This window comes from Thermobia domestica, chromosome 8, assembly GCF_964235325.1.
Source record: "Thermobia domestica chromosome 8, izTheDome1.hap1.1, whole genome shotgun sequence".
Lineage (NCBI taxonomy): Eukaryota > Metazoa > Arthropoda > Insecta > Zygentoma > Lepismatidae > Thermobia > Thermobia domestica.
The window spans coordinates 41,418,041-41,562,219 of record NC_137461.1 but is presented as its reverse complement, the minus strand read 5'-3'; positions in this window follow the sequence as shown (position 1 = coordinate 41,562,219).

Sequence of the window (144,179 nt, the reverse complement as noted above, 5' to 3'; positions counted from 1 at the left end):
GTGAATGATTAATTGCCCTGGAAATTCTTAGTGCCTGGTCTCGGGAATGGAACCTACGACTTTTAGAATGCAAAGCCAGCGCTTTTCCAACTGAGCCAAGGCAGTTTTGTATCGGTATAATTTCCAGTATATAATAAACTTGCTGCTTTAAATCATGGATTTGTTCAATCATGAACAAAATGAAACATGATGGATACTTGTATCGTACAGAATCATTATCAAAGTGTTGCTATTTTCACTGCTAGCTTCTCATTTTTGATAATGTATATTTACAACAAAGGAGAGTGCACGTTCACAGGTGCACCCCCAAAATCCGGCCCTGGATATATATATAAGAAAACTTTTCGTTGAGGAAAGGGTATAGTATACGGTCTTTGTAGTCAAAATACCTTACTTCGTCCGTTTAACCCTATATTACTGGTATTTGAATAACGGATATAATAGCGAGAGTGGACAACAATGTTACAATACCACGTTAATCATATTTCAAGAATGTATGAAGCCATACATTGCGAATACATAGAGAACAAGATGCATAAATGCATAGCACAACTGAACATGTTTTTTTTCTGTGAATATCTTAATAAATAGCATTTAGCTATTTTTATTATAAATGAAAAAGATTAAAATGCACATATTTGTCTTACACATTACTATAATATTTTTTTAAAAACAACCATTTCTCTTTTAGGCTTTATAACACGAAAAGTAATAGAATTCCCGTTCATGCTCATTACTTGTTATGGAAAACATTTAGAAGGCTCGTAATTTTTATTTCATTTCTCGCAAGCTTTCAACGATAGTAATAGTATCTATTGTCTTCAAAATTTGCGACAAAGTGCTCCATATCTAAAGTCCTCGAGTATTGATTTTCGAATGCCAATATGTTGGATTTTTTGTCACGAAGCATCGATTCACCTTCTAGTGTAAGAACCATTTTAAGGCAAAATATGTGATCTTATGTGTTTTGCTGTTTAAACTCAATTGCAACAACTTCTGCATATGATATATTCACTTCGGGAAGTTGCTTTTATAGAGAGACACAATATGTAAAATCTTTAAAATGTTGTCGTAGCTCTTGTTGAATAAAATATTTACTTCAGGAACTTCAACGTGTAATTCGAAAGTTTATTTATTACAGCCTAAAAGATACAATAGTGGCAATACTTCGGAACTGTTTAGAAAAATTTCTGACTATGGCAAGAAAAAACGAAATACCTCAAATAGTGCAAATCTCTCTAGTTTCCAATACTTTACGGTGTATTCTGTCATTAAAAATTTGCTTTCTGTGAATTGTTTCATCTTAAGTCAATTCCAGTGGTTATTCAACCATTAAGGAATTTTTAAAAACGGAATAGTCTTACGAATTCGACAGAGAGAACTCATGATCTGATACTCCAGTGCAAATCTTCTGTAATATGTCCTTGGTTGTTGTAAGCGTTTTGTCAAATCTAGACTGCCCTTTCTTCTTGGAAAGTGATAAACAATTCCTCCCAACTTGATCTGCTGTTCCGAGATGAATTTCTCCGTCTTATTAGGCACTGTGGTTGACTCAACTTTTGAAAGTATTTGTAACATTAGAACGGTAATGAAACAATTCTAATGTTTCATTGCCGTTCTAATGTTACAAACAATTCTTTAAAAATCAATATCCAGTGCAGGCACTACATAATCAAAATTCGCTTGAATAGTTCTTACTGTTTGAAGTTCATCAATCATCCTCCAACATCTTAAGGTTTTGACCTTTGTACGTCTGTGACACTCGATGTTCTTTGAGGAACTTGTACAAGAGCTTGGGCAATTCAAAACATTCTTTCACGTTAGGGATCGTTGAACAAGTATGAATTATTTCAGTATGTAGTTCATGATTATGGAAGTGAATGTAAGATGCTGTTTTTTTAATGAACTTCTTGTAATGTACATTGAATATCTTCTATATATCCCAATAGATGAAAAGAAAGGGACTTAATAAATGTTCATGCACCTCTCGTTCTTTCGTAAATTTCACCAGCACTGACAAATGTTCCGCACCAGAGGAGTATCGTGTTTCCATATGGTTTCAAACTAAAAAACTGTGATTCCTCTCTTATCATATTCTGTTCTCATTTTGACCAGTAGTATCTCTGCCAATACATTCATTACTTTGTTCTAAACTTCTGGTAGGTCATTTACTGCGAGAAAATGCACTAACTTAGCTACACATTTAACATGGTACAGTTTTTCGCTATCTGTTACGAACCTAGAAATTTCGTAAAATCTTGTTTCCTGCACTGTCTGAATTTTAGTTTTTCCTAAATTTGAATTGCTTATACGGGGATTTTAGATGGTGTATCTATTTATCAAATCATTTCCATCACTCGAGTGCTGACTTGCAATTGCAAAATGAAGTCAAAGTCAGGTCTCATACACTTTACCTTAAAATAAAGCTTTCTAAAAAGGTAGCAGAGTACTTGATGATTTAAAGCAGAATTTTCTTACGAAGGGCTTAGGTGACATCACTGACTTTGGAAACTATATTCTTTTCCACCGAACTTTGCCTTAACGTACTTACATAGATTGGGTTCAGCAGATCTTTCTTTTTCAAAATATGTCGTTTGTGCAAAGCAATTGAAGATTGTAGCTTTAGTACTTGACAACTTGCTCGGAATATTATCTACTGAATCTACTATGTCAGGTAGTTCATTGTTAGAGCAACCCACATTATGCTTTATTTTTTTTTTGTTTAATTATGCTTTATTTCTTCAAAATTATGCTTTATTATGCTTTATTGTTAATTTTAATCATTGTTTTACATTAATCTGGTATAATGTATAATATTTACTATACGCAAGTAGGAAAATCCGTTCTCCGGACAGCGGTATATTGTACAAATATACGGTATCCTCTTGCTTATTATAGAAATCAGTACGGAGCATACGTTATCCGTAAGCTACATAGGCACTGCCCTTAGATGTTACATCATGCCGTTGCAGGATGTCTGACATCTAACAGTTTTCCGTATATCACATGCATATACTTATGTTATCTTCGTCAGCCTATACGTCCATTTGTATGTGAGATCCTGACCGCCTACGTTGCTTCATACAGAAAGTACGTATAGATGGAACACTTATACAGAAATTGTTATAAAACATGCGTTTTCAGTTATACGTCTAATGTACGTTGTCCAAAAACTACAGGAATTACGCATGTAACCTATCTTTTTAAGTACGTCACCTACATTTTTTCTCAGTGCAGTTAATATTCTAAATACTTTGATCTATTTATTTTAATGTTTTATAAAGCCAGCTTCTGTCATATTTAATTAACTTTCTACTTAATCATTGTAAAGAGATATGCTTTACTCGAGTCAGCTTTTATACCACTTGTGTGCGCCCAAGAGATGCATATATAGACTACAGAAGTAAAAGATTCCACCAAAAAGTACAGAACGTGCCCAAGTTCAAGAGGTACACATAACAATGTAATGCGGAGTTCTTGTGTATTATTCACTGTTGGCGGAAAATTTTCTTCTTTTTCTTTTCCCCACATCAAAGGATTACACCGAAAAGATTCCAGAAATAAAAATAAGCTTTTCATTGTTTCATTGTTACGTTCACAATGATTTTGCATTGTAAATATCCTTTTTTTAAAAAAAAATATTACATTTAATTTCAAATCAAAGACAAAATAGCAGATTTCATGCAATAGCTCTTATTTCTTAAAATAAATGAATGACTTCTTAACACTCCTTATTACCATCGTTTAAACATATTTTTGTTGGATAGGTTACGCATAAGTGGGACAAATCGACTTCTTGCTGACGTCCTCGTTAATCTGTAATCAATGAACTTACTACATAAACTGTGCACCTGACGCTGATTAAATCCTCTTTTTATGTAATACCTTGTATATATATATATATATATATATATATGTATGAATGTATGTTTAATTTTCTTTTTTTAATTTTAATTTTAATTAATTAGGAATATAATTTTTAAAAATATTTATACAGCTTGTTAAACTTGCAGCTAAACAGAATTTTCCAAGAATTGCACTATATATTTTAAATTATGCTTTATGCTTTAGTTTTTAAAATTATGCTTTTAAAATTAGTTTATTCTGAACCCTTAGACAGTAACAACCATGTGCAAAGTACCAATCATATGTGTAAATTGCTGTTATGCTTTTGGGATGCTCCATTCATTATATTTGTCCACGTTGGATCATTAGAATCAGCATTTGGTTCTGTTAATCGAACATAGAACAAACTTACGAATATACCATTTAAAAACCTGTAAGGAAAAGCTAGTAATACAACACATACTTTGGAAGAGCAATATAAAAATATAAACACCAAATAATGCACCTTGGGAATTTAAAACAATTATTCTTTAGATAATGATATTTTGTTACTAATTAAAATTTGTCTTCTTTTCCTTTACAGCCTATTATGAGTAATATTTCCTGATTCCAGAATATGATTGTTTAAAGTTTTGTAATACCCATACACTTGAATGCAAAGTTTAAATCGTGTGCGCAATCTAAGATTCTCCAATAAAAGTATTTAGCAGGAGCTATTAATAATATGGTGGTAATCACATTACCTTTTACGCAGGAATAAATATGGAGCTAAAGAATGAAAGACTGGTCACTAATCTAAGCATGAATACAAGTATGTTTTCAGGAGTGGCTATGGAACGTCGTAGTTTATTTACTAATATGATCACTTTTACCAAAAATATGTTTTACATGTTCCGTGTAACCTAGTGAGATTCGAAATACCAACTGAACAAAATATACAATGATTTAATTCAGGATGTATTCTTTTCTAATGTAATACACCATACAATTTATATTAAAAGCTTTTGTCAGGCAAGCCACGCCTAGTATTTATATCAGTGAATAAAGTTGATATTATGTTAAAAGTCCTTCTTAACTAACGTTCGAAACGTTTGTTCTCTCTCTTTAATCCTTGCCCTATTTGATCCCCGAAATGACGAAAATAAGCACCGATCGATGAACGATATTTCTAAACTAATAAACCTGATATAAAACATATCAAGCAATTTGTCTTCATCTTTACTTGAACAGCACGTTTACGTTTTGGAGGGGACCTCATGTGCTCCTCGGTACCTACAGGTCTCACCAAGACATGCTGTGTTTTAATATACGTTAAGGTATGTAAACGAGTATCTGCGCCCTTAAGAAAAGTATAGATACATTTCACCAGCCCGCCACCTTGGAATTTCGAAACAAAACCTACACCAATCGTTTATACTACGTTTGTACCGGAATGTACCGCAAAAACTCGTTTGTAACTTTTCCGGTTCAAACATATAAGAGTTTTAAAGTGGAGGGATGTGGAAACGGGAGCCACCTTGGAATTTCGAAACATAACCTATGCCAATCGTTTGTACTACGTTTGTGCCGAAATGTAACGCAAAAAGTTTCGTTTATACTACTTCCGGTATATTAGTATAATAGTCTTAAAATTGCGTTATTGAAACGGCAGCCCTAACCTCCGAATTTTGGGAAAAAACCTATGTCAATCGTTTGTACTACGTTTTTTTCGGAATGTACCGCAAAAATGTTCGCTTGTACCAGTTACGGTACATAGAGCTTTAAAGTGAGGGTGCTGTGAAAAGGAGAACCCTCATGGGTGTGAACATACGAAAATTATAAATATTTGCGAATAATCCCGTACGTTTGTACTCTGTTTCTACCGGTTTGTACCGAAAAGTCTTCTTTGGTACCAGTTTCAAATTGAGAAATTCGAAAAATAAAATTGTCCTGCTATGTTCACGCAACATAACAGTACAACTGACAAATTTCTCGTACAAACTTGAAGATTGTTCTGCACGAATTGTTTGTACTGTGTGTGTGTTGGATTGTACAACAAACCTTTTCGTTTGTGTCTGCTACAAATTGGACAAAATAGTAAAATAAAATTGTCATGCTAAGTTCACATATACCTAGCAAGACCAGAAAATACATTTTTAACAAATGTAAAGATTTTTCTGTAAGAACCTTTTATACTGCATTTGTACCGGATTGTACCGTAAGAAATTGTGTTTATATCGGTTTCAAATTCGAGAAAATCGAAAAGTAAAATTTCTGCTAATTTCACGTTAACATAGCAGGACCATTGACTAACTTCTTCAAATTTAAACAATATGTGTGTTCCAATAATAATTATACAAAAATTCGAGACACAAGGCACAAACTAAATTTATTTACATTTTAAAAATACGACCTGTTTTTACATCGAATAGGGAATCTTACTTAAAGTGCAAACAATATAAGTAAAATAACGTGAAATACTTATACACAACAAATAGAAGAAATACATTCACATTTAAAAGTTTTCAGTTACGAATACTCCAACAGTTTGGTTGACTACTTAATATTTAGCAAAATTTAAAACAGAGTTTAACAGTTTTTTTAAATCATACCTTCAGAAAGTAGTTTCATACTCAAATTCACGCGAAATGTAACAATTCGTACGAAAAAGATCTTCAAATTTGAAGAGATTTATCAGTGGTCCCGGTGTGTTTACGTGAACTTAACAAGACTACTCTATTTTTCGAGTTTGTCGAATTTGAAGCCAGTACAAACGAAACGTTTTACGGTACAATCCGGTAGAAACGCAGTACAAACGATTCGTGCAGACAAATCTTCAACTTTGTAGAAATGTGTCAGTGGTCCTGTTATGTTGCGTAAACTTAGCAGCACCACTTCATTTTTCGATTTTCTCCAATTTGAAACCGGCACAAAGGAAGATTTTACGGTACAAACCGGTACAAACGCAGTACAAACATACGGGATACAAATATTTATAATTTTCGTATGTGGTCCTGCTAAGTTCACACACTTGAGGGATCCCCTTTCCAAAGGCACCCCGCTTTAAAGCTCTAATTTCTTTGTATCGGAAGTGGTAGAAAGGAATATTTTTGCGGTACATTCCGATACAAACGTAATACAAACAATTTACATATGTTTTATTTCGAAATTCCAAGGTGGATGGTTGCCGTTTCCACAGCCCCGACTTTAAAACTCTTATAACGTTGTACCAGAAGTGGTCCAAATGAAGCGTTTTGCGGTACATTCCGGTACAAACGTAGTACTGTAATATGACTAAAGCATTTTGGTAAAGGGCTATTAATATTTTATTAATCTTGGCATCAATATTTTGTAAACCTTTATATATTAAATGCAAAAAAAAAATGTCAATTCCCAGTCTGGTCCTGTTAGGTCATTCACACGTGTAAAGAAACTAAGGAAGTCTCATAATAATTCAAAACTATGTCTAGTTAAAACATTCTTTTAATAGGAAATATAACTTATGTTATGTAGCAATGTGTCATGGCAATAATAAACACTTCCTGCTTCACGTTATGAGGTAATTCTAAAAATGTAATTGTAAGCGGAAGAAATGACACTACCAAAAACTAGGAAGAAAAGGTAGGTGGACAAAAAGAGTAGGGAACTCGAGAGAGTTTTGAAGTGACCATCAGACAAGAAGGATCCAGCTCTCAAAATCTTCACTCGTCAAAATTTGAGTGAGTACATGCTGGTTACTATTTGATATCACACTTATTATTCGACCAATGTCACAAAATTCGTTTAAATCATATCCTATCTTCAAAATTCATTTTGACAGTTGTTATAGAATTTAACGTAAGGTCACAGCACCAGTTTTGGGTAATTACACTGTTCAACAACGAAAATGTAAATTGAACAAAATCAGCTAATTCTTATTGATTTTGTGGTGCTGATCACGAATTTGAAAGTTATTTTCAAATATTTGCTCTACTTTTCGTTTTACAGGCATGTCTAATAATAACGCTTTAAAAATAAATATATTCGCTTCGTTTGGGGTAAAATGTTACACTGATCCGGCAACACTGGAGAAACTATATGAACGCTTGGTTTCATTGTGTTCCTTATCTCAGTAGTGTTCTGCTATTGTTAGAAAAGACAGGTTTAGTGCAGTTATCAGCGTTTTGGGTGTGACGTTTGTGTAGTGTAGGACATAAAAATACAACTACAAGTACGCAAAAGTACTGGTATTTCGAATGTATATTTTTAAATAGTTGTCGGAACTATTTCAAGTGACATTTTGAGGATTTCAATAAACAAAAATGCCGCGAAATTGTGTAAACCTTGCGGATAGCTTCTGCTACGTGTGTGGGGAAGTGACATTTTTCTCACAAAACAGACTATAACACCACTAATAAGAAAAACCTATCAATAATACTTTGGTTGTAAAACTGGAGACCAAGATAAATCTTGGGTACCCCACATTGTGTGTAACACTTGTGCCAGCAATCTAAGAAATTGGATTAATGGGAAGGGGCGCTCAATGCCTTTTGCAGTGCCCATGATTTGGAGGGCGCCAAGCGACCACATCAGAGACTGTTATTTTTGTATGGTTCCTTCCGTCAAGAAGGGAATTTCCACGAAGAAGAAGCGGGCCTTGATCTATCCTAATATTCCTTCTGCAATGCACCCTGCTCCACGTGGAGAAGGACTACCTGTTCCTGACCCACGTAAAGAATACGATCTTTTTTCTGATGATGATCAAGAAGTTGAAGCTCCTGAATCAAGTACTTTGAAGGATCCTACGTTTGTTGTAGAAGAACCTCCATGTGAACCACAAAGACTTACTCAAGAGGAACTAAGTGATCTAATCAGAGACTTGGACCTCTCGAAAAGCAAAGCCGAAATTTTAGCGTCACGCTTAAAGCAATGGAATTTATTGCGGGAAAAAGTAAATATCTCAGTGTATCGGAATTGGGAGATGTTCACTTCATTTGTTACTATGGAAGACACACTTGTGGCATGTACAGATGTGAATGGTGTCATGAGGGCACTTAAAATTAATTACGATCCTACGGAGTGGAGGCTCTTTATAGATTCGTCCAAGGTGAGTTTAAAGGCAGTGATTTTACATATTGGAAATGAACTTCCTTCAATTCCTGTAGGTTACGCAGTTCATATGAAGGAATCTTATGAAAACTTGAAACGTTTACTTCAAGCTATTAAATATTACGATTTTCAGTGGCTCATTTGTGGTGACCTTAAAGTAATAGCACTGCTGCTAGGTATGCAGTTAGGGTATACAAAGTGTTGTTGCTTTATATGTGAATGGGACAGTAGAGATCGTGGATCTCATTACCGCAAAAGTGATTGGAGTACCAGAGAAACTCTTCAGGCGGGAGTGAAAAATGTGCAGCATGAACCACTGGTAGATCGTAACCGAATTTTGCTTTCCCCTCTACATATTAAATTAGGTCTTATGAAAAGTTTTGTTAAGAGCATGAACCAAGAGGATGAGGCCTATAAGTACCTAAGAGGACAATTCCCTCGATTAAGTGATGCCAAAGTTAAAGAGGGTGTTTTCATAAGGCCACAGATTAGGCCACTATTCAAAGATCACAAGTTCGACGAAATTCTCCAAGGTGAGGAGAAAGCTGCGCGGGAAAGCTTGAAGAGTGTTTGTTCACAGTTCTTGGGAAGACACCGAGCAACAAATTACAAACAACTGGTAGCAAAGTTGTTATTGTGCTACGAAAATCTTGGTTGCAATATGTCTCTGAAACTCCACTTTCTTCATTCACATCTAGACTTCTTTCCCAAAGATTGTGGAGCAGTAAGTGACGAACATGGTGAGCGTTTCCATCAAGATATTGCAGCCATGGAGAAGAGATATAAGGGAAAGTGGAGTTCTAACATATTGGCCGACTACTGTTGGACTATTGCAAGGGATGCTCCAGATGTAACCTACAAAAGGCAAGCCAAGCAAACACGCTCAAAATAAAATAAACATAATCCTGTACAAGGGATCACTTGAAACGTTTGTCCACATTGCAGTATAGTTCTTGCACAAAAAGGTATTTGTACATATTTTTCATATTTTGATGTTAATACTGATTTTGGTTACGGAATTGTTAATGTTTAACTTGACCACGGTTACTTTATTTTCTGTATCGCTGTGAAACTGGTATTTGCGCAATTTTGAAAAAGGAAGTACAAGGATAGAGAAAGCCATAGGTTAGGGTACTTCTTAACTCCCCAGCTTATCACAACACAGTGAAATAGATAAAAAAAAGTGAAATGTAGGTTTTTACAAGGATTTTGCTTAAATGTTCTATAAATATTAATACATTTGTGTATATACAGCTACTGTTGTACAAGGGCGTTTTTTTTCACAACCTGAGCTAAGAAAATTCTTCTATTATCATTTCCTTTCATATTATGGTTAAATGAATGTAAAAATCGCAATTTCAAAGAATTTACATACTTTAGATCAAAATTTGTTGAACAGTGATCTGATCTGATATCTCTACTTTTATTTCTACAATCAAAATCATCCATCTTAACTAATTATTAGCTCTACCTAAAATTAAATGGTTAAGTTCGTTATGAGAAAATTCTTCAAATTGCCCCCATGCTAATATGGTTATTAATATATTGTCTTATGTGAGGATAAAATCGTGTATGTCAACGTCCGGGTTTGTTTCCAATATGTTGGGATATGTTAGTACAAACGATTGGCATAGGTTTTGTTTAGAAGTTTCAAAGTGGGGGGGGGGGAGGGATGAAGCTGGCGAAATGTATCTAAAAAGTATCTGCTTTTCAGCTTACCTCCTCAGAAAAACAGCTGGCATTTATACTGAAACTAAAGAAGACGAAGATAATCGAATACGAGTACGGTATCTAAAGTTGAGTTTTATTATTGTATGCATTGAAATTTCTCGCGGAAAAGGAAATAGCAACAAACAACAATTAATTTGTATACTAAAAACAAACAAGTCTAGAGAAAATATATTATAGAAGTCTTAGTAGTGATTGGCAAAGCAGTGAGTATGTTTCCCATGGCCTGCTGGAACCAAAATCTTTACAGTTGTATCTTGGCGGGTGGCTTTTCCATTCATGGTTGCATACCTATGGGAGTATATTACCATTTGCTGCATTTGATTTGGTATTTAACATTCCCACGTATCCGCTACGACGCAAAAAGTGTAAAAATGGTTCGCGTTAGTCATTAACTGAATCTATAAACAATATCGGCATTGTTCGGATTAAAGAGGACAGTCTGTATGGCGGATTGCCTACATTCGAGGACAGCTCTTCAAATTTCAGGTCTAAAAGTGTTTTATCCATCACGTGTTATGTCGAATTATAGGTAAGTAATCAGAAATCAATTAAAATAAAATAATGTTATAATTTCTACGTTTCAAGTGTTGTTTAATTATAGAAAAAAATATCTTTAAAAATAACACAAACATAAGTAAAATGAAATTTTTTGCGACCGAAAGTTTCGGTGAATTATGCAGTTCGTTGCTAAAAAGTTATACTTCTCATACTTTTCTTCAGATTACCCATCCAGTTGTGAAGGGTGCAAAGCTGAAATCTTTGTTTTGGTTCTCTTAAATGCACGGTTCAGGGTCGTCGTCACTTCTGATTTGGCTGAGGTGGGGGGAAGACAACTACCGACATAAGAGTTTCACGTTTTTAATAGTATATCAGTAGACAAGCCATTAAAGTAGATGTGTTCCTCAAAATCAGGGGGCAAATGTTCCCTAAACCCCTGGCATGGTTGCCTATTTGTGACCTGTTGTCCCGAAATGATGACAGCTTTCGAACGAGGTGCCTCTGTTGCACGAAAAAGGCGGTGATCTTTTTTAGCGATGACTCTCGACCAAGCTCACGAGCAAATTAATGCCAATATCAAAGGTGACGGGAGATTTGTTGGATTGAAGAAAAGTCCGGAAGCCTTACGGAGATTTAGTTTAGCATTCCCAGAAATATGTCAATACTTTGAACACATGGAATTCACTTTTAAATGCGAAGATGATAATGAACATCATGAAACATTTACTGAAAAATTTCAGAAACGTGTTCAATCGATAATAATGACTTTTGAGTATGCTGGTAATCCTTTTCTGGAAACAATAGGAGAGCTTTACCGGATCAAAAACAAAATAATAGCACAATCTGAAACAGCTAACACCCTCGAAGTGATGGAAAGAGAAAGACAATCGTAACTCACAAGACTTGTTGAAGAATGGCTGAAGAACAAAATTAAGAAAGTTGTTGATCCGTTAGAATGCAAGAAGTTTTCCTTATTCAAGAACCAACTGAAGAGAAGAACACGTCTTGATGAAACGTGCAACAGCCTTATAAATGACTGAATGTTGTTTAGTCATCTATACATTGAGTGCCAATATAGATCAGGAGATTTGGACGAATTCTTCAAGCATGAAAATGAGTTGCACCCTCCGTCACTGACAGTAGGAGACTACACAGCTGAGTCACAGATCCAGTTTGTTCAAATGCCTTGAACCTCTACAAAAGGAAGAAATGTTTAAGACCCTAGAGTAGACGTAAGGAGAAGAAAAAACTTTTGAAGAATATATCGAAAACAGCTTGCAAAAGTGAAACAAATATTTTTCCAACTCCATAAAAGTAATGACACAATAATTAAGGGGAACTAATTGGAAATATAGCATCTCACCTAACGCTTTAATTCCCTTAGAACGTTCTTCAGTTCCTACGATCGAATGACAATAAGTAACAACTTTTTCGTTTAATCACCTCAAAGGTGATGGAGATATGACAAATAAACAAAGAAGTTTATACCACTAAAAGTGAGTTTGCACTGACTACGGATACCAGATCAAACATTAATTCTTTAAGCGCCCTACAACCACGAGGAAGCGGACGCACGGATGATGCTTCGTCTTTCAGAACCTGTCTCTTGGGATATCGAAAGGTGCTCCTTCGAAATGTGGACACAGATGTTGTGATTTTCGCTATGAGTGTTTACGACGAACTAAAACTGGAGGACATGTTCTTTGCCTTTGAACTTGAACAAAGCTTTTGGTAAGTACGCTATGTCATTTAATGAAGAATTTGATGTTATTAAGTGTTGTTTCGCAAATAATGGAATCATTGAAACCGTATTCAGTTGGTATTGGACTCGGCATTAGCTGTCGGTATACACATTTCCCACTATCCACAGGAATAATTTCTTACTTACTGTATAATTAAGATTAGGTGTGGAGTGCCATAACTGCTACAAATATAGAATATCCATGAATAATCGCTTGGCCTTCCAAGCAAATATACATAATGTCTATAAATGTTACCACTCATGCTCTTGTTCTAGGCGAGACCGCACTTTCCTCAGTGCGAGAAAGTGTTTACTTACATGCACTTATATACACCTTCGTAAAATATCCTTTTATTTACTGTTAATCGAGTGACACTGTATGCTGTGCTTACTTAAGCATTGCAAACGCCTAATGCATGTACTATTTCTGTATTCTAGATACATAAACGTGAGAGAAATGCCAATGTCATTGCGGTCATCAAAGACGAAAGCACTTCTGATGTTCATGCATTTACGGGATGTGATACCACATCATTTAACAGAAGAGGCAAGAAAACGCAGTAGTACCAGAAGCGACTGGAGATTTTACTGCACTGGACAACGGGAATATAAATGAGGCGATTCAAACATTAAAAAACTACATTGTGCTACTATGTGATACGTCATCGATTATAGATTCTTTAAATGAAGTAAGGAAGCATTTATTTACAAAGAAAGAAGAACAATTGAATGAATCCCACCAACACAAGACGCCCTGATTCAACATGTTCGCAGAGCATCTTATCAGTCTATGATTTGGGCTCAATGTTTGAAACCACTCCATGACCTCCCCCAACTAACTTCGTAGGGTTGGAAAGAAAATGAAGGCAAGTTACCACAATCAACATTACTGCAGAGATCTATTTGGAGTTAGTTAAATGTGGTTGGAAAAGGATATGCTCCGAGAATCAATTGCAAATCACAGAAGTATTCATTGATTGTACACCACTTTTCTGTTCCGAATTAACTGTTTTGAGTACCTTTTTTAAGTTCTTTGGCTTCTATATTTCCTAGTACCAATTGCTTTATAGTGTAAATAACGTTTTGACAGCGTAAAGTGTTGTTAATAACAGTTAACTATGGATTGCTCTTGTAAAGAAAATATGATGATATATTTGTGCTAATTTTAAATGAACACTTATGCTAAAATTGAATAACTCTTGAAATCTGACACTAGGGACCATTATCAGTTTAATTGAATTCTGATTACCTACTCAGGTATAAAATTTGACAAAACATGTGAGGATCAAACACTTTTAGGGCTGAAATTTTAAGAGCTATATTCGAATATTCATCGCCGCCACAATCCACCACCGCCACGAATATCCACCGCCGCAATCCGCCATAAAGACTGCCCTCCTTTCAGCGAATTGTACCGACATTGTAGAGTTAGTTAATAATTGACTCTTATCACTGTTATACATTTCGTGCCGCAAAAGATTTTTTATTTATTTTATTTATTTATTTAACGATCACCAGATACAGCTCAGAGGCCATTTTACACTGGATAACAACAACAACAATAACAATGGAAAGGATTTGGGAAGGTATCGGCCAGGGCCTGTTTACTAGGTACCATCCCGGCATTTGCCTGGTAGGACTGAGGGAAACCCTGGAAAACCTCAGTCAGGATGGTCGGCAGCGGGATTCAAACCCACGACCTCCCGAATGCGAAGCCAACGCTGTACCAATTGAGCTACTTCGCTCGGTAAATGAAGATACGTTTGAATGCCAAATACCGAATCAAACGCTGCAAATAGTGACATACTCCTGTAGGTAGGCAATCATGCCTGGCAAAGCCACCTACCAAGAATTTAATCTTGGCTCCTCTTCTTAAATTATTGACTAGAGCCCAAAGGATATCTGTGTGAATTGTGACCTGTTAGTCATAAAATGCAGAGTTGAACCCCTTAACCGCCGGACTACAAGAGATCGTGCGGAGAAATGTATACATACTATTTTACCGAATCTTCCATTCGTGAACCTAGGAATTTGTTCAAATGTTTTGGTCTAACTAGCAAATAGTACAATTCACCGCCACGAGATGACTCAAAGGTGCTACAATTGAAATGATAGGTTCCGTCCTCCCACCTAACGACAGGAAAAGAAATTACTTGAAACTCAAGGGAAATATAAAAAACCATCATGTATTATATGTACTGCATATGTGTATCAAATGACCAGTCTATTACATTACAATTTTCTACTCTGCTTTCAGAAAGCTTTAACCCTGCACCTAAATTAAGGAAACACTTCTTGTTACGATTTTACAAAAATTGTATACTTATAACTCCCTTTTATTGTAATATATTACCCTTTTTTAGTCTGAATTACAATATTCAAACTGGGAGTACTAATAATAATCTTACTATTTCAAACTGCTGTGAGGGCATTCGATTCGAAACTGAATATTTTCTTGTAAAAATAAAAACAGAAAATTGTTTCTAGATTAGAATGACAAGCACCAGAACATTTAGAAAAAAAACGATACACTCGCCAAACTGGCACAATTGGACACTCTATCTGGTATAGTTATTATTATGTAATTATTCAAGACAATAAGGAAGAAGTATCTAGCTTTTCAAACTAGTCTTCATTTATTTACATTTATAGCAATTTAAATTTTCTGACATCCATACTATGCTATACCTAAATGTCGGAAGTCTTCAGGAGCGGCTTTGCCCATCTCTACGTCCGTTAGTTGACAGGTATCAGAACAAAATCGTTAAGATATCGAAATGCAATATTCTGCAATCGATTCAGCGTTCAAGAAACAGGCTCCATTTAAACTGGAAGTGGCTCAAACTAGCCATTTTCCGTTTGAAAGTTGTAATTAAGGAATGACATTCGATATGGAACTTTTGAAAGTTGTAACGGAAGAACGGGATTCGTAAGAAACCATTTGAAAGTTGTAATGAAGGAATCAAATCCGATATGAAACCGCTTGAAAGTTATATTGGATGAATGAAATTCGATATATGAAACAGTTTAAAAGTTGTAATGGAGAAATGAAATTCGAAATGAAACTGTTTGAAAGCTGTAATGGAGGAATGAAATTCTACATACGAAACAGTTTAAAAGTTGTAATGGAGAAATGAAATTCGAAATGAAACTGTTTGAAAGTTGTAATGGAGGAATGAAATTCGGTATAAAATAGTATGATAGTTGTAATGGAGGAATGAAATTTGATATGAAACCGTTTGAAATTTATAATGGAAGTATGAAATTTTATATGCAACGTATTCTTGAAATACTGAGTTTATAAAAAAAGCAAAATAGCTTTTGAGCGTTTTTTTTTTCTTTTTACTGTAGAGACTAGTGTAGAAACTGGAAATAGTATATTTTTATCCCTTCCACTCTGAAGAGAGGAATAAATATCGAGCTCAATTATATTCTTGGAACAGGGAATGTTAATCAAAAAGCTAATCAAAAATCTTTCTTACTACAGCTCACTGTTTTTGTGTAGGAGATCAATATTGATATTGCAAATATTAGTGGGATATACCACTTCGTTCATTAATACAAAGGTCGAAACTATTCTTGACAAGTTACATCTATTCCGAAAAAAAAATGTTTTTCTCTATCTATTATCGTTTTCGTTCTATTTTGAAATTGTGAGTAGTTGTTTCGTATCATTTCTAGTTTGAATAGAAGTTTAAGTGAGGATATTATTTGTGGCATACTTCTCGCCATTATCTTGCTGCTTTGGCTGTTATATCTGTCAATAGACAGTTAGATGGTATTCAATAAGACTTTCGTATTTACACATTGGTAATTTTAGATATCTAGTATTTGTAACAATGCAACTCGCAAAGGGAGACAATCCATTGAATGTAATCTAATGGAGATTATTTCTCATGTAAGAACTTAAAAGTTTTAGTTACGGATAGGTTGCTTGAATGAATTAATTTTAATGTGTTTCTCCGTCACACATGCTAGGATGACATATTTTCAAATAAGTGGCGGATCTAGCCCAGGAACGGGGGGCATGTCCCCTCCCCAATTTTCTGAGTGACAAAAGTAATTTATCATCAGTGGCGTATTACGATTTTGTTTCGGGAGAGGCTCTGCTAACCTTCGGGGGGGTGGGGGGCTTTGCCTGGAAATGTTGCAAGATATTTCATTTACTTCACTATTTTAAGTAAGATTTCGGGGGGGCTTAAGCCCGGAAGCCACTCCCTAAATACGCCACTGTTTATCATTTACATGTTTTTGAAAGTTCATAGTAACTTGATCATACACCTATCATAGTCTGGGTCGTTGCTGCTCCACCCAGTTTTTACCTTCTAGATCCGCGAATGGTTCTACTCTTTATGTGTGAGTAGTAGAGCGTCCACCTCTGTGCATGAGATCCTTGGTTCGCTCCAAGCTCGCTCCAAGTGAACTTTGTGGTACGTGAATTTTCTTGGTGTCCTCTCACTTGGGTACATTCCCACTTATGACAAAATCCTTCCCAGTTCCGAACAAGTGCCAGATGCAATAAAATGTTACGACTTAAAAGTGAGATAAGGATTCTCATTTCCGAACAAGTTCAATAGCTGTCACTATTTGTATGAATATGTGTTAGTTTTCGAGCAGAGGGAGATATTGAATCTACAGGTTTCATTTTGATTAGCAGACAAAATGAATAAGAGTCCTTGAATAGTTTCATTTTGAAAACTACCTCTAGCACGACCAGTGGCGGCGATTGGACGTTAAAAGTGGGGGGGCAAGACATGATCTGAATATTTGTATATCAATGTTAATATAAAAATTTCCCTGGTTGAAACTACATACATTAATAGGCCATTTCAGAAATGGTCGGCAGTGGTTGGCTGTTTAGTCAAGAATATATTCCCTAAACTTGAGCAGTTCTATGACTATTTCGTTAACCAGTTGCTAGAAAATTCTATAGTCCCAGTAAGCATATGAAACTGTCATGAAAAATTCCTTAGAAACAATAATCACGCAGCGATTGGAATAGTAGACTACAGTCATACTCTCCTAAACAAGTGAAATACTCATGTCATCGAATTAGTCCGTTTTCTCAAGCTAGAATCCAGAACAACCGACCATGCTTATGACAGAAACTATCTCAGCTTGGAAGGTAAAGAAGAAAAAAGTAGGCTACTGTATGTGTGCAGCTTGACAAAACAAAAAAGGTAATTGTGATGTTTCGAAAGATGTTAGATGATGTTTGGATGAATTTTCATATATTTATAAGTTGTCAAAAACTGTAAATCATGCATAGGGTCTATATTGATAAGCATTACTGATAGGTGGTGGTAACAACGGTAAACGGTCTACTGCACATGAATCAAGAATATAGAAGATCCAAATACTAGTTCGACGAAGACTCCGACTTGTCTATGTCTTTGATGTGATATATGAATTCATATCAAACACATTTCGGGGATATATTGGTCGAATTTGATTTCAACGTGAAGAGTTGAAAATGAAAATGAAATGAAATCTTTAAGTTTTACGTCCCAAGGTTATGTCGGTTAGGCTAAAGGAGGCAGTGAAGATCAGAAATGAATGAAATGGTGGAATGCAAGAAGTGGGAGGAAACGGGAGAACACCGAGAAAACCCACGAGTACGATGTTTGTCCACCACAAAGTCCACACGGTGCGAGCTGGGATCGAACCAGGGACCCCAAAGCACCTTAGGTGAACGCTCTACCACTGAGCCACCACGCCCCCAACGTGAAAAGAGAAAAAAACTTACAATAGTATGGAAAGCTTTTAGGTATATTTTCGTATTTCCTTGAGCATGCAATTCCGTATATTCCTCTGCTAAAACTTTCTTAAAAATGCACAGAAATAGTGTCAGTTATTAAATATGTAAGGAAATGGGTTATCTTTTATCTGGGAAGAATTTTGGCATGTACGGATCTGGGAGGGACAGATGGAAGGAGGACATGTACGGATCTACGAATTTTCTAGGGGTTCTTCCGTTTCATCTCACTTTCTTCATTCCAATATTTCCTTCATTTCTCATCATCACTGTGTCCTTTAGCCTTGCCGGCATAAGCGTGGGAAGTAAAACTTAATGATTTCGTTTCGTTTCTTAGTGTATAATACAAACCAATACTACATATCATACTCCACGTAAGTTATCTTCTACCACTGATGGAAACCGTGTCCACGAACATAGGAATCACACACGCTAGCTACGAAACAACACTCCTACCGTTTGAACTTTATTCTTTCACGTGTGCTTACTCAAAATCATTGTCTAACGTATGCTTCTTCTTCTACATTGTTTTATAAAAAATGAAGGATTGCCGTAGATTGAATGTAATTTGCAAAGTGTACGGTATGTGATGTTAACATAAATATTGATAATATTGTAGAATATTTTAATTACAGAGTCTTCCAAAAGTCCTGCAAAAAGTAAAAAACTGTAACTTTGTAACCATTTATTGTATTTGTACAAAAATTTTAGTGGACTTTTAAGAAAGTCTGAAATGTTGTTTCCAAGCATTTTTTCAACGCCAAGCCTCCAGCTGAGCATCATTTAAGTCCAAACATTACTGAAGTCTTTTCGGGAATTCAAGAATGGCATTTCATCCGTAATACTCCCAATCACACCACGTATCTTCTTCCGGAGGTCCTGAACACCTTTCGGTTTTTGCTTGTAAACTTCTGTATCATTTTCTTACGAACAATATTGTGTAGCGTTGTCATTGGCACTCGCAGCTCCGAGGATCTGTATTTCAACGATTTCTTTGGGCTTCGCAACACGCTTTCCTGCACGGAGTGAATCACATCAAAACTGGTTGTTGGCCTTCCGCTACGAGGCAAGTCCAAGACATTGCCGGTAGCTAGGAACTTATCGTACCATCTCTTGATACTTGAACCTGCAGGTGGTTGTTTCTGATATTTTTGTCGGAATTTTCTTCTCACCGAAACACTAGATTTTAACTCACAAAACCACGCCACACACACTGCGCTTTCTCTTGAGTAGACGCCACCTTTGTCACGTGTTTTGCGGTTATGACGTCAACGATTACATCCGATCATTGTTGTCAACAAAAATTTTAACATTTCCACTAAACATTACAAACAAAATACAAAATTGTAAGTAGTACTTTCAAAGTTACAGCTTTTTACATTTTGCAGGACTTTCGGGAGACTCTGTATTACACACAACAATATTGTCCCTTTTCTCTGTCTCTGCTTTCTATGAATGTATACATTTTCTGTTTAATTTTCTGCACACGAATATGTCATCTCGTCGGCATCGATTTCATTATACAGTTAAATTGTTTTCTATTTAAGTGCTGTAGTAAAGTTTCTAAAATATTACAATAAAAACAGTACATATTAAAACTATAATATAGTTTAACTTTTAACAATATTAAAATATTATTTAAGATTACTTCAACTGTCACATATTATAATTTGAAGTATAAATACTTTGCTTTTTCGTACCCAACATAATGAGGTTTGTTTTCAATTCGTTTTTACCCTTTTCTCTGACGAATACGTTAAAAGATATAATGAATTAATTTGTAAAAGGGCATTGGAATATTAATGATGCAAGTTTACTTTGTGTTGTGACATCTATTAATCACACGGCAAGTCAAAGTAAGTAACACATACCTAACGAAATTATTACATTTCTGAAATAGGGATCTAATATAAAATTTACCTTATAAACCCATTTTCTAGAAGCATTCATTTGAATACTTAACAGATTATATCATATTTATTGGATTTAAAATGGTACTTAAGTTTTCGCAGGCATCAAGTTAATGTAAATGTTACCCAATTGCAGTGAACAGTTACGCATAGCATTACGTATAGCTTGCTTCATTTTTCGTTGTGGACTTTTCCCAAAAGCTCAGTGATTTAGCCGATCTCTGTAAAGTTGACAACAAATGAAGAGGGAATGGTTTATAAAAAAAAAAAAAAAATACGAGATCGTGATAGTCTACGAACCACTTGTTGTAAAAGAAAAGACGATATTTCTTTAAGAAAATAAGACAATTATGAGAGGAGACAGTCATTGTGATTGATATGTAAGTCTATATATTGACTATGTTTTGACTTAATCATAATGAACCTTCAGGCATTTCTGGCAGCGTGACGAATCTTCGGTACACTCTCTGTGTAGAATTTGACGCCTGAGAGTCGGACAGTCCGGAAGTGATTACTTAAGTACTTCATTGTTGTTAAGACATTTCAATGCAAGCCACTTTTTAGCTGAAGTAGAATCATAATTGCTAAGGTCAAGGTCGGTGCTGTAAGTTGGATAATTGAATATTTCTCATCGAAATCTTTGTGTTATCTCAATAGTACAAACAGGTATGTGCAAGTGGGCAGTGCTATGCGTCAGAATAATTCCAGAGCATACCATCCTTCTCCGCCGATTTAAGATGACACCTTGTAGATTATTGTTTGTCAATACACAAATGCTGTAATTGTTCTTCATGATTCCTAGAGCTCCACAAACATCATTTTCGTCCCAAAACACACTTTTTGCCATGATTTTGTGAACTAATTGTGTTTGTTGGAAACCAAGAGTGCCTGAATGATTGCTGCTTAGACTGTCCAGTGGCGTACGACATCCAGGTTTCAATCACCGTCACTGTGTAAGAAAAGGGATTACCCTATCCTTACACACAGGATTAAAAAGTCTCTTGATCCTTGCTCTTTGTAAGCGACTATAAGCAGTTTAGGCACCCACCTCTACAATACGGAACTTCATCAGCAGGAAAGTTTCCATCGAATTTAGTACACATTCAAGTGAAATTAACATTGGTCATTTCATTTCATTTAGTTTCGGCCTCCAATTGGACCCCTTCTTCATAGTCTCGACCTTTTAGTTCCAGTAGCCTTCTTCCTGATCATGTGATAAATATAACTGTAAAAATGAAAGAAATGGGTTTATAGCTTCACATGAACCATTGTACTTTAGAAACGCTCAAATCAAAAGGTTAAGTTCTGTTGGTCTAATAAATTGTCTTAAATAAAATTGTTGAGTACACTAAATTGAGACAGTAAATTTGATTTAGTGTAAATAGTACAAGTAATTTTCCAGCTATTCTTTCTCATAAGGTAGTTTATTAATTAATATATTTAAATGAACCATATATATATTTTTTTGTAAACTTAGATTATTGTCTTTAATGAATTGTAAGAATTCCTTAGCTAAATATCAATTTCTGTTATACATAATCATATTTGTGGAGACTGGAAAAGTATGAAGAAATTAAGAAAATGTTTATTGACGATAATTCTTTTTTACTGTAAAGTTCACTTTGGAATATAACATGATTGGTGTCTATTTCTTTCCCACACTAGCAATAATTAGTGTCTTTTTTATGTATTACATTGAATTTAGTGGGAATTAAAGTAGTAGTAAGAATAAAGCGATGATATAAAATTACTTTTGATCTAGGCCATCACTTGAGAGAATCCCATATATTATCAGTCGTTATGTCTGTGAGGCTTCAATAGCGGACACCAGGTCCTTCTCGTATTTTCCTTTTCCAGTGTATGATGTGCTCTTCCATTTTATTCCTAATAAGCTATTTAAAATTGTAAAAAGGAATTTTAATGTTTGTTTTGGTTCTCATATTCACTGCATAATTAGATAATTTGTCAATTTCTTCGTTCAATTTTATGTTTACATGTGCCTTAGTGTATAGTAATGTTATTACAAAAATATGTAATATCATAATATGTATTTTTAATAATACATTTTTAGCTTACAACTAACGTTCAATTTACGATTCTGTAATCACATTACAGTTATATATTACATCAGGTAATGTTCGCTATTAGAATGACTGTTTCAATATTTTAACACGATCAACTTATTATTTTTTCTGGAATAAATAAAAAATAAAAACAAAATTATGAAGAACAATTAACTTCATAATTGAGAAGAGCGAGAATGCGTCAGGTAATTTATATTGTATGAAGTTCATATTCAGGATTATTATAGCCGCTCCTACCGGTTTGTTCCCTTGTTCCGAGGCACCACATTCTTGTGGTAGCGCATCCATATGTGATTACCAAATATTTTTATGGAAATTTGGTAAGAATTCCAATTTGTGATATTGTATGTAATTAGGAACAATAGTTTGAATTTTTATTAAGTTTACTTCACATTGGAATGTATAAGCCAGTATTGTAAGAGTTGTATTGTATTTTTTTTTTTGTTTTGATTCAAAAGGTTAAAGTTAGTTAATTTATTTATTATATCTGATGAAGATTTTGCCATTCTAGGTAACAGAAAATTCAATGTTGATTTGAATATAGTTATATTTATATGAATGTTTTTGTAGCTGCTAAAATTTCATTTCTCTGACAAAATGCAGGTTGCGTTAAAATAATTTTGGCTGCGTTGTATTGAATTGACTGTAGTTTATTCTAAAAGATTTTATCCTTCGTGTTGATAAACATAGAGCCATATAATATTTTTGCCATGTGTGTTTCTTGATTTAATAAATTAATGACACGAGGATGTATTCCCCATTTTCTTGCACTCACACCTTTTAAAATATTATATTTGACTGTTTCATTGGATAAATAAGATAAATGTGACTTCCAATTTAATTTTGAGTCTAGTATTAAACCTAAATATTTTATTTCTTTCGAAAATTTCAGTTGTATATTTTTCAATTGTATCCGAGTGATGTGATAAGATTGGTTCTTCGTAAATATAGTATAAGTACATTTTGTCCAAAATTGATATCTAATCCATTATCATAACCATTTTCGTATGATTTCAACATTATTTTCAATTTTGTTTATTCCTGTTTGTAAATTTTCCATAATTTCATAATTCATTACATCATCAGCATATACGTGTAGTAGAGATGCAAGGGCTCGGAAAAAAACCGGCTTTTTTGGAAAAAGAAACTCGTTTTTTTCTGCTTTGCTTTCTTGCTTGGGAAATATTGGGCTTTTTAAAAAAAATTGCTTTAAATTGATAAAGCAGGCTTTGTTTCGCTTCTCTACAGCACAAGAACTCATTCGATTAGTAGTTGATGTAGATAATAATATAGAACCTCTAAAATAAACCATGAATTTCGAAAAGATTTTTAAAAAATTCTTCACATATTTACATTATGAATTCCAAACGATTAACCAATATATATATATATATATATATATATATATATATATATATAATATTTTTTAACTTTTTATACACAAAAATAAGTACTTTAAAAAAAAGATACACAAATAACTAGCAAAATTGTATGTAGTATTTTTACTTCAAAATATCACACACCTTCTTTCTGAAACAAAAAAATAAAACACGAGGGAAATATATTTATATGATAATCTTAAAGGCTGCACATCAAGAGCTTGGTTTCGGGTGGTTCTCTACATTCTTGAAATTTTTAAGTTTTAACTTTCATATACATTGTATGAATATTTCGAACAAATTTTTCATTCATTGATCACATACGTAATAGTGGTACCTCCCATCATGTGCTTGGAATGTGCAAAATCGGTAAAATTCCGAATTCTATAATGCACTGACTGTTTCTTAAGCTTGTTCAGAATCGGGAAAGTACCAAATTTTCTGTTAATGGATCTTATGCGTAATAGACTGTTCATCTGATCATGCGGTTTCCTAAACTTATAACCACCATGACGGTTTGCCCAGTCCCGAAGGTTTCTGAATTTTTAACGACAGGAATTCAACATATCATTACGAAACTTTTTTTTTTTTTTTAAAAAAAAGAGAAACTATGGAATACATTTACGAAGAGTTGAAAGAATCAATCACTGTCCCAATTCACAAGAAAGGCGACAAAGGCGCAAGTTAACCCTAAACAAGTGCCTAAGTAAAGTTGAGTTTCCTTATTTCAGAGTAGATCATCTCTCGTTCTTGATCTTAATGTTAGTATTACATGTGGGACTATTAAAACATTTACATTTTAATTCTAATTCGTGTAGTTAGTAATACCCATCTAATAAAATTCACGTTTTTCTCATGTAGATTACAGAATGGTAACTTAATGTGTGTGTATAGCGGGGGTTAATAGAATTAAGTAGAAGCAAAATACTTAAACATTCAATAACAGATATGATGAATTGCTGATGCTACTATTTGATGATCTATATGGTTGGCTCGGGCCAACCTAACTTACTCCGGGCCCTCTCTACATTTATGGGCTGCCTACGGGCCTGTATTACATCATTGTTTGAAAGTAATAAAGAAGAATATCTTACCTAAAATGAATTAAAGAATTTCCCTACTTATGTTTCTCAATAAAATTAAACGTAAAGAGAATTATTTCTTACGTGGTGTTTCCGCTTTGATAAATTGTCGTATCGCCTACTACGATACCAAATGTCCATCACTGATAAGAATCAGATCCAACAAATTTAGACGAAATGCGAATTAGTATTTAGCCTAATCCTCATTCCCCGTAACAATGTTATGAAGGAGAAAACATGCTAGTGTTCTGAAGCTGTTTCAAACCAACAATTAACTTTCAAGGCAGAATTCCAGAAATATGACGTGCTGACATGCCAATAACATTTTTCTGTTCAAAATTCCACTTATTAAAGAGTTAACATAAAAGGACGCTATTTTCGATATTTTTAACATTACATCTGCTGTCAGATTCATTAATCATATAAACTATCTCCTCCAACAACACTTGCCTGAATATAGGGCTTATTGGGATATAAATTCTAAAAGTAAGTGGAATTCGTACAAAACCATAAAAAATATGTGTTCCAGGCAATATAATATAAACGTAGAAGATAATATCTAATTGAAAAATTTAATCTTTTTTACTTATATTAATGATATTTAGTATATACATATGAGCAGGTCAGAATATAATACATATGCATATGATCAAAACCATTATAAAGTTTCTTTTTTGGTATTTCCTACTCCTTTTTAAGGTGTACACTAAAAGCAGTATCTTCCTTTTCATTAATTGTTCGCCATGTTCATATATTGCATTAACGAAGAATGATGGAAAGCTACATCTAGTATTAATGAGCTGTGCGTTTATTACATATATTAGTACTGTTTACTTATAAGTGTTCATTTTGAGACACGATCCTTAGTTGGTCTTTCTGGCAAGCAATTTATATTTTTTTCATAACTGTTTATTTAGTGTATGCAATTTCTAGTATATTTCAAATAATTTATGTTATTGGCTTAAAATAAAAGTGTTTATACGAGTAATGATTAAAATTGCAATGAGCGTTTTTTGTTAACAAGGTCTTTGCTATCTATACCATTCATTTATAAATAACAAATAATTATAGGCAGAGGCGGATCCAAGGGCAAACGCCCCAGAGTGGCAAACGTTCTTATTTTTTATATAAATAAAACCCATCCAAGAGTTTGCAGCTCTTAAAAATAGCCCTAACAAGGGAACATCTTATATTGAAAGTAGCATTGCTCAATCAAACAATGCGTAATCGATAGAGAAATGAAGAAAAGGGAGAAGTCGAAAGTTTTACGGGCCGATACGCAGAAACACAGGAGATACAGAGGAAAGAAGGATCTAGAATCATGTGAAAATAGCAATACAAAAGATACACTCACACAGAAAGATCTTCAAAATGTATAAAATAATCAAAATACCATTTACACACCGGTATAGTAACCAAACTATGTACCCACAGACATGCTTAAAACATCATATATAAAGCAGTGTTGCCAACTGAGCACAAAATGAAATTTTGTTAAATGGCACGGAAAACAAATTATAACATCTAGCAAATTTAATTATGAGTAGAGCCATACTTGTAAAGTTTTGATGTACAGCGTTGCCGACGTTTGAGAATAGTTCTATATGAATTCCTATAAGATTCTTGGATGTAGAAGAGTACATACAGTACTCAATTCGAACTACTTAAAACCAAATATGAGACCACAAACAAGAATATAATCAGTGAAGTACGAAAATAATGGACGAAGCACAGTGTCGAAGCAGTATTGCCCAAGTGTAAAATCAGAATAGTATCAAACACAACACACAAAACTGAAATGGTACATGCACTTGGATTGACAATTGATTAGCAAGCTCACGTTTCTGATACAAATAATATTGTATCACCTCACATTATTGGTAGTCAGTTTCGCAGCATTGCTATTGTTGAAGCGCTCCGCAGTGTGTTGGTCCCTATGAGGAGAGGGTGCTTGAGAAGAGTGATAAAATCATAGAAAGTAGGCCTACTCGTGTAAACCAGGAGAGTTTCCCTGTTATTGTGTAAAAGTAAAATAAAGGTGTAAAATATACTCTCTAGATGTTATAATTTGTGTTCCTTGCCATTTAACAAAACTTCATTTTGTAGTCAGTTGGCAACACTGCATTACGTATGATGTTATTGAGCATGTCTGGGGGTACAATGTTTCCTTATTATATTGTTGTGTAAATATCATTTTGATTACTGTCAATCATTTTGAAGTTCTTTAAGTGTATCTTTTGCGTTGCTATCTTTACATTATTCCAGATCCTTCTTTCCTCTGTGTCTCCTCTGTGGCTAGGTATAGGCCCGTAAAACTTAGGATTTCTCACTTTTCTTCATCCTCTATCGATTGCGCATTGTTTGATTGGGCAATGCTACTATCAATATAGGACGTTCCCTTGTAAGTAGCAGTATTACAACCCACCGCCCTCCCAGAAGTCCGTCCTGGATCCGCCCCTGACTATAGGAATAGTAGTATATTCATATCTACTATATAACAGTGTTTCCTCCTCGATGAAATCAATCGTTAGGCGAAATAAGAAAAAATACAATTGAGAACTCGTTTTTCACCTGAAAATGGATATGACGTTTTCTGATTGACAGCTGATAACGTATTAGGTGAAATGCGAATAAGCTAAATCATGTTGTGCATCATCATATGTATTAATACTAGCACTAAAGAGCAACCGATCGAAGTAGCTCAAGTGGTAGAGCGTTGGCTTCGCATTCGTTAGGTCGTGGGTTCGATTCCCGCTGCCGACCATCCTGACTGGGGTTTTCCAGAGTTTTCCTCAGTCCTTCCAGGTAAATGTCGGGATGGTACCTACTGAACAGGCCATGGCCGATACCTTCCCAAATACTTTCTATTGTTGTTGTTGTTGTTACATAACCAGTGTAAAATGTCCTCTGAGCTGTATCTGGTGGTTGTTAAATAAATAAATAAAAAAACATTTATTTTGTTATTAAAATACTTAGAACATCGCATCAAAAAAGTTATTATTGGAAAGCTCTACTATTCTGGTAGAAGAGTAATTGAATACGGGATTCGTTTTCTCCCACTACTAAGTTTACAGGTATAAACAATTTCTGTAGTTTGTCAAGGCAAGGATTCGTCACAAACCTCCCCTGTAGTCTGAGTGAGGTCAAGTAGTATTCTCAATGCTTCGCTGCAAGCAAAGAATGGCTGTAGTCTCACAGAGTTCCACAGAAAACTAAGCGGGAAAAAGAGAACCACGAAGACCCGCAGCACGTTGGATGGTTTTATGGTAAGGAAACTATCAAAGCTCTAGTGCAATATGTGAGAGAGAGATTAAGTTCCAAACAGAGCTTCGCTGCAGGCTAAGTGGGAAAGTGGCCTCAGAGCTACGTTGCAAGCTAGGGGGCTTGGATTAGATTAAGGTTCTCGCAAAGCTCGAAGCCAAGATAGACTGGCTGATGTCGGTTGCGTTGATCGTCTGAAATATGTTTCCTCTCCCTTTGACAAAAATTCAGACACTGAAATGCATATTTTACTATACTAATATCACTAGTCTATAAAGTATTTTTTTTGTATGTTACAAAACTTTCACTGGTTACTTTCACAGAAAAATTAACTCTGAATTAATTTTTTTCTATTGCCCAAGATTTTATTCTGGCAATTCTATAAATATTGTACGGTTATAGAATTTACAATTAAGATATTAAGGAATGTTTTGGGTACTTAGAACGTCTTAATTGATGATTTCCTTGAGTATATCTTCGGGTAGTGTTATTCCCACATACTTAATTTCACTGTAATTGATGCTTTCCTGCATGATTGATATGTCCTAATCAAAGAAAAAAGTTAAATGAAATCTTTGAGTTTTACGTCCGACGGTTTTGCCTGCTAGGCTAAAGGAGACGGTGATAATGAGAAATGAATGAAATGGTGGAATGAAGAATGTGGGAGGAAACGGGAGAACCTCGAGGAAACCCACGTTCAGGTTGTTTGTCCACCACAAAGTTCACTTTCTGGGAGCAGGGTTTGAACCAATGACCCCACGCACTAGAGATAAACGCTCTACTACTGAGTCACCGCACCCCCGTCTTAATCAGAGTTCAACGTATTTGCCGCATGCATCCTCCATGGTTTCTATAAGGAAATCTAAGTTAAGATGAGTATGTAAATCTATGGAGACATATTACAATCAAAATATATTTGTACGCGGTGTGGCCAGAAAATGACCGACAGTGTGCGACTGGAGGTCAATCAATGCACGATGCCCCGCTTGTCAAGTGAGTGGCTACCCAGGATGCCAGCGGCTCTGTTCTGATTCAACCTTTGGACGGATCAAACCGTGTGTTTGTGCTCCGTTGCAAAATGGTTGGAGTAAAAATGGAGAGTTTCCTCCTGTAGAGTTTCTTCCTAAACTGAAAATAATCCACGACAGAAATTAACGTTTCGATAAGGGAGCGTAATGTTTCTCAAGCAAACATAAACACGTTTCTAAATGGTTACAATTGTCTAAATGGGGACGAGAACTGATCATTGATGTCCTGAGGTTTGGAATGTGATATTGGATCCCTTGAGTACTCCACCTGCTGCTGAAATGAAAATAATTGAAACATAATATTTATAGTGACATTTTACATAAACGTTTTAACATGAAAAAAGTGTGTGTAAAAAATTGGTTGCAGTGAAACGTATATTAGAACATAAAGTAACTTAGATTAGCATTAGTTCTGACATTTCGACATACATTGAAAAAGACTCTACATGTCTAGAAGGAATGATAGCATGTGACGAATTGTTGATATTCAAGTAAGATACTGATGCCAAACATCAACCAATACATTAGAAATACTCGAGTGCACCACAAGAAAGTTCGAATGAACAAATTGAAGTTCAAAGCAATGATGGTTGCTTTTTCGACAACTATAGGATTAAGTATTATAATTGGATAGCTTAGGGTAAATCTGCACCTTTCTGAGCGCTAGAAACAGATCTACCTAATTTGTGAAGACATTTTAATTTCAGTGAAGACATTATTAGCCAATCATGACATTCTTGTGTTAGATTATACTCCACACTCGCTGGATCTTGTCCCGTACGACTTTTTATCTCTCAATGTGAAGGCACTTAGAGGAACCAGATTTGAGAAATTACAAGTTCTGAAAAGAAAAACGAGAGTTGTTATAAACATGGTTTTCGAAAACGACTGGCAATACTACTTCCTGTAATAGAACATTCGTACGGAACGGTGCAGACTACGGACAGGAGAATATTTAGAAGCGGATAGGTTTCCTGTTTACCAAAATCCAATAAACGATGTCGTATAGTGTTTTTAGGCGCGCCTCGTACGCTTTCAGCAAATATTTTACTGGATCCCTAAGTTATCATCTTTCCTTAGAAGCGTCTCATCGAATTTTTGAAGGTGTTTATTTTTCTAAATCATTCAATCTGTCCTGAAAACATAAAGGTTAGGTTAGTTCTCTTGGTTGTTTTGTAAATTCATTAAGATTATTTGTTCATCTTCAATTTTATGTAACTTCGGAGTGCAATGCTCCCTTTAAGATTTAAAAGTTATGTCATACATAATATAAACTATCAGAGAAGTTTAGGCACTTCCTTACGACATTCATGTTCACATGCATAAACCAAATGCACCAAGGGCACCCATGCTGTGGTTTCCAATGTGGGGCGAGTACGTGACATTTCAAATATAGTTTCAAATTTTGCTGTAACTATTCTAAAAATTCTATTTGGTTCTCGATATTCCGAAGTACAATTTCCTCTAGGGGGTCGAACGCCCCACCTTGCCCCCTAATGGGTGCCCTTGACAGCTACTAATGAAATGCAATAGATCCTTCATTCCTTTAAGAACATAAAAACAAGTAAGATACTTAAGAAGTGCTTTGATCATCCAGAAAATATTTAGGCCTCTAGATTTAACAAGGAGGTAAAGCCTCCCTTCTTCCACGAATAAGTGCCCATAGAGCATTATAAATAACTTGGTATTGGTCCAAAGGAAAATAGATGGCAAAGGTGATATTAAATACTGCTAGTGATTATAAATATTGACGCCAAACTAACGATGTTATGATCATAGTGCACTGAAATGTCTATATTATAAAATAGGTCTGGAGAATAGATGTTAATTTATTTAATTACTTTTCCTGTATGTTAAAATGACTACGTTGGAAACAAGTTCTCTTAAAAATTGTTTCATAGTTACTTATAAATTTCAGTAAAATGGTGGATGAATTAAAGAGTCGAATTTAACTCGGTGTATAATTTTTGTTGCTGGTTTGTTCTGTTTATCCATTAGTGTTGAATTACGTTACGACAATAACAATATTCGGAATTGTAATTAGTTGTAAACTATTGAAATTTATACGATAAAACAGAAGTTTTGGCACAAGTTGAGATTTATGACCGACGTGGGTAACTGGAATTGTATGAACATTGTGAAACGCCAGCTGCTGTTCAACATGTGACCACTTTGATTTAGTTTGTTTTAACATTTGTCGATACATTGTCATGTCCAAGGAATGTGTATTAGTTTATTAATTGTTATTGTAGTATGTTTCACTGCAAAATGAACTGGCTACCTACAAATGTCATTAGGAGGTTGAAATAAAATAGTATTTACACGTGAAAAGTGAGAAGACTCGTGAAACGTATACCGCTAACATCTGGAAGTATCATATGTACAGTGCACTTCAGTGAACAGTATAAGAGTAAGAATTGTATCTTAACTTAAATATCACAAGTCTGCAACTGCAGGTCATCGCACTTCGTTCGTATCGTGACAATGGGTACGAAATAAAGACGTTTCCCGGTTTCAAGCGTTCCTCACTTCTATATGTGCTGTACCTACATCTATATTAGTAAATAACATTGCATTTGTATGTGTGCACAAGTGTGTGTCATAAATATAATTTTATTTTATTTTCTATCTAGCTGTAACTATTATGAAGTTTCTAAGTATTTTTGTTTGTATTGTTCCAGGTGATTTACTTTGACGCGTTCAAAGTTCATTCAGATGCTGATGATTTCGGGAGAACAAAGCAACATCGTTTTTTCAGACAATTTTACCTGCCGTCATCCATAAGGGCTCCCATCAGCAATGGTATTGTGTTCACAATTCGAAGAAATTGGATTTGTGGCACATCGACAAATGACTAGTAGACCGCGCATTAAATATACGATTCAAATATTGAGGTAGTGTTGCTATCATTTAGTAAAAGAAGCATTTGTAGAGTTGTCCATTAAATCGCTCTTAATCGCTCAACAATTACATACATCATGTCAGGAAATAAGTGGCATCCATATAAGAAACAACTACATCAACACCTTACAGATGAGGGTTATCTAGGTGGACGTCTGGAATTTGCTCAATGTACCCCTGAAAAGCTACGACAAAACTCCACTTTGGCGTCTGACCCTACGTTTACTGATGACTTTTTGTTTATTGTTTACGTGTCCTGCGAGGTTAATAATTGGAACGTGCAGTACTGCCCTGATAGTAATACGCACTGTTCTCGGCAGGGTCATATTGTGGTGAGGCCCATCAGCAACTCCCATTGTGGGTCCATGCTCCATCCACGAGCGCCTAACGATGATGGGTCATTGGTACAAGTTAGAAGACGTCTTGTCATCACTGCTGTCAGATCATTCCCAAAATATTTAGGGCACAATAGTGCGCCGTTCGGTTACTTTATCGATGTCCATCGGCAAATCCAGCATTAATCAGCAATTTTCTAATGCATGGATTTTTCGGAGATGTTCTGTGGAATAGTCACCACCTTCCCCTGCCCTCACCCCCTGGACTACTACTTGCTGGGTCATGCAAAGTTTATTATGCAGTTAAATTAGGGATATTCAGGAACTCAAAGAATGAATTCTGGACGCATGTTCCGTGAGCATAAGTGGCAAGACACTTTAGGACTCCCTAATATTTATAGCTGGTGTCCTCGCTTCCCAATATAATCCAGTTGAGGAAAAATTAATAAAGAGGAACAAAAATTTCTGTCGTAAACTTCGTCGTACCTTTAATTCAATATTAGGAACAGCCTTCTTATTCGATAGAAAACACCATTTTCAAAACTGTATTTAATAGAGCACTCTGGCAGGACTGATATGACAAGTGAAGATCAATGTATTGCACAAAGTTGCAGTGAAATTTTGAACTTGAATTTGTTTTAATGCCCTTAGGCAAATTTGACTTGGGTCATGAATTTCGCAGCGAAGTGGATGTAGCGGACTGAGATCTGCGGGGGAGGGGAAGACGGCCTTCATTAAATAGTTTACAGAAAACGGCTGAATATGTTATATTTATTCATTATTTGGCCCCCTCCCCCAATATTTTCTTCAAGTCGGCTCCTATGTCCATCAGCATACAAAACCTTTGCGGAAGGTCTTGCCTGAGTGAGAACTAAGAATGCATCTCATAATCAGAATGGATTTGTAACAATGACTGATCTTTGCCGTAAGACAAAATCTCTTTTCTTGCTTTCCAAACAAATTAAGAATCTTAACTTCGGAGTGGTTAGCGCCAAAGCAAAAAGTATAATACCATTCAATTTCTACGTCACTTTGCTAGTAAAATCTTATATCATATGCTATGGTTTCTACTTAAGACAATTGCTTAAAATTTTAGATAGCGGACTTCAAGATGGCAGATGTGACATTAATGTATTCTCAAACACTAACCTTTTACCCAAATTTCCCTTCTACTTTGTTATAGTATGATGTGATAACATGTTTTCAACTGACATTTTACAAAATATTGTTTCCTTTAAGAAAATGAAAGTGAATTCAAAATGGTGGTTTTCAAGATGGTGTACATCGACATTACTTGTCCTGAAAGCTCTGTCCATACATCTAGTACTGACCTACAGCTTTACCTTTTCAATTTTTATAAAATCCTGAATTTTTTTTTGGGGGGGGGGTCCGCTCTTTTGGACCACCATGCGTACCACGTACATAAGTATTGGATTTTATATATAAAACGTTGTGGATTTAAATACGTACTGCAGCAAATAATTTACCTTAAAATCAGTAGTTTTTTATATATTCTGATTTTTAAGTGAACGATTGAGAGCAAAGAAAATGTGTTTAGAGTCATGATTTTCGCAGAAGTATTTTTATTGATTTTGTACGTCAACTTTTATTCTATGGTTATTATGCGCCACTTTTGCAACTCTCAACTGCCACTACACAATTACACTATTTCTCTCGGACAGTGATGTCCAGCAAATAAGTGTAAAAAATGAAATGAAATTTTTAAGTTTTACGTCTCACGCTTATGCCGGTTAGGCTAAAGGAGACGGTGATGATGAGAGATGAATGAAATGGTGGAATGAAGAAAGTGGGAGGAAACAGGAGGGCCCGGGAAAACCCACGCACACGGTGTTTGTCCACCACAAAGTTCACTTGGCGGGAGCAGGGTTTGAACCCGGGACCCCAAACACTAGAGGTGAACGAGCAAATAAGTGTAGATGGAAGTAGCATCAACTGAACTGTGAGATATATATAAAAAAATCCGTATGTGTATAAATAGAACATACTACGTGTGATTGTACCAATTTGAAGTCCACAATGAACAAAAACCATATAACAAACATTTCCGTATTTTTGATGATTTATTAGATATATCAAGAGTGGCGTATCTACGATTTTGTTTTGGGGGGCTTTGCTAATTTTCGGGGGGGCTTTGCCTGAAAATGTGAAAATTCTGCAAGATATTTCATATACTTTACTATAGTAAGAAAAATTTCGTGGGGTGTTAAGCCCGGAAGCCCCCCTAAATACGCCACTGTGTATCAATAATACTATTCCAAGAGTTGAATTTTCTCATTAACGAACATAGTAAAACACCATGAAGTGCATAGTTGTCTCAGCTTTTTTCCGGAAGGAGAAACTAATAAACTTTCTTTTTTAGATTGATGCAACTATTGTTAAGAAATGTGCATAATATATTAAGAAATATAAATAGTATATTAAAAGTTTGCCAATAACCGTTACTATCTATTGGATGTAAATATATATTTTATTAGGTAGATACACTAATTTATTTCATATGCTTCTTCTTTTCAGCAGTGTTTCACGCAATTTTCTAGAAATTCACGTCCCTTTGGAGTAGGCCTACCACGTCTTCTCAATAGTATCCCAAGTTTCAATCTGCGTACCTAGATGTACAATAATTGCAAATATATACCGTACTTTAAAATATCTATAGATGAAAAAGAGAGTTGACATTCAATCGTAAGCTATTTCTAAAATACATAAAGTAAGTTATGTACTGAAAAGACCATTCCCAAAAAAATGCTTTCAACTTTTTTTTTCCAACGGGCACTGAAAGAGATTAGGAACACTAGATTGTCGCGCGCATAGGTTGAGAAACCTATATAATTGATATCTTTCTAGAATTTATTTGATATCTAATTTATTCATAGAAATGAGAAATTTTCGATATTGGTTTTGGAAACTTTGCCTAGAACTATGTTTTCTTTCTTTCTTTCTTTCTTTCTTTCTTTCTTTTCTTTCTTTCTTTCTTTCTTTCTTTTCTTTCTTTCTTTCTTTCTTTTTTTTTTTGAAAGAAACGAAATCCTTCAACTGGCATTATGACTGGTGAGCTAAGGGAAACGAATGATTTAGGCAAATGAATGATGATGGAATAATTGAGAAAACCCAGTGACATGATGATGTCTTCCACAAACTTACCTGGCAGGACTTCGAACCAGGTACCCCACGCAGAAGTGTAAACGCTCTACCACTGAGCCATCGTCAACCTGAAAACACTTGGCATGGAGTAGTGTTCAATGCATTTGCCTTCATAGAAATCAGTGATGAAATGGAAAGTATAAGGCATATAATAGCGTTCGCAGATTTCTTAGAAAGAAATAAAAATAATAATTGCATTTTTTTAATGACTCAAAAGGGAAGATATATTACATTGAGAATTTACATATATCTAGGTAACAAACACATATATCTTCACATACTAACGAAGAATGTTTGATTGGAAACCGGAAAATGAAATGTAATGCAATCTTGGAGTTTTACGTGCCACTACCATGCTGGCTGGGATTCTTCCTGCACACAGCGCGGGGTGGGCCTTCCAGTCAAGGAGTGAGGAATTAGGTCACTAGTCACACTTACACTTTCCTGCATAATAGCTGCAGTAAGAAAATTTCTTATCATTCACAGCATTTAATTGTGCTAATAAATAAATACACAGGGGATCGAACTCAAACGCATTCGGATTCAAATAATAAGTTCCTCCACCACTAGGACGGAACCAATTTCTAATTCTATTCGAGCGTCACTCACATCCGACATAGAACCCATAGGAAGCTTACATACTTCCATTCTAATCATCCAATAAATGACCCAAGTAGCCTCTGATATAGGCGTAGGATCAAACTTCTAAGAAACAAACCAAATTCCTAATTCTCTAACATGGCTTAAACTATCTTAGGGCCAAAGTCCAGTTGCTTTACCGGACATCTGTATTCTACCAGAATCTCTAATCTGACAGAATAGAGTAATTAACTAGAGGGATTCTCTTCAAACTGCACATTCACTTATAGTGAAACGGGCTGGCTGGCCGAGATCGTATACTCAAGGACTCTTACAACGCACAGCAACGAAAGATGCGGGAGGCTGCCTTTTTATATATTTTGGTCTTTTATATGCTTTCTAAAAAAAATAACTACAAAAAAATTACTTTGAAAATTTTTAGCACCAACTACACGAATGGAAATTCCATGCAAAAGAAACAGAATACAATGGGATTCTCTGTCAGCCTCCTTAACAGGCTTCTAACAGGCGAGAAACTAGCACGTAAAAAAATTCAACGTTAGAAAGTATTTCGTGCACATGATTCCGTGTTCGATTTCCGGCGGAGAGAATAAATTAATATCAAATCATTCACTTCCAATACTCATCTGTCTTCTTTAGCCTAATTTGCTGGAATGTTAAACTATTTTTCTTTTCATTTTCGAAGGAAAACATCTTAGATTCCATGCTTATTTACAGAAAAATACGTGGTTTCTGAAAATGGACTTTCTGTACCGTATATTTATACAAAGAAATGCATATTGTCGGAGGAGAGAGGTGTTTCTGGACTCTAAAGAAAATAAAGCGGAAAACATTTGCGGTAGCGATGCTTTCTATTCAGAGAAACTTGGCGAGCAGCATTTCAGATTTCAATAAAGTCATACAAAAATTTGAAGCCCAAAAATTGAAGAAAGACCTTCCATTATAAAATAATGGATAGTTTATATAACTAAATAATTTTGTTTAACTGCGTGTATGCAAATTTCTTGCTTTTTTTCTTCTTTTCGGATTAACGCCAACATTCACGGCTTACAGCACATACTATATAACCGATTTATCTCGTGTTCAATAACATGAGTGTAGAAATTTTGTATATAAAATGTGTATAAACGTGCATTGATAGTGGTTGTTTGAAAAAAAGGAAATAGCTTATATATTAAATCAATATTAGAGAAATAATTTAATCAATAATATACAAATAGAGCATAAAAGACTTCCCTCTTCATATTTCCTGAATATTTTTTGGATAAGTCTCAAGAATGCTGGGGGAGGGGAACACTTGTGCGTACCTACATACCTTTGATATTGCAACATTGCAACCGGTGCTTGTACAGACTACGAGCCGCTACTGGGATTTACTGTAGATCTTTATCCATTGGTACATAAATTCGGTCCTAGAAAAACGCTGCACATAAATCCAAGAAACGAAGCAATATAACAGAACTCTCTGTTATTTCTGACTGCATTTTAATAAAGAATAAGTTACATGTCTTGGTAAAAAATGAAATGAAATTCGTAAGTTTTAGGATTCACGCATATGACGGCTATGCTAAAGGAAACGATGATGAAGAGAAATTAAATTGTTGGTGGAATGAAGAAAGTGGGAGGGAACAGTTTATCACAAAGTCAATTTGACGCTGGATAGTATCGAACCAGTGACCTCACACACCAAAGGTGAACGCTCTACTACTGAGCCACCGCGGCACTGCTGCATCTCTTAGTTAGTCCAACATACGTTCAAAACTGCTTGCAGGGCATATCAAAATTCACATTCACTTATTGGCTCATATTATGTTCTGTTCCTGACATCAATATATAATGGAAGATTGAAGGGGATCACCGAGTTCGGACGATCCCAAAACTCCATAACTCAACGTATATTGGTACAGTTTCTCAACAAAAGTGTATTTGTTTAACAGAGAAATGATTGATGTAGCATGAAAATATGGTCATATACTTAATCTGTAGTATTTCTCTTATAAAAATACAATGTACCGGTAGTTCCATCTTTTTTTCTAAAATATACGTGGAAAGAATTTGCAATTACTTATCGTATTTTCGGATGCAGAATAATGCCCTTTCAATATTACATAGTGGTTTGTATTATTTGCACTTTTACCAAAGCTTGGACCCCTCCTAACAAAAATTTCTGGGTGCGCGCCTGATAGATTGAAACTACAACGTGATCGAGAAGATGCTAACAGACGAAAACTAAGATTCCAAAACCAAATCGTCATTAATTATAAAGTTGAGGTGATAAAAGGTAATAACGCAATATTGTTTTCGGTATTTGTGCCGATTTGCCGGACCACTTTGAAAACAAAAAACACTAAAATGTATTGCATTCGGTTATATTTTGTTCGATTACATTAAGTTACGTTAGATTACGTTACATTAGACATGCAGTACTACTTTAATACAGATCCATAGTATAAGTATTAATAGTAGTAGGAGCAGGAGTAAAAGTAGTAATAGTAGTAGTAGGAACGGGTTAGGAAGGGGATTGTTGGGTTCTGTTCTTGACATGAAATGGGCAAATTAAAGCATTCCTATTTTTTTCTGTACGTTTTACAATTTATGGATCCGTATAGTGAAACAAGTGTAAATCTCCGCGAAATAGTATATCCGTCTCCACATACAGTGCTGCTAACAACATCAAAACCAATCAACAAATACAACCACTTTCTTAACTTTGACTATTCCTCTTACCTGCCTTGTACTCATTATTCCTCACTTAAAAAATTCTCACTTAAAAAAATTCAACTTAAAAAATTCTCCAATTCACCCGGTAAATTTCCTAAAATTGGTCCGGCGATACGGCACTTAATCCTTGTTTTCTCTCTGAATATTAAGTAATATTGCGTTTTGTTAAGTTGTTAATAGGATATAAATTTTCAGTTCCTCTAAATATTAAAAAAAAAAAACAATTGCAATAAAGATCGTATAAAAGCCGTACGATGTACGGTAACAATTCCACAACCGTAGGATATATCCACCCAATATTGGTATTTTTTTAGTACATAGATCTCTATAGTACAGTATATAAAAACTTTAATTTCTTGATTTTTAGTTTTAGCGTGCAGTTCTACACAGAGGCTATATGAGTCGTGTACCTACAGCTTAACGTGGAGTCCGAACCACATGAGCTCCTGTCGGGAATCGTTCCCAGGTTTTCCATGCCAATTGCGGTTACGCCAACCGCTTAGTCACGACGAAGCTCAGTATAATTTAAGTCAGGGATATAATTGATGATATAACGGAATAAATAGGCCTACGATACATGCTTGAAAATGGTCGAAAGTATATCAATCAGACATTCTAGATTCATTAATCATATAAACTATCCCCTCCAACAACACTTGCCCTATGATATATAAATCCTAAAAGTTAGCTGCATTCGTAGAAACCATAAACAATATGTGTCCAGCCAATAAAAGCGTACAAGATAATATCTAATTTAATTGAAAAATTTGATTTTTTTACTTATATTAGTGCTATTTGATATACATATGAGCATGTCAGAATAATGTACATTTTATACATATAATCAAAACCATTGTAAAGTTTTTATTTTAGTATTTCGTTTTCCTTTTTAACGTGTACACTAAGCACAGTATCTTCCTTTTCATAAATTGTTCACGATTTTACAATATTGCATTAACGAAGAATGAAGGAAAGCCACATCTAGTATTAATGGGCTGCGCGTTTATTACATACATCAGTACTTTTTACTTACAAATGTTAATTTTGAGACACGATCCTGAGTTGGGCTTTCTGGCAAGCAATTTATATTTTTTCATAACTGTTTATTTAGTGTATGTAATTTCTAGTATATTTCAAATAATTTATGTTATTGGCTTAAAATAAAAGTGTCTATACGAGTAATGATTAAAATTGTAATGAGCGTTTTTTGTTAACAACGTCTTTGCTGTCTATGAGAACTTACCATTCATTTATAAATATCAAATAATTATAGGCAGGGGCGGATCCAAGGGCAAACGTCCCAGAAGGGGAAACTTTTTTTATTTTATATATAAATAAAACCCATCCCAGAGTTTGGAGCTCTTAATAGGAAGTATAACAAGGGAACATCTTATATTGGTAGTAGCATTGCTCAATCAAACAATGCGTAATCGATAGAAGAATGAAGAAAAGAGAGAAATGCAAAGTTTTACGGGCCGACACGCAGAAACACAGGAGATACAGAGGAAACAAGAATGTAGAATCATGTGAAAATAGCAATGCAAAAAATACACAGAAAGAACTCCAAAATGATTAAAATAATCAAAATACCATTTACACACCGGTATAGTAAGCAAACTATGTACCCACAGACATGCTTAAAACATCATATATAAAGCAGTGTTGCCAACTGAGCACAAAATGAAGTTTTGTTAGATCTCATGGAACACAACTTATAACGTCTAGCAAATCTAATTATGAGTAGAGCCATACTTGTAAAGTTTTGATGTACAGCGTTGCCGACGTTTGAGAATAGTTCTATATGAATTCCTACAAGAATCTTGAATGAAGAAGAGTACATACAGTACACGATTCGAACTAGTTAAAACCAAAATATGAGACAACAAACAAGAATATAATCACTGAAGTAGGAAAATAACGGACGAAGCATAGTGCCGAAGCAGTTTTTCCCAAGTGTAAAATCAGAATAGTATCAAACACAACACACCAAACTGAAATGGTACATGCACTTGAATTGACAATTGATTAGCAGGCTCACGTTTCTGATGCAAGTGATATTGTATCACCTCACACATTATTGGTAGTCAGTTTCGCAGTGTTGCTATTGTTGAAGCGCTCCGCAGTATGTTGGTCCGTATGAGGAGAAGGTTGCTTGAAAAGAGTGATAAACTTATAGAAAGTAGGTCTACACATGTAAACCAGGAGGGTCTCCCTGTTATTGTGTAATAAGTAAAATAAAGGTGTAAAATCTACTTTCTAGATGTTATAATTTGTGTTCCTTTTAACAAAACTTCATTTTGTGCTCAGTTGGCAACATTGCATTACATATGATGTTATTGAGCTTCTCGGTGGGTACAATCTTCCCTTACTATATTGTTGTGTAAATGTCATTTTGATTACTTTAATCATTTTGATGGTCTTTTTGTAAATCTTTTACGTTGCTATCTTTACATTCTTCCAGATCCTTCTTTCCTCTGTATCCCAGGTATTGCTGGGTATCGGCCCGTAAAACTTAGGATTTGTTACTTTTCTTCACTCCTCTATCAATTGCGCATTGTTTGATTGGGCAATGCTACTAACTTTATCAATATAGGATTTACGTTGTAAGCAGCAGTAATACAACCCACCGCTTCTTCCCCCCCAGAAGTCCGTCATGGTTCCGCCCCTGATTATAGGAATAGTAATATGTTCAGATCTATAGCGGTATTTCCTCCTCGATAAAATCAATCATTAGGCGAAATAAGAATAAAAACAATTGAGAACTCGCATTTCGCCTGAAAGCGGATATGATGGTTTCTGATTGACAGCGGATAATGTATTAGGTGTATATAAACCAAATCGTGTTGTGTATCATTATATGTATTAATACTAGCACTAAAGAGCAACATTTATTTTGTTATTAAAATAATAAGAACATCGCATTAAAACAGTTATTATTGGAAAGTTGTACAATTGTGATAGAAGGTAGACCAATTGTACACGGGATTCGTTTTCTTCCACTACCGAGTTTATTACAAAACCTATAATATGATAAAAATTTCACTAAAATAAGCATGAAACTTATCTAATGATTAGGATAAGTAGGTGTTTCAAAGGTAGATTGTCAAGGGAAGGATTCATCACAAAGCTCGGCTGTAGTCTGAGTGATGTCAAGTAGTATTCTCAATGCTTCGCTGCAAGCAAAGAATGGTTGCAATCTCACACAGCTCGACAGAAAACTAAGCGGGAAAAAGAGAACTACGAAAACCCATAGCACGTTGGATGGTTTTATGGTAAGGAAACTCTCAAAGATCTAGTGCAATCTGTGAGAGAGAGATTAAGTTCCAAACAGAGCTTCGCTGCAGGCTAAGTGGGAAATTAGCCTCAGAGCTACGTTCCAAACAATGGGGCTTGGGTTAGATTAAGATTCTCGCAAAGCTCGAAGGCAAGACAGAAGCGGAGACTTGACCAGCCAAACACTGATTGATGCTCGTTGCGTTGATCGTCTGAATTTGACAGATACTTCAATGTTGGTGTTGCGCTGGTGTTCCTCTTTCATGGTATGACTAGTGGTGGTGCGTGTGTCCGTGTCGTGTACCTGTGTAGTAGTCGCTTGCAGTAAATGAACGTGGTAAATGAATGACGGGACAACTTCGAGGAAACCCACGCTCACGTTGATGTCCACCACAAAGTTCACTTTCTGGGAGCAGGGTTTGAACCAGGGACCCCATGTACTAAAGATAAACGCTCTACTACTGAGTCACCGCGCGCCCGTCTTAATTAGAGTTCAACGTATTTGCCGCATGCATCCTCCATGGCTTCTATAAAGAAATCAAAGTTAAGATGAGTATGTAAATCTATGGAGACATATTACCTTCAAAATATATTTGTACACGGTGTGGCCAGAAGCAACAAGATTAATTATGGTATTGACCGACAGTGAGCGACTGGAGGTCAATCAATGCATGATGCTCCACTTGTCAAGTGAGTGGTAACCCAGGAGGCTAGCGGTTCGGTTCTGATTCGATCTTTGGACGGATCAAACCGTGTGTTTGTGCTCCGTTTAAAAATGGTTGGAGTAAAAATGGAACAATGCAATAATGTAGAGTTTCTTCCTAAACTGAAAAAAAAATCACGACAGAAATTTACGTTTCGCTAAGGGAGCGTTATATTTATAAAACACACATAATACGTTTCTAAATGGTTACAATTATTTAAATGGGGACGAGAACTGATCATTGATGTCCTGAGTTTTGTAATGTGATTTGGGATCCGTTGAGTACTCAATCTGCTGCTGAAATGACAATAATTGACCAATAATATTTATAGTGACATTTTACATAAACGTTTTAACAGGAAGAAAGTGTGTGTTCAAAATTGGTTGCAATGAAACATATATTAGAACATAAGGAAGCTTAGATTAATATTAGCTCTGACATTTTGACATACATTGAAAAAGACTCTACATTTCTAGAAAGAATGATAGCATAGTGACGAATTCTTGATATTCAAGTACGATTCGGAAGCCAACCATCAACCAATACATTAAAAATACTCGAGAGCACCACGCCACAAGAAATTTCGAATGAACAAATTGAAGTTCAAAGCAATGATGGTTGCTTTCTCAACAACTATAAGATTAAGTATTATAATTGGACAGCCTAGGGTGAAACTGCACCTTTCTGAGCGACTAGAAACAGATCTACCTAATTTGTGGGCACTTTAATTTCAGTGAAGACATTTTCAGCTAAGCATGACATTCTTGTGTTAGATTATACTCCACACTCGCTGGATTTGGAACGTACGACTTTTTATCTCTAAATATGAAGGCACATAGAGGAACCAGATTTGAGAAATTAGAAATTGTGAAAAGAAAAACGAGAGTTGTTATAAACATGGTTTCCGAAAACGACTGGCAATACTACTTCCTGTAATAGAACAATCGTACGTAACGGTGCAGACTACGGACAGGAGAATATTTAGAAGCGGATAGGTTTCCTGTTTACCAAAATCCAATAAACGATGTCGTATAGGGTTTTTAGGCGCGCCTCGTACGCTTTCAGCAAATATTTTACTGGATCCCTAAGTTATCATCTTTCCTTAGAAGCTTCTCATCGAATTTTTGAAGGTGTTTATTTTTCTAAATCATTCAATCTGTCCTGAGAACATAAAGGTTAGGTTAGTTCTCTTGGCTGTTTTGTAAATTCATTAAAATTATTTGTTCATCTTCAATTTTATGTAACTTCGGAGTGAAATGCTCCCTTTAAGATTTAAAAGTTATGTCATACATAATATAAACTATCAGAGAATTTTAGGCACTTCCTTACGACATTCAAGTTCACATGCACAAACCAAAGCTACCAAGGGCATCCGTGCTGTGGTCTCCCTTGTGACATTTCATATATAGTTTCAAATTTTGCTGTAACTATTCTAAAAATTCTATTTGGTTCTCGATATTCCGAAGTACAATTTCCTCTAGGGGGTCGAACGCCCCACCTTGCCCCCTAATGGGCGCCCTTGACAGCTACTAATGAAATGCAATAGATCATTCATTCCTTTAACAACATAAAAACAAGTAAGATACTTAAGAAGTGCTTTGATCATCCAGAAAATATTTAGGCCTCTAGATTTAACAAGGAGGTAAAGCCTTCCTTCTTCCACGAATTAATGCCCATAGAACATTATAAATAACTTGGTATTGGTCCAAAGGAAAATAGATGGCAAAGGAACAAATTACTGCTAGTGATTATAAATATTGACGCCTAACTGACGATGTTATGATCATAGTGCACTGAAATTCCTACAATATATAGTATATCTGGAGAACGGATGTTAATTTATTTAATTACTTTTTCCTGAATGTAAAATGACTACGTTGGAAAGAAGTTCTCTTAAAAATCCTTGCATAATTATTTATAAATTTTAGTAAAATGAATGTATTAAAGAGTAGAATTTAACTCGGTGTAACACATTGTTTTTGCTGATTTGTTCTATTTATCCATTAGTGTTGAATTACGTTATGACAATAACAATATTCGAAATTGTAATTGGTTGTAAACTATTGAAATTTATACGATAAAACTGAGAAGTTTTGGCACAAGTTGAGATTTATGGCCGACGTGGGTAACTGAAATTGTATGAAAATTGTGAAACGTCAGCTGCTGTTCAAAATGTGACTACTTTGATTTAGTTTGTTTTAACATTTGTTGATACATTGTCATGTCCAAGGAATGTGTATTAGTTTATTAAATATTATTGTAGTATGTTTCACTGCAAAATGAACTGGCTACCTACAAATGTCATTAGGAGGTTGAAATAAAATAGTATTTACACGTGAAAAGTGAGAAGACTCGTGAAACGTATACCGCTAATATCTGGAAGTATCATATGTACAGTACACTTCAGTGAACAGTATAAGAGTAAGAATTGTATCTTAACTTAAATATTACAAGTCTGCAACTGCAGGTCATCGCACTTCCTTCGTATCGTGACAATGAGTACGAAATAAAGACGTTTCCCGGTTTCAAGCTTTCCTCACTTCTATATGGGCTGTACCTACATCTATATTAGTAAATAACATTGCATTTATATGTGTGCACAAGTGTGTGTCATAAATATAATTTTATTTTATTTTCTATCTAGTTGTAACTATTATGAAGTTTCTAAGTTTTTTTGTTTCTATTGTTCCAGGTGATTTACTTTGACGCCTTCAAAGTTCATTCAGATGCTGATGATTTCGGGAGAACAAAGCAACATCGTTTTTACAGACGATTTTATCTGCCATCATCCATAAGGGCTCCCATCAACAATGGTATTGTGTTCAAAATTTGAAGAAATTGGATTTGTGGCATATCGACAAATGACTGGTAGACCGCGCATTAAATATACAATTCAAATATTGAGGTAATGTTGCTATCATTTAGTAAAAGAAGCACTTGTAGAGTTGTCCATGAAATCGCTCTTAATCGCTCAACAATTACATACATCATGCCAGGGAATAAGTGTCATCCATATAAGAAACAACTACATCAACACCTTACAGATGAAGGTTTTGTAGATGGCCGTCTGGAATTTGTTCAATGTACCCCTGAAAAGCTAAGACAAAACCGCACTTTGGCGTCTGACACTTTGTTTAGTGATGACTTTTTGTTTATTGTTTACGTGTCCTGCGAGGTTAACAATTGCAACGTGCAGTACTACCCTGATAGTAATACGCACTGTTTCCGGCAAGGTCATATTGTGGTGAGGCCCATCAGCAACTCCCATTGTGTGTCCATGCTCCATCCACGAGCGCCTAAGGATGATGGGTCATTGGTACAAGTTAGAAGACATCTTGTCATCACTGCTGTCAGAGGATAGATCATTCTCAAAATATTTAGAGCACAATAGTGCGCCGTTCGGTTACTTTATCGATGTCCATCGGCAAATCCAGCATAAATCAGCAATTTTCTAATGCATGGATTTTTCGGAGATGTTCTGTGGAATAGTCACCACCTTCCCCTGACGTCACCCCCTGACTACTACTTGCTGGGTCATGCAAAGTTTATTATGCAGTTAAATTAGAGATATTCAGGAACTCAAGGAATGAATTCTGGACGCATGTTCCGTAAGCATAAGTGGCAAGACACTTTAGGCCTCCCTAATATTTATAGGTGGTGTCCTCGCTTCCCAATATAATCCAGTTGAGGAAAAATTAATAAAGAGGAGCAAACATTTCTGTCGTAAACTTCGTCGTACCTTTAATTCAATATTAGGAACAGCCTTCTTATTCGATAGAAAACACCATTTTCAAAACTGTATTTAATAGAGCACTCTGGCAGCACTGATATGACAAGTGAAGATCAATGTATTGCACAAAGTTGCAGTGAAATTTTGAACTTGAATTTGTTTTAATGCCCTTAGGCAAATTTGACTTGGGTCATGAATTCGCAGCGAAGTGGATGTAGCGGACTGAGATCTGCGGGGGAGGGGAAGACGGCCTTCATTAAGTAGTTGACAGAAACGGCTGAATACGGTATATTTATTCATTATTTGGCCCCCTCTCCCAATATTTTCTTCAAGTCGGCTCCTATGTCCATCAGCATACCCAACATTTACGGAAGGTCTTGCCTGAGTGAGAACTAAGAATGCATCTCATAATCAGAATGGATTTGTAACAATGACTGATCTTTGCCGTAAGACAAAATCTCTTTTCTTGCGTACAAAACAAATTAAGAATCTTAACTTCGAAGTGGTTAGCGCCAAAGCAAAAAGTATAATACCATTCAATTTCTACGTCACTTTGCTATTAAAATCTTATATCATATGCTATGGTTTCTACTTAAGAGAATTGCTTAAAATTTTAGATAGCGGACTTCAAGTTGGCAGATGTGACATTAATGTATTCTCAAACACTCACCTTTTACCCAAATTTCCCTTCTAGTTTGTTATAGTATGATGTGATAACATGTTTTCAACTGACATTTTACAAAATATTGTTTCCTTTAAGAAAATGAAAGTGAATTCAAAATGGTGGTTTTCAAGATGGTGTACATCGACATCACTTGTCCTGAAAGCTCTGTTCATACATCTAGTACTGACCTACAGCTTTACCTTTTCAATTTTTATAAAATCCTGATTTTTTTTTGGGGGGGGGGTTCCTCTCTTTTGGACCACCATGCGTACCACGTACATAAGTATTGGATTTTATATATAAAACGTTGTGGATTTAAATACGTACTGCAGCAAATAATTTACCTTCAAATCAGTAGTTTTTTTTATATATTCTGATTTTTAAGTGAACGATTGAGAGCAAAGAAAATGTGTTTAGAGTCATGATTTTCGCAGAAGTATTTTTATTGATTTTGTAGGTCAGCTTTTATTCTAGGGTTATTATGCGCCACTTTTGTAACTCTCATAGGCCACTACACAATTACACTATTTCTCTCGGACAGTGATGTCAAGCAAATAAGTGTAGATGGAAGTAGCATCAACTGAACTGTGAGATATATAAAAAAAATCCGTATGTGTATAAATAGAACATACTACGTGTGATTGTACCAATTTGAAGTCCACAATGAACAAAAACCATATAACAAACATTTCCGTATTTTTGATGATTTATTAGATATATCAAGAGTGGCGAATCTACGATTTTGTTTAGGGGGGCTTTGCTAATTTTCGGGGGGGGGGCTTTGCCTGAAAATGTGAAAATTCTGCTAGATCTTTCATATACTTTACTATAGTAAGAAAAATTTCGTGGGGTGTTAAGCCTGGAAGCCCCCCTAAATACGCCACTGTGTATCAATAATACTATTCCAAGAATTGAATTTTCTCATTAACGAACATAATAAAACAACATGAAGTGCATAGTTGTCTCAGCTTTTTTCCGGAAGGAGAAATTAATAAACTTTCTTTTTTAGATTGATGCAACTATTGTTAAGAAATGTGCATACTATATTAAGAAATATAAATAGTATATTAAAAGTTTGCCAATAACCATTACTATCTATTGGATGTAAATATATATTTTATTAGGTCGATACAGTAATTTATTTCATATGCTTCTTCTTTTCAGCAGTGTTTCACGCAATTTTCTAGAAATTCACGTCCCTTTGGAGTAGGCCTACCACGTCTTCTCAATAGTATCCCAAGTTTCAATCTGCGTACCTAGATGTACAATAATTGCAAACATATACTTTAAAATATCTATAGATAAAAAAGAGAGTTGAAATTCAATGGTAAACTACTTCTAAAATGCACAAAGTATGTTATGTATTGAAAAGACCATTCCCAATAAATACTTTAATTTTTTTTCCAACGGGCACTGAAAGAGATTAGTAATATTAGATTGTCGCTCGTATAGGTTGAGAAATCTTTACAATTGAGATCTTTCTAGAATTGATTTGATATCTAATTTATTCATAGGGATGGGAAATTTCCGATATTGCTTGTCCAAACTTTGCGTAGAACACAGTTTTTTTTTTAAAAAAAAAAAAACGAAATCCTTCAGCTGGCATTATGACTGGTAGGCTAAGGGAAACGAATGATTTAGGCAAATGAATGATGATGGAATAATTGAGAAAACCCAGTGACACGATGATGTCTTCCACAAACTTACTTGGCAGGACTTCGAACCAGGGACCCCACGCAGAAGAGGTAAACGCTCTACCAGTGAGCCACCGTAAACTTGAAAACACTTGGCATGGAGTAGTGTTCAATGCATTTGCCTTCATAGAAATCAGTGATGAAATGGAAAGTATAAGGCACATAATAGCGTTCGCAGATTTCTTAGAAAGAAATAAAAATAATAATTGCATTTTTTTTAATGACTCAAAAGGGAAGATATATTACATTGAGAATTTACATATATCTAGGTAACAAACACATATATCTTCACATACTAACGAAGAATGTTTGATTGGAAACCGGAAAAATGAAATGTAATGCAATCTTGGAGTTTTACGTGCCACGACCATGCTGGCTGGGATTCCTCCAGCACACAGCGCGGGGTGGGCTTTCCAGTCAAGGAGTGAGGAATTAGGTCACTAGTCACACTTACACTTTCCTGCATAATAGCTGCAGTGAGAAAATTTCTAATCATTCACAGCGCCTAATTGTGCTAATATATAAATACACAGGGGATCGAACTCAAACGCATTCGGATGCAAATAATAAGTTCCTCCACCACTAGGACGGAACCAATTTCTAATTCTATTCGAGCGTCACTCACATCCGACATAGAACCCATAGGAAGCTTACATACTTCCATTCTAATCATCCAATAAATGACCGAAGCAGCCTCTGTTATAGGCGTAGGATCAAACTTCTAAGAAACAAACTAAATTCCTAATTCTCTAACATGGCTTAAACTATCTTAGGGCCAAAGTTCAGTTGCTTTACCGGACATCTGTATTCTACCAGAATCTCTAATCTGACAGAATAGAGTAATTAACTAGAGGGATTCTCTTCAAACTGCACATTTACTTATAGTGCAACGGGCTGGCTGGCCGAGATCGTATACTCAAGGACTCTTACAACGCACAGCAACGAAAGATGCGGGAGGCTGCCTTTTTATATATTTTGGTCTTTTATATGCTTTCTAAAAAAAATAACTACAAAAAATTACTTTGAAAATTTTTAGCACCAACTACACGAATGGAAATTCCATACAAAAGAAACAGAATACAATGGGATTCTCTGTCAGCCTCCTTAACAGGCTTCTGATAGGCGAGAAACTAGCACGTAAAAAAATTCAACGTTAGAAAGTGTTTCGTGCACATGATTCCGTGTTCGATTTCCGGCGGAGAGAATAAATTAATATCAAATCATTCACTTCCAATACTCATCTGTCTTCTTTAGCCTAATTTGCTGGAATGTTAAACTATTTTTCTTTTCATTTTCGAAGGAAAACATCTTAGATTTCATGCTTCTTTACAGAAAAATACGTGGTTTCTGAAAATGGACTTTTTGTACCGTATATTTATACAAAGAAATGCATATTGTCGGAGGAGAGAGGTGTTTCTGGACTCTAAAGAAAATAAAGCGGAAAATATTTGCGTTAGCGATGCTTTCTATTCAGAGAAACTTGGCGAGCAGCATTTCAGATTTCAATAAAGTCATACAAAAATTTGAAGCCCAAAAGATTGAAGAAAGACCTTCCATTATAAAATAATGGATAGTTTATATAAGTAAATAATTTTGTTTAACTGCGTGTATGCAAATTTCTTGCTTTTTTTCTTCTTTTCGGATTAACGCCAACATTCACGGCTTACAGCACATACTATATATCCGATTTATCTCGTGTTCAATAACATGAGTGTAGAAATTTTGTATATAAAATGTGTATAAACGTGCATTGATAGTGGTTGTTTGAAAAAAAGGAAATAGCTTATATATTAAATCAATATTAGAGAAATAATTTAATCAATAATATACAAATAGAGCATAAAAGACTTCCCTCTTCATATTTCCTGAATATTTTTTGGATAAGTCTCAAGAATGCTGGGGGAGGGGAACACTTGTGCGTACCTACATACCTTTGATATTGCAACATTGCAACCGGTGCTTGTACAGACTACGTGTCGCTACTGGGATTTACTGTAGATCTTTATCCATTGGCACATAAATTCGGTCCTAGAAAAACGCTGCACGTAAATCCAAGAAACGAAGCAATATAACAGAACTCTCTGTTATTTCTGACTGCATTTTAATAAAGAATAAGTTACATGTCTTGGTAAAAAATGAAATGAAATTCGTAAGTTTTAGGAATCACGCATATGACGGCTATGCTAAAGGAAACGATGATGAAGAGAAATTAAATTGTTGGTGGAATGAAGAAAGTGGGAGGAAACAGTTTATCACAAAGTCAATTTGACGCTGGATAGTATCGAACCAGTGACCTCACACACCAAAGGTGAACGCTCTACTACTGAGCCACCGCGGCACTGCTGCATCTCTTAGTTAGTTCAACATACGTTCAAAACTGCTTGCAGGGCATATCAAAATTCACATTCACTTATTGGCTCATATTATGTTCTGTTCCTGACATCAATATATAATGGAAGATTGAAGGGGATCACCGAGTTCGGACGATCCCAAAACTTCATAACTCAACGTATATTGGTACAGTTTCTCAACAAAAGTGTATTTGTTTAACAGAGAAATGATTGATGTAGCATTAAAATATGGTCATATACTTAATCTGTAGTATTTCTCTTATAAAAATACAATGTACCGGTAGTTCCATATTTTTTTCTAAAATATACGTGGAAAGAATTTGCAATTACTTATCGTATTTTCGGATGCAGAATAATGCCCTTTCAATATTACATAGTGGTTTGTATTATTTGGACTTTTACCAAAGCTTGGACCCCTCCTAACAAAAATTTCTGGGTGCGCGCCTGATAGATTGAAACTACAACATGATCGAGAAGATGCTAACAGACGAAAACTAAGATTCCAAAACCAAATCGTCCTTAATTATAAAGTTGAGGTGATAAAAGGTAATAACGCAATATTGTTTTCGGTATTTGTGCCGATTTGCCGGACCACTTTGAAAACAAAAAACACTAAAATGTATTGCATTCGGTTATATTTTGTTCGATTACATTAAGTTACGTTAGATTACGTTACATTAGACATGCAGTATTACTTTAATACAGATCCATAGTATAAGTATTAATAGTAGTAGGAGCAGGAGTAAAAGTAGTAATAGTAGTAGTAGGAACGGGTTAGGAAGGGGATTGTTGGGTTATGTTCTTGACATGAAATGGGCAAATTAAAGACTTTACTATTTTTCTTCTGTACGTTTTACAATTTATGGATCCGTATAGTGAAACAAGTGTAAGTCTCCGCGAAATAGTATATCCGCCTCCACATGCAGTGCTGCTAACAACATCAAAAACAATCAACAAATACAACCACTTTCTTAACTTTGACTATTCCTTTTACCTGCCTTGTACTCATTATTCCTCACTTAAAAAATTCTCACTTAAAAATATTCAACTTAAAAAATTCTCCAATTCACCCGGTAAATTTCCTAAAATTGGTCCGGCGATACGGCACTTAATCTTTGTTTTCTCTCTGAATATTAAGTAATATTGCATTTTGTTAAGTTGTTAATAGGATATAAGTTTTCAGTTCCTCTAAATATTTAAAAAAAAAACAAAAAAAAAAACAGTTGCAATAAAGATCGTATAAAAGCCGTACGACGTACGGTAAAAATTCCACAACCGTAGGATATATCCACCCAATATTGGTATTTTTTTTAGTACATAGATCTCTATAGTATAGTATATAAAAACTTTAATTTCTTGATTTTTAGTTTTAGCGTGCAGTTCTACACAGAGGCTATATGAGTCGTGTACATACAGCTTAACGTGGAGTCCGAACCACATGAGCTCCTGTCGGGAATCGTTCCCAGGTTTTCCATGCCAATTGCGGTTACGCCAACCGCTTAGTCACGACGGAGCTCTGTATAATTTAAGTCAGGGATATAATTGATGATATAACGGAATAAATAGGCCTACGATACATGCTTGAAAATGGTCGAGAGTATATCTATCAGACATTCTAGAGTTACATCATTATTTGAAAGTAATCAAGAAGACTATATTAAAATTAAATAAAGAACATCCCTACTTATGATTGTCAATAAAATTAAACGTAAAGAGAAATATTTCTTACGTGGTGTTTCCTTGCTGTGATAAATTGTCGTATCGCCTAGTCTGTGTACGATACCAAATATGTCCATCACTGATAAGAATCAGATCGAACAAATTTAGAAGAAATACGAATTAGTATTTAGCCTAATCTTTATTCCGCGTAACAATGTTATGAAGCAGAAAATATGCTGGTATTCTGACGCAGTTTCTAACCAACAATTAAATTTCAAGGCACAATTCCAGAAATATGACATGTCGATAACATTTTTCTGTTGTTCAAAATTCCACTTATTAAAGAGTTAACATAAAAGGACGCTATTTTCGATATTTTTAACATTGCACCTTCTGTCAGATTCATAAATCATATAAACTATCCCCTCCAACAACACTTGCCCTATGATATATAAATCCTAAAAGTTAGCTGCATTCGTAGAAACCATAAACAATATGTGTCCAGCCAATAAAAGCGTACAAGATAATATCTAATTTAATTGAAAAATTTGATCTTTTTTACTTATATTAGTGCTATTTGAAATACATATGAGCAAGTCAGAATAATGTACATTTTATACATATAATCAAAATTATTGTAAAGTTTTTATTTTAGTATTTCGTTTTCCTTTTTAACGTGTACACTAAGCAGAGTATCTTCCTTTTCATCAATTGTTCACGATTTTACAATATTGCATTAAGGAAGAATGAAGGAAAGCCACATCTAGTATTAAAGGGCTGCGGGTTTATTACATACATTAGTACTTTTTACTTACAAATGTTAATTTTGAGACACGATCCTGAGGTGGGCTTTCTGGCAAACAATTTATATATATATATATTTATAACTGTTTATTCAGTGTATGTAATTTCTATTATATTTCAAATAATTTATGTTATTGGCTTAAAATAAAAGTGTCTATACGAGTACTGATTAAAATTGTAATGAGCTTTTTTAACAAGGTCTTTGCTATCTATACCATTCATTTATAAATAACAAATAATTATAGGCAGGGGCGGATCCAAGGGCAAACGTCCCAGAAGGGTAACTTTTTTTATTTTATATATAAACTAGCCTTTGGCCAGCTGGGGGCTTCGCCCCCAGACCCCCATATTTGCTCGGCCTACGGCCTCGCATGTCATATGTTCGTGCATTTATTCTTAATGTTTCCTTAAATCGGCCCAACATCCCCAGATCTCATATTTATCATCTTTTGCTCCTTAATACTCTGCTTAATAACTCACAGTTTATTTTTCTTTATAGCAACCTTTGTTTTGTCAACCACAATTTATAGACTTATTATATAATGAATGGTGATGTTGGATTCTCATTTTCAGAGGTTTTTTTTTCTTATTTATAATTTTCAAAAAAGAAATCTGGGATTTTTGTTCGACCATAACTCTTGCATATTTATAAGACAAAAGTCGATTCTTTTTCTTGTAACTTTGTAGTATTTCCACACCACCCCTGTGGTATCCTGCTACACGCATACTCCTTTGAATGAAAGCTTTTGCTTCGTCATGTCTTTCGTATACTAACAAAACTGGAACGTAAGTGGTATTTGTGTCTGGGAAGGTTCGTATCATAGTGTCAAAATGAAGTTCAATATGATTTGTATTTGGACAGGCACCAAGCATTCTCCATAAAGAAGCTTAAAGGGATTTATTTTGCGTAGACTCTTATGTTACCATCAAGTATAAGTGAAAAGAAATTTTGCAGCAGACATGTATCATACTCCGAAATGAAAGTCCAATGGTGTTGTTCCCTGGGTAATTCCATAGCTATCACTCACTAAAAGGAACTATCGTAGAAGTTGTGGGTATACAACATTCTTTACAAAAGCGGTTCCTTCAATTATTCTTTCAGACAGAACCAGTAATACAACTGAATCCCTTGATCGGACACGTCCAAGTGCGACGTACAGTTGGCCGTGAGCGAATACGTCACTCAGAAGACGTCCCATATAAATAACATTGGAAAAATTTTTCAGCTCCCCATTAAACCACTTTACGGTTAGAAATTTTTATTTATGATGATTCACTTCCCTAAAGCTAACGAAAACGTACAAGAATACCGAATTTGAAGTTTTTATTCCAATTCTAAGTACCTAAAACATGAGATTATAGGTCCAGAAAAAGTCTCATTTAAATAACATGGGGAAATTCTTCATCCCCTCTTTAGACCCCCTAAAAATTAAAAATATTCACATTTGGAAATTTTCCTGTGGGTTTGTCCCGAAAAGCTATAGTAATGTCAAATTTAATCATTGTAGCCCTGCAGGAAGTGCTCAATAATTTGAGGGTGTAAAAGGTGTCCCATATAAATAACATGGGAAATATTTTTCAGTTCCCTATAAAACCACTCTAAAGTTGGAATTTCTTACTTTTGGCAATTTTTCTGTCGGTTAGTCCTGGAAGGCTACAATCATGCCAAATTTCATCATTCTAATCTTGCCGGAAGTGCCTAAACATTTTGGGGTATAGAAGACGTCCCATATAAATAACATTGGAAAGATTTTTCAGTTCCCCATTAAACCACTTTACGTTTAGAAATTTTTATTTGTGATGATTCAATTAGGTAAAGCTAATGAAAACGTACAACCATACCGAATTTGAAGTTTTTATTCCAATTCTAAGTACCTAAAACATGAGATTATAGGTCCAGAAAAAGTATCATTTAAATAACATGGGAAAATTCTTCATCCCCTCTTTAGACCCCCTAAAAATTAAAAATATTCACATTTGGAAATTTTCCTGTGGGTTTGTCTCGAAAAGCTATAATCATGTGAAATTTAATCATTGTAGCCCTGCAGGAAGTGCTCAATAATTTGAGGGTGTAAAAGGTGTCACATATAAATAACATTGGAAATATTTTTCAGTTCCCTATAAAACCACTCTAAAGTTGGAATTTCTTACTTTTGGCAATTTTTCTGTCGGTTAGTCCTGGAAGGCTACAATCATGCCAAATTTCATCATTCTAATCTTGCCGGAAGTGCCTAAACATTTTGGGGTATAGAAGACGTCCCATATAAATAACATTGGAAAGATTTTTCAGTTCCCCATTAAACCACTTTACGTTTAGAAATTTTTATTTGTGATGATTCAATTAGGTAAAGCTAATGAAAACGTACAACCATACCGAATTTGAAGTTTTTATTCCAATTCTAAGTACCTAAAACATGAGATTATAGGTCCAGAAAAAGTATCATTTAAATAACATGGGAAAATTCTTCATCCCCTCTTTAGACCCCCTAAAAATTAAAAATATTCACATTTGGAAATTTTCCTGTGTGTTTGTCTCGAAAAGCTATAATCATGTGAAATTTAATCATTGTAGCCCTGCAGGAAGTGCTCAATAATTTGAGGGTGTAAAAGGTGTCACATATAAATAACATTGGAAATATTTTTCAGTTCCCTATAAAACCACTCTAAAGTTGGAATTTCTTACTTTTGGCAATTTTTCTGTCGGTTAGTCCTGGAAGGCTACAATCATGCCAAATTTCATCATTCTAATCTTGCCGGAAGTGCCTAAACATTTTGGGGTATAGAAGACGTCCCATATAAATAACATTGGAAAGATTTTTCAGTTCCCCATGAAACCACTTTACGGTTAGAAATTTTCATTTATGATGATTCACTTCGGTAAAGCTAACAAAAACGTACAAGCATACCGAATTTGAAGTTTTTATTCCAATTCTAAGTACCTAAAACATGAGATTATAGGTCTAGAAAAAGTCTTATTTAAATAACATGGGAATATTCTTCATCCCCTCTTTAGACCCCCTAAAAATTAAAAATATTCACATTTGGAAATTTTCCTGTGGGTTTGTCCCGAAAAGCTATAGTAATGTCAAATTTAATCATTGTAGCCCTGCAGGAAGTGCTCAATAATTTGAGGGTGTAAAAGGTGTCCCATATAAATAACATGGGAAATATTTTTCAGTTCCCTATAAAACCACTCTAAAGTTGGAATTTCTTACTTTTGGCAATTTTTCTGTCGGTTAGTCCTGGAAGGCTACAATCATGCCAAATTTCATCATTCTAATCTTGCCGGAAGTGCCTAAACATTTTGGGGTATAGAAGACGTCCCATATAAATAACATTGGAAAGATTTTTCAGTTCCCCATGAAACCACTTTACGTTTAGAAATTTTTATTTGTGATGATTCAATTAGGTAAAGCTAACGAAAACGTACAAGCATACCGAATCTGAAGTTTTTATTCCAATTCTAAGTACCTAAAACATGAGATTATAGATCCAGAAAAAGTCTCATTTAAATAACATGGGAAAATTCTTCATCCCCTCTTTAGACCCCCTAAAAATTAAAAATATTCACATTTGGAAATTTTCCTGTGGGTTTGTCCCGAAAAGCTATAATCATGCCAAATTTAATCATTGTAGCCCTGCAGGAAGTGCTCAATAATTTGAGGGTGTAAAAGGTGTCCCATATAAATAACATGGGAAATATTTTTCAGTTCTCTATAAAACCACTCTAAACTTGGAATTTTTTACTTTTGGCAATTTTTCGGTCGGTTAGTCCTGGGAGGCTACAATCATGCCGAATTTCATCATTCTAATCTTGCCGGAAGTGCCTAAACATTTTGGGGTATAGAAGACGTCCCATATAAATAACATTGGAAAGATTTCTCAGTTCCCCATTAAACCACTTTACGTTTAGAAATTTTTATTTGTGATGATTCACTTCGGTAAAGCTAACGAAAACGTACAACCATACCGAATTTGAAGTTTTTATTCCAATTCTAAGTACCTAAAACATGAGATTATAGGTCCAGAAAAAGTATCATTTAAATAACATGGAGAAATTCTTCATCCCCTCTTTAGACCCCCTAAAAATTAAAAATATTCACTTTTGGCAATTTTCCTGTGGGTTTGTCGAGAAAAGCTATAATCATGTCAAATTTAATCATTGTAGCCCTGCAGGAAGTGATCAATAATTTGAGGGTGTAAAAGGTGTCACATATAAATAACATTGGAAATATTTTTCAGTTCCATATAAAACCACTCTAAAGTTGGAATTTCTTACTTTTGGCAATTTTTCTGTCGGTTAGTCCTGGAAGGCTATAATCATGCCAAATTTCATCATTCTAATCTTGCCGGAAGTGCCTAAACATTTTGGGGTATAGAAGACGTCCCATATAAATAACATTGGAAAGATTTTTCAGTTCCCCATGAAACCACTTTACGGTTAGAAATTTTCATTTATGATGATTCACTTCGGTAAAGCTAACAAAAACGTACAAGCATACCGAATTTGAAGTTTTTTATTCCAATTCTAAGTACCTAAAACATGAGATTATAGGTCTAGAAAAAGTCTTATTTAAATAACATGGGAATATTCTTCATCCCCTCTTTAGACCCCCTAAAAATTAAAAATATTCACATTTGGAAATTTTCCTGTGGGTTTGTCCCGAAAAGCTATAGTAATGTCAAATTTAATCATTGTACCCCTGCAGGAAGTGATCAATAATTTGAGGGTGTAAAAGGTGTCCCACATAAATAACATGGGAAATATTTTTCAGTTCCCTATAAAACCACCCTAAAGTTGGAATTTCTTACTTTTGGCAATTTTTCTGTCGGTTAGTCCTGGAAGGCTACAATCATGCCAAATTTCATCATTCTAATCTTGCCGGAAGTTTCTAAACATTTTGGGGTATAGAAGACGTCCCATATAAATAACATTGGAAAGATTTTTCAGTTCCCCATTAAACCACTTTACGTTTAGAAATTTTTATTTGTGATGATTCAATTAGGTAAAGCTAACAAAAACGTACAAGCATACCGAATTTGAAGTTTTTATTCCAATTCTAAGTACCTAAAACATGAGATTATAGGTCTAGAAAAAGTCTTATTTAAATAACATGGGAATATTCTTCATCCCCTCTTTAGACCCCCTAAAAATTAAAAATATTCACATTTGGAAATTTTCCTGTGGGTTTGTCTCGAAAAGCTATAATCATGTGAAATTTAATCATTGTAGCCCTGCAGGAAGTGCTCAATAATTTGAGGGTTTAAAAGGTGTCACATATAAATAACATTGGAAATATTTTTCAGTTCCCTATAAAACCACTCTAAAGTTGGAATTTCTTACTTTTGGCAATTTTTCTGTCGGTTAGTCCTGGAAGGCTACAATCATGCCAAATTTCATCATACTAATCTTGCCGGAAGTGCCTAAACATTTTGGGGTATAGAAGACGTCCCATATAAATAACATTGGAAAGATTTTTCAGTTCCCCATGAAACCACTTTACGGTTAGAAATTTTCATTTATGATGATTCACTTCGGTAAAGCTAACAAAAACGTACAAGCATACCGAATTTGAAGTTTTTATTCCAATTCTAAGTACCTAAAACATGAGATTATAGGTCTAGAAAAAGTCTTATTTAAATAACATGGGAATATTCTTCATCCCCTCTTTAGACCCCCTAAAAATTAAAAATATTCACATTTGGAAATTTTCCTGTGGGTTTGTCCCGAAAAGCTATAGTAATGTCAAATTTAATCATTGTAGCCCTGCAGGAAGTGCTCAATAATTTGAGGGTGTAAAAGGTGTCCCATATAAATAACATGGGAAATATTTTTCAGTTCCCTATAAAACCACTCTAAAGTTGGAATTTCTTACTTTTGGCAATTTTTCTGTCCGTTAGTCCTGGAAGGCTACAATCATGCCAAATTTCATCATTCTAATCTTGCCGGAAGTGCCTAAACATTTTGGGGTATAGAAGACGTCCCATATAAATAACATTGGAAAGATTTTTCAGTTCCCCATGAAACCACTTTACGTTTAGAAATTTTTATTTGTGATGATTCAATTAGGTAAAGCTAACGAAAACGTACAAGCATACCGAATTTGAAGTTTTTATTCCAATTCTAAGTACCTAAAACATGAGATTATAGATCCAGAAAAAGTCTCATTTAAATAACATGGGAAAATTCTTCATCCCCTCTTTAGACCCCCTAAAAATTAAAAATATTCACATTTGGAAATTTTCCTGTGGGTTTGTCCCGAAAAGCTATAATCATGCCAAATTTAATCATTGTAGCCCTGCAGGAAGTGCTCAATAATTTGAGGGTGTAAAAGGTGTCCCATATAAATAACATGGGAAATATTTTTCAGTTCCCTATAAAACCACTCTAAAGTTGGAATTTTTTACTTTTGGCAATTTTTCTGTCGGTTAGTTTTGGAAGGCTACAATCATGCCAAATTTCATCATTCTAATCTTGCCGGAAGTGCCTAAACATTTTGGGGTATAGAAGACGTCCCATATAAATAACATTGGAAAGATTTTTCAGTTCCCCATTAAACCACTTTACGTTTAGAAATTTGTATTTGTGATGATTCACTTCGGTAAAGCTAACGAAAACGTACAACCATACCGAATTTGAAGTTTTTATTCCAATTCTAAGTACCTAAAACATGAGATTATAGGTCCAGAAAAAGTATCATTTAAATAACATGGAGAAATTCTTCATCCCCTCTTTAGACCCCCTAAAAATTAAAAATATTCACTTTTGGCAATTTTCCTGTGGGTTTGTCTCGAAAAGCTATAATAATGTCAAATTTAATCATTGTAGCCCTGCAGGAAGTGCTCAATAATTTGAGGGTGTAAAAGGTGTCACATATAAATAACATTGGAAATATTTTTCAGTTCTCTATAAAACCACTCTAAGGTTGGAATTTTTTACTTTTGGCAATTTTTCTGTCGGTTAGTCCTGGGAGGCTACAATCATGCCGAATTTCATCATTCTAATCTTGCCGGAAGTGCCTAAACATTTTGGGGTATGGAAGACGTCCCATATAAATAACATTGGAAAGATTTCTCAGTTCCCCATTAAACCACTTTACGTTTAGAAATTTTTATTTGTGATGATTCACTTCGGTAAAGCTAACGAAAACGTACAACCATACCGAATTTGAAGTTTTTATTCCAATTCTAAGTACCTAAAACATGAGATTATAGGTCCAGAAAAAGTATCATTTAAATAACATGGAGAAATTCTTCATCCCCTCTTTAGACCCCCTAAAAATTAAAAATATTCACTTTTGGCAATTTTCCTGTGGGTTTGTCTCGAAAAGCTATAATCATGTCAAATTTAATCATTGTAGCCCTGCAGGAAGTGCTCAATAATTTGAGGGTGTAAAAGGTGTCACATATAAATAACATTGGAAATATTTTTCAGTTCCCTATAAAACCACTCTAAAGTTGGAATTTTTTACTTTTGGCAATTTTTCTGTCGGTTAGTTTTGGAAGGCTACAATCATACCAAATTTCATCATTCTAATCTTGCCGGAAGTGCCTAAACATTTTGGGGTATAGAAGACGTCCCATATAAATAACATTGGAAAGATTTTTCAGTTCCCCATGAAACCACTTTACGTTTAGAAATTTTCATTTATGATGATTGACTTCGGTAAAGCTAACGAAAACGTACAAGCATACCGAATTTGAAGTTTTTATTCCAATTCTAAGTACCTAAAACATGAGATTATAGGTCCAGAAAAGTCTCATTTAAATAACATGGGGAAATTCTTCATCCCCTCTTTAGACCCCCTAAAAATTAAAAATATTCACATTTGGAAATTTTCCTGTGGGTTTGTCCCGAAAAGCTATAATCATGCCAAATTTAATCATTGTAGCCCTGCAGGAAGTGCTCAATAATTTGAGGGTGTAAAAGGTGTCCCATATACATAACATGGGAAATATTTTTCAGTTCCCTATAAAACCACTCTAAAGTTGGAATTTTTTACTTTTGGCAATTTTTCTGTCGGTTAGTCCTGGAAGGCTACAATCATGCCAAATTTCATCATTCTAATCTTGCCGGAAGTGCCTAAACATTTTGGGGTATAGAAGACGTCCCATATAAATAACATTGGAAAGATTTTTCAGTTCCCCATAAAACCACTTTACGGTTAGAAATTTTTATTTATGATGATTCACTTCGGTAAAGCTAACGAAAACGTACAAGCATACCGAATTTGAAGTTTTTATTCCAATTCTAAGTACCTAAATCATGAGATTATAGGTCCAGAAAAAGTCTCATTTAAATAACATGGGGAAATTCTTCATCTTCTCTTTACACCCTCTAAAAATTAAAAATATTCCCTTTTGGCAATTTTCCTGTGGGTTTGTCCCGAAAAGCTATAATCATGTGAAATTTAATCATTGTAGCCCTGCAGGAAGTGCTCAATAATTTGAGGGTGTAAAAGGTGTCCCATATAAATAACATGGGAAAGATTTTTCAGTTCCCTATAAAACCACTCTAAGGTCGGAATTTTTTACTTCTACTGATTTACTTAGGTAGTGCTAACGAAAATGTGTAACCATACCGAATTTCTAGTTTCTATTCTAATTCTAAGTACCTAAAACATGAGATTATAAGTTCAAAAAAAGGTCCATTTAAATAACATGGGGAAATTTTTCATCCCCTCTTTAGACCCCCTAAAAATTAAAAATATTAACTTTTGACAATTTTCCTGTGGGTTAGTTCCATAAAGCTACAATCATGCCAAATTTAATCATTGTATCCCTACAGGAAGTGCTCAATAATTTATGTCAGCTCATGTAGTTTTATATATAGTTAGGATAAAACCCATCCCAGAGTTTGGAGCTCTTAATAGGAACTCTAACACGGGAACATCTTATATTAGTAGTAATCAAACAATGCATAATCGATAGAAGAATGAAGAAAAGAGAGAAATGCAAAGTTTCACGGGCCGACACGCAGAAACACAGGAGATACAGAGGAAACAAGAATCTAGAATCATGTGAAAATAGCAATGCAAAAAATACACAGAAAGAACTCCAAAATGATTAAAATAATCAATATACCATTTAGACAAGGGTATAGCAAGCAAACTATGTACCCACAGACATGCTTAAAACATCATATATAAAGCAGTGTTGCCAACTAAGCACAAAAAGAAATTTTGTTAAATGGCACGGAACACAAATTATAACATCTAGCAAATTTAATTATGAGTAGAGCCATACTTGTAAAGTTTTGATGTACAGCGTTGCAGACGTTTGAGAATAGTTCTATATGAATTCCTATAAGATTCTTGGATGTAGAAGAGTGCATACAGTACACAATTCGAACTACTTAAAACCAAAATATGAGACCACGAACAAGAATATAATCACTGAAGTATAATGGACGAAGCACAGTGTCGAAGCAGTATTGGCCAAGTGTAAAATCAGAATAGTATCAAACACAACACACAAAACTGAAATGGTACATGCACTTGGATTGACAATTGATTAGCAGGCTCACGTTTCTGATGCAAGTAATATTGTATCACCTCACACATTATTGACAGTCAGTTTCGCAGTGTTGCTATAGTTGAAGCGCTCCGCAGTATGTTGGTCTCTATGAGGAAAGGGTCGCTCCAAAAGAGTGATAAACTTGCAGAAAGTAGATGTACACGTGAAAAACCAGGAGGGTCTCCCCGTTATTGTGTGAAAAGTAAAATAAAGGTGTAAAATCTACTTTTTAGATGTTATAATTTGTGATCCGTGTCATTTAACAAAACTTCATTTTGTGCTCAGTTGGCAACATTGCATTACATATGATGTTATTGAGCATGTCTGTGGGTACAATGTTTCCTTACTATATTGTTGTGTAAATGCAATTTTGATTACTTTAATCATTTTGAAGTTCTTTATGTTTATCTTTTGCGTTGCTATATTTACATTATTACAGATCCTTCTTTCCTCTGTATCCCCTGTGTTTCTGGGTGTCGGCCCATAAAACTTAAAATTTCTCACTTTTGTTCACTCCTCTATCGATTGCGCATTGTTTGATTGGGCAATGTTACTATCAATATAGGATTTACGTTGTAAGCAGCAGTAATACAACCCACCGTCCCCTCCAGAAGTCCGTCCTTGATCCGCCCCTGATTATAGGAATAGTGATATGTTCAGATCTACTATATAGCGGTATTTCCTCCTCGATAAAATCAATCATTAGGCGAAATAAGAATAAAAACAATTGAGAACTCGCATTTCGCCTGATAGTGGATATGATGTTTTCTGATTGACAGCTGATAACGTATTAGGTGAAATGCGAATAAACTAAATCATGTTGTGTATCATTATATGTATTAATACTAGCACTAAAGAGCAACATTTATTTTGTTATTAAAATACTAAGAACATCGCATCAAAACAGTTATTATTGGAAAGTTCTACTATTCTGGTAGAAGGTAGACCAATTGTACACGGGATTCGTTTTCTCCCACTGCCGAGGTTATTACAAAACCTCCAATATGATAAAAAATTTCACTAAAATAAGTATGAAACTTATCTGTTGATTAGGATAAGTAGGTGTTTCAAAGGTAGTTTGTCAAGCCAAGGATTCATCACAAAGCTCGGCTGTAGTCTGAGTGATGTCAAGTAGTATTCTCAATGCTTCGCTGCAAGCAAAGAATGGTTGTAATCTCACAGAGTTCGACAGAAAACTAAGCGGGAAAAAGAGAACCACGAAAACCCGTAGTACGTTGGATGGTTTTGTGATAAGGATACTCTCAAAGCTCTAGTGCAGTCTGTGAGAGAGAGATTAAGATCCAAACAGAGCTTCGCTGCAGGCTAAGTGGGAAAGTAGTCTCAGAGCTGCGTTGGAAGCTAGGGGCTTCGGTTAGATTAAGGTTCTCGCAAAGCTAGAAGGCAAGATAGAAGCGGGGACTTGACCAGCCAAACACTGACTGTTGCCCGTTGCGTTGATCGTCTGAATTTGATTGCTACTTCAATGTTGGTGTTGCGCTGGTGTTCCTCTTTCATGGTATGACTAGTGGTGGTGCGTGTGTCCGTGTCGTGTACCTGTGTAGTAGTGGCTTCCAGTAAATGAACGTGGCAAATGAACGACGAGACAACCTAGAGGAAACCCACGCTCACGTTGTTTTCCACCACAAAGTTCATTTTCTGGGAGCAGGGTTTGAACCAGGGACCCCATGTACTAGAGATAAACGCTCTACTACTGAGTCACCGCGCGCCCGTCTTAATCAGAGTTCAACGTATTTGCCGCATGCATCCTCCATGGCTTCTATAAAGAAATAAAAGTTAAGATGAGTATGTAAATCTATGGAGACATACTACCTTCAAAATATATTTGTACGCGGTGTGGCCAGAAGAAACAAGATTAATTATGGTATTGACCGACAGTGAGCGACTGGAGGTCAATCAATGCATGACGCCCCGCTTGTCAAGTGAGTGGTTACCCAGGATGCCAGCGGCTCGGTTTTGATTCGACCTTTGGACGGATCAAACCGTGTGTTTGTGCTCCGTTGCAAAATGGTTGGAGTAAAAATGGAACAATGGAACAATGTAGAGTTTCTTCCTAAACTGAAAATAATCCACGACAGAAATTTACGATTTACTAAGGGAGCGTAAAGTTTATCAAACACACATAAACACGTTTCTAAATGGTTACAATTATTTAAATGGGGACGAGAACTGTTCATTGATGTCCTGAGTTTTGGAATGTGATTCGGGATCCGTTGAGTACTCAATCTGCTGCTGAAATGACAATAATTGACCAATAATATTTATAGTGACATTTTACATAAACGTGTTAACACAAAGAAAGTGAGTGTTCAAAATTGGTTTCAATGAAACATATTACAACATAAGGAAGCTTAGATTAATATTAGTTTTGACATTTTGAAATACATTGAAAAAGACTCTGCGTTTCTAGAAAGAATGATAGCATAGTGACGAATTGTTGATATTCGGAAGCCAAACATCAACCAATACATTAAAAATACTCGAGAGCACAACGCCACAAGAAATTTCGAATGAACAAATTGAAGTTCAAAGCAATGATGGTTGCTTTTTCGACAACTATAGGATTAAGTATTATAATTGGATAGCTTAAGTGAAACGTCACCTTTCTGAGCGACTAGAAACAGATCTACCTAACTTGTGGGCACTTTAATTTCAGTGAAGACATTTTTAGCCAAGCCTGACATTCGTGTGTTAGATTATACTCCATACTCCCTGGATCTTGCCCGTATGACTTTTTATATCTCAATATGAAGACACTTAGAGGAACCAGATTTGAGAAATTGCAAGTTGTGAAAAGAAAAATGAGAGTTGTTATAAACATGGTTTCCGAAAACGACTAGCAATACTACTTTCTGTAATAGAACATTCGTACGAAACGATGCAGACTTCGGACAGGAGAATATTTAGAAGCGGATAGTTTTCCTGTTTCCCAAAATTACCAACAAAAGATGTCAATCATTAGTACGTGTTTTTAGGCGGCGCCTCGTACGCTTTCAGCAAATCTTTTACTGGATCCCTAAGTTATCATCTCTCCTTAGAAGAATCTCATCGAATTTTTGGTGTTTATTTTTCTAAATCATTCAATCTGTCCTGAAAATATGTCTCAGTTCTCTTGGATGATTTTGTAAATTCATTAAGATTATTTGTTCATCTTCAATTTTATGTAACTTCGGAGTGAAATTCTCCCTTTAAGATTTAAAAGTTATGTCATACATAATATAAACTATCAGAGAAATTTAGGCACTTGCTTACGACATTCAAGTTCACATGCACAAACCAAAGCTACCAAGGGCACCCATTCTGTGGTTTCCAATGGGGAGCAAGTATGTGACATTTTAAATATAGTTTCAAATTTTGTTGTACCTATTCTAAAAATTCTATTGGGTTCTCGATATTCCGAAGTACAATTTCCTCTAGGGAGGGCGAGCGCCCCACTTTGCCCTCCTAATGGGTGCCCTTGAAAGCTACTAATGAAATGCAATAGATCCTTCCTTCCTTTAAGAACATAAAAACAAGTAAGATACTTAAGAAGCGCTTTGATCATCCAGAAAATATTCAGGCTTCTAGATGTCATGACGAGGTAAAAGCTCCCTTCTTCCACTAATATGTGTCCGCAGAACATTATAACTTGGTATTGGTTGAAAGGAATATAGATGGCAAAGGTACTAAATACCACTAGTGTTTACAAATATTGATGCCAAATTGACAATGTTATGATCATAGTGCACCGAAATTTCTGCAATATATAATAGATCTGGAGAATAGATGGAAATTTATTTAAATACTTTTCCTGAATGTAAAATGACTACGTTCGAAAGAAGTTCTCTTAAAAATCCTGCCATTGTTACTTATAAATTTTAGTAAAATGGGGGATGAATTAAAGAGTAGAATTCAACTTAGAGTAACAAACTGTTATTGCTGATTTGTTCTCTTTGTCCAATAGTGTAGAATTACGTTACGACGATAATAAGAATATTCGAAATTGTAATTGGTTGTAAACTATTGAAATTTATTCGATTTAACTGAGAAGTTTTGACACAAATTGAGACCTATGACCGACGCGGGTAACTGGAATTGTATGAAAATTGTGAAACGCCAGCTACTGTTCAAAACGTGACTACTTTGATTTAGTTTGCTTTAACATTTGTCGATACATTGTCATGTCCAAGGAATGGGAATAGTTTATTAATTATTATTGTTGTATGTTCCACTGCAACATGAACTGGCTACCTACAAATGTCATTAGGAGGCTGAAATAAAATTGTATTTACCATATTTTGTAAAACACGAAGAAGACTTTTGAAACGTATACTACTATCATGTGGAAGTATCATATGTACAGTGCACTTCACTGAACAGTGTAAGAGTAAGAATTGTATGTTAACTTAAATACTAAGGTCTGCAACTGCAGGTCATCGCACTTCGTTCCTATCGCGATAGTGGGTATGAAATAAAGAAGTTTCCCGGTTTCAAGCGTGCCTATATATGCTGTACTTACATCTATATTAGTAAATAACATTGCATTTGTATGTGTGCGCAAGTGTGAGTCATAAATATAATTTTATTTTATTTTCTATCTAGCTGTAACTATTACGAAGTTTCTAAGGTTTTTTGTTTCTATTGTTCCAGGTGATTTACTAGCAAAAGATGGCTTTGATGCGTTCAAAGTTCATTGAGATGGTGCTGATTTCGGGAGAAAAAAGCAACATCCTTTATACAACATCCTTTATACAGACGATTTTAGCTGCCGTCATCCATAAGGGCTCCTATCAGCAATGGTATTGTGTTCAAAATTCGAAGAAATTGGATTTGTGGCATATCGACAAATGACTGGTAGACCGCACATTAAATATAACATTCAAATATTGAGGTATTAATGCTATCATTTAGTAAAATTTCCAAGAGAAGCACTTGTAGAGTTGTCCATGAAATCGCTCTTAATCGCTCAACAATTACATGCGTCATGTCAGGGAATAAGTGCCATCCATATAAGAGACAGCTTCACCAACACCTTACAAATGAAGGTTATCTAGATGGCCGTCTGGAATTTGTTCAATTTGCCCCTGAAGAGCTACGACAAAACTACATTTTGTCGTCTGACACTTTCTTTACTGATGATTTTTGTTTATTGTTTACGTGTCCTGCGAGGTTAATAATCGGAACATGCAGTGCTGCCCTGATAGTAATACGCACTGTTCTCGGCAAGGTCATATTGTGGTGTGGCCCATGAGCAACTCCCATTGTGTGTCCATGCTCCATCCACGAGCCCCTAAGGGTGATGGGTTATTGGTACAATTTAGAATACATGTTGCCATCACTGCTGTCAAAGGATAGATCATTCCCAAAATTTTTAGAGCACAGTAGTGCGCCGTCCCATTACGTTATCGATGTCCGTCAGCAAATCCAGCATTAATCAGCAATTTTCTAATGCATGGATTTGTCTGTGGAATAGTCACCACCTTCCCCTGACGTCACCCCCTGGACTACTACTTGCTGGGTCATGCAAAGTTTATTATGCAGTTAAAATAGAGAGTTCAAGAACTCAAGGAATGAATTCTGGACGCATGTTCCATCCGCATAAGGGGCAAGACACTTTAGGTCCTCCTAATATTTATAGGTGGTGTCCTCGCTCCAGCTATGTAAGCCAGTTCAGGAAAAATTAACAAAAAGGGGCAAGAATTTCTGGTCGTACCTTTAATTCAATATTAGGAACAGCCTTCTTATTCGATAGAAAACACCATTTTCAAAATTGTGTTTAATAGAGCACTCTAGCAGCACTGATATGACAAGTGAAGATCAATGTATTGCGCAAAGTTGCAGTGAAATTTTGAAATTGAATTTGTTTTAATGCCCTTAGGCAAATTTGACGCAGGTCGTGAATTTCGCAGCGGAGTGGATGCAGCGGACTGAGATCTGAAGGGGGGGGGAGGAAGACGGCCTTCATTAAGTAGTTGATAGAAAACGGCTGAATATGGTATGTTTATTCATTATTTGGCCCCCTCCTTCAATATTTTCTTCAAGTCGGCTCCTATGTTCATCAGCATACCTAACCTTTACGGAAGGTCTTGCCTATGTGAGAACTAAGAATGGATCTCATAATCGGAATGGATTTAACAATGACTGGTGTTTGCCGTAAGACAAATCTCTTTTCTTGGGTACAAAACAAATTAAGAATCTTAACTTCAGAGTGGTTAGCACCAGAGCAAAAAGTATAATAAAAATTCAATTTCTACGTCACTTTACTATTAAAATCTTATATCATATGCTATGTTTTTCACTTAAGGCAATTGCTTAAAATTTTAGATAGCGGACTTCAAGATGGCAGATGTCACACTAATGTATTCTCAAACACTTACTTTTAACACAAATTTCCCTCCTACTTTGTAATAGTATGATGTTATAACTAGTTTTCAACTGACATTTTACAAAATATTGTTTCCTTTAAGCAAATGAAAATGATTTCAAAATGGTGGATTTCAAGATGGTGTACATCGACATCACTTGTCCTGAAAGCTTTGTCCACACAACTAGTACTAATCTACAGCTTTACCTTTTCAATTTTTTTTATAAAATCCTGAATGTTTTGGTTTTTCCTCTGTTTCGGACCACCATGCGTAGTACGTAAATAAGAATTGGCTTTTATATATAGCACGTTATGATTTTAAATACGTACGCCAGCAATTAATTTACATTAAAATCAGTAGTTTTTTATATTCTGATTTTTAAGTGAACGATTGAGAGCAACGAAGGTTTTTTTCATTGATTTTGTACGTCAAGTTTTATTCTAGGGGTATTATGCGCCACTTTTGCAACCCTCAACTGCCACTACACAATTACACTATTTCTCTCGGACAGTGATGTCCAGCCAATAAGTGTAGATGGAAGTAGGATCAACTGAACTGTGAGATATATATATATATATATATATATATATATATATATATATATATATATATATATATATATATATATATATATATATATATATATAAAAATCCGTATGTGTATAAATAGAACATACTACGTGTGAATGTAACAATTGGAAGTCCACAATGAACAAAAACTATACAACAAACATTTCCATGTTTTTGATGATTTATTAGATATATCAAAAGTCGCGTATCTACGATTTTGTTTGGGGGACTTTGCTTTAAAATGTTAAAATATCTGCAAGATATTTCATATACACTGTACTTTAGTAAGAAAGATGTCGGGGGGACTAAAGCCCGGAAGCCCCATAAGTACGCCACTCTATATCAATAATACTATTCCGAGAATTGAATTTTCTCATTAACGAACATAGTAAAACACCATGAAGTGCATAGTTGTCTGAGCTTTTTTCCGGAAAGAGAGACTAATAAACTTACTTTTTTAGATTGATGCAACTATTGTTAAGAAAAGATACTATATTAAGAAATTTAAATAGTATATTAAAAGTTTACCAATACCCGTTACTATTGGATGTAAATATGTATATATATATACATATATATATATATTAGATAAATACACTAATTTATTTCATGTGCTTCTTCTTTTCAGCTGTTTCACTCAATTTTCTAGAAATTCACGCTCCTTTGGAGTAGGCCTACCATGATTTCTCAATAGTGTCCCAAGTTTCAATCTGCGTACCTACATATACAATAATTAACTAACTAACTAAACTAACTAACTAACTAACTCTATGGCATATGGAACCCGGAGGTTCAGTGCCGCGTTCACAAAAGCTCTCCACTGACTTCTATCCTTAGCTAATTGGATCCAGTTTCTACTTTGTATTCCTATCTCTGCGAGATCCATCTTAATATTATCCTCCCATCTGCGCCTAGGTCTTCCTAATGGTCGTTTTCCTATGGGTCTACCAGTGAAGACTTTGAAAGCTTTCTTCCAGTGAAGACTTTCTTCCATTCTAGCTACATGACCTGCCCACCTAAGCCTCCTAGACTTGACGACCCTAACAATGTTGGGTAAACCGTATAAACTATGTAGTTCCTCGTTATGAAGCTTCCGCCATTCCCCATTCTCGTTCCTCTTGGGTCCGAATATTCTTCTCAGGATCCTGTTCTCAAATACTTTCAGTCTATGTTCTTCCCTCAGAGTAAGCGACCATGTTTCGCAACCATACAGAACAACAGGCATGATTATCGTTTTATATATTTTAAGCTTCAAATTCCTCCACAGAATTCGCGACGACAAGAGATTTTGAACCGAATAGTAACACGAATTCCCTGCTTTTAGTCGACATTTAATTTCTTCGTGAATATGATTTTCGTGAATAATTGCAAACATATATTTTAAAATATCTATAGATAAAAAAGAGAGTCGAAATTCAATGGTAAACTATTTCTAAAATGCATAAAGCAAGTCAGGTATTGAAAAAAACATTCCCAATAAATACTTTCATTTTTTTTTCAACTGGCACTGAAAGAGATTAGGAACAGTAGATTGTCGCGCGCATAGGTTGAGAAACCTGCATAATTGATATCTTTCTATAATTTATTTGATATCTAATCTAATTTATTCATAGAAATGAGAAACTTCCGATATTGCTTTACCAAACTTTGCGTAGAACTCAGTTTTGTTTGGTTTTGTTTTGTTTTGTTTTGTTTGTTTGTTTTTTTTAAACGAAATCCTTCAAATGGCATTATGACTGGTGAGCTAAGGGAAGCAAATGATTTAGGCAAATGAATGATGATGGAATAATCGAGAAAACCCAGTGACATGATGATGTCTTCCACAATCTTACTTGGCAGGACTTCGAACCAGGGACCCCACGCAGAAGAGGTAAACGCTCTACCACTGAGCCACCGTAAACCTGAAAACACTTGGCTTGGAGTAGTGTTCAATGCATTTGCCTTCATGAAAATCAGTGATGAAATGGAAAGTTTAAGGCATATAATAGCGTTCGCAGATTTGTTAGAAAGAAGTAAAAATAATAATTACATTTTTTAATGAATAAAAACGGAAGATATGTTACATTGAGAATTTACATATATCTAGGTAACAAACAAATATATCTTCACATAGTAACGAAGAATAAGTTTGATTGGAAACCGGAAAAATGAAAAGAAAGGAAATCTTGGAGTTTTACGTTCCATGACCATGCTGGCTACGCTAAAAGAGAAATTGGTGATACCTAAAAGCTTTGGGGTCCTCCCGCAGACAGCACGGGGTGGGGCCCCTTTTCTACGTCCTATTTTTTGATTTGGGGACGCTGATGGCTTTGGGCCCTCCCTGAATACGGGTTCTACGGATCCTTTATTTAGGTTGCTGAATGATGAGAAATGAATGAAATGGTGGAATGAAGAAAGTAGGACGAAATGAGAGAACCCTGAGGAAACCCACACACACGGCCTTTGTCCACAACAAAGGTAATTTGGCGCGAACTGGGATTAGAACTGAAACCCCATGCACCAAAGATGAACGCACTACCACTTTTTTAAAACTTTTTATTTCACGCGAATATTGACAAGTGCATTGTATTACACTATAATGAATGAACCACATGAGAAAGAAAGAAAGAAAGAAAAAAGAATCACATTGGTGTTGGACAAGCAAAATGTGTAAGTTTGCAAACATTTTTGTCTCTGAGGAGTTCCATTAAACAAATGCAATCTCCGAATTTGTAAGTACCAACTAAAACCCAAATATGACAACTTGGCAGGATATTGTAACATTTATATAAAGGTAACCAAGAATGTTCTGTCGCTTTCTGTGGAGGTCTTTGTTCAATTGGCCCTACACTGTGAGTTGAATGCCAACGGAGATATGGCAAAGATCAGTTATTGTTATGGAGTATATCCAACATACTACCTGGTTGTGGCAGTTCAGTTACACCCTGAACTTGTATAAGGACAGAGTGAACATTGAACCTCCACAGAGCATCAGAAGGGCGTGTATATTGTACGAGTTCAAACTGGGGACACACGGAACGGCAGTGGAACGGAAGATATACCAGGCCTTTGGTGAGGGTGTCATGACTGCGCGCAAAGTGCAGCGGTAGTTTAACAAGTTTAAGGACGTTAACGAAACACTTGAAGACGCACCACTTGCCCAAACACCAACACATGTACAAAATGAAGATCTTCAGGCAACCATTGAGGCGAACAATGGCCAGATATGTAAAGAACTCAGACTACATTTCAATCTGACTGGAGAAACCATTTGGCAGCAACTCCTTCAATTTTGGAAGCACTACAAGTTTTGTCGATGATTAATCTTTAGGCCAGAAGGAAACGCCAGGAGACACCTGTGATTCTTTGCTACCTCGTCTGAGAAAGGAGCCATTCCTGGATAGTGTCTTGTCACATGATGAGAAATGGGTCCTGCACGAAGCTCTACGGAGCCGTCATTATTGGTTAGCATCCCACGATCCGGTTCCAAAACAGCCGAATCCAGCACTGCAGCAGAAGAACGTCGTCCTGTGTTTGGTAAACTGGCCGCGGCATCGTTCATCGGGAACTGCTACCAGCTTGTCAGAGCATTAGTATAACTGTGTACTGCCAGCAGTTGAGCCGTGTTGAAGGAAAACGGAAAACAATGGAGCCAGCCATTCTGAATCACAAAGGGGCCCACCTATTACAGGACAACGCTGAGCCCCACGTTGTAAGGATGACCCACGACACCATTATAGGCCTTGGATGGAAAACACTATTGAATGCGGCATATTCTCCGGGCATTGCATAGTCCGATTATAACACATTCCATTCCTTGTACAATCACCTTAGATGACACCAGTTCAAATCCCTAGTAGAGGTGTATAATGCCCTTGATACAATCTTCGCTTCACAATCCACCAATTTCTACCCCGATGCGATTCGTGGCCTTCCACAATGTTGGCAGAAGGTCGTTGATGTCCATGGAGACCTTTTTTATCTTTCTGGTACGTCTCAAGTGACATATGAATATGGTGGATGAAAGCGGCAGAACTTTCTTGGTTATCTTTATACAATATAAAATGTCGATCGAACGCATTAATCGCATTTTTATTTGATCTACGGCTACCGGTGATACTCTGGAAATCGTAATTTCGAGGGAAAGAAAGTTGAAGGTAGTTGTCAACAAATAAGTCCCAGCACCCGACAAAATAAATCCAATATTGGTAGCGTGGAAATACAGGACGTGATGCGATGTAGTAAAGTATCAAGCTTACCACACAAAGAACGCTCCTCTTGCTCTACACGATGGGTAGAATCTAATTTCCCATTTGTAAGCAGTAACTCATAAATGAGGCAGTGAAATTCACTTCTAACATCTGCTGTGAGGTACTCTGAATTACAGTTTATGTATATATGTTGCCAATTGAACGTTTCTGTGGAGAAATTTGACACACTAATGGACTGGCAACCGCATAAACTAGTTTTATTAACAGATAATAGTGTATATTGGATAACACATCATTGGAATTATCTCGAATACAACTGAAATCCAAGTCTTGAATAAGAGTAAGTGCATAATCTGGGGTCAATTTATAAAAACTAATTAAAGACGGAATGTTTGGAAATATATTTCCTGCCCAAAAGTGAAACCACAGATACGCATGAGTCGTATGGTCCATATAATATCGATAGGTTGTTATCAAATACAGTTTCCAGACTTTTTTCTAGTATTTTACTAAATTTAATCCACCTGCAGAACATGAGAGATATAAAGTATTTCTATTAATTCTAAAGAACATGTTTGAACATATTAAAAAACACATAAAGAATTCAGTTTTTGCATGTAGTTCTGATAACGGGTATATATATGCGTGATATATCAAAATGTGGAGTAGATGTACGTATTCAGGAACCACGTTTTTTGCAGTAAGTTCAATCACCGATACCTGTTTTTTGGACTCCTAATAATGGAATATATCCAAATGATTGAAAGAGTACAGTGCAAGTTTTTGAGATTACTAATGTATAAAAAAAACTGGACTGTACCCTGCATACATATCATACCCAGAACTAACAAACAATTTCAATTTACTGACAGTAGAGCAACGTAGGTATGTTAATGATTTAGTTTTCTACATAAAATAATAAATAATAAAATTGATTGCATGGAACTAAGTTCTAATATATTTCTGCATGTTCTCGATGTCTAGAACGAGCTTGAGCAGTAGTTATACCAAGTGCTGTAAGAAAGCACGTACTGACATTGACTTAAAACCTGGACAAATGAATAAGGAAAGGAATATACACGAAGGACCGCAAATAGTAGCCATGCGTAGACAGACAAAAGCCTGTTTGAAATCATCGGATGAGAGAAACCAAGATTCTGTTTAAACTTTTACTACGCTGAGAGATCACGAATTTTACTAAGCGCTGCAAAAACATTATACTTCGAATTTAATGCAGCTTGGTAGTCATTAATAAAAAAGGATAGATCACTTTAAGTCGATTATCAAGAATTTTTGAAATATTTTGATATCTGTGTTAAGTAGCGTAATGGGACGATAGTCATGAACAGTAACTGCTTTCCCTTTCCTTGGAATTAGCCTTATTGCACCTGGATTATCGGTATGTAACAGTGTATCTCTGAATTTGTCAATATGCCCAACGCATATGAAAGTCTATACGCACATCACTGTCATGTTGTCAAAGGGTAGTGTTTATTTTCACATAGCTGGATTCATATGTTGGTATAATATACGTCCGAAATTTTAGGGTACAACAAGGGGCGACATGATCAGTGAACGCTGTAACAAGAATATCAATGTCGGTGACTTTATACATTTTCGTGTCCGTGGTATAGAGCCTTTCCAGCCTAGACACCATTTTCGAATTTTTGTACATGAATTTATGGAACTGAAAATAGAATCACCACACATCACGAAGAGAAAAATATTTCACAAAATTGTTAAAAGCCATTACGAAAGTAAGATGTCTTGTTTCGTTGATTTTCCAACGTGTTTATTATTTATTTATTTATTTATTATTACCTATAACAGGGGTTTCCCCCCAATTACAATAGGTGTACAAGTATATGTTTCAAAATATTATTACAAGAGAAAAAAAAAACAGAAAAGAAAAAGAAGACGTCATATATAAGCACCTATTACAGTATTAACTACAATAATCAAAAAGAATATTGCAAGATGCTCAACTATACAAACATTTTTTCTACAATACATACTGCTTTTACAATTTGTAATTACAAATGAGCAACTATAAATTTCATTTCAACATTGCTTCTATAACTAAAGCTTCTTATTTGCACTCCAGCGAATTTTAAATAAATTTACCTAGATATGTGTCAAAAATAAAAATAAAATCTTTATCCAATATTAACAGCAAGTAAAATTTAAACTACTTCTTTAATTTTTGACACATATACTTTAAATGGTAAAGAAAAATCAATATTTGAGTTACGTTGTACCAGTTCATTATGTTTTTTACTAAGCCTTATGACAGGTGAAAATTGGTGAAAATTAAAGCGTGAAATACCATAATAAAAGGGTAACCTAATACGCAATACATCTTTCTTCACATTAAAACAAAGTGAACCCAGAAAGTTGGGATTATTAATAACACCATTAACAATTTTATACAAAAAGATATGTTGACTTATTTCTCTTCTGGTATATAACGAAGTTACAGCAAATTCTACAAGTAAAGATTTATAAGAAATCCTTTCAAAATACGAGGATTTATTGTATTTTTTATAATAAAGAAATCGTAGAAACTTATTTTGTACACGTTCAATTTTCTCTATATTCTTTCTAGTGTAAGGAAACCATATCAGGCTAGCATATTCTAACTTACTTCTTATAAGACTATTAAATAAATTAGTCAAAGCAAATGCATTTTTTATCACCTGAGTATTTCTAAACATAAATCCAAGTAATTTGAAAGCTTCATTACACATTTTGTTAATATGAAGTTCAAAGCTTAATTTATCATCCAATGTGACACCAAGATCTTTTACAACATTACATCTTTTTAAACTTTTTCCAGACAATTGATAATCGTAACATAATGCCTTTCTCTTTCTAGAAAAAGATGTGACACAGCATTTATTTGAGTTAAAATATAACTTATTGTCTAAACTCCATTTGTATGCCCTTGATAAATCAGAATTAAATTCATTGCAGTCAGTGAGTGCTTTTATCTCTTTAAATAATTTGACATTATCAGCAAATAACAAACACCTGGAGTAACACAAACAAAATAACACTTAAATATTAAGACAGAGTTCCATTCATTGTTTCGTTAATCTCAGAAATATGACATGTTGACTTTAAGACGTAATAACATGCCCATAACAATTTTCAGTTAAAATGTGTTCAAATGCTTCACTCACTAGCGTTACATAAAACGATGCCATTTTCGATTTTTGTAAACATTGTATTTGCTGATATTTATTTATTATATAAATTATAAACTGCAAAGAATGGTTGCCTGAATATAGGGCCAGTTGGGACTACATCCGCAGTTATGGAATGTCATTTTGAACAACTCTAATTGAAAAAGCTGATTTGTTTACTTATATCAATTATATTTGATGAATATATGTGGGCCTGTTTGACTAAAATAAGTTTTATACGTATAACCAAATACATCGTAAGTATTTCTTGCAATATTTCGTTCCTCTTTTTATTGTGTACAAACAAGAGAACATCTTCCTTTTTATCTGTTGTTTGCGATGTTATAGTACTGTATTGACGAAGAATAAAAGAGAGCGACATCTATTGTTAATCGGCTGTAGTGCAATTATTATATATACAGGGCGTTTAAAAACTACACCGACAAAGTTGGGAGGTGATTCCTGGCACCAAGATAAGAGAAAAGTATAGAATAACCTGGGTGTACAAATGCTTCCTTTCGGAGTTATAGGCTATCGAACACATGAAAAAATTGAACCATAAAGGTCCATAGCTCCAAACCTATGGGATCTATAGTCGGGTCAATACTTCACTTAGGAACTAATATATGCATTATCCAAAAATACTTGTTTCAGAATCCCAAGGTGCTCACGCAACAACTTTCATAGAGTGAGTTTCTCGACGGAAATATTATTTGAAGTCCTCACCAACTACCTCTATAAAAATTGTTACGGAACTACGGTAGGATTTTGAAACTTGAATATTTGGATAGGGCACATATTAGTTTCTAGGTGAAGTCTTGACCCGACTACGGTAGCTATCATAGTTTTGTAGTTATGGACCTTTAAACTTGATTTTTCGTGTTTTCGGCAGCCTAAAACTCCGAAAGGAAGCATTTGTGCACGCAGGTTGGTCTTTACTTTTTGTCGTATATTAGTGTCAGGAATTACCTCCCAAATGTTGTCGGTATTGTTTTGAAACTGTATCTTAATACTGTTTACTTATACACGATTCTTACTTGATCATTGTGGCAAGAAATTTATGTATATGTTTATAGTGATTTTTTTAGTATATGTTATTTCTACCATATGTAAAACAAGTTATGTTATTGACTTAAAATAAAAGTGTCTATACGAAATAATAGTTAATAGTTGTAATTAGCACCTTTGTGTTAAAAAGATGTGTTATCTATATCACTTATTTATAAATACAGTAGAGTTGTGAAAACTTGACCTAATGTTGACCGTAGGGTGGCCGAGTTTGTGAAAGTTCCGGGTTATCGGGAATGGGTTTAAAAAGATAAAGTACGAATGTTTCCTCAAAAAATACAGTAGTGTAGTTGTATATTGGTTGCAGGTAGACTGAGCGGCCGAGCGCTCGTCGACGTCGGACATGTGGTAGAGAAACGGGAGTCTGACACAAGATAAAGGAATACTGGAAGAGGGGACACACGGACTCCGGCAATGACCTTCAATCGGCCTGTGCGCAGGTTATGGCACATTGTGTGGCTAAGTTATCCGGACTGTCGTATTATCGAGTACCGAGCTTTATTGACCATACTGTATCAAATATTTGTAGCTATAGTATCATCTTCAGATCTATTGTCCAGCGATTTTTCCTTCTCGATAAAAAACAATCATTAGGCGAAATAAGAATAACAACAAATCGATAATTCACATTTCGTCTCAAATAGTATATACGATGTTTACTGATTTACAGCCGATGAAGTAGTAGCTGAAATGAGAATAAGCTAAATTGGCGATTGAATCATGTTATATATCATCATAATATTAGAACTGGAAACCATTTTTTTTTGTTATTAAAGCACCAAAATATTCATATAAAAAGAATTATTATTGATAAAGTTCCCTCTCCCTTCCTCTTTGACAAAAATGCAATGCTTATTTTATTATACTAACAACACTCATATACAAACTTTCTTTCTATCACAGCAGTTTCACTGATTAAATTTCATAGGAAACTTTTCTCTGAATTCTACAATACCAACTGTCTTTCTCTATCACGTAAGAGTTCTGGTACTTTTATGGATAGTGTATAGTTATAGAATTTGCAATTTAAGAAAATTCAAGAGTGTTTTACGTACTTAGAACGTGTTAATTGATTATTTTCTTGAATATATTTTGCATCAGAAATGTACATTTTTAAAGTCCAGCAGTGATATGAAGACATTCTTGAAGTTCCTGGTGCTTTCAAACATGATTGATATATCCTAATCATTGTGTTTGCCGCATGCTTCCTCCATGTTTTCCAGAAAGAAATCAAAGTTGGAGACATTTTAACTCCAAAATATTTGTACGTGGTGTGTAAAAAAAAGATTGATTTTGCTAGAGCGAATGCGTGAAGATCAATCGGTGCCTGAATATACACCATGATACCTCGCCTGTCGAGTGAGTGATTGCCCAGGATGCAAGGAACTCAGTTCCGCTGCGGCCTTTGAACGAATCGAACCACGCGTCCGTGCTCTGTGGGAAAAACTACTAAAGTGGGACAAAGTAATATTGTGGATTTTGTTCTTAAACTGGACAGATTTACAACAGAAACTTACCGTTTGTAAGTTAGCGTGCGTAGGTGACTGTTCATCACACACACGCAAGTTTTGAAGTGTTTGAAACTATTTAAAAGGAGAGGTGAAGTGATCACTGACGTCCCGAGTCCCAAAAGACCTTGTTCCTCGAGCACGGATTCGAACATTCAAAACCTCGGCGATGTGATTCGAAATGATCCCTTGTGTACAAAAGGTGCTTCTGAAATGACAATAATTGACAAATAATATTTATAGTGAAATTTCTTATAAACCTTTTAACACGTAAAAAATGTGTTCGAAATTGGTTTCAAGACAGCTTGTATTGGAACATAATTAAACTCGGATGAACATTAGTACTGACATTTTGACGCACATTGAAAAATAACCTACATTTTTGGAGAGAATGATAACCAGTAACGAATTGTTGTTGTTCAAGTACAATGCTACAGCCACACATCACCCAATCCATTAGAAAAACTCGAGTGTGCCACATCATAAGAAAGCTCGAATGAACAGATTGAACATCAAAGCAATGATGGTTCCTTTTTCGTCAACGGTAGGATTTCGTAGTTTAATTAGGTATCCTAGGGTGAAACTGCAAACCAACATTATTATCTTAATGTATTGACAAACGTTTGTGGGCGACTAAGAACAGGTCAACATAATTTGTGGGCAAACGAGTCACATACTGCAGTGGAGAAAATACATGCTAATAATGAAGCTATTTTTGAAGTGAGTTAATAATATACGATGCTAAACAACCATGTACCAAGGAATAGAATTTGAGCTTGCGTATTTAAGAAATGAAAAAAATAAAATAAAACAAAACAAATGAATGGAACAAAAAGTAAAATACTGCACCAAGATGTTCCTCACCAAATATGTGAAAAACACAGTTTCTTCTCGTACCGGTACAGTCAGTAGAAGCTGAGACACTGTACTTATAAAAACAAAACTGTTTATTTCCGATTAAGAAAAACATTTATTCACAAAATATTTTATAAAGATTGAAGAGGAGAATTTATGGATAATTCGTTTACATGTTCTACAAAGTGAGTACCCAGAAAGAGTTCGATTTTCATATTACATATCACATTTGTAATTAGTATAACGTGAGAAATCCAGACTCGAAAATGGATTTTTTTACTCCTCGAGATGGGATTTTATAGTGATTTAGGTTCTCGTCGCTGGTCCTGCATAGCGTACTCGTTCACACTCTCACAACTGGTGCGATCAGCCATGGATTCCATTGCGGTTGGGCAGTGAAACGAAGGTATCAGATGTATCTCTACTAGAGATTTGAAATGCCATCCTCTAAGGTGATTATCCAAGGAATAAAATGGATGATAATCGGACGATTTAATATCCGGGGAATATAGCGGATGCAATATTGTTTCCCATCCCATCTAGCACGTCCCACATGATGCAATTTCTTCTCAGGCAATGTCCCAACCAGTTTCTCTTTCTCTTCTCAATAATATGTAAAAGTGTTCTTTTCTTCCCCACCATTTCTAACATCTTCTCATTCGGTTTTCGCTCGACGCACACCCACATTTCGAAAGCTATCAGTCGTTTCTCATCAATTTTACGTAATGTCCATGTTTTCGATCCATACAGTACAACACTATACACTAAGCATTTTATAAGTCTTTTCCTCAACTCTTCATTCAAGGTCCCACAAAACAGACTTTTCTTCCTCCTAAAGGCTTCTTTCGACATTCCTACCCTTGCTTTTATTTCACATCCCACTTCATGTCATTATTAAGAATACTACCCAGATATCGGTAACTATTCACTTGTTGTATTTTCTCCCCTCTCACTTTTATATTTGACGCGTCGTTCCAATCACCATGGTGACACTCACTGCACATCTTGTGCTAAGTTTCTTGTGTTTTTTCTTTTCCTTTTTCCCTTGTACTTCTTTTTCGTTTCTTCTTTTTTTGTTTAATTTGCCAAACACACTGAAAACCAGCAACATAACTTCAGAAGATATTCCTGTTAAGTTTAATGTGTAAATGAATAATAATAATAATACATTTAAAAACAAAAACTACAATGGTTTTGCTGATAAAAAAATATTCTCACGAAACAAAGTTGGCAGTTAAATCCTCTTGATCTGATAGTTTTTTTCATAAAGTTTTAGTAGGGATATTAAAACTGATAAGTAACAAAACAAGAGGTAACGTTAAAATGAATAATGTAAAACAGTCAGAGATTTTACAAAATACTGTAACCTGTGAAAGAAAATGAAATTTTGACTAACATTGATTTTTCCTCCGTATATCTAAGGTTAAATAAAATTTCTCTGCAACTCTCTCATGATAACAATAGCACTGTAATTACTAAACGGTGTCTTCCAACTGATTGTTTTCGTCGCAGAGGTATGGATATTTTTCTATTTTTTGAAGTTTGCTACATTGACATTTTTCAAACAAACTAGAGCACTGGTAGAACGTCTTGTGTAGTTCTCAACCAACAAACACTATTAGTATTGTTGGTTGTCAAAAGTTGCAGGATATGGAAATAGGGAGTGTGAATGCATTTTTGCTCGTGTACATACAAAATATACAAAATGTAAATCATTACTTTGTTTCCGAACTGTTAGCCGAGAAGAAGTGTTTTAAATATTGCGTACTGATACTAGATACCGTTTTTTAGAGAATTAACGCATTTGGACGCGCAAAACACACTTTATAAACACTATTTCATCAATGTATAAACATTATATCAACACATCAGGTATGTGTTGAAATATTGTTTTATTTTTTATAGTGTAATATAGATATCTACCAACTAGCCTCGCCAAATAAACTGATTTGTACCAAAACTGGTTATTGCTGATCACAAGTTTCCAGGAAGCTGATTGGATACCGATTATTGGAAGTATCGAATTTTGACACCAATAGCTTAATTTCATCAATACGAGTTTATTGGTTTATAGGTTGCGTATATAAAATGCTGGGCATATTGTGTACTGAAAGCGGATGACCGTAAGTGTCCTCTATTCCTTTATTTCTTTCATGTAGAGAAGTTGATTGATATATGTGTATTGTGCTTGTGCACAATCACTGGAGATACCTCATAACCGAAAAATGAATTATTTATCAAAACTTTAATAAAGAAATTTTTTATTATATTTGATTTTCATTTCTGGGTATTTAAATGTTGACAAATAACAATACTTGCTACCGCACACCATGTTACATGTCAAAATGCAGTATGAAAACACAACTTTAAGTACAAATACCATTGCACTGTTTATATTACATATCTCCAGTTGAATACTTACAAATGTCCAAAGATCAGGGTTGCCACACTCGAAACTCGTGATGATGCCAAACACGGGTCTGAATTATGCTAGATTTTTGTAAATTATGCCAGATTTTCAAATTATCTTTCCTAACTAATTTTAAAGACACGCCCCTACTTATCTTCATTATTTTAATGAAGTATATTAACTATATTCGTGTACAAATTTCATATGACGCTGTTAGGAATGATGATAAATGGCACGTTATAGGGGAGGATGGTCGAATTTATATTTTATGAATGGATAACATTTAAAGAAATATATATACAACATGCCGCTTCCGACACAGCCCTGAAGCATTTCTTTTAGCGTATTACTAGTTGTCCCCTGACGCTCAAATCCCTCCCCTCTCAAGTTGTAAATTGAAACGAACAGAAACATCCCAGATAATCACACATTCAGGTGTCAGTTGGCAGTAATAAAACTATGGGTAAGTAAATATGTTTTGCAGTCACGTTTGCTATTTTTGAACATTTGCGTTTGCTCTGAATTCAACAAAAAATTATAACCGCAGAAATACTGACTGGTTTCATTGCTCCAACCATCGCTTCAACTAAAAAAATAATTCCCGACGGTCTTTAAACCATCTAAATTTTCATTCTTTTTCTTTTTAACAAAGGTTAAAATGAAATTATGCTAGATTTGGCCAGGATGCTAAAGTCAAGATGCTAGCTGCTAAATGCTTGTGGATTATGCTAGATCTAGCACCAAGATGCTAGATATGGCTTCACTGCCAAAGATTCACATTTCTGATTTGCTGTTTCATTTCTCAGGAAAAAGTAATTGTGACTGGTTTCTCCTTCCGCGTGTAAGAACTTTAATACTAGTGGCTAAAACATCTAAACCTCATTCATTTGTTTCGGAACATAAAGCTACATCTTCTATATTTTTTAATTTAAATAAGCACTAAACAGTTACTCTTGTACACTTCTAAGTACTACGTTGCAAAACGTAATTTTGATTGAACTCAGTGACACCTGTCGATGCATTTTAATGTCAGAAAATACACACGCTGCTTTGTCCTTTGATGTGAAACGATCTTTGTTTTGTGTTTAAACAAATTGTTCAGTCTTACATTCTTTAACATAATTAGGACGTATTTTTTTCTGCTCTTTGTTCCAGGATCTATCTATCCTGAACGTTAAAATACCGTGAAAAATGAATGGAACATAATTCACACTATGAAGAACACACTTCGTCTGTGTAGAGTTGCCATATTTTAAAATTAGAAAGGTGGGAGATTCTGAACCCTAAGTACTGATGTAAAGTCTGTCCTAAGGAAAATTGTTTACATAATTTGAAAAAGATGAAGCAGAAAACGGCAGCGGTGCTCAAGACAGTGCTACTTGAAGATTCCCACCACTGCTTCCAACGATGGATACTTCGTATGCAAACATGCATAGAGAGTTGAGAAGAGTATATCGAAGGGGGTCACCCTTCATTTGTAAATACACTACTTGAAACCAGTGGAGTTACCGTATTATTTAGCGATACCTTGTATTCATACCTTTAAATTGTATTAACTATTCCCTCAAAAATCATACTTGCAGTATAGATAATTATCAAAATATTGCTAATATAAAATTCTGCGAAAATGTTGACATAGGAGAGTGTGCTATTTCCAAGAAGGACTTATTACAGGAATAGGAGCAACCTACATTGACGACACGTCGAAAAAAGAAATGTTGCTCAATTTACTATGGATAATATTATCGATTCCGTAAATATTGTACAAACAATAATCGAGAACATTGCTCAAATTCCCGATAAAGTTGCAATTGTTGTCATTCGAATGTTGTTTGAATTGAACGATGATGGCAACCGGGAAAAAGTACGACAAAGTTAAACAACTAGCACGTAACTGGTAATATACAGTACATCCATCTATGCACAAAACTATTCCAGAAGGAAAATAGATCGAATAATTACTACATACCATTCACTACTATAAGATGAATTAAAACGTTGGGGAACGAGAAAATATAATTGTATTCTTTAAGTCACTGTAGAAAAAGTGACAAATAGACCTATGTTATGGATTACATATGGTGGTGTCCCGAATTTGGAACTAGCGTAGATCCTTCTCCGATCCTCGAAGGTATTATTTCATGTTTCGTTTTGAGGCATTGAAACTCCTCAACACCCAATAGTGTAAATATCATGTATAATTTCACATATAACTCGTAGTACAATGTGTGATGGAACAAAGGATTGAGGACACAATCACAATGTCTACCATCTTGAATTTTACGCAATTTCCTAAAATAGAAACCGTGGCATGTAATTTACATTTTATTAGACACTTTTCGTAGAAACTGGAGGGCACTAACCATTATGAAGCACTAGCGCTAACCATTGAGAAGCTACGATTGTTTTTGTTTCCATCGTTGGAATTGACTTACTAATTACCAGAAGATGGATTTGACGCATGCAAAAAGGATTGAATTAGTGCTGAACTCTGGAAAACAAAGCTACGGAGCTTTATCAGCAGGGTCTTTCTATCAGCACTGATATTCTGTTCAAATTGATGAATCAATTTCAAGAAATCATATCAGTGGCAGATCGTTCTGGGATTAGTAAGCCATGCATTGAAACAGATGAGGCAAAACTGTGGCAGTATTCACATCATTCAGTAAAACTTCCAACAGAAGCTCGCGTAATGTATCCCATGAAATTAGAAGTGAAGAATCATCTTAATGTCAGTGAATAAGTCTTATAAGCTGGAAATTCAAGAAAATATTATAGAAGAAGATTCAGATAGATGTCGTTTTGAAATCTTTCAATAAGAAACAGAGTAGGTATGACAAAAACACATTCGACTCTCACATATTGTTTAATGTGGAGGCAAACTTTTAAGTGACGGACAAAGTTAAGAAGCAGAAGCAGAAGGGGTGGTCGGATATGGATGCGGATGTTGGTATATTTGACGCATACACATAAGATTCGGGCAAGGTGATACAGTGTACGACTCGCGTTGTGAGTACATTCTCTATGGACGGGACCATAATATAGAATTGTTATTGATACATGGTAGAAGACGTAACTTACAATCACTGCTATACGAGTATGGGTCATTACCTAAGTTTTTCGAGGACAATGGCGCCCCACACAGTTACGGTACCTATGACATTGAATACCGCGATTAGCTGTTTTCTAATGCAGTTCAGCTGACCTTACCCAACTAGACTACTAGCTGTGGGATCGTACCAAGTCCCTTGTGTGTTGGGTAAAAACTAGGGATGTTCAGCGTATCAAAGAGAATATTGCAGTTGGCATTTGTTCAATGTTTTCCGTGACTGAGACCTCACAATGCATCTGATATTTGTCCAGAATAGTTCTTGTCGAATGGCAAACCATTTTTGTTCGGGACAAAACAAATTATCAGTTATAACTTCGTAATGGTTAGTTTTACATACGATTTTTGGATTCCTGGGATTTCGGTATCTATGGACATGTTAGCCCGTCACCTATGAGGAATAACGTCCCTCGTTGAACACACTATCTGAGAAAAGAGAAGGAAGAAGGATTGGGGAAGGAAGCAAGCGGCCTGGGACCTGTATGTTAGGTACCATACTGATGGGCATTTGCCTGATAGGAATGAAGAAAAAACCAGGAGAGACTCATTCATAATGGCTGGCCTGTATAAGCTTTTACACGTTTTCGCCCGAGTGTTCCCATCGAGAATCGAACCCGAGACCATTCGAATCAATGGCGATAGCTTTAGCGACCACACTGCACGGAGCCACTAGTTAACGTTAGAGCAAAATTAATATTACCATTCAATTTCCACAAAGCATGCTATTAAAATGATTTATTACATGCCATGATTTCAATTTAGACAATTGCATAAAATTCAAGATGCCGGTCTTCATTGTGGTGTCCTCTAACATTTTCCCCTATCTATATTCCTGATCTACTTTGTTACTTAATTACATTTTGCAAAGTATACGATTTATTAGAATCTATATCTATCTATCTATCTATTTATTTATTTATATCTATATCTATCTATCTGTATCTATCTTTCTAGGTATCTATATGTTCAGACATATTTCATAGTCTCACTGAATTTATAGGAAATTAGTGGCCTACCGTTAGTTTAGGCGTATAACTAAACTTCTAAGATAACGAAAGAGTGAAAAATTAAATAAGCTAAAACAAACAGAGTTAGTAAACGAAAGAAATACCTGAAAATAATATATATTTTTAAACAGTGTTGGGCAAATTTCAATTGAATTAACAATTAACAATTAATCTGTAAATTTAATTGTTAATTGCAATTAACAATTGAAATAAGTAATGGTTAATTGTTAATTGCATTTGGCCATTGAAAAAGGAGAATCAATTGCAATTGATCAATTGATTGAAAGTAATTGCAGTGGAAAGTAATTGCAATTGAATTCTGTAATTCAATTGCAATTGAAATTAATTGGCAATTGATTCAATTGCAATTGATTTCCACAGCAATTACTTTCAATTGATTGATCAATTGCAATTGATTTTCACTGATTAATTTTCAACACAGTAGTTCAGAGAGGGCGTGGGGCAATGAAAACTTTAGCCACGACCAATTGACTCACCACCCGTCGTGACCCACGACCCACCGTGACCCACTCTGACCCACCACCCACCATAAACCACTCTTACCCACTGTGACCCACAGACCCACCAAAACCCATTGTCATGAACTCTGACCCATGATTCACGACCTCTTCTCTACTGACTAAAGAGTTTAAACTTGTAATAAAACAAGCCTATAAAATTATCACTTATCGGAATTTGAATTTCTACGATCAATCGCTCAAGCACCGCACTAATACAATAACGGCGGATCTGACCTTTCTAATATAAATAAAATAGAGTTTGTTCGTGTGTCTGTCTGTCTATCTTTGTGCGGCCTGGGACGATACGAGTGGACCGAAACTTCTCAAAATTTGGTCACGGGTAGCTTGGTCTAGGCCCCAGAACAAGACGAAGAGTTTTTTTTTAATTCCTTACTAGGGGGTCTCCAGGGGACGCTTACCGGGACCGGCCTGGGGACCAGAAAAGTCGACCAAGAGTTACCAAATTTTGGTCAAAGATACCTTGGTCCAGGTCCCACACCAAGGCAAAGCGTTTTCAACAAAATTCGAAGCAGGGGGTCTCAGGGGAGCGTTTACCGGGACATGTAAAAGTAGAACGATATCAGTGTCGACTTCATAGTTTTCGCGGTCGCTGAGATCCATGGTGAAACTCCGATCGCATTAACTTCCAAATTCACCGTGCTCGGCTGCGGGCCGTGGGTCAACGGGGGGGATACCGAAACGTAAAAGTAATCCAAAATGACCGATATTAGTGTCAAATCCATAGTTTTCGCGGTTGCTGTTATCAATGACGACACTACCATTAGCGATGACTTTCAAATTCATCCACCGTTGTATGCGGGCCTTGGGTCACCAGAGGGGGGAATTCCGAGACATGTAAAAATAATCGAAAATGACCGATATTAATGTCAAATCCATAGTTTTCGGGATAGCTGAGCTCAATGGTGAAACTCAAGACCACGTTTACTTTCATATTTAGCCCCCATCAGCTAAGAAAGGGTGGCATTATAAAGGGGATCACGAGACATGTAAAAAGAATCCACAATGACCGATGTCAAATCCGTAGTTTTCGCGGTGGCTGAGATCAATGGTGATACTTTCATTAGCGATGATTTTCAAATTTAGCCACCATTGTATACGGGCCGGGAGTCACGGGGGGTGGGGAATTGCGAGACATGTAAAAATAATGGAAAGTGACCGATATTAGTGTCAAATCCATAGTTTTCGCTGTCGCTGAGATGAATGGTGATACTTCCACAGGCGTTGACTTCCAAATACAGCCCCCATCGGCTGTGGGCCAGAGGCATTGTTTTTTTTTTAATTGGAACCAGAGGATTATAGGGACTTTTACCGGCATATGTAAAAAGTAGTAGAAAATGGCAGATGCTAGTGTTACATTCATAGTTTTCGCGGTATTGGTTTTGCGAATCAATGGTAGTGGGTCAAAATGGGCATTCAATGTGGGAAGGAAAATGATCCACTCTCCCACCAGTATCGAATTTCAAGGTCGCTTTTTCGCATTGTTTAGTGCATGTTTTTACCGTTACTGCGCATATTTTCACGTTTTGTAGGCCAACGAAAGTGGGTCAAAGACGACCTACAAATATGGCAGAAAAAGACATATCCATTCCACTTTCAAGGTCCATTTTGACCCTCTCCCACTGATGCACAAAGCGACACAAATCATGCAAAAAAAAAAAAAAGTGAAGAAAACGACCTCGACATTCGATGGTGACAGAACAGCATTAAGTTATTCCGCTATACTTGTAGGCCATTTTGACCCATTTTCGTTGTCGCACTAAAGTGGAAATAGGAGCACAAAACAGTACAAAGCAGGCACTATACGATGCGAAAGAAACGACCTCCAAATTCGATAGTGGCGGAACAATGGCTGTATTTCCTCACACATTGATCGACCATTTTGACGCATTTCTGGTGATGCTCCAAACGTGGAAGTAGGCGAACAGAACTGTACAAAATACACACTAAACGATGCGAAAGAACCAACCCCGAAATTCGATAGTGGCGGAACAGTGAGCCATTTAACTCTCACTTTAAAGCCCCGTTTAACTCACCTCGGGTGATGCAAAAGACGAGAAATAGGCGCAGAAAACTTAAAAAAAGGCACTGAACGATGCGAAAGTAACGATCTGGAAATTCGATAGTGTCGGAACAGTGGGTCATTTTCGTCACACCTTGGAGGCTCATCTTGACACACTTCTAGTGACGAACAAAACGTGGAAATAGGGGCAAAACGTAACAAAACAGGCACTAGTTAATGCGAAAGGAAGGACCTCGAAATTCGGTAGTGGCGGAGGAGTGAGTCATTTTCGTCACACTTTGGAGGCCCATTTTGACACACTTCTGGTAACGCGCAAAACGTGGAAATAAGGACACAAAACGGCACGAAACATTCACTAGTCGATGCGAAAGGAAGGACCACGAAATTCGGTAGTGACGGAGAAGTGGGTCATTTTCGTCATACTTTGGAAGCCCATTTTGACACACTTCTGGTGACGCACAAAACGTACAAAACAGGCACTAAACGATGCGAAAGAACCGACCCCGAAATTCGATAGTGGCGGAACAGTGAGCCATTTAACTCCTACTTTAAAGGCCTGTTTAACTCACTTCCGGTGACTCACAAGACGAGGAAGTAGGTACAGAAAACTTTTTTAAAAAAATAGGCTCAAAACGATGCAAAAGAAACGACCTAGAAATTCGATAGTGTCGGAACAATGGGTCATTTTGGTCACACTTTGGAGGCCCATTTTGACACACTTCTGATGACGCGCAAAACGTGGAAGTGGGGGCACGAAACAGCACGAAAATTCAGTAGTCGATGCAAAAGGAAGGACCTCGAAATTCGGTAGTGGCGGAGAATTGGGTCATTTTCGTCCCACCTTCGAGGTCCATTTTGACCGTCTTCCAGTGACGCACAAAACGTCGAAATAGGCGCACAAAAGGGTACGCGGTGTGAAATTAACGACCTCGAAATTCGATAGTGGCGGAACAGTGGGTCATTTTCGTCCCATCTTGGAAGCCCATTTTGACCCACTTCTGGTGACGCACAAAACGTGGAAATGAGGGCACGAAACAGCACGAAAATTCAGTAGTCGATGCAAAAGGAAGGACCTCGAAATTCGGTAGTGGCGGAGAAGTGGGTCATTTTCGTCCCACCTTCGAGGCCCATTTTGACCGTCTTCCAGTGACGCACAAAACGTCGAAATAGGCGCACAAAAGGGTACGCGGTGTGAAATTAACGACCTTGAAATTCGATAGTAGCGGAACTCTTGGTCATTTTCGTCCCATCTTGGAAGCCCATTTTGACCCACTTCTGGTGACGCACAAAACGTGGAAATGAGGGCACGAAACAGCACGAAAATTCAGTAGTCGATGCAAAAGGAAGGACCTCGAAATTCGGTAGTGGCGGAGAAGTGGGTCATTTTCGTCCCACCTTCGAGGCCCATTTTGACCGTCTTCCAGTGACGCACAAAACGTCGAAATAGGCGCACAAAAGGGTACGCGGTGTGAAATTAACGACCTTGAAATTCGATAGTAGCGGAACTCTTGGTCATTTTCGTCCCATTTTGGAAGCCCATTTTGACCCACTTCTGATGACGCACAAAACGGAAGTAGACGCACAAAACGGCACAAAACGATGTGAAGGAAACGACCTCGAAATTCATTGGTGGCGGAAAGCAATAATTTGTTCCGTCATATTTGTAGGCCCATTTTGACCCACTTCCGGTGATGCACAAAATGTGGGAATAGGCGCACAAAGCGACACAAAACACGCACAAAAGATGCAAAACAAAGTATCTCGAAATTCGTTGGTGGTGGAACAAGTTAGTAACGCCGTGAGCACCAATATAAGCATATACTGTAGTTCTTACCAGCGGCGCGGTGGGTCAGTGGTAGAACGTTCACCTCCGGTGCTTGAGGTCCCTGGTTCGATCCCAGCTCGCGCAGTTTGGACTTTGTGGTGGACAAACACCGTGCTCGTGGATTTTCTCGGGGTTCTCCCGTTTCTTCCCATTTTCTTCATTTCATTCATTTCCCATCATCGCCGTCTCCTTTAGCCTAACTGGCATAGGCGTGGGACGTAAAACTAAAGACTTCATATAATTTTTGTAGTTCTTACCATCAAAGCTGAGAACTGCACGGTCCAATTTTTTAGCCAAAGTAGAAGCCCAACCGGAATAGTGATGTCAACCAGCCCGGCTCGGTTCAACTGAGCGTACAGCTTGAACTGGCTTGGTTGGGATTACCCATCGACTGGGCTCAATTGAGCCAATGGCTTGAACCGGCTCGGTAAAGGCGAGTTATCGACTCGGCTCGATTGGAGCCAATGGCTCGAACCAGCTCCGTTGAAACGAGTCCATAGGCTGGGTTCGAGTTAGCTTAACTGAGCCAATGGCTCGAACCGGCTCGGTTGGGGTAAGCAATCAGCTCGGTTCCGGTCGGCTCGTGTGAGCCTTCGGCTCGAGCTGGCTCTGTTGGATGAGCTGTTGGCTGGGCTCACTTCTCGGTTCGGGTCGATAAGTGAATGAGGTGTGAGCGAGCCGCTTGAGTCGTTGACCACTCTAAACCCGGGTCGAGCAGTTTTAAACATGTTTGGCTGGAGTCCCATAACTTCTAACAATTTTTGGCTCGAGTCCGAATACTTGCTCCTCCTGAACTCAAGCCAAGAACCTCGTGACCGATGCCCTTGCCTCCTGAAGATTTCTTGACTACCGAGATCGACAGTTAACTAATTTTTAGTATTCCGATACAAACCGCCTATATTCCATGTTTATACAGGTACACGGTGTTATAATAATAATTAGTTATAGTAGTAGTAGTAGTATCATTGATAATTATATTGTCTATGTAGGATACTTGAAGATAGTAGTACTTGGAACTACACAAAGGATTTAGCTCGAATTGGCTCGACTCGACTGGAAACTCGATCCGAATTCGAGTCGAGTTGGGAGAAATTTTTCGAGCCGAGATGTCGAGTCGAACTCAAAGATGTCTGCTTCGAGTCGAGTCGAGTTTTAAAGAAAACTCGTTCGAACTCGCTCGTGCTCATTCCTATTGTATGCATGACGGGCATATAGAGTTCTTTCGAGGGGGATAGAACCATAAACATAATATATTTAAAAAATACTTAGTTTCATGGCTTTCTTCCCAGGAGGGAAAGGGATGGTAGGTATCCAGCATTTCTTATAAGTACCTTATTTGAAATATGTAAAACAGTAACAAGTTGACAATACAATATACACACATCTTCTTATCTTCAGTTTTAATTGCTGATTTCAATTGCAATTAACAATTACAATTAACAATTACAAGTTTCAATTGTCAATTGCAATTAACAATTGAATGTTTCAATTGCACCCTTTGCAATTGACAATTAACAATTAAAAGTTTCAATTGCCTGGTGACCAATTAACAATTAACAATTGACGAAAATTTAATTGCAAATTTTATGATTGAATTCAATTGCAATTGAAATTAATTGTCAATTACAAATTGAAATCAATTGCAATTGAAATCAATTGCAATTGATTTTCAGAGCAATTACTTTCAATTGATTGATCAATTGCAATTGATTTCAATTGATTTTGCCCAACACTGTTTTTAAAAAAGAAAGACAACATTAAAAGTCTTCAACAAAACTACTAAAAGTGGAAAATAATAAAAATTCCAAAAAACAGTAAATAATAATAATAATAATAATAAAACGCTTAAAAGCAGAAAGTAATTACTTATTATTATCTACAAAAAAAATGAAGTCTGTGCCAAGTCGAACAGATTAATACTTGCCATAAAAATAGCTTTGATGATAATTTTATGAGGTATCAATTTTTGGCTTGTGACAGACTTTATAACAATATTTATTTCTTTTACAATTAACAATAATGAATCATTTTCTGCTTTTAAAATCTTTATTATTATTATTATTATTATTATTATTATTATTAGTAGTAGTAGTAGTAGTAGTAGTAGTAGTAGTAGTAGTAGTATTTTCTGCGTTTTACCTCTTTTATTATTTTCTACTTTTTAGCGTTCTTATTTTCTATTTTTTAGCATTTTTATTTTCTACTTTATAGGGTATTTATCTTTTATATCATTTATATGTTTCAAATTATTACGCCTATTATTTAGTTAAGAAATTAAATATTTTTTTTCCATTTTAAACTTATCATTACTATTTGCATGATAAATAAAATAAGCTTATTCAAATCCATTGTAAATAGTATGCTGGGGACGCAGTTTTACAGCAGATTGAGAACATTTTTTTAACCAATTAAATGTGTTATACAATTTACAGTGAACCACGGAATTACGAATCCCTCTCTTCAAGGGCGTTGATCCTGGGGGGCCAAGGGAAGCCCCCAAAGTTCATGTGAGCCCCCTACTGTATTTGTGAATATACAATATTTGGAATAATTTGAGTGCAATTTGTCTTAAAATCTTATATATATATATATATATATATATATATATATATATATATATATATATATATATATATATATATATATATATATATATATATATATTGTCACGGTATGCGTGTCACGGTACGCCAAAATTCTGGAAGATTTTATGATCTAAATTTATTTAATCTCATTAATTGGTTTCAGAAGGAAATAGTAAAATGTTGTTTATGATTTAAATTGTTGTAATTAGGTTGCAGACATATTATATCATCATATTACGCATTGCTGATGCTTGTTGTTTTCTTGAAGGAATAGACACGAGTCTGCAGTGTCATAAGAATATAAAAACAAATACGAAACAAATAAATGTAAAACGTTGTAGAAATTTATGTCAACATGTACACATTATCAAAATTAGGTAAAAGTGTGAATTTCGCAGACATAAGCTGTCTGGAGAATTTGGTTAATGAGAGAAAACGCAGAAATTGTGAATCAGCACAATTTCGGCTCAGAGATGTAAGAGTTTCAGAATTTGTAATCAAAGAACAACAAATTCGTCATCATGAACACGAAGATAAAAAGCTAATGTTTGACTGAATTAGGATCAGTCTTGGGGATCAGTTGACAAGGATCAGTTTCCGAGGATCAGTCTCAGGGAGTCTTGGACTAGTCTTCGAGCATTATTCTCGATAGAGCCATTATTGGGAATCAGCTGTTAACAACATTGCCAGTGGACATCCATCCACTGTGAGGAAGTTAGAAGACGAACTTCGTAGCCAGAAGTTCGAATCCAGTTCATCGAGGTATGTTATAATACATCTCTGATATTCTAACATTGACCAATTCACCAACAGTTATATGAAATGTGATTTAATAGTTTTACCTAATAATTTACATCACAACATCCTATTAAACTCTACTTTAAAAGATCACTTAATAAATGCATAATCTAAAGGTAAACAGTCGCATTTATAATTAATTGAATCACCTTTCGCATGTTGTTCTATGAAAATCCTACGCAGTAGGTTGGTGGAGATAGAAGTGTTAATGTATTCCTACCTACTTCAGATAGTAGGTAGAAGCAACTAATACTGTGTCATTTAGTTGTACATCCCTGCGTATTAGCCCCGAACGAAAAAAGTTTTCGGTATGTGGGCGTACATACACACGCGTGTACCGACAATTCCATTAGTTGTGCCTTATACATGTTCTTTTTGAACCTTTTTATATCTTTTAGCGCATATACAATTTTAATTTTGTGTCATTTATTTGCCTTTAAAAAGAATAATGTTTTTTAAATGTGTAGTCTCTATCATAGAAAATGTAGAAAATTTATCATAGAAAATGTCTCTATCATAGAACACTAAAAAATGTAAAATATATAAATATAATACATGCAACACCATGTTTCTGTGGCTCAAACGAATTCATTGTATTTAGTTGGGAAAAATAGTTTCTATTTACGAGGGTGGATCAGAAACTAAGATTACAAGACCAACATTTCTTGCGTTTCGTCCGTTATATGGGAATGATTAGTGTGGCCTAATATTAATACATGAAATTGCCAACTGTGCAGTGTCAGCCAGCAGCACCTACAGCGCTACTTTTGGGCAAACACAAGTGACGACTCATTTGGATGACTGGTCTCGCGAAGAAATCCGCTCAGTTATTCGATTTGTGAGGAGAAAATATATAACCGGATCTGAAATTAGTTCGTAGAGGTTTACGAAGAGACTGCAATGTATAGTCAGCATGCCGTAGAATGGTGTCGGAAGTTTTAGGCTGGTAGAGCACCGACGGGTAGCACAGTGGCCGACAGGGCACGAGATCAAATGATTTGATATCATCACTCGCCCTCCCTCAGCCTAAACTGCTCCAAAAGACTTTTACATCTCCATACACTTTAAGGAGCACCTAGAAAGTCGTCACTTCGCTTCAGAGGAGTAAGTGAAACTTCGTGACGTGGTTGAACACATAAGGACAGGATTTTTAACCAGGAGAGAGTCTTCAAACTAATCCCACAACGCGACAACTGCCTCAACTGATATGGAGACTATGTCGATAAATAAAATAATGTATGTAATATCTGTTGGATGTATTGGCTGTAAGAAGTATCAACATGTTTCACTGCACGCTTAGAACCTTACTTTTTGATCCCTCCTTGAATGAACTCCGTAGCGAGTGGTTGAACTCCGTATCTTACTTTCTGATCACTCCTTGTACGAACGGCGTAGAGATTGGTTTAACTTCGTGTCTTACTTTCTGATCACTCCTTGTACGAACAGCGTAGCGAAGGGTTTAACTCCGTGCCTTACTTTCTGATCACTCCTTGTACGAACAGCGTAGAGATTGGTTTAACTCCGTGCCTTATTTTCTGATCACTCCTTGTACGAACAGCGTAGCGAATAATTTAACTCCGTATCCCGATGGTTCTTTGTATTATTTTTCTTTGTCTTTGATATTGAGAAGATGTAATTTCTAGTTTATTTTCGAATCAAATACAGCTTTCATACATTTTAGATCGATTAGAGTATCAACGCATCTGTTCTTAGTTTATCAAACACGGATATTAATAATTTATTCGCACGCGAATCAGTGATGCCAACCCAAAGGAAAAAATCCCATTTTGTGGGATTTTTTTTAGATTAATTATTTTCCATGGGATAAAGAGAACTTTCGTTGAAAATGACTGCATATATGGGATTCTTTCCTATAGCCTCTGTATCAACCAGGCCAACACAATTCTCCATGAACGAAAATTACACATAATAATGAATCATTAGTAAGTGTATCAGTGTTGTCAACTTTTTAGTCTAAAGTCTTTGCTTTGATATCGGCAAGATGTATGTTAGTGAGAAGTAACTTGATCATATATGATTCCACAAGAGTTAAGTGGCAAGAAACGGAATTTGTGCTCTGGTATTTGAAGAAAAAAGAAACCAAAAAAAATTGAACAAATGAAAGAAAGAAAGCAAATTGCAAATGAGAAATAATTAATTTCCAAATGTTCCGCAAGAGATGCATGGAGAATAAAGATTTCATAGTATCATTCGCCTCAGTATAACGTGGTGGTAGGAATTTGCGATGGAGTCACAGCATTTCTGACAACATGACAAAATATACTTGTTCTCGATTAAGGAAAATAATTATTCACAAACTATTTTATAAAGATCGAAATTATTGACAGTTAACTATGAAATTGGTAAAAACTAATACACGTCATACATAATTTTTATTTCTACATTTTATTATTCTTAGTAGTAGTAACAATAATGATAGTACAACATGAGAAATTGAGATGCAAAATTTGATCTTTTTCCCTCTGGAAATGGGATTGTATAGCACTTGAGGTTGACATCACAGACAAAAAGGAATCTGAATCATTATTGGTGGATTGTTAAACTGATTTTACAACAATTTATATTTCTTCAATAACAATGCAGTAGAACTGAATATACAGAACAGTGAGAAAAACTCTTAGTACTTTATTTTAAATATCAACAATATGCTTACAAGAATTGAAGTTATCCGTTAAGGAACAAAGCAAAACACCAAACAATTATAAAACGTTGTTTCACTGCGTTTCTGGAAACATAGTTTGTAGCCTTTTACGTTTATATTTACGAGGTTACTGTGAATAATATTGATATGTAAAAATGCAATGAAAATTAAGAAACGCTTGCTGCTATCTACTGGAGACTTGTAAAATCATTTAACTTTTTCAAAGATATCTCAGGCAACCTTTCCTAACAAGTTCAGTCACAATGTTTAATTTAGAGTGACGAAACGAGAGACTAAAGTAATAATGATTGCAAAGATGATCTGTTTCGAAAAGATTTTTTTCGTTTTCTATCCATCTGATTGTTCTATCATCCGTTTATCCTAACGTGCACTCACCCTGCGACATCACCCTGTTTCACACATCTCAACCAAATATTGGACGTAACGTCATTATGCGATTCTGGAGGGGGAGTTTTCGAATTTTCTTCTTATTCCTTAAAATAATGAAATGAAATGAAATCTTTGAGTTTTACGTCCCTCAAATATGTCGGCTAGAGTAAAGAAGACGGTGCTGATGATTAATGAATATAAGCGTGGAATGAAGAAAGTGGGAGGAAACAGATGAACCCCTAGTAAACCCACGTACATGGTATTTGTCTACCACAAAGTTCACTTGCCGGGAGTAGGGTTCGAACCTGGGACCCCATGCACCAGAGGTGAACGCTCTGCCACTGAGCCATATTCCTAAAAATAGTTGCAGGGAAGAAAATAGCAAAATTGTGATTTTCGTGACGACTTGGACAATGGCGACCAGTTGTTGACAGAGAAAAGATGGGTATCATTCGATTCGCATTAAACAACGTAGTTCAATAAATGGTATACCAATTATTGATCTACTTGTGAACGCGATTCGAATGATAGCCATGTCGTCCCTGTCCACAACTAGTCCACATTGCCCAAAATCCCATTTTTTTAATTTCCCAGGTAAAAATTTAATTTTCTGGAAAATTACATACCAATTATTGAGCTACTTGTCAATACGAATCGAATGATACCCATTTCGTCCCTGTCGACAATTTGTCCTCATTGACCAAAATCCCAAATTAATATTATTGAAATAATAATATTGAAATAATTATAATTTTCAATTTTTATTATGAAAAACCTATGGACAACTGGTCCCCATTCATCAAATCGTCCCTGATTTTCTCAAATACGACTCTAACGAATTTGTTTGTACAGTGGAAACCGGTTATAACAACATCGCTTTTACGACGTATTGGGTATAAGGGTGAAATCTAACGGTCTCGTCTAAAACTAATACAAAAACAGTATTTAATAAATCGCTTAGTACGACAATGCTTATTACGACATATTGTTCAAAACGACTTATTTTTATCACATTATCGGCGAAATGTAACGTCTATAACGTTCAATGTTGATTATTTGTATGGGGGGAGAGGGTTCACTCACGGTTCATCCAAACAGAAAATTTATAGGTGAATACAATGTGAAACATTTTTCGTGAAGGAATAAGAGTGCGAATGTGAGTAATTTCTGTCAGTGTACAGCATATTGAAGTCAAAATTTGGAAGAACCAACCTTTAAGGATCAAACCTAGCGTGAACATGTAAGAAAGCTTAAAAATTTGGTAAGCAGTGAAACAGTTTTGAAGGTAAGGAAAAGAAATATTACCAGTAGTTTAGAATCCCTTACCTAACCTAAAAATACATGAAATCTGTCAACATTTGGAAGAACAAACCTGAAAGCTCTAACCTAACATTAAAATGTAGACTATATGTTAAAATTTGGTAGAATCGTCTGTTCGACTAATACCTTTGTCACGTGCATGGAGATTGTTGACAACAATATAACGATTATTTTCAAACTTTTCTTTTCAGTATATTATAGATATCGAATCAGTATATTTATTTATAGTGAAGGCAAGGATTTGTCTGAGGATGTCGCAACGGAAAAGGAAAGTGTTTATTATTAAAGGAAAGTCACATACCCAGTCGGATTGAGCTTTGTGGGGCCCTAAGCTCTTGAAGATAATGGGGCCCTTTAAGTATCAAGATGAACGTAGGCACCCTATATACAGAAATCAAGAAACTAGTGATATTTTAGGATGCAACCTAGCAGAATGGATCCATTACTCACATCATAGGAGTTTACACAAGTACTGTTGTTCTGTGTAGATTTTGTTATTTATTATTTTTGTTTTATTTTGGAAATGTAAATCCAATTGTTTTCTTTAACTTTTGGGGCCCTCAAGAGAGTAGGGCCATAAGCTATAGCTTATTTAGCTTATACGTAAATCCGGCATTGGTCACATATTACGGCGATTAGAAAACAGAGAAGAAAACGTGAGCACCGCGAAGGAAAGCGTCTATTCATTAACCATGTAAGAGTACAGCCTAAAACGTAGATACGAAACTTTGAGCAAGAAGAGGAAAACCCGGATTTTGCGATTGTCCCGCGGCTATAACGGAAGTAAATTTTCGGTCCCTCCAGAGTCATTACAACTTCGATTGTATTTCATAAATCTTTCATTTAGTTACAATCACATACTGTAGCATGAGGAATTTATGATTTGGAGGAAATATTTGGATGATTTCCTTTTAAAGCGCCTCACGCGATTTTGGTAATAGTTCATCTATACATGTTTCTTAAACAACTAGACAATACAACATAACTTATTTCTCCTGGAAAATAGAGTTTATGGTTGGGTGCGTTTTAAACGATTTTTTTTTAAATAATTTTGTTCATATTCCATAAATAAATATTATACGAAAACTTCACAAGAAGTAGTTTGCCCATAACGATGCGTCTCTTCCCAGACAATTTTCTGTAGAATGTCTCAGGCGATTAGTAGTTCATAAGCTTAATGTAGCCATTAGTGTCATTAGAGATTTTACTTGGGGAAAGATGCGACATCACTCTCTCATATGAGTAGGATACATGTATACAGGGACGTAAAAATTGGTATGCAACTATAATAGTTGTTATATATTGTGTAATGATTTCTTAATTCTTAAAAGCCAATAACTTTATGTGGTTAGAATTATGATGATATTAGAATAACACTTAACTAAAATCTATGAGGTTGTGTTTTGTTTTGCTATGTTCCATTTGAAGGACATATAGCAGGGAGGATCAAAAAGTAAGGCCGATATTTCTGTAGTTTCGTCTGTCATAGAAGAATGAGGAGTGTGTAGTAATTTTAATACGTACAGTTGGCAACCCGTCACCAATGGTACTAGTTGTAGGTAAACACAAATGGCAACTCGTGTGAAAAACAGATCTCACGGGAAAGTCCGCTCAGTTATTCGATTTCAGTGAGTGAAATGTATAATTGCGGCTATAATTCACCGGCAGCTGGTAGTATTTTACCGAGAGATTGTAATATCTCGTCAACATATTACAGAATGATGTCGACATTTACGGCTTGTAGAGAAAATGTCGCTGACGATTTCTCTAGAGCAAAGAAGACTACCAAAGTGTTGAAGAATTTTCTCTGGATCACCATCGACCATCCTTCCTACAACCTGAACCTCGCTCCAAGCGACTTTCACCTGTTCCCGCACTTAAAGGAGAACCTAGAAGACTGTCGTTTCTCTTCAGAAGAAGATGTGAAAAACTTGTTGACAACCTAGCTAAATACTCAAGGACAGAATTTTTACCAGGAGGGAATCTTTAAACTCATCCCTCGATGTGACAAATGCCTTAATTGATATGGAAAAATAAACTAATGTATGTACTATCTGTTGGCTTTATTGGTTGTATGAAATGATATATACAGGTTTTACAGCAGGCTTTGTAAACTTACTTTCTGAATATTCCTCATGTATAAAAAGGTTACATTTAATCTCGCTTTCTCGCTTCTTCGAACTGATACTTAAATTTATTAGAGCAATTAAAGTATTACAGTTTTGAAAAAGTATATTTATCATGTTTGTTCGCTTCCCGTTAAAAAAAATAGAAGATAATTATATTTAGAAGAAAAAATCAGAGAATTTTCATGTGGAGGAAAGTATTTTTCCTCCTCGTCTAGTGAGACTGTGATATTGGGTCACGGATGCATAACGCACGTTATATAATAGTCAGATTATTAATGAAATAGCGTATATACTTATGGAAAATAAACTAAATTATCTCAGTCAGTTTTGATTTAATGGTCCCTGAAGTATTAATCACCATGAATAAACTAAAACTCACACTTTCTTTTCCAGAAAAAAATGTCTTACACAGTATTGAGTTATGAAAGTAGTATTGATATATCGAACATACAGAAAATCTGTTAGAGTCGTTTTGAGGTAAAACATATATATTTTTTTTTTTTAAAATTCACTCTTCAGTAAACTTCCCTCAATTCCGGACTAGGTTGAAAATTCGTGAAATATTTCTAAAAAAAATCCCAAGTTCAAAATTTGATGAGAATTCGTTGAATTACAGGCAAGTAAACACGTTAGATTGGGACGGACGAACGGATTTTCAAAATCACTTCCTCGGAGGTCATGAAACGTGGACGTCCTCTGAAATTTCTAATTCGATTTTGTTGCCGATTATGACACTTTTTTTTAACTCTCTTGCTTCATACTAGACACAACTGAATTTGCAGGGAATAATTGTGGATTAGGGATCTTGCACTTAGTATAAGTCACATTTTATTTTACGTCACAATAATTTATGCAAAAAAAAAAAAAAAAAAGAATATGTGAACTCATGGGACTCGGAATGACCGTTAATAACAATAATGTTGATGACAGAGCAAGAATAAAAGCAGAATACCATTTATACTTACTTAAAAATAGAGGCCGCGGTGGCTCAATAGTAGAGCATTCACATCTGATGTCTGTGGTCAATGGTTTGATCCCAGCTTACGCCAATTAAACTTTGAGGTGGACAAACACCGTGTGCATATGTTTTCTCGGGATTTTCCCGTTTTCCCTCTCTTTCTTCATCCCACCATTTCACCCATTTCACATCATCACCGTCTTCTTTAGCCTTCACGGCATAACCATGGGACATAAAATTGAAAGATTTTACTTAAGCAACAACATTTTATGAAGAAAATTAACTTAAAGGACGGGATTTTAACCCACATCTGCCTCTTGCTACTTTCATAAGATACGGTACCACTATGCTTTACCTAAGTCACTCGTGCAAATGGGACAAATAAAAATATTAGTTTTGGAGGTAACACGTTAGTTAAGCATATTTTACTTTGAAATACCTGGAATCCTACTTGGTATTCCTGCATACTTTGATAAAACTCAAAGAATTACAAAATAAATTTCTTCCATCTTTCCTTCATCCTACAATTCGGAATCAGCATTGAAATCTCGTTGATGAACCTCCTCAACTTGATGAACCCTTCAAGACATTTTTCTTATTAAGAAAAATGTATTTGATCTCTTTCTGAGTTGAAGAAGGAAATATTGAGTACCTCAACAGTCGTCTCTTCATACTGGCCTTAGACAAGTCCTATATGAAAGGGTTTCACCCTTTCACCCAGCTAACAATATTTATGAAACACAAAGAAATTGGTCGGTGTAGACAAGTTGCTTGCATTTCGCTTTTCTACCAAGGTGACCCGAATTTGAATTCCTGGAATTCTTAATATTTTGACGTCATTTAATTTCAATTTCAATCCATGCTCTGTATAGTATTTAAGATATTCTTCAGTAAACAACGAAACAGATGTTCGAATGACGGGAATTGGAGTAGGTTCATAAATGAAGACAAATATGAACCCCTCAATGATATTATACCCATTGGGCAAAATTCTTGAAACAACAGACATTCATCTTAAAAACGGAGAAAATTCTTTATGCATCAAATCCACAGGAAAAGCATGTTTCAGTGCTCTAGAGGGTCACCGACTGTCGTCTACAGATTGAAATGTAAGGGGTAAATTTTGTTCCATCCGTTCGGCAGTTTCTAACTGCATCAAAGGTACTGGACCCGACCTAATGGAATTGCAGCAGTCAGAGAGCCGAATTTTGCTGCAGACTATATACTTGATACTATTGTGAGAGCACATGTTATCGAAAAAGCATATATAGTGTCTCCCAATATTTGTATATCTTGTTTCCCATATTCTCAGAGATGTAATGAGGTGTATATTAGGGTGGGTCGAAAAAAATATTTATTTCAAATCGAATTCTAATAGTGCGGAAAAGTTGGACCATCTATCGAAACGTGTAACTGTAATTTTTTTTTTCAAATCGCGCAATATCTTCAGTTCGCACATCCAGGTTAAAGTTTTATCAAATTGCCAAAAATTGTACTATTTTTGGAACACCCTGTATAGAACACAGGTTGCTTCTGATAGTTGTAATAGATCGCTAATTCTCAAGTAGGCATGTAACAATACACAGAAGAATAGAAAATCAACATCAGATAATATCTTCAGTTCTTGCTCTAAGGTCAAAATCTCGTGAAATTGTAAAAAATCGTACTTTTTGGAACACCCTATATGTTGTTATAGTTTTAATATGGCGGTTATATTTTTCGCAATCATGCGGGAATATTCAGAAAAAAGAAAATAGAAATTGGATAGTATCTTCAGTTCGTGTATTGGAAATTAAAATTCGAAAATTTTACGAAAGGAATCATTTTCTATGTTTTCGATTTGAGCGTGCCGCTCTTCGCTCATTTCTGATCTTAGAAATGACCCAGAAATCACCACGAGGAGGTGGCTGCACTTCGAGTTCCACCCACACCCTTTCCAACCACCCTACCATTGTAGAAGTTTCAAATTTATTTCTTTTGTATTTCGGGCATAACTTTAAAATCAGACTTCTTACTAAAATCTTTCATTATAGAGAGCGACAAAAGTGTGGTCCGAATAAACCATCTCTGTTTAAGGAGCCACACACTTTTGTAGCAACCTCTGTTACAAGTTTAACACATCTTTCTACGGACTGCGTGTGAGATGGACATTTTACGTAGTCAAACTCTAGTATTGATAGTTCTTTTGTCTTTAGAAATGCCAAAATACTCGCTGTTGTTACATGGGCCATTATTGGTGGTGATGAAAGTTTACACGTTGACCAATCTATCAGTTCGGTATATCAATTGCCTCAAAATTGAGATCAGGTGGTAAAAAATTTCTCACACTTTTACATGATGGTGGTTGATTCCTCGATTTCAACAATCTTCTGAAAGCTAATTCTCTTATGTGTTTCCGTTCATTACATTTTAATGAGTTACCATTCAGACATCTTTTCGAGTACCTAGATAGTGACACTTCAGGCCCCAAATCATTTTCTGGAACTATCGGCAAACAATTCAAACACTATGAGCAGCTTCCTGTTGTCTGTTATGAGAATATTCAGACCGAAGATATCTCCGTAAAAGAAAATGACCTGGGCAAAGACCAAAAGTATCTTCTTGATATTGTTAGATCTATAAACAGGGGCGAGTGTCCTTGCAGTAATGGATCCTGGCCCAATAAGTCATTCAAGGTGGCTTACTATAGCGAATCTATTTAAGGTTATATATTTCGACGGAAGATCCTTCATTTGAGCTGAAGACATTGGCGACTTACATTGTAAAAACATATGCACCAGCTTGGTTTGCTATTAAACAAAATTCGTCTGTAAAAAATGGTGCAAAACATGTGTTTAAATTGATTCAGCCATCACGATATCTACCAGAAAGTTTACTAGAAATTATCGATCCTGAAATACAGCGAAACGCTTTTTTTTTTTTTTTTTGCGCACCCTGAAAATCTTATTTTGGCCATGGCGATGGATGAACGGAAACACATAAGAGAATTAGCTTTCAGAAGATTGTTGAAATCGAGGAATCAACCACCATCAGGTAAAAGTGTGAGAAATTTTTTACCACCTGGTCTCAATTTTGAAGCAATTGACTATACCGAATTGATAGATTGGTCAACGTGTAAACGTTCATCACCACCAATAATGGCCCACGTAACAACAGCGAGTATTTTGGCATTTCTAAAGACAAAAGAACTACCAATACCAGAGTTTGACTACGTAAAATGTCCATCTCACACGCAGTCCGTAGAAAGATGTGTTAAACTTGTAACAGAGGCTGCTACAAAAGTGTGTGGCTCCTTAAACAGAGATGGTTTATTCGGACCACACTTTTGTCACGCTCTATAATGACAGATTTTAGTAAGAAGTCTGATTTTAAAGTTATGCCCGAAATACAAAAGAAATAAATTTGAAACTTCTACAATGGTAGGGTGGTTGGAAAGGGTGTGGGTGGAACTCGAAGTGCAGCCACCTCCTCGTGGTGATTTCTGGGTCATTTCTAAGATCAGAAATGAGCGAAGAGCGGCACGCTCAAATCGAAAACACAGAAAATGATTCCTTTCGTAAAATTTTCGATTTTTAATTTCCAATACACGAACTGAAGATACTATCCAATTTCTATTTTCTTTTTTCTGAATATTCCCGCATGGTTGCGAAAAATATAACCGCCATATTAAAACTATAACAACATATAGGGTGTTCCAAAAAAGTACGATTTTTTACAATTTCACGAGATTTTGACCTTAGAGCAAGAACTGAAGATATTATCCGATGTTGATTTTCTATTCTTCTGTGTATTGTTACATGCCTACTTGAGAATTAGCGATCTATTACAACTATCAAAAGCAACCTGTGTTCTATACAGGGTGTTCCAAAAAAAGTACGATTTTTGGCAATTTGGTGAAACTTTAACCTGGATGCGCGAACTGAAGATATTGCGCGATTTGAAAAAAATTACAGTTACACGTTTCGATAGATTGTCCAGCTTTTCCGCACTATTAGAATTCGATTTGAAAGAAATCGTTATTTTCGACTCACCCTAGTGTATATGTAGTGTTGACTCCTAATATTTTTATAGTACATCGTATGTTCATTTTAAGTTTACGAATGAATATGTGCACTCGGGGATGGGTGTAAGTTATACTTTTCTTGAAAACGCCGAGAGTATACCTAACAAAATTCTAGCAGTACAGCACAGCAATACACATCTAACCCAAAGGGCATGATTTCATACTTTTACATGGTTCAAATTTTATATAGGTGTCTTTCAACTTTCGTACCAGATTATAGAAGAGTGCAGTATCAGAATTATCCGTTCTAATTACAGAGGGTAAATAGACATCATTTCATTAAATTATTCCATCAATTAAATATGACTTCAGGAAACTCTACTTCAAGGAACAGCTGATTCTGTGGCAGAAAATTAGTGTTAAACTGACTACTTTGAAAAATGTTGGTCTAGCAAACAAATAGTAGCAAACAAACAATAGCAAACAAAAACAATTCATTGTCACAACATGCTTCGAGTCTGCTTCAATACAAATGCTGATAGGTCTTCTCCTCTCACCCAGTGGCAACTAAAGAAATTACTTAAGACTGAAGAACAAATATTTAAATCATATAATGTTTAGGGGAAATTGAAAACTAAGCCAATTGATTATCTAATACCAAAATGTGAGAAAGCTTGCAATATATTAAGTACGTTGCGTAAAAGTAGAATTTTTCTTAGGGTGACAATATTGCAAAACATAAACACACAGAAAATTGCTGATTCCTTTACTTATGCGCTATTCTTATATCCTAGAGAAAGTGATTCACTTATTTAAAAGAGATCATAGCAAACAAACAAGAACACACGTTAACTAGAATAGAGATTTTTCTATCGAGAGAATACTACAGTGATCAAAACTTTTTCGGAATTACCGCTGTGCAGCACTTTTAGTCACCTGAGTTGACTTTTTCTTTTCTTGTGGGTTGCTACATTTGTCAGTGATATTCCCTCCCAATTTGAACATGCTTTTGCCATTTGAGGAAGTTACATAATGTTGAGAACATTTATCTAGGTGCATGTTTCGATGTTTGCAATGGAGTTAATTTTTGTAATAAAAAATGCGTATTAGAGATTGCGTTAAAATGGATTAAATTGTGCAAAAAATTGGAAAAATTTGAAAAGTGTTTGGGCACTGATGCTCTAAAAAATCAGCGGTTTACGAGTAACGAGCACCCAATGAGCCAAGACCGAAAAATCACGTCGCTTTCAATCGAGAGAGAAGGTGGTGCTCACGTTTTTCATGTATTACAACGGTGTTGTATATCATTGAATTTCCACCAGAAAGTCAGATAGTTAACGAGGAATATTATTTGGGCATTATGAAGCGTTTGGGTGAAGCAATTCGCCTAAAACAAACAGATCTCTGGACAAACAACTATTAAATTTGCACTATAACAACACAGCGTCGCCCAATGCTACCATTATCTGTGAGTTTTTCATCAGAAAGTAACAAATACCATTCCGCAGCCACCGAATTCATAGGAGTTAGGTCCGTGAGACTTCTTCCTGTTTGATCGATTGAAGAAACCGTTACGGGAAAAGCGCTTTAGCAGCCGAGAGGAGATAATACAAAAATCGATTATTGCTCTAGTGAACATTCCGCAAATCGAGTACCACAAATGTTTTGAGAACTGGATCAAGCGCTGACATAAGTGCGTTGCAATTGATGGGGATTACTTCGAAGGGGATAACATCATTTTTCAGGAATGAAATTGTATTTTTAATTTTGTGAGTCAATTCCGGGAACATTTTGATCAAGGTAGTATATACATGAGCACCCGGAAAATAATATCAGATGCATTTTGGTTGAACAGATTTACAACGAAAAAACATCCTAATTAGAGTATGTACAACCAACCTTTTATGGCACTTTGAACTAAGTACTGTTTCGATCTTTAAAAATTGTTTGATTCCTTTCCGATATATAATATTTTAGACGGTTGACTTTTGTCGTTAAAACAATGGCTATTGAATGATAAAATTTAATTTAAACAAAAGATGATTTATTGGTACAAAATTAATACTAGTACAGTGGTAACAAATATTTTATCTCCTCACAGGATACCAATTTTCACTACCCTATCCACAGCTTAAACCAATAGGTTAGAAAGGAAAACAGACTTACACAACAATGTCCAGCCCCATTCTTCAAAAGGTCGGCTCCTTGCTAGCTTGTATGCTGGGCGGTCGTAGGTTAAAGGAACGTGATGAGATGACCTCACTGCTTCCACCCACCTCTTTATTTAACAGTTTATCTTTGTTGTTTAGTTCTTATCTGGTTCTTGAAAGTTACTTTAATAGTTATTTATTTAAAGGTTGGTGTTAGCATACAGGGTCAAATTTAATTAAGTTTCATTCTAGTTTTCGTTTATTGCCAGTCATTTACTATCTTGAAATATGTTTTTAAAACTTAATAATACTTTTTTGTTCATCCTTTCTGACGGATGTGTGATAGTACAAATATTCTGTAGCACTTTGTGCCAGTTCCAATTTCAAACACTAACGTTTTCAACATCGTAAACTTCTATTTTGTTAGAGTCCAATATTCTATTGCACTTTCAGAACGCTGCAGAATTCGAGCTATTTCAAGGAACACCTATTTTACCTTATACTTCTGTTACTTGAAATATACGATATTAAAATTTAAACCTAAAATCTCTAAGATAACCGGTTCCTAGAAATAAGCTACAGCTGATATTGTCAATATTGGAGGCAAAAGTTACATTAATATCAGAACTCCTTATATTGCAATCAATTACTGTTCCTTCTATAAAAGATTTAATATGGTTTAAAGTGGTACTTGTTTTTTATTTTACTGGTTAGATGGAGGCACTTGAAATTGAATCTATTCTTTGGGCGGTAAATTCACAGGTGTATATAGTATTTTTTGTATTATGCGTACCTATATAGAAACCTGAAATTGGAAATTTATATTAGTTCTAGTTTCATTAGAGGTAAAAGTAAGATATTGCAAACGTGTTTCGAATCCTGAACTTAGACAGAAAGAAGTTTATCGTTATCTTTATCATTCATTCTCTATAAAAATTAATTTTAAAAGTAAGAATGGTACTCTTATTCCAGTTATGAAAGTGGGATTATACGATGAACGTGATCTCAACACACTGAATTTATATTTAAAAAATGTGTTTCTCACTGCATACTATTGCACTTTCACTATGATGCAAACAATTGTAAGCGGAAATTGTATTATTTTATTTTAAACAATTCCGCTTTTAGTGTCGTGACAGACAGGGAAATATTCCATTCTTGAAACGCCGAACTCACACCATGACAGTGTTGCCAGGTCTACAGCTCGAAAAGTCGCTACTGTGCAGTCAAAATTCCGCTACTCTTACTGAAATTCTGCTATTTTCCGCTACATTATACAATTAAACTTTAATGGTAAAAAAAAAAAACACTGTTAACAAAACTGAAAACTATTTCACACATTACTAATTGGCCTAAATTCTAAATCGGAAGCTCTGATTTAGTTTTTCAGTAAATTTTATGAATTAAAAAAAGAATTTCAAGCTTATTTGAATTAATATTATGAAATAAAAATCACGGTCAATGCTTATCATTCTTTTATTATAATGTTATTTATTAACATATTACCATTGCGTAACATCAGTTCTAAACACACTTTCTTTTAAAAATAGAAGAAACGAAAGGAAAGGAGCATATGTTTTATTCGTTACTGCATACAATGAGACAATAATTAAATGGCCTGGACAACCATTAAATGCACGAGATAGATTACGTCCAACAGTTAATCCTCAACACCAGAGTCATCATCTACCTTTACACTACACTGATGAGCTGGCACAAATTGTTCGTTAGAATTGTACATGAAAAAATGAAATCTTTCAGTTTTACTTCCCACGTGTATGTCGGCTAGGCTGAAGGAACCGGTGATGATGAGAAATGAATGGAATGGTGGAATGAAGAAAGTAGGAGGAAACGGGAGAATCCCGAGGAAACCCACGCATAAGGTGTTTGTCCACCACAAAGTTACTTGGCGCGAAGAACTGTACACGAGCTGATTAAATTTCGTCTCAAATGTTCTAACGTAACATAAATGTTTTGTAACCTAATTCGTTCACTTCTTTCAAGTGATGGGGGGGAAACTGGACGGTTTAAGATAGGTTTTCAAAAGTCGCTACATTTTCTGTATTTTTCGTCCGTCGCCGCTTTGTCGCCAGGTCAACGAAAAGTCGCTACGCGTAGTGGAAGTCCGCTTCGGTTAGTAACGGTTAGCACCACGAAATCGTCCTTCGCCATTCCTTTCCTCCTTTCTTCTATGATAGCTGTCAGCAGACATTCAGACGGCAGGATGGACATACCAGTATTTATCTGTAAGATTTTCATTACTTACCCATAGCAAAATTTGTAAGCCTAAAAAGTATTCCGTACACACATTATGAGGACATTCAATGCCATTTTTGTCAACACATTCTGTGTCGTTGGGCACGATATCTTATCACATCTTCAAAGAGCCCTAGCCAAAAATTATGTTTCCTCCCTATCATGTCGAACATTTATGGTAGTTGGATTGCTTGGTAGTGTCGAATTCTCATATTAAATGAGCAGTGTTTCAATACAAGTGTACTTCATATAGAAATAAACGAAACCTTGAAGACTTGAAACACAGAGAGATTGTCATTTTTAGGCAGAAACCTTTATATAGTATCTCTAAATCTATCAAGTTTAATTACTTTTATCGATTTTAACTCGTTAAATGTGCGTTACAGTACTATTGAGAACTACAAGAGTCGCATTTATCCGAGGTAATTGCGATCGAAAATGCTTCGGATTCGAAAAAAACTCGGATAGTTCTAATATCAGCTGTTATCTGATAGAGTAGTACTTGCTGTAAATGACAACATTTTTTATATACTAATTGATTATTATAGCATGCAGAAAATTTAATATATATATATGACCATATCAAACTTATTTTAAAAAATGCAGTGATTGTTTTCTAGGACATCTTCTAGCCTCTGTTTGTTGCTGCGATATTGTGCCAAAGCTCGACGCTTTAGGTTGGGAACATCAACTAATTGGTCAATCCAAAGAATCGTTTAATAAGAACTCGAATAATCGTGTGTCTACTGCAAAGCGTTCACTTTTAGACTCTGCTTTAAATGTTAGGTAATACTGCTCAAAGCAATCGTAAATATTATATGCTTCGCACTGCCAAACACTATACTCTGCTTGTGTTATCGAAACTGTTCACTTATGTATTAGAGGAAAGTCCCATCATACCAATCCTAGAACCAATAAAAATTCTAAAGCCGCCAGCAAGACTTAACTGCTGTCGAGTTAAATCCTTAAGCTCTTTGAATTCATACTGAGCAAGTGAGCGGTATTATTTAAAATCTTTGTCGAGCAAAAAGCATTTTGGGCTTTCACTTTCCTCTACCGACAATCTTGCTTACATCTAAAGCTGGATATAAGAAACATTTTTCAATGGGAACAGTGTTTTTTCGAGGCACATTTTGGGAGGGGCACTAAGGGCACCGATCCGGGGGGACCGGGCCCCCCAAATTTCATGTGTGGTCCCTTATTGTATTTATGAATATATAATATTTGGCATAATTTGAATGCAATTTGTCTTAAAATTCTCATATATGTACCTTCTGCAACTGAATGGACCCCCCAAATTTACAGAGAAACCGGCGCCCTTGTGGGGCACTGACCCCGGAGCTCTGAGAGTGCCCCCCGGAAAGAGCGAAATGGTACATTCATAATATAATAATAAATAGAATAATACCAGCAGTGCCCCCCGGAATACTAAGTGTACCCCCCGGAAAATTATGTCTGAAAGAAACACTGATCGGGATTACCTTCGGTTCATATTCTACTTACAAAAGGCAGATAGTACAACAAAACACAACAATATCGAGGTCTTTGTGGCCATATACCTAAGTACGTATATATCACACTAGCAGCGTTCACCCCGCTTCGCTGCGGTCACCCCGGAACGCAATAAACTTTGTTACTTAGATAATTTTTACTTTTTCGCTTTCAAGTGATATGATAAAAACCATAGAAGATTGCAGTAAATGTTAACATTATATCGCCTGTCATTTATGTTAACCCGCCCCGCTTCGCTGCGGTCACCCCCGAACGCAATAAACTTTGTTACTTAGATAATTTTTACTTTTTCGCTTTCAAGTGATATGATAAAAACCATTATAACGCCTGTCATGTATGTTAACCCGCCGAGTGACACGGTCATGCGGGTTGCATATAAATACGTTTATTTTTATACCTATGATGAACTAACAAAGGATTTGTACCTAATGGACACCTGAATGGTCAATTATCTCAAGACACTGGTAATTGAAAATTAAAGTGATATGATAAAAACCATCTAGGGTCCAAATCCTAATAACCCCCCAAAAATAAAAGAAATTGGTTCAGCCGTATTAGCGTGATGAGCGGACAAAGGATTTGTACGTTCTCTTTTATATATATAGATTGTGTGGAAAAACGTTAGTTTATGGTGGGAATGTTTTCTTTTTATTTCTTAGTGGAATTTCAGTGAGAATACCGTGATCCTAGTCGGTACCGTGCCCCGAGGGAGGTGAGCGGGGCGACAGCCCCGGGCACTGAAGTAAGTAGTGGCCAAATTCGGAAGGAAAAAAGAAAAGTGAGGGGAAAATATACACAAGGGCGCCGCCGGGCGCTGATTTTTTACGGTCCGGCACTGTTTCTAGTTTTGTAGTATTTAATTTGACGATCAACAGCGTTTTTTCGCAAATCCAGGCACCTGTCTATATCTGCTTTATGTTGAAGATTTGTATTTAGACATATTTTTGGAAGTAGGTTGCCAGAATATTTTGCTTAAATTTTGTGTTTTCTTGCTATAGTTTTTGTATTTTTCATGGTTTATGTAGGTTAGGTTAGGTTAGGTTAGGTTAGTAGTTAGTAATTACACTTATGTAACATCAACTAATTTCTCCTCTAAGCATGGTGATTTTACCTGATTTCGGGCCCCAGGTTCCAAAATTATCGATATTTTCAACTGCCAATAAATCATTGTGTTCGCAGCTCGAATGAATTAGGCTATAAGATTAATGCTGAAAACTCATACTAAGTTTCCACCAAAACAATTGGCTTCTTAATATTAATATTAATGTTGCGACCATTATTTTATCGTATAATTTCTAGGTTCAATGTATGATCGTCTTTAAACACCCGAGAGCATAGAATTTTAAAAACTGTGTTGAACGCTCATGGGTGGAAAATTTGTTGACAATAAAATTTATTTTATTATCTTTCCGTGAAGATAAATGTTGCCAGTGGGATAAGGGGATTGAGAGCCACGCTGTAAGTGATAATTTTCTACACATCGTACTCATTTCAATTAATTTCTGTAAATATTATACAATTTCTTATATCAAAACAACTTAACCACACGCTTTAGAAGGCTTTCTTCATAGTTTTACTGCTTTATATAACTTTTGCTTTGAAACTTGCTACCGTATGATAGCATGTAAGAAACGTTATCTCTCTTTTTTTATATAGGCTAATCCATACGAACCTTATAATGGCACTTAAGTTCGCTTTTATTTCGTGGTGCAAGTTACCTAGATATATATAAAAAATTTACTACTTACTACGATAAGTATTCAAAGATTATATAATAATTTCGATTATTTAAATCCACTATATTTCAAAATACATATTATTTTGGTCCACAGCAATTCAGTACCGGTACACTTCTATATTATACGGCGTCTTCTTGTATGATATTATTAATCATAGTTAAACAAGTCCATGACAACCGAACTGTTACCTTAGTTACCGGACTATAGTCCTAACGATCAATCAACAAACATTTATATCTACCGACTGAAAACAAAACAGTTACGAACAAGATTATTCATAACACTAGGTCATTTTCTTGTTTTCTTCTACTGTATAGTTAGCACATAATTATATTAAAGCATCTTTCCGAAGATAAGTGAAATAGATAAAGTAGATACATGTTGTATAATGGGTTTTTTAAGTTATTTAGACTTTAAGAAAGAATTCGAACGAAGGGCTGGCTCCTGGGTGTCAGGTACCTCACAAATTTCCGACTTTCCGTAAATTTAATCCAATTCAGAAAATAATTTTAAACTTTTAATATAATTTATCTTCACATCGACTTTGGTCTCTGCCAAAAGAAAGTCCCTCAGGCCAGTTTCCAGGGGATCTACGGGGCCGGTCCCCCTAAATTTTTGCTGCCCCCTAAAATTTTCACGGCAGGCTTGCAAATGAACTAGAATATGGTGATGAACTATAATATGTTGGGTCAGGAACCCCTAACTTCAGCCTCCCTACATTTTTGGGCTGCCTACCGGCCTGAATCCCCTCTGAGTATGAAGAAGCATGAAGCTTAAATCCAATTTAACTAAAACAGAAGTCCTTAACATCCAATCAACAAAGTTAAGAACTGGCATACAGTAATAAAAGATTTCTCGAAATTAAAAACTGATTGCATTCAGTAATATACAAACTCTAGCGCAATTGTGTTAATATTATCAGATAAGAAGCTTAATTGAGAACTCCATGTTCAATATTTAAGAAAAACGTATATTTTCGAACATTTGGTAGTGATTAATTGCAACTTACGAAATAATGTTCCCATGAAAGGTTATATGACGCTTATTTGATGCTGTTTGACGTAACTTTACAACTTGTGTCTATGTTGATAACTTTTTTTTTATTATTATTACAAATAGGCCCCAGATTTCTTAGGATCATTTCCAACAACAAGTAGGTCGAACAAAAAGCATGCATAATATTAGGTTATATGTGATGTGATAATTAAACCATAATTGTTTACGTCAGTGGTGAATAACCAGTTTTATTGAAACTGTAATGTTTAGTTCAATTGTAAACACGGTTTATGAAATTTGTATTAATTCGTATTCGATTTTTGTTTGTGTGTTTGAATAACCCTCTAGCTCATAACATGCTCAGTTTCTGTGAACAATAGCACTGTATTGTTACGCAAAGGATTATACCAATAATACTTATGGATAAATAAGCAGCTTGCTAATACGATTATACTACAATTAATAACTATGAATATTTTGCTAATAGGTCGCTGGTGGTCTTCCACATAGTTCTGTTCATTATAGGGCCCCACAGAATCGTATTCGCATTAACTTTTTGGACAGAATAGCATTCTTGTTGTTTGTTCTTTACACCATATATTTCCTTTCTAAGAATGATATCTTTGGAAAATTTCTAAATATGAGGCGAGTATTCTGCTGTGATGAGGTAACTTTTGTAAAATCAAATAATGAAAGTATATTCTAAAGCAAGTTTCTACAGAGAGAAGTCAAATGAAGAGTGTACCCGTAATTAAGGTAAAGTAGATTACAGGTGTCGCCTTGGTGCAGTCCATGCGGGTAATTTCCACACTCAAATAACAGAGTTGAATGAGTAGCCTAGCGAAAAGATAAAGACAGAGCTATTGCTGGTGCCTGATTGGATGAAAATACTGTATAGTTTAGCACTTGAAAAATGAAGGTGAAGTTTAAAAATCTCTTATCTTTGAAATGCATTTCTCAAAAGAACAAACCTTGTTCAATATACAGTGACTTAATTCTTTTTTCTAAAAAATAAAACGGACCTAGTGCCATATTGTAGTGTACAGTGTGAAAAGCATATGAAAACTTTTCTTTGTTGTAGTCGCAGAAACAAAATAGTGAACATAACAGATTCCTTCTATGTTTAAGTATTCGGAGTGAGAAATCTGAAATGTCAAATGTAAGCGTTTGACACAATAATGTATTCATATGATATGTTTTTCTGTAAGAGTATGATTCATAGAACATATTTTGTAATTTGAAATGGATAATTTTGTAACTAACCAACTGAATTATTGGGTGAATGATACTTTTCTGATTTGACACCTAAGAGAATCACTATCAATATCTACAAGATGATAGCTTAGATTTATTTGCTGAGTTATTGAGCTAATAAATTCAATTCTCTAAGGTTTGTTTTTCAAAAGCAAGTTTGATGGACTGGAAGCACGAATTGAAGAACATATTGCATAACTCTCAGAGTTGCACATAGAAGTTTATGACCCTATGAATAAACTAAAGACCAGCAATATTCCAGTTAGAAAGGAAATGAATTTTTTGAGTTTTACGTCCCACGGTTATGCCGGTTAGGCTAAAGGAGACGGTGATGATGAGAGATGAATGAAATGGTGGAATGAAGAAAGTGGAAGGAAACGGGAGAGCCCCGAGAAAACCCACGCACACGGTGTTTGTCCACCACAAAATTCACTTGGCGGGAGCAGGGTTTGAATCCGAGACCCCAAGCACCGGAGGTAAACGCCCTACCACTGAGCCACCGCGGCCCCCATATTTCAGTTAGAGTAGTTGCCCCGAATTTACAACGAGTTGCAGTTATTCATCAGTTTCAACATTAGGGTGGAACGTTTTGCAATTTTGTTGGAAATTCGATGACGGCTAGTGCGGAAAAGGTGCCATGAGTGACACCGATTTTATTTAATTTTATTTTTTATTTTTTTGGACAATCCCTTACCCTGTCCCAACGGACTTAAATTTTTTTAAGTGTTTGGTTAAGTAACACGCACAACACCAATGACAGAAAAGCTACTTGTGGTCGTTTTTACAGTTACCTGATGGTTATAATACAATTATTTTATTAAAAGAAACTTGTAGCAATGCCAGTAAATAATTTTAAAATGTTTATGAATCAAAGCACAGCCATATTCGCTTAGTTGTTGGAATTTATGTCCAGATTTTGTTTGGAATGACACGTTAACGATGATTATAGGCATAGCTCTTGATATAACACGATTTGTTTTGGCAATTCTTCGCTTGTTATGTACACTGACAGTAAATGCCATCTAGTGGCAGGCTACACAATTTCGTGGTTGCTTACTTTGGCCACGCTCTTCGAGCGTTGTCGCAACGTCCGGCTCCGTCCAGAAGATTCGCGCACCTGCCGTTCGCCTCGTTAGCTCTAGAACCTACAACGACGTTTCTAGAATATTCTCGCTCGAAGTTCGGCGGTGGTATAAATATTGCGTACTTCGGCCAACCAATCCAACAGGCCAGTTTATTGCAGCTTAAGCTATAATGGTTTTAGTTCGCTACTGTTTCTGTTAAAACAGAGAGTTTGTACATTGTACCTAAATTTACAGTCTTCTTAGTGCGATACAATTCAGAGATATTTTGTATAATTTTGTTTCCAAGTTCGGAAGGAATGTAAAGCAAGGTGAAGAAAAAGCCTCATAGCAGACCAACGCGGTCAAGTGTGAAACGAGGCTTATTTGGCATGCCAAGTGAAATTAGTGAAGTGCCGTTACCCACGTATGCTGACCTTATGTGACATTATCATTGGTTTCGAAGTGGTTTAAGTGGTGACGAAAGTGTAACTAAATTACCAGTGACTTATATTTGTAAATTAGTTGGACAAAGAGTTTAAGTGAACAGATTTAAGGGGCAGGCAACCAAGAAACACGCTGGAAGTGTTGAAGCAATTCCATTAACTAGTGGGATTAGGCATAGGCACAGGTCAAAAGATACTGGCGTCGTCAGGGCAATCTAGCGAAGCTGTTGAATCGGGAAGCAAGTTGGGATCTGACTTCGAGACGTGACCAAGAAGGAAACATAACCTAAAGTGCATCTGTCTTCAAAGTACAGCGAAGGAAGCATTTAGAACTGGAGCTTCAGACAGACAGGTTGCTTTGGTCGCTTCTGTCGTACTTCAAGACGAGAGAATCATAACGCCAGAGGACAAAAATCTTGTTGTTGACAGATCTAAGATACGAAGAGGAGAAGATAAACTGGGTGAGAAGATCCAGAAAGAAAAGGCTCACCTAGGCCAGCGATAACACGTTTCTACTTCGACGGAAAAAAGTCGCAACTCTTGTGCAAGAAAAAGTTAACGGCAATCTACGAAGACGAGAGGTTACACAAAAGCATATCACAGCTCTATCGGAGTCCGGTTTAGAATACTTGGCTCATGCCACACCTAAGTCAGGTACTTCCAAGGATACTGCCGACTATATAGGAGCTTTTAGAGAAAAACCTGTACGATGTGACAAGTCTTGAAGCAGACGGCAGCAATAGTGAAGCTACGAACACAGAATGGGATAGCGGCGTGATAAGTCAGATACAAAGATCCCTAGGAAAGGAACTGCAGTATCTCATTTGCCTTCTTCATACCAACGAGTTACCATTTCGACACATGGTTACCGAATTGAATGGTGGAACGACCGGACCCACGCTTTTCCGGCCCCATCGGAAAGATATTAAAGGATTGTGAACGTTCACCGATCGTCTCCTTTACACCCATTCCCGTTAAATGGTCGTCTGAAATGGAAAAAACAGATGGTTCAAGCAGTGACCAGAATTATATCTTGGAAATTTGTAAGGCTGTTGCTACAGGAATGTGTACTACCGATCTAGCAAACAGAAAGCCAGGACCATTATCACATCCACGATGGCTTACATTGGTCTGTAGGATGCTTCGCCACTGCATCAGTACTGGTAAACCTAGTTCAGGTTTATGTCTACTTTGCCAGTACATTGTTAAAGTATACGATACCGTCTAGTTTTCAATACGGCGAAATTCTTCGTGCGAAATGGGCACCATGCATCTGTTTAGCATACGTTAAGCTATCACGTTTTCTCCCAGAAAATCTACAACACATAGTTCATTCTCTTCTACAAACAAAAGGATCTACGCTCATTATGAAAACCTGCTGATAGCGATTACAGCAGATGAAAATCTGCATATTCTTCGGAGAAAGATAAAAAAAAGTGCCGCAGCCAGAAGACTCCGAGATCAATCTGCCCACGTGACTACATTGTTCCGAAATTAAACTTTACAGCTGAAAATTACTACGACATGATTTATTAACCTAAATGTCTAACAGAGCCGCCAATCACACGAAACGTAACGCAGCAGCAGCTTAAAGAAAACGTCCGAACTTCTGCTACTCTAACAACAACATTCCCTTGCCATAGTCAAGCTGTGGAACGCACAGTGAAGCTGGTGTCCGAGGCAGCGTCGAAAAAATGCGGCCAGAACACAAGAGATGTCTACATTAGACCCAAACTGAAGTCTAGAACAAGAATGCCCAGCTTCGAGACCAAGAACTACGTGACCTAAGGTGAAATGTCAACGTATGCATATTAGGGGGCGGGGGGCGGAACAAAATGTACAACACCTCCCCGTGGTGAGTTCTGGGTTATTTTGCGTACAGAGCAAAATAAGCAAATAGTTGCACAAAGAAAACCATGTTAAATCAAGGGTTATGCCTATAATCTTCGTTAACGTGGTATTCCAAACTAAATCTGGCATTCCAAACTAACGTGGCATTAATTCCAACAACTGAGCTAATATGCTGTACTTTGACTCATAAACATTTTAAAATTATTTACTGGCATTGCTACAAGTTTCTTTTAATAAAATTATTGTATTATAGCCATCAGGTAACTGTAAAAACGACCACAAGTACCTTTTCTGTCATTGGTGTAGTGCGTGTTGCCTAACCAAACACTTGAAAAACTTTAAGTCCGTTGGGGCAGGGTAAGGGCTTGTCCAAAATTTTTTTTAAAAAAATCAGTAATGTTAGTGCCTTTTTCGCACTAACCGTCATCGAATTTCAAACAAAAGTGCTAAACGCTCCACCCTATTCAACATGCTGCCCACAGGCAGGAATATTGAATATTACAACGGAAGCACGGAGGGAGGTACAGCCATGGAATACACTAGTACGGATCCCAAGAAAGAAACGGATAAGGAAAGAGCACAAGTAGAAAGAGCAACCTAGAAAAGTAAGATCTTTAAGAATTAGTACCAGGCCCGTAGCCAACCCCAAAATATAGAGGGTCCCGGCTGAAGTTAGTGCAACTATGTTCAGTTTGGTTTAATGCAATTCGAAATTGCTTATGTAACTGTGAAGATATCAAGAGCATTTTGTTAGCAAATTTTGAGAACGTTTTTATATTAGTTAGTTTAATGAAATGTGAATTCCAGATTTACTCATAATGTAACCGAATCTGATGTAAAAGATAATACAGTGTTTCATAAACAATAGGTACAATATTACCAGATTTCGTAGTAGTTGGAATCGGATAGGTGGCAGGAATTCTTACAACAGAAGACAAATAAGAAATAGATCGAATCGTCCTAACAGTACTAACAAGGGTACGCAGTGCAATGTGATTTAATTGATGCGTCCTTTAGTAGTCTAATACTTAAGCTACTGCCTGCTGGCGGAGGACGAGTTGAAACACCGTCAGCAATTGAAAACCAGCAACCAAAACTTACAAATGTACAAACTAAAAATTTTATATAACGCAACTCGTTATACACAGGTCCTAATCAGAATTACTGATGGTCAAACCGATTCACCTCTGAGATCGCCGCTCATTAGTTCACTCACTAAAAAGAATCGATTGATTAGAACGACTCAGTGACTCACTCATATTTTTACAACAGAGAGAGGGAAGTTAAAAAAACAAAAATTGTATTATCAGACTAAATGCATTACATAAAATGAATTTAAAAGGTATAACTCCAATTTTAGATTACAAGCATACTGCTAATAACAAATTTAACTTTAAAAAATTCACAGGAAGTTACACTTTTAGACTAATGCAAATTACAATTAACAATTGTAACGCACAAAAATGCAATTCAGATACAAAATACGCATACAAATTAGACTAAATAGAATTACTATTAATAAGTGTGAAAATATATCACAAATGCAAAACAGCTATATGCAAATTTCAGCCTAAACGAATCAAAATACGCAATGCAAAATATTACAACTTTAGACCTAATGCTATAGCAATACAGTTTTAGAATTACTGCAATAGTGTTACAACTTTAAATTCAATGCCAAAAAAATTATAATTGTATTACAACATGATGAGAAACTATTTTTTTTTCTAAAAATGTTGACCACCACTCTCCGCTTAGAATACACATTTTAATCAAAGTAACGAGTTCCCCCGTGGCTAAGCGGTTAGAGTACGCGCCTTTGGCGTGGGAGATCCGGCGTTCGATGCCCGGTGGGAGCTCATGTGGTTCGGGTTCCACATTAATCAGTAGGTCCACGTCTCATATAGCTAGGCGGTTGAAATAATATGAAATATTTTATTTTAATGGCAAACGATTAGGCCCTGTAGGCTAAGAAAGACGATGATTAAAGCAACTGAATGATGATGGAAGAATTGGTGGAATGAGAAAGTGGGAGCAAACGGAGGACTTGAGAAAACCCACGGATATGATGTCCACCATGAACTTACTTTGGCCGGGGAGTGAACCAGGGACCCCACGCACCAGAGGTAAGCGCTTTACCACTGGGCTACAGTGCCTCGCTACTTAAAAGGACGCTAAACTAAAAGCAAATCAAAACAGGCCCGTAGCGAGCCCAAAAATGTAGGGGGACCGGTGAACGTTAGGAAGGGCGATCCAACCATATTATAATTCAACATCATATTATAGGTTATTTGCAACCCTACCGTGAAAATTTTAGGGGAAACAGTAAAAATTTAGTGGTGGCCCTGCCCCCGTGCCCTCCGTAGATGCAGACCTGAATCAAATCAAAGTTATACCATAAAAACTGAATTCGAAGTAGGTATTAATAACTATATGAAAAAATTAATTTTAAACGGTTCAACTGTTTTCCCTTGGCGTGATTACAAGATTCTTGTTATTTATATAATAGACGTATTGTGTCAATAACATAACATTGCGGTTTAAGAACTGTTTTAAGTACAGAAAACCTTAACAGGGGCATCGGTCCCACCCTTCCCAACCCTGTGTGCTTCCATAAAATTCAGTTATGTTGTAGGTACAACTTACGGGAAATACGTTTTGAATTTTGTAATCTTAAGAATTACCATATAAGCCTATATTATAAAAGTATCTTAAAATTCCCTTAAGTAGACCTTCGTTATTTAAGCTGAAATTACCTTTTGCAAAGAAAATAATGAACTAAAACAGTCAGGAACAATTCTCTCCTATTATAAAATATATTTACAATTCACTCTAATTATTACGAATTTATTTGAATTGCATATGCTCATTTTAACATAACATTTCCCTTAAGAATTCTATAACACATACTTTTGTTTAAAACTAACAGTTGCACAATATTGATGTACGAACAAACGCAGAGTGACTAATCTCTGCTGCTGCTGCGCTCTCGTCTTCATCAATTTATTAACTGAATATTCAATTGTCTATGTGCGATTGCAAGAGCGAATCCAGGGAATAGGGGAGGACCGGCTCTTACGGGCTTTTACGTACTTAACCTACACCCTCATTCTGCAGATTCTATTTTAATTGATAGTTAGAAGTTTACGCTTTATATGTAAAATATCAATATGAGTCCAACAGCCACATCAAAATGCTAAACATTTACATTGTTGGTACTCTTTTTAATTTATTCATGCCAGAGTTACAAATACACTAAAGCAACGCATATTTGCCGAGCTCGACTGAAGAGGCGCTCGCCTCAGTGAGAACGACCGAAACTACCCCTCCAAAACGGCATCTGACTGAACCAACCAACAAGATTAAAAAGCAAGAGGGCGGTAAAAAGTTTCAAGTTCTCCAAACATTGTCACTCCTAAAGAATCGTGGTTTACAGAGAACAGTAGTTCAAAAAGAACCATGACTCTTGAAGAACCACGAGTCTCAAAGAACAATGACGAACCACGACTCCCGAAGAATCATTATTCTCGAAGAATCACGACTCCCGAAGAATCGTTCCTCATTTCTAGCGAATAAGGACTCACTCACTCATCCAAAAGAATTAGTCAGAAGAGTCGGCTCACTCTTGAGCGACACATCACTAGTCATAATTACAACTAGATTATATTAATAAAATCACTTAAAACAGTTTATGTTGCGTTTAGCTTTCCTGGTTTATTGTGGCATACACTTATTGAAATAAATACACACCTTTATGATTATGCGTACATCTCTTTATATGATGGTTCCTGAATTATATCGTTTATTTACAAAACGTTGCTATGACAACGTAAAGACAAAAACACATCAAATATCATCATATTAGTATCAATTTTGATTCTCGTTTCGTTTTCGAATTTTCGTATTTTGTTCTTCTTCTTCAAACTGGTTAGTGTATATTTTAAAATCATGCATTGCCCCATACTTAAAATTACACTGAAAAAAACAAGATGTCCTTGCATCATGTCGCCCGGACTATAGGACTTTCTTTAATTGGGTTTACAATTAAAAGAAAAGGACCCTGGACTGTTAAGTAATACCAGTGGCGTATTTACGATTTTGTTTCGGGAGGGGCTTTGCTAACTTTCGGGGAGGCTTTACCTGGAAATGTGAAAATTCTGCAAGATATTTCATTTTCTTTACTATACTAAGTAAGATTTCGGGGGGGCTTAAGCCACCTCTCTAAATACGCCAATCACTCGAGTTTTCGAATGCACCTCGTATATATATGAAAGTTGCAATTCATATAAATATATATCATATTTAATTTTATAACAATATTATTATCATATATATAATTTAAATTTTATTATTATTGACTTCATTTATTTATACATTTGAACGACGATAAGGCACATTCGAAATTTGATTCACAATTTTTTAATTCTAAGTCCTTTTTGGATCCATTAAATGCTTGTTACAAGATAATAATTATTTATTTGGGCATAGTGAAGAAGATTTTGGAAAAGATGTATGTATGATATTAATACTCTATGCTTGTGTGATTTGTAGAACATCCTGTAAAACGTTAAAGTAACACTTGTCATCTCTTATTTCGTAAGTTATAATAGGTACAATAGTATACTTTTATTCAATTTATGTATTGTGAAAAGCATAAAATACACGTATATTTAAAATTTTATTTTTGTTTTGATGTTTTAATCAACCTGTAAAAATTGACATCTTATCATTAAAGGATCTTATATGAATTTAATTTCCACTTAAATTTAGTAATCAGCACATTTTGCTTTAAAATATATTTTTCTAAACAGCTAATGTCAGGATAAATTTCAAATACGTATATGATGCATCTTTATTTTGGGGGCAACATATAAATAAAAGTGGGACGTCGTGAAAATAATTTGACTTCATTTTTAGACTTAGCGGGTCAAAATATTTAAAATAACCCCCCATCTGTGACTTCTAAAGAAAAAGTTAAAATTTGTTGGATAGTGTAATGTGTAATTTCTTTAAGACGCGGTGTGTGCAGAGCGTACTAGATCAATTTTCTTAAATTCTGGTTGAAATTAAGAAAATTGGGATTTCTGTAGTAAGGGAATGAAAAGCAATTCAAGTGCATAATTTATTTCATAGTCTTCCGGTTAAACTTTACTGTCCACAATTTACAATATTATGTCACCGTAAGGATGCACTCCTGATAATTTTCACATATATATTTTTAAACATGCTCATAAAGAGCTTGTATCGGGTATTCTGACTCCAGTACGGATAATTCGCATTCTGTGGTTCGCAGGATCGTCGTTAGCATGGGTTGAATAACAATACATAATGTCAGGCAATCAGAGCGCAAAGGAGTGAGATCCAATTACAAAAGTTGTAAGAAAACGGACGGACGTAAAGTTCAACGAGTAAGCAAAATTACATGAAAAAATAAAACGTTTTTTTTTTTTTTTTTTTTTTTTTTTACAATCCGAGAGTAATTTTTAATGTCTAGACATGAAACGTTTAAGCCTTCAAAGTATGATGAGATCAATATCGTAAAGACGAAATATGTCCAAAGCGCCCGGAAGTGTACTTAATTCTCTCTTGCACTGAAGTGCAAAATGTAGGGCTAATTTTATATATGATAAAATGAAAGTGAAAGAAACTCTTTCTGTTTAACTTCCTACGATAATGTTCTTCAGGCTAAGGGAGAAGGTTGATTAAGACAAATACACGGTGATGAACGAATTGATGGAATGAGAGTGCGGAAGAACACAGAAATACTCCGAAAAAAAACAACGACACAATGTGCTACGATAGAATATTATATTACACCCAGTATTTTTCTCTTTAATGATTTTTTTAAAATGAGTAATTCAGAGTAAAAAAAAAGTAGGGTTAGAAGCATGTTTAGATTCACGATTTCTATAGATATTGAGTTATTTATACATTTGTTTCCATTTTCTTTCTATGAGTATTATGCACCATTTTTCTTCAAAACTATAACTTTAAACTACCACTGTAGAGTTATACCATCTCTTTTGGCTAGTGATACCTGAAAATGTGTGTAGCATACGTAATTTTAGTTGAACTATGAGATATGATTAATTCTCATTTACATAAATAGAGCAAGCTAGGTTTGAACATAAAAATTTGTAATGCATATTATGGAAAGATACGTAACACATAGTCGTATTTAGATAAGTTATTAGATATTTCTACGTAACGTTTTTCAATGCACTTTCATTCCAATCAATAGATAGGCGTTCCACAGAAGGTTATGTCTTCTATTGTGCCAATGACATCTATTTAAGTGTAGGAAAAAGGTATTAGGAGGAGGTATCAATAATTATTGATTTATTCATTTATTGCCATTAATACATAAATATGTGGTAACAGATGAGGTGATGATAGCAATGAAATGTTGTTCACATAACATAAGTAAACATCATGTTATTTGAGAAGAGGGCGTTAATCTTCTGATTCTACTCAGCGTGAGCTGAGACAATGGGAACCCAGTTAGTTAGAATAAAGGAGTGTAGGAATCAAATTATGTGCAATAGATATCCGGATGGTGATGGTAAATGCGACGATCTCGTTTGTAGAGATGTGTAAAAGAATATGATCGAATTATGAACATGCGTAATGTGGTACAGCTGGAGTCTGGTCTCATAGTTGATGAAAGATCGGGTGACCGATGTTGTTACGGTGTTAAACTTTGCGTCAGCGCACAGAGACAGTTGTACGCATTTTCGCCGATCCCAAGCGTTTCAGTATTCACGCACTATCCCGTAATTTTCCCGCGTGCTACCCTAGCTAGCTGTTTTTAGCTGGACATGTAAAATGCACAGAAAAAATTGGGTAAGTCTTTAATTTATTCATTTGATGTCGAGAACAGAACCCAACCAACCTCTGCACGGCTTCAAATCCGATCCTACTACTAGTTTTACTACTACTACTGCTGCTTTTACTACTATTCCTGACCCTAGTACTTACTTTTACTACTACTACTACTACTACTACTACTACTTTTACTACTACTTATACTATGGATCCATATAGTAAAACTGCACGCTTATTTTATTTAAAAAAGTGTTATATGAAGATTTTAAAGAAATAAAAAAAAATGACTTTTCTGGAGTCGGGTTTGACCCCACGCCGAAGTGATTTCCAATACTAGCTCGCTTAATACCACTCTCAGCTACAAGAGCCCACAGCAGCTTACGTTTGCTTTCTGCTATATGTATGTCATGACTCTTGATGTCCTATCTGTATCGGACGATAAGTTCAGAGGATAACTGAAACTCATGGGATCTCTATCAGTTGTACTGAGATACAGTTGTTGTGTTGGAGTTCGTTCAGGAAGTGAGTAGAAAAGTTGCAAGTAATGACGTTCGAAGGCATCACAAGGTGAAATGGTCATGTGTAAGAGCAGGACGAACAAAGATCTTGCACGTATAAAGTATGAGGTTCGTCCTCAGGCCATAGTAGGTTCGATAATTTTAGTTTCTAAATTGGAGAAATGAGCTTTCCAACAGATTTGTCTATCGAAGGTGACGAACAGATATTTAACAGTATTTTGCGAACATAATTATGAACCTAGAAGTTAGACATGTAATCGCTCAGGATTTCGTATTGGGCAATATGTGTTGCGTTTGAGGCCAAACAAGGTCATTTGTGTTTTGGATGTATTTTGTTTTTAAGTCCATTTGAGGCACCAACTGAGAAATTGAACAATAGCTGGTTGTAAGTTACCTTTATACAATCTACCGACGAACATAATGTGAGATATCGGTATCGTCTTCAAAGTGTAAAGAATACTACCAACTGCGAACTGGAAACTGGTGGTGGAGGTTGAGACATATCAGTTACGTATAAAGTATGGAGTAGTGGAAACAAAAGAGACCCGTGTGGAACTCTGACTTTTAGGATATAGTAGTGGGAGAGCTCTTGATTAATTTGTATAAATGCTGAGCGATAACAAAGAACACGATGGCGATAAGTCGTACGTAAGTTAGAGGTAAAATGCGAAGTAATTTGAATAGAAGACCCTACAACGACTCACCAAAGGTAGTCGTCAACCCTGGTTCGGCTAATAATATAAGTATTTCTTTTAGTGGCAATAATAGTTTGCACCTTAAAATATCTTCCGTAATTATATTCATTAGTATTGTCACCTTTTCTACTGAAATTACAAGTCCATGATAAGTATTAGATAATTTATTCGTTGATACTCTTTTAACGTATATTCACACAATCTGACTTGCAATTAAAACATGTCCATTGAGTATCTATAAACAACTACATAGCAACCAACTATACAATAATAATGTATATTTCTTATATCTTAAAAACATTCTTCTTTTGTTATCTTTAGTTAACATTATATCAGGTATAGTGCTTGTGTAGAAGCACTTTCTGCCCAAGATACAAGTAATTATCAACCGATACAAAGTATCTCGTTGTATAAAATGTCGCCCGATAATTCGACTAGATATAAAAGTTACAAGGTAGCTTGACTTTTATATTTAAGAACTACTGGTCCGTTTATAATGATGGCATAAGAATAGTGCTATTCTTTACATTTTGATCGCACCTCATATATAATTTTGTTCAATTATTTTATATAGATACATTTATATTAAAACATTCATCATTCCATTGTCATTTACCTTTGACAATAAAGTTTCAACACAAATCAATATAATAAAAATAGCCTTTGTGTTTAATCAATTATGAATCGACTTATAATTCTTCACATCAACAAGACAGAATTTAAAAAAATCATTTGGAAATTATCATTGGTTAATGAGAATTAAAGAAAATTAAATTAAGTAAAAATCAAAAATTAAATGTAACCTACGTTCGGACGAGCAAAAAGAAGAAAATAAACTTATTTTTACACAAACAGAAGTCCCTTTTTTTTCTTTTAGTCTCCTTCATTCTTATTAATTTGAGCAAGGATGTCAGGTGTAACTAATCTTCTCACTAGACACATCCATTTTTCTCTTGTATACTGGGTAGGTCTCCAAACCTTCAACTCATCTATATTACGAAGTCCAATTGACGTACCCGTCTTAGCGTTCAACAATTCAAAAACTTTAGGGTTTATTTCCTTGAAACATAAATAAGGACCTGAGAAAATGTCACAAAATTTATAAATCTTCTTTAACAACGCATTACTTTGTGGATATTGTTTAACAAAAACTAAGTCATTGATCTTGATCCGATATTTTCCTTCTTGTAAAGACCCTAGTTGAGAATTACGTTTCAAAAATTTGTTGTGTCTTCGAATTTTTACCATATTCACTAAACTCGAAGAATCTACGATTGTCGAATCTTCTAACTTGACATTAAAATGTTGTTCCACAGGGAAAATCAAATCAGAACCGTTATGTACATTAGCAGGAGACACGCCCAAAGTGTCTGATATCGAATGATTCAAAAGATACGTGATTTGATTGACATGCTTAATCCATTCGGCATGCTTATCTTTGCAAAAGTGTCGAAACAACATACCAAAATTACGATGCACATTTTCTACAACAGAGCTGCTAGGATGGTACGGAGTTACGAAATGAATTTTAATGTTAGCCTTGTTCATTGCTTTAATAAACACATCACTTTTGAATTGTGAACCATTATCACATAATATGTGTTCGATAGGACCACAATGTGGAATGTATACGTTCAAGATTTTATTTATGATAGCAGTGGACGTTGCTCTACGCAGAGGATAAGCTACTACATAGCGCGAAAAGATATCCATAGTAGTAAGTAGATAAGTTTCTCCGGTAGCTGCTCGTGGTAACGGTCCATATAGATCGACAGATAAGAACGAATGTGGTCTCTCTGGCGTTATTGAGAGCGTAGGTTTTTGTACAGCCTGGTAGTTATGTTTGATTCGCATACATTCAATACAGTCCTTGATATGATTTTTGATTTGAGCTCTCATTCCTCTCCAATAAAAAGATTTATTAATCAAGGCACATACTTTTACATAACCAAAATGACCGAAATCGTCATGATAAGCTTTTAATATGGGGGTTGTCAACGTAGTTGGAATGCAAATTTTGTTTCTAGACTTGAATTTAAAATCTTTAATAAGTAGAATTCCGTTGGATAATTTAAATCTGGAATTCCATTGTTTGGGACAATTACACTCCATACTGCATGAAGACAAATGTTTCATGATTTGGTTATATTCATGATGATTCAGTTGATGTTCTCTTAGATCTTCCATTGAAATGGTGGCTATTTCATCCTGTAAGACCTTAAATTCGTTGATGGACAAGATATGTTGTTCTTCTCCAGGAAACAGACGTGATAAGGTATCTACGGGTCCATTAGCTACCCCTTTAATGTGTTGTACTTCAAAGTCATAAGATTGAAGCTCTAACGACCAACGAAGTAGTCTGTTATTATATCCCTGTATGCTGTTAAGGTATCGTAATGAATTATGGTCGGTAAGTACTATGAAATGGCATCCACTGAGATATGGAGCAAATTTTTGTTTCGCAAAACGTACGGCCAAAAGTTCGATTTCTGTCGTTGTGTATCCTTTCTCAGCTTTCTTTAAAGTACGGCTAGCGCAATGGATAACGGCCGGTTCCTTAATGGTTGAATTTGGTTGCCAGAGTACTGCAGAGATTCCAAGTTGAGAACCGTCACACTGGACATAGAAAGGAACGTCATATCGAGGGTGATTCAAATGGATGTTTCGCTTTACGCTCTCCTTCAACTTATTAAAACTATGTTCTTGAATCGGACCCCATTGCCATGGTACTCCTTTCTTTATAATCATAAATAAAGGTTGGGCTATCTCAGCAAATCGCGGGATGGCTTTGCGAAACCAATTGAAGAGCCCTAATACTTGCCGTGTCTGTTTCACATTTAATGGCGCAGGCAGATCCTCTATGGCTTGTACTTTAGATTGACTGAACTGTAAACCAGATGCATCAATTTGGTAGCCAAGGAATTCTATAGTATTTTGTAGAAATTTGGATTTCTGTAGGTTGATAGTAAGACCCGAACTTTCCAATCTATCTAAAACTATATCTAAGTACTTCAAGTATTCATGCGGATTTTTTCCCATTATCAAGATGTCATCAGCGTAGGTTATCACGTTGCTGCGTAAGTCTTGACCTAAGACCTTATTTAAGCAGAAAGCTAACGCCGCACTACCATTGATAAGCCCAAAGACTACACGGTTGTACTCATATAAGTGACCTTCAAAACTAAATGCCGTGTACGGTTTCGAATCCTCATGCAATTCGACCTGATTATAAGCCAGTACTAGATCTAAATTTCCGAATACTGCATTTCCTTGTAAAGAGGCTAATATTTCTTCCACTGGAGGATACCTCACTTGTTCCAAATCAATATGACAATTCGTGCGTCTCAAATCCAAAACCACACGTAGAGAACCATTTTTCTTAGGAACTACATGTAATGGATTAAGGTGAATGCTTCGTGAAGGCCTAATGATCCCATTTCTTAACATGTCTGTAATTTGCTGACGTACATTTTCCCTGTATCGGTAGGGAATTATATAGGGCTTAGTCACAATAGGTTTGTCTGTTTTAACCTTAAAAGAATAAACAAAATCCTTACAACACCCAGGACGTTCTGAAAAGACATTTTTATGTTTATATAATATATCCTTAAAGTGAGTTTTTACTGTATCATCTATAAAATCAAGACTACTTTCAAGTGACTTAACACACTTAGAAAACAATACATCATCTTTTGAATTCATCAAATTTTGTGTGACTTGCGTTAGTTGATCATTTAATTTATCACTTTCTGAACTTACAGAAACATTATTCAATACATTAGGAACATTATTATATTGACAAGCAATATTATCAGATTTAGGAAGAAGTTTCTGAAAGATTTCCTGAGGTATGCCGGGTATAGTTAACGTTTGATTTCTGAAATCGAGCATGACACGCAACTGAGACAATAAATCTAAACCAATAATTAGTTTTTCATTCAGTTCCTTTATCACTAGAATAGGAATTGACATTTCAAAATCTTGAATAGCTATTGTCACACGAGTAATTCCGGATACTCTCTTTTTATGTTTACCAGTAAAATCGACTATAATGAGATTCTCAGCTTTTTGCAATTTAGAATTCGAATAATCACTAGTAATTGCTTTCCATGACGAATATGATAATAAAGACGCATTTGCGCCTGTATCCAATAAAGCTTCTGTGCTTAACCCATTTATTTTGACGGGTATTCTAGCAGTACTATATGATTTTAAAAATACAAAGTTTTCTTCAACACCAAAACCATCATTGACATTATCATCTTTGAACCAACAACGATTTACTACAGGCATAAATTGATACTGACATCTATTGACTGCTATTTCCGAATCATTATTTACAGATACGTTATGTAAAAGGTCGTTCTCATCATTAACATGAACACGTAAATTTGAAGATAAATGTTCATAAGAATCAATAGCTGATATGGGTTTGACATTATCACATAAATTTGAAGATAAATGTTCATGAGAATCTATAGCTGATATGGGTTTAACCCCTACCACATCAGCTGCAGTTAGTTTAAATTCATACTCGTATATGGTTCCAATAAAGTACATTGTACCGCACAATCATGATTATGTCCCGCATTGTTATTCTGTACAGGAATTGTGTCAATATCTTGATTTTGATACGAAGTGCCATCTCTTGAATTACGATTACGTCTATCCATGTAGTTTACTGTATTTCTGGAATTTCGCCATGTATTTCGTCTATTTTTGAATCTACTTTGGTTATATGGTCTGACATAAGGATTGTCACGATTAATTAGGTTAGGTGGATTCCCAACATATCTTTGCCTATTTTGATCGTACTGATTGTTTAAATTTGCTCGATTTAGGTTATGTTCCGTATTGTTCACATTACGGATATTTAGATTACGAACAGGTACAAGGTGATCTGAATTGTTTTTAATTTTACCTACTCCCGCTTGATGATTCAGTGCCTGGTATTGAGTTTCATAACATTGGACAAGCATTAATAAGTGATTAAAACTCATGCACTGCGTAGAAAACAGGATCTGTTGTAATTTAAACGGTAGTAGATTTCGAATAGATGCAATCACTCTAGATTCCGATTGCAACGGATTTACGACTTTTAATTCGTTATACGTATTTACAACAAAATCAACAACAGATTTGTGCAAACGAGGATTAAAAGGTTGATTTCTAATCGTGGCATCTCTGTTTGCAAGTAAAAAGTCGTTTTCGTAATTTGCAATCAGCGCTGCTTTGAATTCCTCATATGTATTGACGTGATCTCGTACTGCTTTAAACCATAAAGAACATGGTGGGAGTAATAAATGAGGGATTAGTTTCATATATTGCGATTTATGTATACACATTATACTGCACTCATCCTGAAATTTTTTTAGGAAAGAAGTAGCATTTTCATTACATTTACCACTAAACTTACTCATAGCACGTATTTCGCTCATCTTTACACTTAACTTTACATTCCTTTCACCATTTCGTGTTCGCGTTGAGTGACAATTTCTACCTACTGCGTTATGCGTGGTTCCACCATCTCTTTTCCGCCCGTCTGTATTCCTTGGATGAATTCTTTCCAAAATAATGTCCTCATCGGATGGATTACTTGAAGAAGAGATAACGTAAGGTCCACGCCGATCTGCTGTGGGTGAATGCGAGGGCATCTCTTGTGAACAAGGGAACTCCAAACGATCATTAACCATGTTGTTGTGGTATGCGTTGTCCTTAATCTGTAACGTCCTAATTTCCTCTTGTAAGGTAGATATCAATTGAGTATTTGCACGTATTTGGTTAGAATTATCAGTGACCTGAATCATTTGCTGACGAACAGAAGATTCTATTACTTCCAAATCCTTTTTTACACAATTGACTTCTTGGATTACATGGTTGTAATTATCCTGGCAATCTTCAGATAATCTTTTTAGCTTTTCATCAAACTGTAATGTGATGTCTCTCACCGCCTGGATAACAGATTGTTTCGTCTCTTCTGATTTTTGATCTATTTGCTCTAATCTTCTACTCAATTCTTCTGACTTTTGATCTATGTGCTCTAATCCTTTACTCAATTCTTCTGACTTTTGCTCTATGTGCTCTAATCCTTTACTCAATTCTTCTGACTTTTGCTGGACCGTTTGTTTTAATTCGTTGGACATCTGAGCCAAATTTTGCTTCATGGCTTCTAAATCGTCTTTTCGGCTTTGTTCCTGTCGCTGTAATGCCATTAAAATTTTGTCTTCTAATGTCAACATTTCGGGTGTAATGGGAGCTATATTTTGCTCGTTGTTAACACTGTCAACAGTTTCATTCTCTACTATCTCACCGATCATAATTTTTCTTGTGATTACTCTGCCACTTCTAAGAATAGTTGAGTTCGTATTCATGAATCTTCTTACTGAGGTAAATTCACCCTTACTTTAGACTTCGGGATATGAATTTACAAGAATCCCGGGTGAGGTAAACCAAAAATTTTACAACGACTCACCAAAGGTAGTCGTCAACCCTGGTTCGGCTAATAATATAAGTATTTCTTTTAGTGGCAATAATAGTTTGCACCTTAAAATATCTTCCGTAATTATATTCACTAGTATTATCACCTTTTCTACTGAAATTACAAGTCCATGATAAGTATTAGATAATTTATTCGTTGATACTCTTTTAACGTATATTCACACAAACTGACTTGCAATTAAAACATGTCCATTGAGTATCTATAAACAACTACATAGCAACCAACTATACAATAATAATGTATATTTCTTATATCTTAAAAACATTCTTCTTTTGTTATCTTTAGTTAACATTATATCAGGTATAGTGCTTGTGTAGAAGCACTTTCTGCCCAAGATACAAGTAATTATCAACCGATACAAAGTATCTCGTTGTAACCCTGATGCCCGAAAGCATCGAAAATGAAACGAAATGAAATCTTTGAGTTTGACGTCCCACAGTTATGCTGACTAAGCTAAAGGAGACGGCGTTGATGAGAAATGAATGAAATGGTGGAATGAAGAAAGTGGCAGGAAACAGGAGAACTCCAAGGAAACCCATGCACACGGTGTTTGTCCACCACAAAGTTCACTTGGCGCTAGCTAGGATCGAACCAGGGACCCCATGCACCAGAGGTGAACGCTCTACTACTGAGCCACCGCGGCCCCTCCCAAAATCATAAAATGAACGCTCAATAATAATTAAAAGTAAAGAATCAGGCAGCTTTTATTGTTATGGATAGTTAGATAGCTTGACGTCATTAAAGGTGTATCAATTGTGCTAAATGACGGTCGAAAGGCAGCTTGCATAGATGGTAGAGCAGGATGAGTGAGTAAGTAGAAATGGAGGCTCTTTAGCAGAATGCGTCCTAGGATCTTGCTGAAAACATTAGTAAGGCTAATCGGTCGGTAAGATTCAAGAAGCGAAGGATGCTTGCTATGTTTAAGAAATACTTCTATCTTAGCAAGTTTCGAAAACGTTAGGAAGAAGCCTGTAGTTAAAATACTCGTGTAGAGCAATGCTAGAGTAATATGGAAAGTTGTTCCTGCCTGGCTAAGTTGATTGAAAGTGATAGTATGAGCTCCAGGAGCTACTCTACGGCGATTTGTAAGAGTTCACAATATTATCACTGATAATACGATATGTGAGGGTTTCAGTCCCATCTAGTTGTCTTTTTATGGTATGTGTAAACAATGTTCAGATACGATCGCCGAAACTGTTAATGCTACGATGAGATGGATGTAGAGTGGTATAGAGTGCGAATGTTAACGCCATCAAAATGCGTTGAAACTGTTACTTTTCTGTATCGGTGATAGGAACTGTACCGTCAACCAGAATGTGATTCTGCAAACAGTGGTTCTGAAAAGTAAACCGTTTGAATAAATTCCAGAATTCCGTTGAGTTTGTTTCATGAAGTAATATATTACAAGAAGGTCTCCAATCCAGCCGTTTAAGAGCGATAATGTAATGCTTGAGCATGATGGAGTAGCAAGAAGTGCAGACGAAGCTTGGGCGAGAAGTTAAGCTTGGTCGGTTAAAGTGCAAGCTACTTTTTGTAACTGCATGATCGGTAGCGTGACTAATGATAGGCCTTAAGGAAGTGGGGATGGAGTTAATCTCATTTAAGGATGTGATAGAAGTGTCAATTGTTTGTAGTTATACTAAGATGTAAAGGCGATATTTCTCCCAATCTGCTTTAGCACAATTATATTTCGGAATCGAAAATTGTAGATCAATTTGCTTCGTGTCGGACCTTATGATTGTGAGAAGAATAGGTAAGTGATTCCTACCTAGTGAACTGAATACTTCCACAGTACACTTAGTTAAAAGGTTGTTATAAATAATAACTACATAAATGTTGGAGTTACTCTCAGGACGAGTATGATATGGTGTAGATATAAATTTACTCCGGGTAGTTTCTAAAAAGTCTTGAAACCTTTTTTGTTGTGCTGCTGTGTGAGAATGATAATTGATGTCAGCTAGGATGATGGAAAATTTTTATCCATGTCCATTAGAAAATGATATGGTAAATCTTGAGTGGATCGAACATGAATGATGGTGACAGTTCGAGTAAGCACTGGAAAATAAACAATCCAAATGTCATGTTCAGGACATTGATATTGATATGGTGCTATGATATAACAACGTTAATGAGAGTTTGAGTGCCAGACCGCCTTCTCCACGAGCAATATCGTGAGGCAGATCGGAACGAAGAAGATGGTAACGAGGAAAATAGAAGTATTTTGTTGCCTTCCAGAAGGTTCAATAAATACATAGTCAATATTATGTAATGGTGGCATGGTTTCTAGTAAGATTCTATTAGTTTTGAGAGAACGGACACTAGCAAGAACAGTTCTGTTGCTTTCTTATTTTAGTTCTTGTCCAAACTGTACAGTAGAATTTGGCTTACAGTAAAAATGAAAATGTGAATATAGATCGGAACAAGTGGTTCCCATATAGATATTAATGATGTCGTATGCAGTTTTTGTGGCATGAGAGAGTATAAAGTCATGCTGATCGGAAAGATATTTTGGAGAACTAAAATAATGAATTGTAAAACATATTCCACAGTTGGAGTTGCAAGTAATGTTTGAGTGCCTATAGAAACATTGGTTGATTTGGAAGAGACATAAAGGCGAAGAGAAACGACAGTTAATGATTTGTCAGGCAAAGCTTTGGGTTTACCCTTTCATTTATAGGAATAACTGGGATAGTTTTCATGGCAAGTGTTACACATATAATTTATTTAAGAGCGTGCAAGTATTGATTTTGTGAGGTGCTTTGCAATGAGGACAAATTGATGGAAGAGTGCACTTGTTCGTCGGATGCGAGTTGTAGGTAAGGACAACTTTCGTAACGCAAAGAGAGAGGCGGTGGTGTACGAGATGGTTCATTATTATGATGACAACGATATATATATAGGGTGTCTCACCTTAAATGAAATATTTCCGAATTAACTATCTAGTTATAGACTGGTGCCAATTTTCAAAAAGAAACTTATTAATCGAAGGAGAGGTATTTTTGGTGGAAAGCAGGTAAATGGGTTTTTAACATAATTAGACCAGTTGAATTCAAATATTTTGTTTACCAAACTGAAATATCACTCTGAAACCTGCTAAACTACAGTTAAAACTTTCAAATAAATGGGTAACAAACCTCAAATCAATGTTAATATATGTATGTGTGTACGTTCTACATCTCCTCCTACAATTCAGGACTAATTTTGACTAAAATTTGCACGAGGCTTCCTTGCTAACAGACACTGAATACTGTCGGGGTTAGTCATCCCTACCTAACCCTCTTCCTTCAGAGGAGTGGCTGGAAAGAGAACACAATGCTATTTTAATTGTACTAAAACGGCAGGAAGAGTTTGTATGTTTCAGCTTGTATAAACACCAGGACCAATTACAGCCACACTTGATAACAAAAATAACTTAAATCTAAAAACGTGTACTGTAAGACACTCCTAATACCCCTACGAATTGTAGGGGAAGGGGATTTGAAGTAAAAACGATTGATATTTAGTGTCGAACCAATATTTTCGGGGTCGCTGAGATTAATAGGGAAGCTCCCTATTGTTTTCAAGTCTAAGTTCAACCCCAATCGGCTAGCGTGGTCAGAAGAGCGGAGGTGGGAAGGAAGAGACAACAGGTCATGGTTGAAATAGTCTTATAGATCCATTAGGAACAATAAATTTCCAAAGCACACTGTCTAAATTCTTCGATGACTTCACAAGTAAGAAACCAAACTTTTGTTTCTGGTGTTAATATATGAACATGATTTATATTCTTTTACTTTTCAGAGGGAAAAAAAAGGAATGAGATTTACACGTATACATTCAAGAAAATGTTACCGTATTTCTTCAAATATGACCAAAATAACTATGCAAGAATGTATATTGCAAGAATTTGAACTTGGAAATTGGAACGTTAAAGGTTCAAATGGAACCTTCCGTCAACTGCATCCAAATCACAGCCAAAAATAGCTTAATGAAACAAGGAAGAGAAGAGGAGACATTATTGGAATTACAAAATCATTCAACACTGTGTAAGCGGTCTCTATAGTATAATTACGTGCACAAATTGGATCTCAGACAAGAAAAATGTTTTCTCTTGTACTTGATGATCAAATGAAATTGAAGATTCATCATTCAACACCGAGGAAATAGTTCAAGATCAAATTTTAGAATTTGTTAGAAAAAGACTAATATTACCCAAAGAACATTCCTCCCATAAGAGTTTCTACTCTCCACTGAAGAAGACCAAAGCACTAAAATTTGCTTCTCTTGATACAATTAAACAAGCCAAAGTTAAGAACGTTGTCTTGCAAAAGGTTAAAAGTATTTTACATCGCTTAATTATGACGTATCAAACAGGAAGACTAGTTAATCTGAATAAAATATTACATGAATTATTGCCAGTGCCCATTTCCATCGCAGAATCAAATGGAGATCTCAGAATTATAAATAAGATAGCTCTTTCAGATATGTTAACAAGTTATAGAGCCTGCTTTCCAAATGTGACTTTAGAAAGCATGTCTTATGATAGTTGGTTTAGCTTCTTTGATGAATATAGAGAAACCGAGTACTGCCGAAACTTTCGGTGATGTGGCGGATGCTTCATCTTGGTGAAAGTTTCGACAGAATTGCCATTGCATTTGATCATTATAGATCACAATCCATAAAAGAGAGAACGAGACAGAAACACTTCAAAGGACTTACATGGTTAAAAGATCGGTTTAAAACAGAGACAGTCCTTTACTAAATAATTAGCAAATATTTTTGGGACTTCCAGAAAATAAGGCTAACCATGTCCGCTTACTGTAATAACAGCTAATTATTCAAGCTCTTGGAAACAAAATCTTTATTCTTTCTGGAGGATTCGGAAAAGAAGGCATGGTGAAACCGTCAGACCGATATCTAGACGCATGTTCCTTAGTTGCCGATCACGAAGCAGCAGACATGAGAATTGTTTTAAATTGTCTACACACTCAAGCTAATAATGTTGTTATTTTGCAAGAGATACTGATGTTTTAATATTTTTAATAGCACATTACAGTCGACTAAATTGCAAAGAACTATGGGTAAAAATGAGCCCAGCAGTAAAACTAAAATATATACCTATTCATACACTTTGTAAGAAGTTGACCATTGTGATAAAAGATATGACTACAATTCAGTTTCATATAATGGCGGCTGCGACACTGTTTTCCACATAACTGGTACGAATAAAACGTGGATAAAATTCTGTCAAAATTACTAGCTTTTGCAAAATCTTGGTAAAGCTGCATTTTAAGAAGAAAGAATTAAATTGGCTGAAGAGCAAGGTGACCAGACGTCCCGTTTTAGCCGGGACAGTCCCTGTTTTCAACCGTTGTCCCGATTTTTTTCTGATTTTCAAACGGGACGCCTAAATGGCCCGTTTTTAAGCAAACATGACCCAGGTGTTCCGTAATTATTATTCAAAATATAAATGGTCAATGTTAATACTACACTCTTCCGTACCAACACCCATTGCGAAGATTCAACCGTGCCTAGAATTTCTGAATATTCAAATGAGAATTGAGTGTTCTGTGGTTCAAGTGGGAATTGAGTGGGAATTCTGAGCGTTGAAGTAGTTAAAAGTATTGTTGTTTAGTACTTAAGTTAGAAACGCTGTGTTATCATTCTTACTTGTGTATTTTGTAAATTGAAAACACTGCTGAGTCCCAAAATGCAATGTGGAAGTCACCCTTCCCCCCTTCGCTGATTCATATGCGTCCCGTTTTTGAAAATAAAAGTTCTGGTCACCTTGCTGAAGAGTGTGTAAGTAGTCATCAAACACAAGAGATTTTTGATGAGGCAAAAATAACTTTGTTTCATAAATACCAAGCTCCTGAAGCCCTACTTCCAACAACTGACGCCATAACATTACACATACAAAGAGCACATTACCAAGCTATGGTTTGGAGACAGGCGACATCCAACATTCTCAATTGCTTTCATCAGAGGAAATTGGTTGGACCAGGGAAGATGGCAAACTTGTTCCAAGATTACTGTCCTTTCCTTCAGTATCAAGTTACTAGGTAGAAAGAATTGCATGTGGCTTTTCTACTGGATGTAAATCTAATAATTGCAGTTGCAAGAAAAGACAATTGAAGTGTATTTCAATATGTAAATGTAGAGCTACTGAAGGTAATTGTATGAATGATTAATGTAAGCACTAAATTTGTAAGAGTGGTTATGGATCGAAAGTGTTAAGAAGACATTATGGAATGTTTGTACATTAAATAACTTATTAACAGTCAATGGCTGTAACAGTTCTCATCTTCATAATCTAAAGTGTACCTGAAAGATACGCATATTTACTCTGAAAATTTTTGGATATTGGAAAACCTTATTCCTATACTAATTACAATGTAAAGACTAAGTACATAATTAACATAACTTCGTTTCGGATAAATCATAAATAATCAAGTTCTTCATATTTGCGCACAGAATAAAATTTGTCACATTTTAGCCGCCATTTTGCTTTACTCACCACAGTATGCAAACGGCAAACAGTAGCATGGTAAACAACATATTCCAGTTGAACACTCTAAAATCAATTGAAAAAAACATTTTCCCTGCTTTTCACCACAAATACCTCCTACATGCAACTCTTCACAAAATAGCACGAGTCTATTACGCGGAAATGTACCCATGCCAATAAAATTATGTGAACAACAAGTCTTCCCAGGGGTCCCATCATAGGACTCTAGGGACCAACTTGAAAATTTTAAATATAAGCCCTCCATTTTTATTGTAGATTCTGATTCTGCGATTAAGAGTAAGCAACTTTTACTTGGAGCAATTTTCGTTATTCTCATAGATGGCGCTCTAATCGAAAAAAAATCAATATCATCGTACGAACGTATGTCACCCGAGCCTGACATTAACACAAGGAATACTTCACAATTTTATTACCGGTCCAATAATTAATTTTAAAAAAAAGAACTAGTCAGCTAACATAAAATAAGGTTGCCTTCATCTTCCGAAAATTTCAAATAGAAATCCTCTACCGTAATTGTGATTCGGATTCTGACCGAAAATACGCAATATTTACTTTATGTATTTTTTCATTATCCTCCTAAATCGCAATAATAATAATACTAATACTACTACTACTAAAAATAATAATTTAATAATATCATTTTATATCACCTGAGGTTAATAAATGAAAAGCTGGCTGAAGAACTGGACATGCTGCGTGATGTTGGTGCTAAGACTTGCTAACAAATAAACTTATGAACATATTTGTAAGTTAATAATATTCTTCAAGAAGTGAGACTTTTCTGTGAGATTGTGGACAATATGAAAGTTGATTAATGCCAGCTCTCCGTTGGGACACAAAGTTTCAAATATTAATCGGACACAGTGTCAAAAGACAATTAACTTATTCATTTTTGTCATGGTTATTTAGGAATATATAATGACGATTTGATTAGAATATAGACCGTGTGATTTATACCTAAGAGGTAAAAGTGAAAGTGAGCACGTAGTGTTCGGAGCAATAGTGTTGATCGGATCTATTAAAGTTTAAAGGGAAATTATCATTTTGTTGCTATGGTTATATAGATGTGAGTAATTGCGATTTGATTTGAAACTGCATGTAATTACATCTGAGAAGTAAAAGTAAACGTGAACATGTAAAGTTAGTTGGCAGATCAATAACTCATTAGAAAATAGATCAATTCTGCTCTTATAAAAGTAGAGGAACAAATAACTTTGAAAAGAAGACATACTTATGTGTCACACCTATGGCATGTTCTGTTAATACTTATCGTTGATTGTAAATTACGGTTCAGTAACGTACAAGCCATTGAATATTTGTAGCAGTAATCATTGTTACAGAAAACCTCTGAACACTGAAGATGTATATCAACTGGTTTGTATTAGAGCTCTCAAAGTAAAGTTCTAACCCTCTAGATGATACGAGGATAAGGCATTCGCGAATGGTTTTGAGCAGAAGTAGGGGAAATATTTAACGAAAAAATTTCGCGCTCCACACAATCCTACTTCGAGATCTACTGTCGAGTGCATCATAAGACACGTCGAGAAACCCTTAACTGTAAAAAAATGTAACATTATTGGTCAACCAAAATTAATATTATGACAGCGAAATATATATCTATATCTATGTATCTATGTATCTATCTATCTATCTATCTATCTATCTATCTATCTATCTATCTATCTATCTATCTATCTATCTACAGTAGGGATGGTACCGAGACCGAGACGGACTTGTAAATGCCGAGACGAGACCGAGAACGAGACAGACCTCTATAAATCGAGACGAGACCGAGACGAGACTTAGGTCAGTCTCGAAAGTCTCAGTCTCGTCTCGAATATTGATATTGATAAATACTAAAATTGCCTTCACTCAAAATTTGTTTCGTTGCTGTGTTAGATAATATGAGAACGGTTGATTGATGTACAGTGGCGTATTTAGGGGCTGGTTATCGGGCTCAAACCCCTCCAGAAATAAATTTGTGATAATTTTTTGCATTTCACGTACAACGCAAATGTTTCTCACTCGTTCCTCAAGCCTCTCTCGAAACAAAATCCACTGCTGATGCGAATAGAATTCTCTCTCTCTCTCTCTCTCTCTATATATATATATATATATATATATATATATATATATATATATATATATATATATATATATATATATCCTATATATATATGGTCGCGGTGCCACCCAGATCCGCCCTGCATGGGTTCCCGGGGCCCAACTTTAATTTTAAATGGAAGCAAGGGGTGAGTGGCACCTCGTTCGATAGATCTTGAAAAACTTAAAAGCGTTGTGGCAAAATATCTTTCATATCGGGCACTGTATTCAAAATAGCCGCCAAGACATGTTGCCTCTATCAGATACAGTAAAACGTGCAGTACCACTAATATGAAAACGGTTGAACATAAATGAACCGAACAGAAACTCAAATAGAAAATGTCATGTGGCACATCGATTGATATTGTCGCGGAGACTCCCAGGGCCACCCTTCATGGGGGCCCAAAGCGCAACTTCAAAATTGTAAATGGAAACATGGGGTGAATGATACCTCGTTCGACATATCTTTGAAAACTAAAGAGTGCTGTTGCAAAAGATTGTTCATATGGGTCACCGTTTTCAAAATGACCACCAAGACATGCTACCTGCATCAGGTAAAACGTGTCATGATTAGAGTGAAAGTGCCATAATGGAAAGAAAGAAATCTAACTCCTAGAAAATAATCGCTCCAACCTCACTCCGTAAGTGGGTGAAGCGCGAATGATCGGTGAATTGCAAATGAGAGCCTTAGTTTTTGCAAATTGTATCTACGAAACAAAGTTATTTGAAATGTGTTTTTATAATATATAAATGTCTCTGTAATGGGATAAAGTA